General features: G+C 39.6%; 3 protein-coding genes across 5 annotated transcripts; all 3 read left to right on the top strand.

Annotated features, from left to right (window-relative positions):
- Nucleotides 1-29403: 29403 nt before the first annotated feature.
- Nucleotides 29404-42239, top strand: PLSCR5 (phospholipid scramblase family member 5). 2 transcript variants are annotated; one of them, XM_031555066.2, is made up of 9 exons: nt 29404-29636; nt 30204-30429; nt 32348-32499; nt 35782-35824; nt 36618-36838; nt 37843-38004; nt 38874-39035; nt 39511-39589; nt 39676-42239. In XM_031555066.2, exons 2-8 carry the CDS (start codon nt 30417-30419, stop codon nt 39547-39549), a joined length of 792 nt encoding a protein of 263 aa, XP_031410926.2. In that variant the 5' UTR covers nt 29404-29636; nt 30204-30416; the 3' UTR covers nt 39550-39589; nt 39676-42239. The 2 variants fall into 2 exon arrangements, with proteins under 2 accessions (XP_031410926.2, XP_085088916.1); XM_085232790.1 differs by lacking the exons at nt 39511-39589; nt 39676-42239 and having other exon boundaries at nt 38874-39378.
- A 9757-nt stretch (nt 42240-51996) lies between these two features.
- Nucleotides 51997-64852, top strand: LOC100544033 (phospholipid scramblase 1). 2 transcript variants are annotated; one of them, XM_085232787.1, is made up of 9 exons: nt 51997-52269; nt 56496-56527; nt 57313-57414; nt 58969-59129; nt 60153-60195; nt 61227-61447; nt 61899-62060; nt 63104-63265; nt 64431-64852. In XM_085232787.1, the coding sequence occupies exons 2-9, from the start codon at nt 56521-56523 to the stop codon at nt 64488-64490; spliced, it is 918 nt and encodes a 305-aa protein (XP_085088913.1). In that variant the 5' UTR covers nt 51997-52269; nt 56496-56520; the 3' UTR covers nt 64491-64852. The 2 variants fall into 2 exon arrangements, with proteins under 2 accessions (XP_085088913.1, XP_085088915.1); XM_085232789.1 differs by lacking the exon at nt 51997-52269 and adding an exon at nt 52292-52408.
- A 17811-nt stretch (nt 64853-82663) lies between these two features.
- Nucleotides 82664-130692, top strand: PLOD2 (procollagen-lysine,2-oxoglutarate 5-dioxygenase 2). The gene is made up of 20 exons (XM_085232786.1): nt 82664-83131; nt 97883-97974; nt 99313-99449; nt 104459-104622; nt 105974-106086; nt 107757-107820; nt 108546-108643; nt 110052-110153; nt 113703-113828; nt 115526-115647; nt 120258-120362; nt 121736-121861; nt 122973-123114; nt 124301-124363; nt 125702-125815; nt 126200-126265; nt 127207-127311; nt 128187-128333; nt 128552-128677; nt 129515-130692. Exons 1-20 carry the CDS (start codon nt 83029-83031, stop codon nt 129668-129670), a joined length of 2271 nt encoding a protein of 756 aa, XP_085088912.1. The 5' UTR covers nt 82664-83028; the 3' UTR covers nt 129671-130692.
- Nucleotides 130693-144179: the final 13487 nt, after the last annotated feature.

Genomic DNA, 144179 nt, shown 5'->3' with positions numbered 1-144179 from the left:
CTTGCTTAGCTGAATGTAAAAGATACCTTTGCACAATTTGGAGTTGTACAATGGGTGTAGAGCACCCTCTACTTTCTTTTGATCAAATAACATTCCTGGGCTTGAAGAGAAGGGTGTAGGAGGAACGTAGATGCTGTTTTTCTGCAGATTTTTGTACTGAAATCAGAAGAAAGAATTTGTCTATAGGGTTCATTAACTGTTGGCCTCTGCTGGCAGTAACCCATGTTATATAGGCCACCATTGTGACATCCTCAAAAGAACTCCCTGAAGGAGGCAAAGTCTAGAAGGAGAATATCTACTCTGAAGTTTCCCACCTTCCCTGAACTATATCTGCTGAGCCACCCCAGGAGGGGAGAATGTGGCTTTGAAAAATAACACCTTTGTTATTCCAAGTGTTAGAGATGAAGCAGAGTTTTCAGATGGCCCCAAGGTTTTTGCACCCTTCACCAAACACAGATGGAAACTGGACTCTTTGAACTGCTTTGAAAATCTGTTACCATGCATTGCTGTGGGGCCTGGGAAGCAGCCATTGCTAACTTCTGTCTGCCTGCAATTTTTATGGCCATGTGATGACAAGGGATTAAATAGCTTCATTTTAGCAGCAGACAGCTTTTAAATGTAAAAATGAAAAACAAAATAAAACAAAAAGCCCAATAATTCTTTGCTCAAGGCAAAACCTTAATAGACATTGAGGTACCATTTCAATGGATGAGGTGAATTCTGAAGTAAAAATAAAAGCAGTTTACAATTTAGAATTGTATCTTAGGCAATAGTTGCAAAGCCTTTATAACATTAAGATCTTAGTACATTGGAATCCAGAAAATAAAGATTATCCCTTGTTCCCTAGTTTAGGAATGTATTGGAATTACAGTATATGATACCATGACTGTTTCTTGTGGTGTTTTATATTTAGTGCCTGTAATTTACATGGAATTATAGAGGTGCTGAAAAATTGTCAATTCACGTAATGAACGCTTCTTTGACTCATCTGAATTAATTGTGCTGTTGATGGCAAATAGCACAGTTTTCTATAAGGAAATATGTCCTTTAAAATTTCTATTGCATCTTATTCATTATTCAGACTATCAGAAATGTATTGCTTATTACAACTGCTCTTGGTTTATTGAAAGTGGTCTATTGAAAACAGTTTTTTTCTGCCATTGTTCAATATATTGAATTTAAATAGCAGTAGATTGTCTTGTAATTTCATCTTTTTTATTCCAGAAGTGTTTAGTTTGTATGTTAGAAAATAAAAAAAATCTGTTTTTCATAGATATAAAGCAATTATTTTGTTTTTCTAGTTTGCCCAATCTCAGATGTATCTGTCAGGAGAAACACCATGCTGCAAACTTCATCCACTTTTCATGAGTACTTTGGGTAAATTCAATAGCATGCAATACAGCTTCTGGTGTCTTTGTCAGTCAGTACAACCTGTGCTGTATTCTTATCTTTTTATCCATTATAGATGCATAACTCATGCACAGCAGCTTTGCTGGTGGAACAGCTCTGGAAGAGACAAAAGTGTGATGTTTTCTTCCAGTTCTGCCTTTGCATTGGTACTGCAGTGGGCTCGGGAGCTTCCAGGCTGAAGCTTCTCTGAAGTTTCTTGTCTCCAGATACTCCCCTGGATATTGATCTCTTCATTAAGACATGAGGATTGGCTTTTTCTCAGCCGATCCTCTTCAGAAGTTGGTTTAACGATCTGATGTTCTGTCTGGAAGGTGAATCTATCCAGGAAGATTGTTACAGTAAGGTTGTAGAGTTCACCACGGATTTGCTCTGTATTCCATCCATCTTAAATATATATGTGTGTGCGTGTATATATATATATCTATATAGGAAAAAAGTGTGTTCTGCATATACTGCAACCCCATGAAACATCACTCCTGAAGTGAAATTTTATTCCAACTCAAGGATTTTTAATTATGAGCTGCATTGTCATGGCTGCATTTTACATGGAATGGAGCTTACAACAGATATGTTGTGTTTTAGAATTTCCTCATTAGAATTATTTTCTGCTTTATTTTTTATAATACTATATAAAAGAAATCAGGCACAGTCTTACACCTTATCCTTTTCCTGTCAACATATGTGCAAAAGCAGAATACATGTATAGAGTAAGGATAGCTTCAGTTATTCCTGAAGAAGGTATATCTTGATAGATATGGAGAAAAGCTTATCACAAAAGTGTGTTATTTTTCACTTGCTAATGAAGATAGAGACGGTTAAAGTTGTAAGTGGGATAGCTAGTAAAATGAAGTGTGAAGACCCAGGGTCAGTGTGAGCAATGATAAGCTTGTAACAAATCTGTAGTTCTTGGTGGCCATTAATCTTGCTGAAATTCCTTTATCCGTTAATTGTAATGTTTCTTCTAGTTCAGTGAGTTTTGACCTTTAGCACAAATCATTTTATTTCTGAGGAAAGCTCAAGACTATTTTAATATTTAATCATGATTTTAAGCTAAGACTGAAAACATAGGGGGACATTTTCTTTTTTGGAAGCCCTACAAAAGTTAATAGAAAGGAATAAATTTTCAGTACATTTTGAAGTAGGAATATAAAACCCAGCAAAATTCTGATGAGTAATTTAAACACTAAATTCTTTAAAATATGTAGATCTTCAAAGAAAATTTTCTAGCTTGTTTTTTTATTATCTCCATAAAGAGTAACACCACTTGTCACTAAAATCTATAATATGGCGTATCAAAATATTTGGAATGAGAACAGATACACAGACAGTGACAACACTGTCTTATGGAAAATATTCTTAAGAGCTTGTTTTACACATGTAAAGTGGGTTTTGGCCAGACATTGCACCTTAGTGCTGATATCTTCTCAAGGAAAGCCTAATAAAAAGCTAATAAAAAACATTTCAGTCATTATACATGGCCAAAGCCTTTTGTAAGGATGAAAGACCAGTTCATAAGCTTTTCCTTTCTCTGAACTGCATGCATGTTAGTCCTGCCTGTCTTTGCAGTATAACTACATTGATCACATCTAAATACTGGATCAATTGATCTTTTCTTTCAGCAAATTATGCTCCTATCCTTCAAGAAGGAAAAGAGATCTGGCACTTGGTGTGTTGGATCTGTAACATTGCAGTTACTAAGTCTGCAGTGTGCTCTGGGGCAGGGGCAGGCCTACGCTTCTCCTTGTTCAACTCAGCTTGCCAGCCTATGGTTTTTCTCTCATAGCAGAATTATCTAAGATGCTTTGAAAGAGACTTTGGACTTATAAAAGGTCATATTAAAACAACCTGGCTGGTATTAGGTGCAAGCTGCTGAGCCGGATGGCTTGACTACAAAGGGACAATTGGAGGAGGCTTAGTTTAATAAGCTAAAAGTATCTTATTAATGCACATAACTGCAATCCCTTCTCTCTTGTGAATATCTCATTCAGAGTAAATTGATTTTGGTTACTGTAGCTTTGTTCTCCTCTTGGGCCCTGACACAAATAGGATCATACAAAGTACAACATGCCTTCGATTCTGTGTGCTGACCCTCGGTTCGCTCCTGAACTTTGAGTGTCTTCCTGTACGAGGGATGCGCTGCCTGTTCAAAGCAGATTGCTGTGCAAAAACCGTTGCCTTCCACCTTCGCTCTGGGGCGGGGACTGATTCTTCTCTTTGTGCAGTCAAGAAAGTTGTCCTGCTGCTTGGTTGTAGCAAGAAATTCAAGAGTAGCTTCATGGGACATCCTTATTGCTTGGCTGGAGTGGTGCTTACATACCAGCCTTGTGCTGTGTCAGCTGCTGAGGAATATAAGGCACGGTTAATCATTTATCATAATCAATCTGCACAGCATAGCAGATGTATGGGGAAACTATACATAAATAGCATATATAAAAAATATATATTTCACATCTTAAAATGAAGGAAATACATGCTCACAAGCTTTTTTGAAGAGGAATGCTGGGTGAATAGAAGCTCAATCTGCTGAATGTCCTTTCGTGGCCTTCATTTTTTCCATATTTTTGCATAGTGCAATTGTAGTTCAGTATCTCATTTTTCACGTTTTTGATATTGAATACTTACTTATTCCTTTGATGCACTCTTCTCTTGGAGCACGTTGGAGTGCTACATCCACAGCTGGTTGGAGCTGCTGAGCTCCCTGTTGTTCCACCATATTCAGCTTTATTTATTCACCTTGGAATCAGGGCCTGAAGTCATCTTTTTTTAAGTATGAACATAATATGTAAATGTTCTGGCATATATTAATGCTAAAGGTCACCTGGCTGATTTTGTTCTTTCTTTGAATTGCAGCAACCGTTTGAAGAATGTTAATTGATTGTAATTGTTTTAGTTAATCAATTTCAGGGTATCAGGAGCCTATTTTACATGCAGGAGTTGTTTGCTTTCAGGCAGTTCACAGAAGTAGTGAAAACTATCCTAGGTCAATTGTTTCTTTGCTGCAGGAGATTGTTTTGTATGTATGACTGTAGCTATGAGGGTAGTTTGCCTCCCGATATACAAGTTGAAGAAAAGTGTTCTTTGACAATAATTGCTAAAATGATTTAACACTTTAAGTTTACTCTGAGAATAAGAAGTCAAAGATATGGAGAGCAGTAATGTGACTCTTCTGGATTTAACTTCTCTAAAAATGTTTTATTCTGTTTTTTTTTTTTTTATTCAACTGAAGAACAACAAAAGTAGAAAAGAGGAATCCTCTCCACCTTGTTTCTTCTAATGTTTAAGCCTGCTTCACCGGTGCAAACATCAGTGGTTTACCAGATTTAAATCATCAGTCTTGTTCCTTAGTGCAAATCTGCTGATCTCAAAGTGCCTTCATTGGAAATCCAAAAGATTTCTGTACAAAAATGTACTTAGCCATGCAGAGCTGTTTATTTGCATAGGACTATACATGAAAGATTTTGCAATGTGTTTGTGAAGTACAGCCAGGTAATAAACTCTAGGGGTGAGTTTTTGATAAGCAGATTTAATCTATTCCATCTGTTAGTCTAACATTTCTTGGGATAGAGTGAAAATATTCTTTCCTACTTTTCCATTACATTTTCCCTGTCTGCAAGTCAAAATACGCTGGCTGAGAGAGAAGATGCTAACTAAAGCACACTGAAAGTAGCGTTGTATATGAAATTAAATAGAGCTTCACTGTAATTGGAGAGTGATATTGCCTTTAGAAGTCTTTGTTATGTGAACATTTCCATCTATCAAAGATACTTGTCCCATGAAAATAGGATGAACTTGGTTTCTGTATTTTTATTGAAGTCCACAATGTAACCAAACGGTCTTTATGCCTCAGGCTGGAACTATGTATTTTAGTTTATTTTTTTATTTGTGTGAAGCTGACACTCATTTAATAAAAAGCAAATAAGCTGTTTTCTCCTTTTCCAAGTCTGTATATTCTGGATTTCATTAATTGTTCTTTTTTTTCCATGACTTTTGTTATCTCTGTAGTGGCTTTCCAAACTGGCAGATGAATTAAACACCAAAATTCTGAAGGGAAACAGAAAAGCTTCTGGCAGAAGTATGGGTGGCTCAGTGAGGGGCATGCTATTAGTTGAAAATGAAGGAAGGTAGTTAATGTGAATCCCAGATTTCTGGTAGGAAGAGAAAAACAGAAGTATCAATGGAATGAAATTACCCGGATACAGAAATCTTCACTGGTAGGCAGAATAGCATAAATGTCATGAAAAGGGGACTACAAATTATAGGTAGTTAAGTGTAAACTTGACCACGTGATTGGAAACCCCACACATGAAAGTGGGGGAAGATACAGAAAGGATTTACATTCTCTTTAAGATAATGAGTAAAACGGAAAGGTATGCACTACTATGTAGTAAAGGACAGACTGCAATGGGTACGTTTTCCAGTGCTGCTGAATCCCTTGTTCTCCTTGGACTGCTGTGGCCACAAGGCCCAAGGGCTGGGAGGAAGCTGAGCCTGGAAGTGCGCATTTTGAAGGAAGGAATGGCTGTACCTGGGACTCATCTCGGTCTTTTTATAGGAAAAAAATATTATGTTTTATGGGGGGAAAAAAAAATTAAACTGCCTCTAGTCTGCTAACTTCCAGAAACGAACATGAGTTACAGCAAACCTCCTGTATGTTTCTTCTGAATTTGTCTGCCTCAAACAGTCTCAGGTGCCTGACTCATTTTATAAACCTTTCTGTTTTTAAGACAGGCAGGAAATTCAAGAACAATATAATTGTCAGTATGATAAATGAGAAGGCAAAATACTCTTGAGCAGTAGAGGACACCGGGTGTTATTATGGCCTATTGTTGCTATGAATAGAACCACCCCGACACCAATTAACATCTCATTGCTATGATTACTTGCCATAGTATCTATTCCACTAATCAAACTTGCACCTTTTTAGTCCATATTTTGATTTCAAAAAGTTATACTAAGAACAGATTACATTTATCTCAAATGCAAATAAATGTGAAGCTTAAGAAGCTAATTAAGTTTATAACCACTGAGAATAACATTAAAAAGAAAATTAAATTGCTTAGTTTGGAGGAAAACCTTTTAGGAAACATTTGTTGAATAAACATAAAAGAAATTCTCTTAATGTACTCTTATGCAAATAGTGTTCTGTTTATATTTTTCCATATGCCAATCATATATAACTCATATAATTTTTCCTTCAGTAAGCATTCTTCTTTATAGGAATATTTGCTATCAAACACACAATGTGTAGTAAGTATGAGAGCTACATGACAGCAATCTGCTCCAGATTTCCAAACTTTCTGAGAACAGTTTCAGCTTTATGAAAATAACAACATTAGAAATATTTAGCAAATAATTGCTGTAGGCAAGGGGACAGAAATGATGTTGAAAGCATGTGAGATATTCCTTCTCTCATTTTTCTGTCTTTTTTTTAGTGGTCATAAAAGGTACTAGATTGAAAGCCCTGGAGGAAGGAAATGCTTTTTATGCATAGCACAAGTAGCATACCACAAAATTTCTTGGGCTGGGCTCCATCTTCTGAAGTGCTGTGATGTTGATAGCCTAATAGCTTGCTGAGGTGTGTCTACCAACTCTCTGAAGTCAGTAGGAAAATGAGAGAAGTTGAGCAGACCGGTGTTTTAGTAGGTTGTGCTGCTCCTCTGCCCCAGGACCTATGCCTGCCTTCTGCTGGGAGCAGTCCTGGCAGGCACAGCTTTGGCAGCAGCTTGCTGCCCAGGGGACTTGGCTGAGCACCCAGTGCTGCTCTCATCCCAAATGGATTAGCTGCTCTCAGGAAAGAAACTTCTGCTTACAAATCATTCCTCCACCTGCTTTGAGGACAAACAACTTTTGAAGGAGAAATAGTAATTCATACTCCAGAAAACAAAAACCGGGATTGTCTTGATTTCTCCTTGAAGAGCTCTTCTGTCAAGGGTATTGTCCCTCCTTCTATTGCTCCTATTCCTTTTCTCACTGCAGATAAAATTAAAATATTTGCAATATGCACCCCTTCTTTGCAGAGAGGAGCAAAGCAAGTGTTCTGTGTCGTCTTTGTGAGAGTAAATCCCAGGAGGCCAGGATATACCTTCCATCTTGTCCCTATGTACTGGTTTAAGATTTTTTGGCAGCAGAGTTGGTCTCAAGGAGAGATGGCAGTACATCTGGCTTATCCTATGGGGTCTGGGTGACCAGATGAGCTAGGAGGTAGTTCTACCCTCTGCTGGTAACATCTTCATTCTTGTGACTGGGCTCTATGCATACTGGGAGGAGAATGTTGTGATGACAGTGGTGATTGTCATGTCATTACAGAGGACTTGAAATCATTGTTTTGTTAATTCCTAACACAGGAATTTAGCCTGCTGGTGTACATATAGCATTCCTTTCCAGTGAAAGGTTTCAATTACAACTAGAAAATTTTATATTTTGAAATGAGCCCCAATGATCCACCACTATCATTTTTAAAGCTTTGGATGTGGAAGACCAATGTTGAACTTGGAGCTTGGATGTAGGTATATTTTTTTTTATAAAGCAGCTGACAAGTTTGCTGGATTAGTGTTTATAAAACTTATTGACATCCCATGATACCTTTCCATAGCTGAGCAGAGTTTAGATTGACTCTGGAGTATTAGTACTTGATGAAGGTAATCTGTTTCCTTGGCTGAAGCTAACAAACAAAGCAGTTAAATCCCCATTACAAATGGCTAAACAGGGACCCATTAAACTTCTTATAGGCCTGTCTCATTTCTATAGCCCCTGAAACATTTATAAAGGGCACTGTTAAAAATTTACAGAACCTCGAGATAGTTTCTTAAGCAAAGCTATTCTTTGTGTATTACCTGAAATATGCAGTCTTTCCTTAAAGAGTAAAATAGAAGTCGTTAAAAAAAACTTTTTCCCTCTATCCTTTAATCTGCAGTAACTGTTTTGGCTTTTAATGCTCTATTTTAAAACTTTCATAGAAAAATAAGTCTTGCAGGTAGAAAAGGCCAATTCATGCTGAAGCTATCATAGGAAGCAGTGGTTATTGAGATTGGTTATTGATCATCAAACTGTCTTTGCTAATGTTTATTTCAATTATTACTTCTTCAATCACCCTTCATATGGAAGTCACTCTGGAAATTGTTGGCACCAAATTTGTGATGAAGATGGTAATAGTGGATGTTACATGATAGTATCATGTTAATGAGAATTCTCATATTAAGAAGTATAAGAGACATTATTTTAATGATTCTACTGGCATCAAACCATGGAAGCCACAAAGTTGTTATATATTTTTTTAATTAATCAATCCCCACAGGCCTAAAATAATTGTGTGAAAACTGTTTGTTTGTTTGTTTTTTTAAATTGTTCTGGTGAAAGACAACCCCAAATTGAAATTATATTTTCACTGTTTTAGTCAATGTTTTGCAATGACAGTACCAGGTATTTTGTAAACCTCAAAAGGCAAAAAATGCTTTGCACAGCTCTGAAGTGGTGAGGTTGATTCAGGCCTCCCAATGCATGTCAATAAAGAGGTGATAATTAGAGAGAGAAAAAGCTAAGCCTTCATTAGGCCCCAGATTATTTGAGTTGCATGGGCAAGCTGTCAAATTGAGCTCACCAGGGATGACAGTATCTTGTGAGACAGCCTATACCTTAGCGTGTGGGGATAGTGGCATTTGTTTGTATAATGGGGGCATGGTACTGGGAAGGGGGAAGGGATGGCCAAGGATAGAAACCCACTATTGTCTGGTTTGGGTCATAATACTTTTATTCTGGTCATCCTTTCTGAGAGCTTAAACTTCTGTTCAACTATTTTAAAAAATAAATAAGCAAAAGATTCTGTCTTTCTAAATATGGGAGGTGATGCAGGGGGGTAGGGAATAATGAAACCACACTGTGTATATATTTTCTAGTTCCTGTGAATTTTGATAATTTCCAGATGGTGACTTGGAAGCATATTCATCAAACGCGAAGAATGGTTTTACAGACCACAATATGTATTCTAAGAAACCTCTAAAATGTTCAGAAACTTTGAATCTTTAGAAGCTGTTTTTCTCCCTACCCAACCACTGTTGTTGCAAGGAACAATAATAAAGAAGTGAATATGATAGCGTACTTTTTATTTACATGGATCCTGAAAATATATGCTGAGCCATCTGCAACATCTGCTCCTGTAAGGTCAAAGACCCAGCTGTACAAGCTTTAGGAGCAAGTACTGTAGAATTGATATTTTGTACAGGATGTAGTTGGTGTTTAAAGTGATTTAAAGCAAGCTTTTCACAGAATTCAGGGATGCAGATAATGCATGCTAGTCTGTTCCTTCTTGTGACATCTTGGTTGAAAAATAACAGACCTCTTTACCAGGTCCCTTAAGGAAGATGCTAAAAAGTCTGCATGTGATGCAAGCTGAGAGATTGACGTGGCTTGTTCCCTTTACAGTATATAATGAGGGATCTGCTGGTCCAAATAGTCGCCTAAATGTTCATCATCACTGAAAGAGCAATCTTCTAGTTGGACAGTTTATACATGCCCATCTCCAGAATACAAACCAGTTCAAAATGCAGCCCCATGCTGAATTCTTTTCTCTTCATTTTGTGCTGATCTCTGTCAATTACTCATTAGCCAAGCATAAGACACTAATGAATTATACAAGCCCTTACAGTGCTTATATTTGTTCCAGGTACTTGTTTCATCCCTGTGTCCTCTCAAGTAGATAAGTCAGACAAAGTCATCAGACAGAGGACAAAAAATATAGGAAATTAGTATCAGCATCAACTAAAAAGGTCCATTTTGACTATCCTTGGCCTAGGAGAGTTAAATGTCCTAGAATATTCGGAGAGGATCATCCTTGTGCTAAGCAGCTTGTGTTATTTTGACTCTTCTGAATATTTTTGGGTATAAGGCACAAGGAAATAATCACAGAATTTCACACCAGTTTGATCTTCTTTTATATTGTCTTGAGTAGCTAACATTGTAGAGGAACCTCTTCTCAAGTTGAGTTTACTTTCAGAAGCTTAGTGACCCCAAATACTTTTTTCTAGAACGGTGAAGTACTTTTAACTACAAGAATATTTCCGCAAGAGCATCATAGCCTTGTAGATAGTCTATAATAATAAAAAAGCACATCTTGAGAATATGACAGTTGTATGTAAAATTAAAAGGGTTTATCTCCTGTTCTGCCACAGATTTTATGGCCTCTCAAGTTTTTCTCAAACATCAGCTTTCAATTCCAGAATTTAGAGGAAGGCCAGAAAAGCTCACCCATTTCTATATATCTTCTAAAGTGGGCACTCATAGATATCACCAAGTATGTCAGTGGCAATGTCTGGCAGTCATTGCTTGAAGGCAATGATGAAAACAGCAATGAAAATACAAACAAAATTTAGAAATAGTACTGATGGAGAGGCAGGGAAAAGAGCCCTCACGTACCACAGCTTTATTGTTCTGTCTGTTTAGCACTTATGCCAAGTGCCAATATACTAGACATACCAGAATGTTTCAATCATCAAATTATTATTGTTATTACCAAATAAAGAATTTTAAAACCATGGCTTGCACTACTTCTTGAAATGTCATCATAATTGCATATCTGATGAAGTGCTATTGGTTTTGTACTTGCAGGGCCATACTTAGACAAACACTTCTGAGAGCTGAGACTGCCCGTTGGAGCACTATTTTGGTACCAGTAGTAGTTTGAAATAAGCCACTAGAGTCCTCTGTGCATTCTTCTGCAAATCAAATTACCTACTAGCTGACTGAGAGAGCAATAACAGAAGACAATTTGTCTGAAGAAAAAGACATAGAGAATGATGGGTGAAAGGTACTTGGATTTTAGAGATCAATCAGAACTTTCAATCCGTTTTTTAAATTTCATGTCAGAAATGAAATTTCAAAAATTACAGTTACAACGATGCTTTTCAGAAAACCTTTGTACCTCTAGAATGGAGTTTCACAAGAACTGACAGTGCTGTCCCAGAAGGTAATTTCCCACATGGTTTGCCTTCCTTTTCAGGAGGTGGAGACAGCGCTTCAGAGTCCTCTCTTCCACCTTAGGTTAGGAGCTAGACTGAGAGTTCTTAATGTCTCTTGTATTGCAGTCTTTGAGCAGACAAAAACAGGTGTAATCACTTTGTTTCTCCTAGGATTCCAAAATTCTAGGCCTATCCAGAATAAGAATAGCTCTGAGTGGTCACAGCTGTGGATGTGCCCAGGAATGGTCAGGTTTCCTTCTTTGCCTGTTTGGCAGAGATGTTGATGTTCAAGCCCTCAAGTCAAGAAAATAATTTCCTATGGGTTCTCATTTCATTTGTTGCTCTATTTCAATAGGAAATAACACATTCACAAGTGAGTTTCTATGAAACAGTTCTCCTTAATGCAATTCTCTATTTGGGGAAAGGGGAGAGGAGAGTATGTAGTGGACACCTGGCTTGGCTTGTTACTGGAAGATTCTCAAAAATAGCATAGTGGGAACACTCAAAGTATGGCGTAAGTTACTGTAAATTTTGTGGTTGTGCCTGCAATCTACTGGAAAATATCCCAAGACTCCCAGCCTGTGAATTTTTACTGCTGTACTCTGATTAGTACTGTTAGTTACTATGAGGGTTTTGCCTGGGTTATGAGTTGATCTCAGGCTTCAGAGAATACACCGTAAGCCTAGTCTGGGTGCTGAGAGAGTTGGACTAGATAAGTCCCTCTGCCGTGGCCGCACGGAACTCAGGGGCAGGTGCCAGGTGCATTGGTGGTTTACAAACTGATGCCAAGGACCCATGTTGCTGAGTGAAGGCTAACACATGCTCACCCAGCCTTGAGCATCTCTCTGCACCTTAGGGTATATTTTTCTGCCTTTTTTTTTTTTTCTTTTTTTTTTTTTCTTTTTCTTTTTTTCCTGTTGTTCAGGGCATGCTTGCTTACCGTTACCCCAGTGCATAAGTGAATGATTTGTGTGGATGTAGTTAACTATTTTTCTTTTGCCATTCTTCTCAATTTTCTAGATATTTCAGAATCCTTTACAAGTTGAACAAGAATTTCCATTTCCCAATTCATGACTGCAGGTGCTGTGAAGAAGCAGGGGTTTTTCTGGTTGTAAGATAACTACTTGTATGAGAAATGTGTATCTTTGGCAGGCTGCTAAAGATTGCTGCTTAAGTCTATTACAAGGAAGCACAATTTTCTGTAACTTAATTTCCTAAGCCTAATGAACCTAGTAAATTTCTTTTGATGTCTTCCCAAGTTAATATGTTAAATCTAATTTATTTGGCAAAAAATTGGACAAATTTCCTTGTAATTGAATTAACATAGAAAAAAATGTATTGTTATGGTAATCTGTGACTAATAATTCCTGGGTTTGGTTCAATTCATTTACTATCTTGCAATTGCTATTTTTGTGAGCTGTAATTTAAATAGAAGGAGTTCCAAATATGATCCAAATACGTATTTTTAAAAGTTTGATAAATGATCCTGAATTACTTATTGCAATTTAATGTTGCAGAAGGTTTTCTGTCCTACATCATCATTTACATACTTAGTGAATATTATGTTCACTCATTGATTTTCTTGACGTGTTACTGGTATTTTGTGGACAGTGCTAATGATCTGATGATACATTTTCATCAGCACTAACACATTCTTAGTGCAGAGAGAATTCCATCTGTTTGGCATTTTTAAAAAATGAAAGCATTGAACAGTTCCATCAAAAGCTGAAGCAAAACCACAACTGGGAGAATGTCCTGGGCAAGGTTCAGTGGCAAGACAAAATATGAGCTTGTCTATACATCCTTACTTTGATGTTTTGTGAAGTGAGTATGTGTGAGATAAGAGTTCTTTTCTCCTGGAAGGTGATTCATAGTCTTCATGCCAACAATGATGCTCCTCCTTTCCTGCCACTCATTTTTTATGTGTGGAGAAGTATGATATGATGTAAGCAGTAGAGCCAAACATCTGATAAATGTGTTCCATGGGCCAAAAATGAGTGCAAATCCATGTATAACCTTTAGAGATTTGTGCAGCTGTTTCCACCCTCAGATGTAGCTCACGCTGGAGGAATCTTGATACCTGATGGTACAAAATGACTAGGTATATCAAATGAATAGGGCTGGTTTATTTTGTTTGTACGTTTGTGCCAATTTCAAAATTGCTCAGGACAGAGTTTGGCTTTAAAATCACAGGCCAAAGATCTTCCTAACATTCTTGTATGTTAAATTGAATCTTAGTGATATCCAGTAATATTTGTAAATGGCCCAGGAGGTTTTTCTGCTGTAAATGTTTACTCTGATGCTTATATCTTTTTCAGCACATCTGCAATTGCATGAAAAATAGTCAACAAGCTGCAATAGTAAGGTCAACAGTTTTAGTATTAAAATCAGTTTACAGTATGTTTGCTTGAAGAGCACATAAATTCAAAGAGGCAATAAGTATAAACAGAATAGCTGATTTCTTGGATGCACTCCAATATAATTATAGCTATTCACCCTTGTGACTATTTGTGTGTGTAGCTTAAAGCTATTTGCCTGCCCTGAGGTACAGTAGCAGTATTTTTATACATCTTCGTATCTGATTGAAATGCAAAATTCAGTAAACCTGGAAAGGATGCTAACAAGCTTAAAGAAATGCATGAGTAAAATGAACCGGCAGATTGACGGTGCATTTTGGTGTTTGTTAGCAGCATCACCCAGTTCTTGGTGCAGGTACCTCTCATTTGCTTCGGTTTTGTAACTGAGATATCCCTAAAGGATTTGTCACCAAAATAGTGTATTTCTAATAGGCAATTATGAAAAAAAAATCATCATCAATCACATTTATTGCAAACATCTCATAAAACAGTAAAACATTTATGTGGCTATGGAAGGCAACTATGTTGCCATGTAATATACTAAGATTTGCATATAAAGAACAGCAGGCAGCAAACAAGTATCTTTTCCTTTCTTATTCCATTTATATGAGCGCCTTTGATGCAATGCATCTATTTAATTCACATCAAAACATTATAGCTGCAACACCTGAGTGATATTAACTGCCATTAGGTCTGGGAAGCACGCAACATGGAGGTGGCTGGTAGAGCTGCTCTCTGCAGGTAAGGTCCATCAGGCACATTGCACCTTGTCACAGCCTGTTTATCACCGAGCAGGCAGGGTTTTGTCTCAAGCTGATGTGCACCTGTCAGGGATTTTTCTCATTTTTGCTCTCTCCCTCCCACAGTGTCACCAAGGATCATTCCTGTCAGGATTTTGTTTTCAGGCTAATTCCAAGGCTGTTGGGACTCTGCGTTGTTTCCATGTGAATAAGAATAAAATGTAGTTGCTTGGAAAGACACAGGTCTTGATTTGGGGTTGGGGGAAGCTTATGGCAACTGGCTGTCAATACCAGGATCCACTAATCTCCCCTGTAATCATGCGTGCCGTGTGCTCACAAACACTCAGAAATCATTTTCTTGAAACTTTTTTTAATAGCACAGAGTGCGTCTACTGCAGTGCTGTATGATACAAAATGACTACTAAAATGTGAGGTTATTTGTGTGTCAGAGCTGGTAACAGCTGTCTTTATCTGTTATGTTTTTTGTTTCTTGTTTTTTTGTTTTTTTTTTTGTTTTTTGTTTCCTGCAAGTCTCAAGGTAAAATGAAGCAGGCAGAAAAGAGAAATGAATGACATCACATTGTATAAATCTGTGGGATTTTTTGACATTTGACTTTCAACTATCATTTTAAAAAATTCTGCCTTCTATTTACTTGTCAGAGCTGGATTTAATTCTTATATGCTGCAAGGAATTCGCCATGTTAAGATATTGATATAACAAATTGCTGAATGTTTTAGAGATTGATTCTTGCTGACCAAAATGGGCTTTCAGATTGGAAGTCTTTTTTTCTAGAAGACACCTGCTGAGATAGAAGTCTGAATGCTGCACAAAAGAAATACATGGTTTGTTTAGTCTGCTTCTATCCAGCAATTTAAGGATGCTATCAGAAATTGCATTTTTTTAATGAAAATTACCTAAGGATTTGGCAAAGACCCTTGGTTAAAATGGACGGAGTAGCCAGTGCCAGGTGAGTATTAGCATACTGATTGGTTGTTACTGCTGTCAGTCTTGCTGCAAAACTATGACAGGCCACACAGCAGGGAGCAAATGATCATTAATACTTCATCCTCTGGGACACAATAAACTGCAATTCACTTGCATACAAATAAAATACATAATGTTTGTCAGGCAAGGTGACAGAAAAAAGTGCTTTCTCAAAATGATTTATACTACAGTGGGATGTGATCATTTAAGACATATTTTTATATTGCACAGAGTATGATCTTGGTAGCAGAATATTTGAATTTGTTCCATTCAACAAATATCCTTTATTTCTATTTCCCAGTGTTTATTTCATTAGAAGACCACATGATTTTGAACAGTGTTCTCAGCTGTACAGTGGAAAGTTAACAATACCTCTTGCAGACAGCAATGTTTCTGTATTTAACTCAGTTCCCAAAATAATCCGGACTCTATACCTGTGTTTGTGTATGCGAAGTGAATGCAAAGTCTGATGCCAGAGTTGCCAAATAGAATAGATATTTCCAAACTAAAAGAAGCTGTTCTAAACTTGAATAAGCTGCTTCCACAACATTTTCAGTAAAAAAAAAAAAAAAAAAAAAAAAAAAAAAAAAAAAAAGTGCTATGTTGTATTATATTCTTGGTAAGGACTAGAATTTGAGGTATTTGTTTGGCCTGTGCTTCCAGTAATGCTGCTTTTGTTCTGGGAAGTGCACTGAGAGAAGATAATTACTGATTTATGAGGAGATTTTGCATGTTCTGCCTATAGCATTTTCTGTTTTGCTGTTTGTTGACACATCCAGCAATGAATTATTAGGTGGTTACTGCACTGAAAGTTTTGTGTAAGCAAAAGCATAGGATTGCTTAACCAGGCAGTGTGGAGCCTGGTAATCTCACAGTATTGGCAAGGAATTCCTTCAAATTTGCTAGAAAAAAAACAAGTTTTCTCACATTCTTTTAATGTTTCGATCCATTTTCCTGCTTTAGTACTTCCTGTAACTCACATAAGGCAAGCATTTGATGGAATGTTTCAGAGTTAGCTTCTGCTCGGGGTTTACTGCTCCTGCTCTTAATGGCAGAAGTTTCACTAATGAATGTTCTCTTTTGATCGAGATAGAAGAAAGAAATATTGGAAGTTTCACATGAATGCTTTGCAGATCTGTTTGTGTTCTCTTGGATTTCTGCTCCTTCTATGTTCCTGTTACTGTTTCAGCGTCGCCTATGTTAAGATGCAATATGACAAAGTGCTGATGAACGATGATGAATGTTAGAACCTGAGAATCAAGCACATGTGCCACTGAAAGGGATAGTGAGGAATCTCCAAATATTGTGTAGAGAGAAAAAGTTAGATGTCATTGAATCCACAGGGTAGTATTGTTATGTGTGTGGTTGGGCAGGCAAGGAAAAGAGAAATAGAAAAATACTTCTTATATCACTTGTGTAACTTTAGATCCTGTTTTTGGATTAAATGAAGCAGCAAAACTAAATAGCACTCTGGAAAAAATAGGTGGAGGAAACTGTAATGCAGTGTGTTCTGTTCTTTGTTTTTGCCTGCTAAGTACATGCATTGAGCGCCGGTGGGTTGTTGCATTTCTGTTATTTAGAAACAGAAAAATGCTCAATAGTCTCAAAGAGGAAAATAAACCTTCTGTTTTGGTAGGATGTTATCTTTTATAGAGACTTTTTAATACGTTCTGATATTTAAAATCAAAGTCTATATTAAGGGGTAAGCTCCACAGTGCAAACTGCAAGACTGAGAGCAGACTGTCTGAATTTTGTATGATATGTCATTAAATATCATGGTTCACACTGCTTGGAGTTTATGAAGTTCAAATGAAATCAGTATTTTTTTGGCACAGTAATTTCCCTTCACCTTCCTTGGGTCCCATTTCTTCTGGTTTGTGCATGCAGAAGCATGAAAGTTAGGACTGATGAGCTCGACTGGCACTGCAAAATCCCAAGAAAAATACTACTGTTAATGAGAATTGTGCAGATAGCCACCTGCGTACTGCGATGACAATTCACTCCCTATGACTCTGTCAAACATTGCAGAAAATAAATAAACCTCATAACTCAATAATAAATAGCTCAAGACACTTTAAAGAAAACTTTAAAATGCAATAGCCTAAAATCCTCATCCTGGCTGAATCCTCCTCTCTCACAGAGTTCAGGGCAGATAAACTGATTTACAGTGGCTAGGGAATTAGCTGGTTGTGAGTCAGATTGCAAAGTATGCAAAGGTTTTGGGAAATTCAGTTGGAACATGGATGGAAATGAATATGGGGGTTTCAAATGTTAAAACAAAGCACCCTTAAACTACTGCTTGAAAATCCTAAACTACCACTGCATATGTTCCAGTAATTTGTTCAGCCATGCATTATGCTGTATTCACTGAACGAAGGAAACTTCTCATGAGAATGTTTGAAATGTCACTGAAGTTCAGTGTGGATCAGAATGCAGGTGGCTCTACAAAGGCTTTGCGGAGAGGATGTGTTTATACAGTTGCTGCTGACGGATGGTATTGATTGGTTAGGCAACTAATAAAACAAACCACTTCACTTTCATCTTTGTGGTTTCTATTCTTTCAGTACATAGAAAAGTGGTTTTAATTATTCACATCATCCATTTTAATATATATTTTTTTATTCTCATCCACCCACTGTCTTACAATCAAGTCATGTTCTTATCTTCTGATTATTGAATGAAACTTTCAAAAGGATGGGGAGACAGATAATCCGTTTTTAAGAATAGGAACTTTTGCAGCCTTGTTGATAAGGTGAGCAGAAATCTGCTCACCATGAGATCGTTTGGGCAAGCTTTAGGATGGCAGCTCTTGACAGCAACTTGGATTTTGATATCACTGTAGGTTCTCAAGTATTTGGTGTATTTGTGACCTGTATTTTCAGTCTCATGGTTCAACATCTAACACCATTTCTTCCATAACATAGCATGTTTTTCAGCTTTCATACAACTTGGGAGCTGTGTACAGGAAGGTGAGGTCACTCAGTGTTCTTGGGTTTTGCAGTGTCTGGTTATCTTCAGAATAGAAGGATGTGATCCATACTGGAAAGAGTATTGGATACTTTAAGTTTTAATTGTCCATTCTTTCACGAGGTGATGGCTACTGAGGAGGAGACATACTGTGCACATGTGCAAACCAGCAGAAAATGTCCTTTATTTGTTCTCATTTTTTTAGTAAAAGTGTGAATATAGTCCTTCAATGTTTATAGACGATAAAATTATCGCTATTATTCTTGAATAAAACAATTTATGGGCTGATTTACATCTGTCAGCTTTAGTTAATGGTGATGTCTACCATCATCAGAGCCTGCAGGTTTTAATCATCTTCACAGACAGTCTTAGAAGGAGCAGAGCATGGACACGATGGTTAGGGCTACTTGCTGGTTCTGTGGTACAGTGGATCTGAGTCAGACTGTCTGATGGAAGAGCACTTAAAATCTTCTGAGGTTTTCACACTTTGCACGTATACATTTCTCTGGTAAAAATGAATAAATAAATGCATTTATTGGAGTACGGAGCCAAAGCACAGTTGATTTTTTTATAAATGTTTTGTATAAATATAGGCTTTTCAGAGTTTCAAAATCCTTGCTACTCTCTGGATTTGTAAAAGACAAATGAGTGAACTAAATAAATATGATAAGCCTTGTTGACAGCTCCAGAAAAAGGAAAAGCAGAAGATAAAGAGCATTTTGGTCTCTGAAATGGCCCAGCAGAGCTGTGAAGAGATTTCTGGCAATGAGCATCTGAGATACATAACATAAAAATACGAAATTATGCTCCAGTTCAGAAAGAACATATGGTGTATGTTAGAGCTGCCTTTTAAGCACCTTGGACTTTGCCTTATTTCCCTGCTAATTATTGTTTCTGGTACACTTTTTGCCCATAAATCTAAGTGCTAGGATAAGGCTTTCTGTCCACTGTTCTCTTGCACAAGTAAAAAGAGAAAGCATAGATGGGAGAGTTCCTTACTCAACTGTTGGAAAGGATTGTTTGGGAAAAGCACTGCAGTGGTGACCCTTTCTTTTTTCTTTTTGAGATGCTCATTTTCCTTCAAGCTAATTTTAACTTTAAAACATCTGTGATTATTTTCTTTTTAAATCAAATTGGGCTGTATGGGGAAGGAAGGTGGGGAAAATGAAGCCCCAGGGCTGAGAGGTGGGGTCTCTCCCACTGCAACATCCACTGGTGGGCACAGGGCTGGGGGGGGGTCACTGTTGGATGGATGGCAGCACAAGCTGCCTCAGCCTCCCCGTGACAAACATGGAAGCAAAAGGGCAAGCAAAACCTTGTTTTGTGCTTCCTCCATATTTAGCAGCTTAATCTTGAGTTTACTGGTAGCAGTTCACGCTAAGTGCATATTCCTCTTTATGCTTTTGTTTCCTCTGTAGCATCAGCCTGTCTCTCAGAAGTAATAATTTGAGTGTGGAAGAAAGAGCTGAGTTGATTGCAGAGGATGCATACTCCCTATCCTCAGTAAAATAAACTAGGAACCCATGGAAATGAGGCATACAGTTTAAAATGAATGGGCTGATCGTGATAATGTGTTCGAATGTGTCTCCCAAAGTTCATTAACTTAATGTAATATACAGCGGCAAGTATGACACCTATGATTACTCCAATTCAAATGATAGTTCTGTACTTTTCCGTGATGCAAGGCAATGCTGTGAGAACAATGAAACACCTCATGAATGGCACCCAGCTGCACAAGTGGCAAAGTGAATCTTCCAGCTTTCCCACACAGCACTGGGAATGATAGGGGTATGGGCTGTGGTTGGGTGCTGTTTGAGCACAGCAACACCAAGGCAATACACCTGTGATAACATTGTTCAACAAGTTTTTAAAGCACATAGGGAAACATGAAAATATAAACTCTTAAATGGAAGTAAAAGAATAAAGCAAATAGAATTAAATATACCACTAAGAGAAGGCTGTAAGCAAGAGAGGAGTGCTCACCATCCTGCTCTAAGGAAGTGCAGGATTAAAGCCGTGCTCTGTTTTGAGCTCACTTGCTTATTAATAAAGAGTGGATGGGAACAGAAGAGATGAAGAGACTGTATTGTGAGACACCGCAGAGCACTGAGTATGTGATGTTCCTTCTGAAGCCACAATAACCATTTGATTTCTGACCCTGAGGTGAATTTTGTATACTCATATGCATGAAGGAGGTGAAGGGATGTGCACTGAGATATGCCCTTCCTTCCAAACGGTGTTTTTAGAAGTGACATAATTGAGATATAAATAAAATAACAAAGAAGCCTTTTTCATATATATATGATTATTTCAAACTACCAACAGTTGTCTTCACATTTGCTGGTATTTTAGAGTCCTGAATTTTAAATGGCACAGCTCTCCTTTACCAGTTCCTGGAAAATGCATTCAATAGAGAATGCATCTTAAGGGAAATCAGATCTATAAGGAACAGTTCTCAGAAGTTTGCTGGAGTTCCCTGATCATCTCCTGTTTGTCCTGTGGCATCTCTGATAAAGAATACAGAGCCCTAAAACTGGCACTTGGCAACAGGCGAGTCTGTATCCTTCCCCCAAAATTAGAGAGGGGACCTAGTGTTTGGTAGTTGCTTAAAGTGTCTGCCATTATGTGGGATGCCAAGAGGCCCCTGCTGTTTTCCATTCAGATGAATAGGAAACCTATGGATAAATTACCACCTGCAGCTTGTGATAGCGGACATTGTAAGCAGCTGTCACTGTAGCTCTGTAATTATGCAAGTATTCTTCCAATATTACACTATTAGATGGCCCCATCTCTGTTTCTCTTGGTAATGTTTTTGTAGGTGTCAAGAGCACTGAACTCTCTCCTTTTTCATTCACTTAAGCCTCGGTGCAGTACAATCAGCACTTTGCTGATGTCCTTAGCTGGCAGACCAGAGGTTGTCTTCTGCTGCATTTTCAGTACTGCATCACATTTTTGCATTGTGAGACAGATGAAAATCATTGAAATAACTGTCAAAGAAGTTGCACCTTACCTTTCTGAGAGATATTGGGCAGCATTGGCTGATAGAAGCATGCAGCTGGCTTTATCCTTGCTCAGCAGAAACTTCTTGGAAGCATTTTTGGCTAAAGCGGGTTGTGGGAGATGGACTAAAGAGTATTGGTGCCTTGTTTATGTGTTTGAGTGGTTTTGAGCCGAAAGGACAGGGCAACTGGCTGGTACAGCACAAAGGTTCTTTTTCCAAAGTAACAAAATAGAGTTCAGTTCTCAACTGGGGGAACCATCTTATTAGCAAATGGTTAGTTTGTTCCTTGAAGCTGGGTAGGAAAGCATGTTTTACTACAGAATGCTTCTGTCTTTCTCATTATACTCTCCTGTTCCTTTCCTTAGAATGCCAGTCTATAATTAATGATGAGCTTATGAATAATAAATACATGCATTTTCCTCAAGATTGTTGTTAAAAATGGCAGCTATTTCTATTTTTCCCCACCTCTACTGCCATGTTTCAATCTTGTACTTTTGATTTTGTCCATTTCTTCTGTATTTTGTTTCTGCAAGTCTTTATTTGAACAAGAAGGTGTGGAGATTTCTTGAGGCTGCACAGAGTGTAGATTTCCATCCTCAAAGGGTGGTCTTGTTTCTGCAAGGGTCTAAATATTTATTGTTAAATCAGTCTAAGAAATCTGCTGAATTTTTGTCCCTTGTGTCCTTTAACCTAAGGGACCTAAGTAGATGTGGATTTGTTCTCTGGTGGCAGACAGCCTTTTTTTTTTTTATTAGACTGAAGTCTAAGGTGATTTTAGATTCAGCACCAAAGTTGGTAATTAGTACTGTTGTTTTTTTTTTTTTTTTTTAACCTAACTTTGGACTATTTCATCTGAAATCCTTCCTTTTTGCTGCCTTAAAGAAAATTCCAATTAACAAAAATTGTGAGCCAATTCTGAAACTGTCTTTAATCCTGCTATTTACAAGAACCTCAAAAACTTGTCTATGCAGAAGGCATGCAAAGATGATTAAACTGGGCTCCTGAAGCAGCTGTGCCGATTAACACATTAACCCTCCCCACACACTGACATGGCACCCAGCTGTGTGCTGTACAGCCAGCTCTAGTGCAGGCTCAGAAAGGTTGTACTGAAAGCACTGACGGTACAGGGCTGTGCTCAGTGCTGGTTACACAGCCATAGGAGAAGAAAACAGGGATAGTGATGTTCCAGATCACTGCTTGTGTAGGAACAAATGTGTGTCCCTGCCTAAAGCCATCCAGAGTGTATCCTGCTGTGAGTCCCCGGGGGTTTGTGCTGGCGGTGGTGGGTGTTCACACCTGGTGGTCACAGAGAACCAGAGGGATGGTTGCAAGGAGATGACAAAGGAAAAGCAATGTGCCTGGAGGTTGGATGGGCTTTGGGCAGCCTGATCTGGTGTGGCAATCCTGCCCTCAGCAGGGGAATGGAACTGGATGGTCTTTAAGGTCCCCTCCAACCCAAGCCATTCTATAACTCTGTGATTCTATGTTGCAGGCTGCAGGTTCTCCTGCTTGTGTTGTTCAAAAGCACAGGTAGATCAGGGCTATCCCACTCCTTCCCACCACTGAAGGTGCTGCTCTTCTCAAGGCAACAGTGAGGGAATACTCTCGTATTTTTTTTTTTATCTCTTTCCATAAGTTAGTATCTGGCTTGCTTTATACATTCAATCAACATTGTGTTTTGGGGGACACACATTACAGATCTATTTTTGTTAAACAGATCTTAATTAAGTTGCAGATAAGAAGAAAGAGTGGATATCCCATGTTTTGGATCCTGCAAAAGATATCTTAAAAAGCAGAATATGTAGAGTATAATTTCTGTATGTATTTATTGAGTTTGTGCAAATAAATATAGGGTATCTAGAATGATGAATCTGATGATAACAGAGCATCATCCCAAACTGATATATTAGAAGAAACCACGGTAACATAATGCCCCCTATGGTTTACAAAGCAGTATTTACAAAAGAGTAAGAGGAATGCTTCCCTACTTTCCTTCAGCTGAATCAGTTCCTCAGCTACAGAGGAAAAACAGCTGGCTAGGTTTTCCTAATAAAGAGGTCAAATGTTTCTAATTTAGGAGCTCTGATTCTCCTCCTCCTTTTTGGAGACTGAAGGCAGTCAGGATCAAAAACGTCTGTAAGTGGTGGCACAGCCAGGAACATCTGGGCAATACATTTAGGTACCAGCCAGGGGTCTGATGGAGGAAAGCTGAATGCCTGCCCCAGTGGGAGGATGCTCTGTAGTTGAGTAAATGGCCACTTGATGGCAACATTTTACCACACATAAGCCAAGCCAGCAGAATTTGACAGTAGAAACTCTAAACCTGACACACACACACACACAAAAAACAAACACAAAAACAAACACCACCACCAAAATGTGTTTCCTCAAGGCTCAGTTAAAAAAGCTCCAGATATTCATACAGCACTGCTTTCTAACAGTTTCTGCAAGTAAGACCTTTTTACCCACCATATCTTGTACATGTCAGAGCTACGTGTCCTTGTAATTCCCTTCTTAGAAGACCTCATTTAGCAAGTTAGTGTTTCCTTCAGCAAGACAGCCCTTTCAAGCAGAAGTAGGTGTACCATTAATCACTTTGCAGCTTCAGTAGTAGGTTACGCAGAATGTAACATCCAAGACCAGACAAGATGTTTTGCTCTTGAATTAGCTATTTTCTATTCAGTTTTTATCCTTCTTCCCTACATCCAGTCTAACTGCAAGTCTTCCACTTGCCCTACCAGTTCCTATAGAATTCCGTGATCTCAACAGGAGCAAAAGCAATACTGTACCTGGGAGAGGGAGCAGATCCATCAGACTTTCTGTGGTCTGCATGGCAAGATTTTCTAACCTGTGTGACAGCAGTTTGAGTGGGAACTGTGACCATGACAAGCAGAACTAGCCAGCTTATCCAAGCCTGGAGTTGATGGAATGGCTCTGGCCCACCTCTGAGCTGTGGGGAGAAAAGAAAGTCTCTGATTCTTGCATGATGGTGAACCAGCAGCAATCAGGGCACACTCATGGGTGTTGTGATAAGGCATGAACAAACATACTGTTTGCTGTCATCAGGGGTCTGAACAGCATATTGTGAGTTGGTTATTCAAGTCAGGTAGTGATGTGACTGCAAAGATGTGTCTCCTAGATTCATCATTTTAGGTTTGTCTTTATTATTTTGTGTTTTCAGAATTGATGACGCCTTTCTTCTGTTGCAGTAACTGGAAAAGTTGTGGTTTCAGGTAATTGTCTTTGCAACCTGGGTGGGAGAGGAAAATGCAGGGACAAAGTGGAGTGACTCGCTGCATTTGGCATTTTGTCAAAATGCAAAACCTGATTTTGGTTTTCTGCTTTTAAGCTGGAGCCCAGGCAGCAAACTTAAGTTGGCTGATTTAGCAGAAAGCGTATTTAGAGCTCAAGAAGTTCACTTCACTGACAAATTTCAGCATGAATCCCCTGGCTTCCGCTTCAGTGCCAGTGCATGCTGGAGTGGGGAGTGCCTCCTCTTCCTCCCTTCTCCTGCAACACCTGCTTATCTATTGGACAAGGACTGACACCCGCTGAATTCACTGCTAAATTTGCCACAGCTAAGGTTTAACAAAAGGTTATTTGTTTTTTTGGCTACTCATCCATTGGTGTATGTACAGTTAATATTTAAATTCCACAAAAATACATGTTCATCAGGCTTGTGAAAAATGAGGCAGTTTTCATCCCCGTGATGGCAGGGATCTCAAATGAGTTGTGCTGTCAATGGGAGCACAAGAGGTTATCCAGTTTTCCATAATCTATAAAGCTTCTTCAGAATCATGTCATTAGCTTTCCTGTGGTAGCACGCAACAGAGCTAATAATGCAATTATGGTTCATGTAGTTAAACTATGCTATTGATATTTTTTTTTTCCCAGGAGGCCTTCATTTCTAGCAATTCTAATCATCTTCATTGTACAGCTGTATGGATTCCATGTTTCACTACGAGGGAAATAAAATTGCAAATAAATACTATCTTTCCTAATGTCTCTGTAAATGCCAGATTTAGTAACAATTAACCAAATGTTAGAGTCTATAAAATGTATAATTCTTTGTCTAAAAAAATTTAGAAGAGACTACATTCATATCCTAGTCACCAGAATAAACTGTTTTGCTGGAGTGAGAGCAGAATTTCATCCAATACTTGATTATTCTCATTTTTTTGCTGTTATGATTCATTACATTTTTCTAGTTTTTCGTATCCTAACTTTCCCGGCTATTGTATTTAAAATGTAAATATTAGAATAAGTTAGTATGATTACTGTGTGAAAATAGCACTTCTGTTCTTCAGTAAAGTGGGAAAATATTCAGCCTGTCAGTTTGAAACCTATCTAAACAAAATGCTACTCAGATGTACCAACGGGACAAGTTGTGCATGGCCTCTCTTGCTCTAGTTTGGTAACACATCATAGAATCACTAAAATCACCCAGTCCAATCATCAGCCTAATGCCACCATGCTTGCTAACCCCTCAGTGCCATAGTGCTAGGTGAAAAAAACAGGCTGTATGGGACAAACACATCTGAAATGGTGAGCATCCATTTCACCTGTGCAGAGTTTTTATTATTTTGCTAACCTAAACCTTTGGCAGTTAGCTAATATTTTCTTCTCCCTTCTTCTTTCATGTAACAGAAATCTGAAAAGAGCTTCACATTTATCTAAAGTGCCAGATCACTTCTGGCAACTGGAGAACAAATGGGAAAATTTGCTCTGATTTTCCACCAGTGAATGAACTATGATACAAAAAGACAGAAACAAAAACAATTTAGGGAGAAAAAGATTCAGCTCTCCATATCTAATGCTGATTTGTGCAGAAGAGTGGATTAGCATGTATAAAAGTGTGATTTGAGCATAAGTGTGGCAGCCTTGATGACCACCAAATGGCCCAGGTAACCCGAGGTGCAAAACACCATCTGAGAAGCTTGTGTCCCTAGAATTTGGTAAGTGCTGTTTTGTGAGTTTGTTGGAAAGAAAGCAGTAAAGAAGGATTTTTAAAAATCCATGGTTTATCAGTTTTAATAGTAGGAAATAATATGAGAAATAAAAATAACTGTTATCCCACAAGAACTATTTTCTTTGGTAAGCAGGCCGCTGTCATCCCTTCAATAGTCAGAGCGTAAGAAAAACAATGAATGCAAAACCCAAAGGTTTTCAAATTTAAAATATGAGCAATAGTTTTGCTGTAGCATTGGATAAAAATTTTAAATGTTGCTACTAAATCTAGAAAAAAAATTGAATGAGATCCTTAATTCCTTTTATTCTTTTTACATTATGAAAAGCATTATTAGAAATAAGTTCATCCGAAACCTATTATTCTTTCAGTATTCTAATTAATAGAGCAGGATTGTGAATTTATTAATTAAAATAAGATACCTCGGGGAAACTGAAATTAATTTTGATGTCCTAATAGAGTTACTGTTATGTCATTCAATTCTGTGGATATCTTATCCCCTTCTCTTCTTTCCCTCCTAAAAGTGAAAAAAAACCCACATTTGATTTAATTTGAATTTGGAATTAGAATGTTGAGTAGTGACTTTCTTAAGATGCAGTGGAGATAATCTTACAATGTATCATTTTAATTTTACTGATAATTTTACAATGAGGGCGCCAGGGCTGCACACCTAATGAACACTGAGCGTTCATTTACCAAACTAAAGGAGTTTGGTACAAGGTACCTTCAGGTCTTCCACGCCTCTCCTTTTGTCTTATTTTTGCTTAAATCACATTGTTCTGCTTAAATAAACCATCACATTTTCTTAACCATGTTTAATAGGATTCAAACTGAAATATATTTGGGTCTGCTGTTGAGCTCAGTCTTTTCTATATATTGGGTCAATATATGGGTATGGAAGCTACTTGACAAATTTCTAGTTAGTTACTGTATTTGCTGGCATCTAGGTTTGTTAACATCTATGCTTGGACTCTGACCCATATCAACGTGCTGGGGGTAGCATTAAAATTTCTAATACACATTTTTCAGTGCAGAATGTAATACTATGTAAAAATCTGCAGGTTGGAGCTTACTGCACAGTCACATTTGATTCTTGCACTCACAGAGTTTCTTCTTGTGCTAAAGGGTAATCTAAGGAAGAGACGGATAATTTCCTATAAAAATGGAAAATGACAATGCAAAGCATTAAAGCTGGTGACAATAGGTATTTTAGGGAAAGGAAACTTAAAATTGAAATTGGCTTTACTTATTCCTTTTCCTAGCAGTCTGGAAGCTCTGGAATTGCTGGTGGTGCAGAATGAACTGATGAGAGCAGGTAAACACCTTGCAGTCTGCTGTTGGATGGCACAGCATGTCCTGACCTCCAGAAACAAACAGCTTTCTCTTATACTCTAAACTTTGCTGCTGTCTCCTGTTTTTCTCCAGGCACTTTGGCCTGGTGGACACAGCCTGTGAATGTGTTGCAGGTGTCCAGCACCTTCGCCCAGCAGAAGGGAGCATACTCTGTTCCTATTATTCACTCTCCCGGCAGTAGAACAAATGTAGGCAGAGATCCCAGTGTCTTCAGTGGGGGGCGATAAGGCTGAGCTCAGTGTCTTGGCAGAAATTGGGCGCTGCCATTCGGCTTGTGGAATTCCTTAAAAGTCAGCTAGAATTAGTTGTATGCGATTAGTTGTCTGTATGCCCCTCCCTTGCTTGTAGTTTTTCCCTATGTGTTTTTAAATAGCACAAAAGGATGGCTGCATTTGTGGATAAATATGATTAAGTCTACTGTTCCTGCAGTCCTCAGTGAGGCTGCCTTTAATCACAGCTGGAGTGGATTTTGACCAACATGTGGGTGTTTAATAAAAAAAATAAATAAACTGAGATTAAATAACATAATTTTAATTGTAAAGACTTATCTCAATGCAGGGCTCGTTTTCAGATCCTGCAGAAATCGATTGATACAATCTACTGAAATGATTGTTTCAGTCTAAAACAATAAGGTAAGAAGGGGGCATTGTGAAAGATATGGAAATTTGTGAAAGAAATGGAAAAAAAAAGCTACACAGAAAATGTACTTCAAGCCAAGTTTTATGTCTTCCTATTACCCACTTACTGCAATTTTGTGAATAATGCCAGGAAATGAGTTCTCTGGGACAGAAACACTCCAGGGAAATGTTTATTTCATGAGCAGCAGAACACTGAAGCTTGGCTCCTGCTCACATCTGGACCTGCCCTTGCTACCATGGTGCTCCTGGAAAGAGCCCACACATGTGCCTCAGCTCTGCTCTCCTTTCCACTGCCCTCCTGTCCACTGCCCAGGTCAGGGATCCCGTTGCAGATACAGTGTGGGGTGGGGATGGGCCAGAGTGCTGTTTGCAGCTCTCAGGAAATGCTCTGTGAATATTTGAAACCTTTTCCTTCAGTATATATCTCTTAGTACGTGGGGTTTTTTTTTGTACTGGGCACATTCCTCTAGCTGCCCTCCTCTTGCTTTATGCATTGACAATAGTACTGGGATGTTTTTGGAGTGGTTTTGTGAGAGGCAAAGCAATCTCTTTTCCTTGTTAAGGTTGGGTGACTGTCGTACCCAAGCTGCCTTTTGAAATTTTTCATCCACCACTTTCAAAGTTAGGTTTATGATATTTACCTGGGGCTTTCCCTCTCCCTTTTTTCTTCAGGGAGTTTGTTGGAGCTTTGTGCCTGCTCTCCAGGTTAGATCTTCTGCTCTGAAGAAGCACTTCTTTGACAAGGAGAAAGAAGCAAAAACTTTTAGTCATCCCTAATCTTTATTTCCCGTGATGGGAAACTTCTTCCCAATCTGAAAGGATTTGTTCAGTGCAGAGCTGTTCAGCAACAAAATTTCCCATGTCTGTGAATAGGGCTGTACTGCTTGGTGACTTCTCAGTGCCCAGTGCAAGCTCCCGGGCAGTTTTACACAGCCAAATTTTCACATTTTCCACTGTGGGCTTTGCATTTACTAATATATTCAATACAAATTGTGTTCCTTCTTGCATGTATTCTTTCAGAGATCCTCATCAGTATCTCCCTGAGCTGCACCCTCCAGAGATAAATCTGCTCGGTGTGCTCCTGTGGACTGCTCCAAAGTGGCAGGACCCGCAGCAGCAGAGCAGAAACGCTCCCCAACACCTCGCCCTGCTCCTCCGCGCGCTCTGCTTAAGCTCTGCCATTTTGCAGCCATGCATCATATCTGTCTGCGGCTCACATGTGCATGATCTCCATGGCGACTTGGGCACTCGAGGTAGAAATATGAGCTGGTAAGTCAAGGTTATTCTTCCTCCTCCCTCTTTGCTCTCGGTGCAGTGCGGGTAATTGCGCGTTACGTGTTGGCATGGACGGTGCTTGCCCGCAGCAGGACACAGGCAGCCCATTTCACTTCCCGTGTCTGTCTAAGCACTTCTCAGTGATCAGCAGTGGAGCCCAAGGGGTGTGGAGGGGCTGCGTGGCGCTGTTCCTGGGGATGAAGTACTGGGGAGGGGAGACTGAGCCCCACAGAGAAGTGCAGGGAGAAAGCCCATACAGCTCATTCGGTTCCGAGCGTGAGATGTGTTGAGCAGGTGCCAGCAGTGGGGAGATGCAGGTAACACCTCCTCTGTCCTTGCAGCATACCTGCAGAAATGAAAACATAAATATTGAATTATAAAGGCAGAATTTGTACAGTCGCAGAATACATACATACATTATAAAGTGGAGTTTGAGGTTTAATGCGTTCTGTTTCCCAGTGGGCACATTGAAGTTTTACCTCTTTGTATGCACAAAACACTTCTTCCTCTTTCCATTGGTGCAAACGACTTGAAATGAATAATGTTTTTCTTGTTTGCTAGCATCATCTCCCCCTGTTGTCCATCGACATAAAATGCAGTGTTCTGGAACATGAGAAAGGCAATACGTTTCCTCCAGTTCTTTGTAAGCTGATATGAAGTAGACAGACACCTTCTGAAGTTTTGTGCATGCTGTGCTCTTTTTTTCTTTGCTGCAACAAGAAAAGCCTTTTCTTTTAACCTGGCTTCCTTTGAAGAAGTAACTCAGGAAGCTTCATGGCCTCTCAAGGTAAGTGCATCTATAGTCTGTATTTTTAGATCATGTTTACAGAAAACTACAGTCTCGTACATTTCCAGCAATCAGCAGTCTGATGAAATGAGAGTTTCAGGCTAAAACCACAGCAGCCAAAGCACGGTTGTTTGGGCTCCTTTTAATTTTTCAGTATTCAAGAGGCTCCTAAGGAGACTAAAATCTATACTGGAGTGTTATTTGAATAAAGTGCATTACAAAATGTTTGCATCTGCATTCAGTCAGGAAATGGTGCTTGTATCTTTGTGCTTAAACCTGTCAGTATGGGCTGCATGGGAAGGGCATGTTCTGATCCAAGATTCACACAGATTTCCCACTTCTTTCCTATTCCACTTTGAAAATATGAAATCAGCAAATGCTTTTCACTTTCAAAACTGGCCAGAGTTTTGCAGGAAAAATAAATATCTGAAGAATAAATGAATGCAACCAGATTACTTCTTTCTGGGTTCATTTCTGTCACATATTGTCTTTGAGCTGCAGCGCTTGGCTGTTCAGGGCTGTAGATAAACACGGGAGTATGCTGCTCTCACAAGCCATCAGCATTCATTTTCTTCCATGCAGTCAAATCCTAAAGCTAAGCAGAAGGACACAAATCTGTTTTTTCTTAGCATGAATGCAACCCCACAGGGATTGCCCTGGTGTGACGTATGGAGGCAGATACTGGCCCAGGGAGCTCCAGCAACGTAACGCTTATCCCTTTATTCCCCCACCAAATACTTCAGACATTTCAGTATTTACAGCACTAGAAGTTATGCAGCAGGAAACAGATTGTAGAGCATTGTTGTACTCTTGGAATATACATTTTTCCCCTAAGGGAAAAGTATATGTTTTGCTTATATTTACCCATGTAAAAGAGATCTGGTTCTGTATATTTTAACGCACAGTAATTAACAAGAGCAACCAAATAGTCATGTTCTGTAATACAGTTTTCATAATGAAGGAACTTGGTAATATGCTTCTGTTAGGAACCAGTACCTCTGCAGATTGCTCACTGCATCATGTCAGAACTTTTAAGTTCTCTCGCACTGTAAATGAAGTAGGAAGCAGCCATGAAAATAGACAAAGCCTCAAAGTAGCTTAGGTTGTCATCAATATTTAATGCACTTACTGTTTGATTTTTGTATAGCTTAAAATTTGACAGGTAGAACTGCAATTTGTTGTCTTTTTTCCTTTTTATTATCTGAGAATAACACTAACACTCGGCCACTTCATGGCATTTCATGTAACAACAAGAGTTACGGCAGTAACAGAACCCTGTGAGGTAAAATGATGCAGAAGAGCATATAAAATATTTATCTGCCAGTTATACATTTTTAAAAGCCAGCTACAAATTCAAAGGGGTTTCTTCTTCCTCCTGTGGTCTCTGGCTTTGAAGGAAAGCAGTGGCTGCAAAGGCAAATTAAGATCAAAATATGATTAAACGATGAATCAGCCACAGTGGGTTCAAATAAAGCTAAAGGACCTCAATTAAACCCACAACTGCAAAAGGCAGCTTCAGACCTAAACCCAAAATTCCTTCTGGAACTCAGACCATGCTATGCCCGAGTACTGTCACATAGGAGATAGAAATGGTCGGTTTGGTGGCTGTTTGCTGCCGAGGCGTAGGGGCTCAGTTAATGCGAGGACTTGCCATAGATGTGCCGAGAGCTGCAGCTGGCACATGCTGCACGAGCAGAGCCAGTGTTATTGCAGCGGTGGGAAGGTGCTGGCACTGAGACCAGCTGCAGCAGACGGCCAAGGTGCTCGCTCCTCATCTGAGCTCAGATGCTGGTATAGGCACAGGCAGAATGTGATGCTGGTGTCCCAGTTCTACTAACTGCTGTTTGGCACTGCAAATTTCTTTTTCTTTTTTTCTTTCTTTTTTTTTTTTTTCTTTCTTTCTTTTTTTTCCCTGCAGAATCTGAAGGACAAACAAACCCAGTCTTTAAGGACTACCTCCCTGGTTCTTCTGACCTGCCGGAGCAGGACAAGCCTGCTGAGCCTGCAGACCCGTGGAAGCAAGACTCACACACGCATAATTTACCACCTGGACTGGAATACCTGAACCAGGTCCAGAATCTTTCCCAGTGCTGGAACTGTTCTGTTTCATCACAGACTCCTTTGGTATTTGGGAGGTGGGAGTGTTTGGGGTTTTTTCTTGGGGATGGGAAATTAGATGTGGAGAGGCTTTTCTGTTGTTTGAAATTTACCATAAGATAAGGAATGTACAAATTATAAGCTCTTCCTTCATTGCTGCTATTCATTTCTGCAGAAATCCATTTGCTGTGCATGCAGCTCTCCTTGCTCCCAGACATGATTTTCTTCTCTCTAGGACTTTTTCTAGGTCATACTATGACTCCTCTCATTGTCCCTCCAGTTTCTTTCCAGCTCCTTAAGGGAAACCAGTGCCAAATCCTGGCTGACTTCAGAACTCGTCTGGTTGACTAAAACCAGCAGTGTGTGAGGGAATCACACCCTTCTCCCTGAGGAACATGGAGGTCTTTGGAGCAAATTCCTTATGCCCACAAGGACAGTGCTCTCCAGCTGAGAGGGAGAAGCAAATTCTCAAGATGACCAAGAGAAAGCCTGAGCAGCTGCAAACTTGCATCTCTGTTTTGGGCTGTTAGGCAGAAAAGGGGCAGTGTCCAAGCAGTGTATTGCAGAGAAGTGGGAGCTGAGGAGTAGTTATGAGGCTGTGATTCTGATGCATGACTTGAGGGCTGTATTTAAAAGATGCTTTTCAGTAGTTTTGTATAGAGGCAGAAATTGAAAGCATTTTCTATTTGGAATCTAAGACAGTTAACAAAACTGGGAGACCTTTCAGAAACTATCTTTCATGTGGAGTTATGATGTTCATTTCATGGAGCCTGTGCACAAAATGATATGTGTTGTCAATTACAGGAGCATTTGTTCACAGAGTGTGGAGCTACATTTTTTAGTTGAAAAGTGATTGTGATAGTCAATACTTGGCAGGTTACATATTCAGCTTTCTGCATGAACACGAATTATACCTTAGCTTTATCGGTACGATGTGGGCAAGCAAATTCTATTACTCCATTTTATGGAAGGATTACATCTGACATAAAGTCTTCATTCTCAGCTCAATAACTATGTGTCTGTGCTGCAGCCCTTACTAATTATTCTCAGTTTGCTCCTGAGATAACTCCTCGGTCCTTGTGTGTTTGGGACCCTGTGAGGTTGCATTTGTGAGGGGAGGGCATCAGCCTGGCCCTCAGTGTCCCCTTTTCTGGCCAGAGGAAGTCCTGGGAACCCACGGTCTGCATCAGAACTTGCAGGTAGAACCACTCGTATAAATAATGGAAGGTATTTCTAGCTGAACTGGGGATTTTTGATGGAGCATACCGTGTTTGCTTCTGGTTTTGTGTGCGTTATGGATGTGGGTTCCCAACTGGAGCAGGCACAGAGAAGTGCCATCTAAAGGGCACAGGGAATAGAGAAACTGCTTTAAAACAAGACTGCAAATTTTTCATTTTTCGATAAAAATAAAATGCTATCAGAGAAGGAACTCTGACAGCTATCATCCCTACAAGAGAAAATGACCTGTGGGGGGGAAAAAAAAAAAAGGCATTTAATTTAAAGAATGATTTCAACAGAAGGAGGATTATATAGAAAGTGGTTGTGAATAAATAGAAGATAACAAAATAGAAATGAGGTTCTGGGATTATCTCCAGCAGAAGCAGGGAAGATAGCTGGATAGATTTATTTGAGAAAGTTGAATATATTTTTTAATAAGGCCATAACATGCTTGCCTCTGAAAGCAGGATCCAGCCCCAGTGAATCTCATAGAGATCCCCACAGTCTTATGCTAAACAGAAACTCAAGGGCACAGCGTGTAGCACTGGATGAGAGGAACAGAAAACATCTGTCACTATGCAAATGCACGCAGAAGTCAGTCGGGCTGAGGAGCGATGTGTTTGGTTCTCTGGGTGCTTCAGAGCCTGGTGATAAACTGCCTCTGTCCTGCACTCTAAATAATTTTCTACAAAACGGGTTGCCCCCAAAAATGTGATTAACTTCCAGATCATAGCTGTAGTTCTGGGAACTGTGTGGAGTCCATCACAAAAGTGAGGAACCTCTGCCAAGAGAAGGAATAGATGGAAGAGACCTGAGATTTTGTTGTGCAAAAACTCAGGCTTTATCAGTTTTGTAAGAAACTTCTGAGTTTAGACTTGGTCAGATTGATGAGTTGTAAATCTAACAGCCACAAAACTAAATGCTAAGAGTTAGCTTTGCGTAAGGAATCTTAGCACATTAGAACTCAAGAGGACTGAGACCCATGTAAAGCAAAGGGCTTTCCGTGCTTTCAAATGCAAGCGCAGAATTTCCTTAATCCACGAGTGCCTCAATGAAAGATGCATCAGAATGGCTGCCTTGCAGCAACAAGGCAAAACAAGCAAGTCTAACAAATGGTGCTGCCTGTTGGCTAAACATTGCCTATGCTTTGTTCACAACAAACTGGTAGCAGTGCAAAATCACTCAAAGTTTTTAGCAGTTCAGGCTCATTATTTTTCTTTCCTCCGTGAAAGCCCGTGTGGGGGAAAGAAATCCATATTAAAATCAATACTAAAATATTAAAATAGCCCTGCCATCTTTAACCTGTTTATTCATTTTTCATCAGCAGAGCTCTGCACTAACTTCCCATGAGCTCCAAGGCTTCTCATATCTCATGAAATCCAAATGACAAAACAGCAAAGCTTCTTGGGAGAAGATTTTTAAGTCCAAATATTTTTTATTATTTCAATTACTGGCATGCACATTTTAGAGATTAATGAAAGGGATCTGGAAGTTTATCTATTATCAGCTTTTCTTTGCTGTCTGAACTAGCTGCAGGAGATGACTGGAACTGATAAATTGCTGCAACAGTTTGAATGTGTACAAGGCAATATTTATCAGTTGTGAAATATACATATGCTGGAGAGCTGTGACGTGCAGGTCTCAGATGTCTGTCATGAGCTTTCTGTCTTCAGCTGTGAGTAATGGCAAAATTCAGTATCAGGCGTCTGATGCCCATCTGGAATTTAAGGACAAGAAACCACAAAGCCTAAATTGTCACATAAAACACGCATTAAAAAGTCACATAACACTGGGAGGTAAGCTGAAATTAAGGTTTTGCAGTACTAATGATTATTTTCTAAAGCAGAGCATGTTGGAGGGACAGTAAGCACAGAAAAGTGGCAGTTTGTAACCAAATGACAGGTGAGGATGGTTTCAAGCAGAGGGTTTCTTTGGGGAACTCTGGAAGGAAAGGAATGCAGAGACAGGTGATCGCCAGCAGCCCAAGACCTTCCAACACCCACTAGCTTATATTTTTGTTCTTTCTTTTTGAAACAGCTTGACCGGATCATTATTCATCAGCAGGTGGAGCTCCTTGAAGGTATGCTGCAACTCTTGTGCTCCAACTACTGCTGTCTCTAAAGGGCTTCCAAGCCCAGCTTCATGCTGCCCTTCCATCAGACTTCCAGCATGGTGTTAGTGTGATGAGATGAAGAGAGGAAAGTTACAGTGCCCTAGCCCTAAAATCCTTCCCTCAAAGTTACTAGAGATTTAATTTTTCCATGGATTGGAAAGACAGTTATTGTCTTAAACAATGATGAATATGCTATGAGTGAATAAAGTAAGGAAGGTCAGAAAGCATTAAATACAGCATAATTGATTTACATGGTTCTCAGAATTTCAAAGTTTCGTGTTCAACAATTAAAACACCTTAAAATGTATTCCTCAGTTGTATTTCTCCTATTTGAGAAGTTTTGGCCTGATTCTTGGGCACCTCTCTGAGTGAAAGTTGTGTCACTGAAGTGGAATAACCTTGTATCAATATTTTTCAGAGTGTACAAAGTAAGGAAAACCAAAACCAAAACTCAGTGTACGAATTCTGTTTTGTGATATATACTGCAGTTTACAGCAGATTAAAGTCTTTGAACTAAATGTTCTTTCAAAATAAAACTCGACATTATTATTATACATTTCATTATTATCATACATTTTCTTTGTCACCATTTAAAAACAATTTTTAAACAGTCTCTGTTCATAGTTTTTTAGAGTATATACCACAGAGAAGTCTGGAGCTGTAAATATGTATGCAGAGCAGAATTCGGTGAGTCTTGGCAGAGGCTCTTTCTAATCTAACCTTATGCTAAGGTAACATCCAATTTGTTTGGCTTTTTTAGCCATACTTGGCACAGAGACCTGCAGCAAATATGAGATAAAAAACCATTTGGGACAAAGAGTTTACTTTGCAGTGGAAGAAAATGGTTGCTTCAATCGTAACTTGTGTTCACCTATAAGGTCTTTCACCATAAGGATTGCTGATAACTCTGGCCGAGAGGTGATTACAGTGAACAGACCCTTGAGATGCAACAGCTGCTGGTTCCCTTGCTTCCTGCAAGAGGTGAGTGTTGCCTAATTGCCTTTTGTTCAAGCATCTCACTGCATGTGCTCTGCATTAATTAAGCCTTGCATGACCTCAGTGAGGACGGCAGGAAGGAATTCCCAGCCGTGACCCAGCTTGGGCTGTGTGGAGGCAGTTTCTTTTCTTGCTTCTGCACTAGCTGATGCAACACTTCGAGGGAGAGAACCTGAAGGCCTTCATTTAGAAGCAATTATTGATAAATAAGACCGTTTCAGAAGTAATTTAGAAGTAACGTGCCCAGCATGCCTCTCATGGGCATCCCAAATAGAGTCCTGCATCTGATAACACAGATCTCCCTCTGTTTAGGGACGGCCCTGAACCACTGCTCACCCGCTCAGACTGACATCACTTAGTGCTGTGGATGTGCATCGCTCACTGCAAGCACAGAGTGGGAAGGAGGGACTTTCCCTAGGGCTGGCAGTGCAGGCTGTGGCTGGGAAGCAGCTCTCAGAGGAAGCTGGTGTATTGTGTCAGGCTCCACCTCTCCAAGGCCATAGAAAATTGCAAAAATCAGCTGCTTTGAGTGAAAAACAGATCCTATCGAGAAAAAGATCTTTTCTCCTTATTTTTGACTTTCATTCATAGCTATTATTTTAGGAAAAATATTTTATAGGGAGACTTTTTACCTACATTCTCAGTTCTGCATCCAGATTTTCAGAAGAAAGAATCCTGGGTAGCACAATTACTGCAGAAAATAGCCTATGGGATATTCACACATTACAGGTTTTTTGTTTTTCACCACAGTGTATAACTTTTATCAAATCTTACATTTGATGTAAGATGATAGCTTCTAGTGCAGCTTTTGAGTTCTCTGTTGTTCACTGTATTTAAAAGCGCTGTTAGATGTCCAGTTCATGGTTTGGTAAAATTATACATAACTGCATTAAATAAATAGTTTGTAATTACATAAATGATAATGTATTATGGAAAAATATGCTAATATAAAATTAGTTTATAAAATTTTATTCTGTTTTGTTTGCTAGTTAGAAGTTCAGTCCCCACCAGGTACAGTAGCTGGTTACGTTGTACAGAACTGGGACCCATTTCTGCCTAAGTTTACAATACAGAATGAAAGTAAAGAAGATGTACTAAAAATAATTGGCCCTTATGCAACTTGTGGCTGTTTTGAAGATGTTGACTTTGAGGTATGTTACTTATGAGTGCTAAGAATTTTACGGTTTTGCTGCTTTGAATGAAATTCTTAATCAAAAATCTTGTCATTCTACTCTTAAAAACATTACGTACATTGCAATAACTTGGGAACAGAATCAGAACCATGTGCACTGGAGTTCCAAACTTCTACATGCAGATTTCTGCAGATGTTCTGGATGGGACTGACAATTCTGCATCCATTTATCTTCATTTGTCAGGGAAAAAAAAAAAAAAAGTAATTTGGAGGAGCCTTTGAGATATAGGATATGAAAGAGAATGAGAGACTGTTGAAAAAACTGTGAACAGTTTTCTGACGTAAACAAAGCTCTTCCTCTTAGTTACATAATCATAAGAGAACTTCTATGTTTCTAGCCACATCAGAAGACTTCAGTAGGTAATGTTCCTAATTTTGTTATTGTGTGAGGAATGGGAAGATGGCTGTGTAATCAAGAACATATCCATCAGCTGTAGGAGACAGCAGACCACAGCAGTGCTGCTGCTGTGACTTGGAGCATATCTGAAACTGAAAAAAAAAAAATCCTTGTGAAAGAAGAGCAAAAGTGGTGTAAACTTTCATAATTGCTTTCCCCCATTTTTCTATCAGCTCTGAAGATTCTGATGTCTCCAAATTTGCAAGGAGACTCTTTCTTGTGTGCCATTCCTAGAGGCAAATCTGACACTCGTAGAGCATTTCAATGACAAGAAGAAAACAGCCTGACAACTATAGAGTACTCTGCATGTCAGGGCAGAGTCGTTAGTTCTGTGGAGATATAATCAGTGCGTATTTGATTTATTTACATCTAGGCTTATTCCTTTTATTTTATTTTATTTTATTTTATTTTTTATTTTTTAATTGGTGCAGGTAAAAGCCCTCAATGAAATGTCAACGATTGGCAAAATTTCCAAGTACTGGTCTGGATTTGTAAACAATGTCTTTACCAACACTGCCAACTTTGGGATCCAGGTTCCAGTAGATCTTGACGTGAAAATCAAGGCAGTGATGATCGGTGCATGCTTTCTCATCGTAAGTATGAAAAATCAAGAGGTAGTCCCAAGTGCTGGACAGACTGCAACCAAAGAGGTCCTTGCTGTTGGCTGTGACCCTACAAAGGCATACAGGAAGTAAAAAGTCAAACCATTGCCTAAAAGAGAGCTTGTGCTGCTTTTGACGCTAACATGTTAATATTCGTACGCAATGGTTTCAGCTGCCTGGAATTCGTACATCACAAAATATACATAAAAGGACAAAACTATTTAAATTATTCACTGCTCTAAAATACCAGCAACCTATATATTTTGGATTTATTAGGTTAAAAACATAACTCACGTTACTAAAAATTTTTGGATTGTCTTCTGACATTCTTATCGCTCAGTGGCAGAATAATAAATGATTGACTAATCTAATTAATTTATGTAACAAAAGCCTACATGCACGACTTCTGATATTAATTGTTGCATTTTTGCACTTTTGTTACCATTCACTATTTGTTTACTTGTAGGACTTAATGTTCTTTGAAAACTCTCTGGATGGCTTATAACAAGATGACAGAAACAATAAAATATGCAGAATGTGTTTCAGTAAGTAAAAATGAACATAAATTGATCTTCTTGCTTTGAAGACTTATATGTTAGATACTTTCTAATTCTTTTTCATTTTCTTCCAGAAATCTCTTGAGCTTTGGACATGATTTTGAACTGCACAAATCCTTGTTCCTTATAGGAAAAGAAAGGGAGCTAATGATGCTGTTTATTAAAATATATCTCTTGTAAATAATAATTTCCCACTTATATTTTACATGCGTTGTAGCTAAACATATACTTTTCCCACAGAGCACTGTTCCTTTGGAACAGTGCTATTCTCTTCTTTCTCTTTTGATCTTCCTGCATGGGAAATCATGAAAGATTAGACGAAGGCTTGCAGCGTCACTGATGAAAGTCTCTGTTTAAAGAACTCTTTGATGCTCTGTGAGTGCTGGTACCAGTTACTAACCACATGAGGGTGTGTTGTGAGGGATTTGGTTTAGCTTTTTCATAATTTTAGAAGTCATTTTCTGATTTGTTATTTAATTAATAGTAACAAACTGAGTTTGAAAGCAACAAATATAAAGACATCACCCAATGGGAAGTTCAAGATGGTATCTATTTCAGTGAGTTGAAAGGAGGGAAGTGATGTTTGCTTGCAATTTATTTTATGGCAAAGATTTATTTAATGAGCTGTGGCCAGAAATTAGGCTTCCAATAGTAGATGGGGGAACTTAAACTCCATTCAGAAAATGTGGACTTTTGCTGCCTGTGTTGAAGGCAGGCAGTGTGGTTTGAGAGAGTCCCCTATGTGCACACGAATCACTTAACTTTTGACCTATCTAATGTGAAGCATTTGTGCTCATATCCACTCAAGAATTTCATTAAAAGGTTTTTTTTTTTTTTTTTTTTTGCTCTTCGTAATATCTGATGGTTGATAATTCCTCAATTGGCCTTGCCTGAGGCCATCAGCAAACACCTCTTTGGAACACAATTATCTTTTCTCTTTGGCAAGTACAGGTATTCTCTATGGTAAGACTGTGCAATAGGAATTTTCTCTGTTAGGTAAGTTTTACATAACTGCTCGCTCCTGCAGTCACGGTATTTCATAATACTGTTCCTAAGCATTCATGCCAACACAGGTTTTTAGGGACAACCTGGGGATTAGGCCCAGCCAGCACAGATTCATGAAAGGCAGATCCTGGTTGACCAACTTGATCTCCTTTGATCAGGTGACCCACCTACTGGATAAGGGAAGGACTTTTGATGTAGTCTACCCAGACTTCAGCAAAGCCTTTGACACTGTTTCCCACAGCATTCTCCTGCAAGAGCTGGCAGCCCATAGCCTGCACAGGTGTACTTTTCTCTGGGTAAAAAACTGGCTAGATGGCCAGGCACAGAAAGTGGTGGTGAATGGTGTTGAATTCAGATGCTCCTCAGGAGTCAGTTTTGGGGCCAGCCCTGTTTGAAGCCTTTACTGATTATCTGGATGAGGGGATTGAACGCATCCTCAGTAAGTTTGCAGATGCCACTAAGTTGGGGGGAAGTGTTCATTTGCCTGAGGGTAGGAAGACCCTACAGAGAGATCTGGGTAGGCTGGTTTGATGGACTGAGGCCAGCATTCATTATATACATGCAAGACATAAACAAAAACATTTTGTTGCGAAGTATTTCCTGTATGAACTTACTTACGCTTCTCTCAAAAACTTCAATGAGTTCTTCAAGAAGCAGAGAAGTACCGTAAAATACTGGTGACAAGAACAGTTTCCAAGGGGAACACCTTACAAATCACCTGGAATGCTAGATTTTGTAACACAAACTGGTAATTCAATTCTTGTAAATAACCAAACACATCAACGGAAGGGAGAGGAGATGATGAATAATTCATAACAATGAAAAAGAGCTAAATTTATCAGGTGATTAATTCTCAACAAATATTTAGACTAATTTTAATTTAATGTTCGTGGGTATGAATTCAAACACAGTAAATCCAGGAAGCTGCAACTAACGTTCCCATAGTGAAATTAACTCAGGAACGTTCATAGATTTAAGCAGTATGTTTTAGATTATATACCACACTTAGGTATTTATACACATTTACATATGTCTTGAAAATAACTGCGGTTAACAAGCTCTGACAATCATCATTATTTGTTAACCGTTTCACTACCAGCTCTCGCTATAATTCCTAGCGGCGGCTCAGGCTACAGGCGGCAGAACAGGAGAACTCCTGGGAGCGCTGCTGTTTCCTTTCTCTGTGTACCATCAACGGGCTCCGTGGGCAAGAAGCTCCCTCCTGTGGAAATGTATGGTTTTGCAGAAGGACACAGGTGACACCAATTTGCTTTTCTCACTGGTGTAATTCTATCGAACTCAGTCCTTTCACTCCTAAATTCCCCTAATGCAAATTGAGAAGAACCAGATTCCTATTTTATTTTATCCCTTTAAATCACTTTGCTACCTTAGACACAAGCAGCTGTTCTTGCAGCCACAGTTTTGCTTTCCACACCAAACCATGCTCTTGCACTGATGCTGTGCGTAGCCAAATGCAGTGCCTGCTGAGACCAGCAGCTCCCCTGTTCTTTGCCACTTTTCACCCCCAATCTCCAGCCTTCTGATATCCCTTAACAAGCCAAAGACATCTTTGAAACAAATGTGTCCAACTCACATTGAATCTAATAGACATATCTTTACCTGCAGGGCTGAATTTGGCCATCAGTGTCCTTGTAGGTTAGCAATGTGTTGCTTGCATATGTTTACTTATATATTGCAACCAGATGATGGTATTGTAGTTCTTGCACTTAGTGACTTGGTTGCTGTTTTTGTGTGTTAGTCTGCTTTATTCTTGGAAAAAACAAACAAACAAACACTTGCATATGTGTATGTATGAATGCCCTGTTTAAACCCAGTGGCAGCCTCTGAACAAAGCAAAGCAAGGGCACTGGGACAGCTCTTGCTATCAAGGAGAACTTCTTTGGCAGCCTGCTTGGCCTTAGTCCTACCCCTCAGTATCCTGGCAGAAATATAATGCCAAGGCCAGCACTTTTTCAACTAGAAACTCCCTACTTATGTGAGGATGAGAATTCAGGCTCACCAAAGATGGAGTTAGGTGTGATATTACCAAAGAAAATTAACATTATTTAAAAAATAATAAATAAATAAAATCTGCAGCTGTACAAACTTTCTCACTAACAGCAATGTATTTCACGTTTTGGGTGCTCTTTACAAAACTCACATTTCTCAGTTCCCCAGTGGCTCCAAAGCATTCAGTATTTCCCACAAAGACAGGTACAGTCTAGAGTAGATGCATGTCCTAAGCATCTATACAGAAATACTTTTGTTCTAGTGAAAACCTTAATTCAGCCAAGTAACTAGTTTCCCACTGGATGGCTAGCTGCTGCGTTGTGTGATGTGTAGCTTTTGTGCTCAGTAGATGGCAGCAACAGTTCATTAATAGAATGGCTTTCACAGATCACAAGGTGTACTCAGGACGCTGATTAAAGATCAAAACACTTATAACCTCTTATTTCGCCCTTAACTGGAGAATTTTTTTTCTTTGTTCCCTGATATAAAACCTTTGGCACAAGATGCTGGCTTGTCCTTATTGCCTGCTTTTTATAGCTGGATTACAGGTGACAAATATCTCATGAGATAACATGGGCAGGAGCCAGTCTATGTCAAAGAGAACATTTCCTTTGGTCAGCCGCAAACCTATCTTCTGCACCTGAGTATATCTTCCTCGGGTGGAGGGAAAAGCTCTGACTGCAGAGCACTCCCCACCTTCTGCAGAAACAAAGTGCTGTGTTCTAAAAGCAGCTGCTTTGTGGTGTGCTCCCTGAAAGAATGGGGAGTTTCTATGGGTAAAATACCTTTGTCCCTGTCTCATATCGTCATGCTGCCTTGCAGTGCGCCGTCCTGGGGCAGAGGGTGGAAACCCCCAGTACTGCCACAACCCCAGGTGACAACAGTACCTGGGAAGAGAGTGGCAACACAGCATCTCTGTAAGCTCTGAGATCTTCTGGTTATCTAATATACTGGGGATATGAAAGTATATCTCTTTGAAGACTTCGTGCAATTAAACAAACAAACAAAAAAATCTTTTTAATTTCCTTGTTCTGTAATTAGACAAATGTTGAAATGATCCCAACTCAATGTTTTCTAATTGAGGTAAGTGCTTCCTGTATTGAGAGAATAAAAAAATTCTTCCTATTTGACTCTCTTCTTAGTTGTATTGCTTTCTTTTCAATTAAGATGATATATTCTAAGTTAGAATCATGCATGTTACTTTAATTCAAAAAGCAGCTACAGGTTTTTACGTGTACTTTTCTTTCCTGAAAAGCGGCACCCTTGGTGGGGGCAGAGGGAACTGAAGCTTTAGATCCTTAGGAAAAGTTACTCCATATTCTGTGAAAGGAGATTTGTTGTTTTTTTCTGGAATGCAAGATGTTTTGTTAAACTCAATCTCTTTTAGGAATAGCATCCTCAAAGCCAAATCACTCCCATTAGCAATTGCATGAGACTGACTTGTTTATTCCTTCACTCCTCTCTCGTGAAGCTAAGAAATCAGTTTGCTAAAGAGATGAATACTTATTTTTTGGACTGAGACAGTCCAAGCTAGATATAATTTCCTTCTTTCTTTTCCATATTTGTTAATGTTCTTTTATTAGCACAATGCTAACCTTTCACAAAATAAAGTTCAGATGGGCAGCTGATGCATGCCTCGTGATTGTACCCCAAGTACATCAATTCCTTTAACTCAAAGGATAGGAAATTTTTGGCATACTGAAAAGAGACCTGTAGGTGACTTCCTGATTGTGCATCTCCAGAATTGCCACTGAAAATTAAGTTAAATTCACAATTAGGTCTTGCATTCCACTCTCTTGCAAAAATGATAACAGAGACCTTTCATCTCCATTATCTTCTGTTTTCTTCTGGCAAAGGATTAGTATTTCTGCAGGAATCAGAGCCCTGTCCTCATGTACCCTGGTAGCCTCAAAGTCTACTTGAAAGCTTCATAATTGCATTGAACTTTCTGTGCCACAAGTCATGTCAACAGGACGTATTACCTCGGTGTGTTTCTCCACATTGAGATACTACCTTTTTTTTTTTTTTTTTTTTTTTTTTTTTTTTTTTTTTTTTTACTCTGTGACAACCACATCAGGTAAGTGCACTATTTGCAATGCAGTTGTTTTTGTATTAAAAGAAAAAGACACAAAAGACACAAGCTACCATTGGTAGTCATTGCCCCATACAGAAATACTTCCTGGCCAGAAATTGCTGCCTGCAAGCAGTGTGAGGGAGTTACTTGAACAATTCAGGACAAAAATGTAAGAGACCAGAAAAAAACTGGGAATGGGAAAGGACTGCAGGGAACAGTGCCTGTGTAAACAGGCAGGGTGTGTCTTCTGGCATGCTTTGTTCCTAAGCGGAGGTTCCCAGCAGAGAACCTGGGGCTGACGCTGACATGAAGCGTGCCGCTAAGCGTATCACCTGAAGAAAGGGTACATATCCAAATCACAAAAGCTTTTGTAAGCTAAAATTGTTTGCTTTAGCTGCAAGAAGCAGAACTGGTGGCACACGGCCACTTTGCCTTTATTTTCACGTGTTTTTCAACAGAAAAGTCATCTCTTCTAACAGTTGTGTGCATGTGATTCCTGTACTGAAACTGGCTGGAACGCTGTTAGCATAAGAAGATGCAGTTACATGGCTAGGAGAAAGAATCAGCCTACATCAGACTTGACCCCATAGTGACCCGCTTGCACAAAGAGACCCTCAGCTTTCTCTGAAGCCTTTAGGTCAATTGTTCTGTCTGCCCTTGTCAGAACTGGGTTTGGCACGTTTTAGGAACAGTGTGTTTAGTTTGAGCTGTCACCACCCTGATTAGCATTGTCCCAATGTTATGAAAGGTGGAATGACTGGGAAGCCAGAGAAGCACTTGACCAAGATGAATAATTGTGAAACAATAGTGTAATTTCCAGGAAAGACTGAGACCATCACAGAACAGAGCGGGCAGGGAGTGAAGAACTCGGCGAGAATGAAATATTTATGGCAAAAGTAAAAGAATGCTTTCAACTACTAGTCTAATTACATCCTTAAAAATATAAGCTCAGTGGAAAAAATATGGCAGAGATTCATTACAGAACAAACATCTGCTTGGTGAAGTCATTTTTCTAGTGCACTGCTGATCTGTTCAAGCCATAATACTCTGCTCTTTTGTACTTAAGAAATATCGCTGAGAGAAGATGATGAAGAAAGAAAAAATGTTTTAAGACAATCATTGACAGCTCGCAGCTAGATTATACTCAACAACTGAATCAGGAACTGGATGGCAAATACAATTTATGATACCATGTGTTGACCAAGTCCATCAGAAATGTGAGTAATCTGACATCCTTAGTTTAAGAACGAATGGGACTAAATTTAAATCTCCTGAAAACTGTGCTCAGGATTTCTAAAGAACAGTCCCAGAGTGAGAGAGATAAACAAGTGGAGAGTTGTTAGAGTTAGGGTAGTACGGTTAGGACTCGATGATCTTCAAGGTCTTTTCCAACCTGAGCGATTCTATGATTCTGTGATAAACTATCTCTTCGTGTGTTATTACTCCACATCCAAAGTGATTTATGAGATAAGAGAGTTCACTGTATCTGATGTTGACATTTAAGTAAGACTTAATAGTAAATATAGAGTTTATGTCTTATGTAAATATCTGTTTTCCTTTTTCCAATATTTCCCCCTTTCCGGCCTCCTGTATCTCCTAGCTCTTGTCCTGGGTTTCCTTGAAACTCATTCTTAATTGACCTGTCGATCTGTATCATAAACCTTTGCAGATCTAGTGTCCCTTTTATCTTCACAACATCCTAGTTAATCTACTTCATTAATGAAATCCTCAGTGATGTCAGAACATTCTTATCAGACAAGTAACTTATGAAAAAATGCACATTCTGTTCTCCGTCTGGCTATATATTCAGGTATTGCAAAATTCACACTCAGGCCGATAAAAAGAAGTGAGTGCATAGTGTACATTATTGCACAGCCCTAATAGCCCCATTTGTGGCTCTTACATGTTTCAGCATGTCCCTTACTGACCTATGTGACTATGTTAACTATCACATCATATAATAAAATCACTGAACAGTTTGGGTTAGAAGGGATCTTAAAGCCCATCTAGTACCAACCCCTACCATGGGCTGGCTGCTCCCTGGCCAGCTCAGCTGCCCAGCCCCCACCCAATCTGGTCTTGAGCACCTCAAGGGAGGGTGGAGCATCTACTGCTTCTCTGGGTAGCAGTGCCAGGGCCTCACCACCCTCTGAGTAAAGAATTTCTTCCTAATATCTAAATTTCTAATCCAAATGTCCCCTGATTTAGTTTAACAACAGTAAAGTCAAAGTGAAGTTTTTTTTCAGAAGCTCAAATTCAAAAACAGTGCTAGGATGTATAAGATTAGGTAACTGTAAATGAAAACAGGTGTGGGCTGAATGCTTTCAGATACTCTTTGTTGTGCTGGAACAAAGTGAGGCTGGGCAGTGGAGGAGACCCATATGCAGACCCCTTCATGCCTAACACCAACCTATTCACTACAGCCATGCACCTATATGGTGTGGATGGCTTCTGTCTGCAGTGCTTTTTTTCCACGTGGCTTTCAAAAATGGAGGTAAATGTAATTCAAGGCCCCAGGCAGCCTAACAGAAATGACCAGCTGCGATTCCCTGTTTGTGCACTGGCAGTGATGCCGGGTCTGGAAGTATCTGAATGGCAGGAGGACAGTGTGCAGGGGCACAGGCATCTTGTCAGTGCTGGGAACTCTGAGGCTGCCTACAACAGAGCCTAAATGGAAGACCTTGATGGTGAAAAAAGCTTAAACACAAATGCGAGCAACTCTAAACTGCCTGGAAAGCCAGAGTGTGCACTTTGACACACACACTGTGTGCCTGCAGGATAGGGAAAAGGAGCTGGCTGGAGTAGACTTTCCTGATTTATTGCTTAAGCCTGAATTACTTACGCTTTTTAGGTAAAAAATCATGCCTATGGGAATGTTGCTCATAAATACCTATTTGCAGGATAAGGAACACTTCAGCAGAAAACAGGATTTACTCAAGCTGCATTTAACATTTGTAGTATCCCAGTTAATCCTAAATGTTGCAAGCTGTAGTGGACTATTTCTTTTTGCCTACTTGTTCTTTTCCACTCTATATCCTGATTTCCTACACTAAAGCAGCTTATGCCCATTCATTTGCAATGCTGGCATTCAAAATTTTGTCTGGCTGGCAGTAGCAAAACTTCATTTAGCCTTTTCCTCAGTGAAAGAAATGGGTTTGGCACAAAAACATTTAGTAGCAAAATCCAGTACACTGTGTTGATTCTTTCATTGTTCTATTGTTGTTTTTCCCCTTGTGTTCAAACATTTTGAGAAAAGATGCACAGCAACACCTGCTTGTTCACTCTGGGAATTGCTTTCACTGTTTAAATGACCATCCCTGTCTGCCTGAGTAGACACCTAGCAGGTCAACATGGAAGAACCAAGCGATTCAGAATTCTTATCCATACCACCCTGTTACTAGAATGCTGATTTAACGAAACATGCAATGGTATTAAAACTATTTTCTCCATTTCCCTTCTCAAAGGAGAACCTGAAAGTCATTAGTCAGACTGCAGGCTTGATGCTGACTTGACGTTGTTAAATGAAATCAAATAAGCTAACAGTCCTATTACCACAGCTACAAATCTTTAATACTGACAATGTGTTAGCTGCATCTTCTAGTTTTGTGAATACGTCTTTTATTATCTAAGCCAAGGCCTAGTTACTGAACCAAAAACAGCACAACTGGGACATGGGAGACATCGGCTCATTTCTCTGTCTGTCAGCTGTTGCTGCGAAGGAATCTGTTTGCCCCAGCTCCATACCAGAGAAATAATAATAGTAATGTATCTATTTTTCATATGTTTAGATTTAAGCTGCTTCTTGCTACATGTTCATCATCTCTGACACACTAGTGGTGATCTGATGTTACTCTCGCCATGTTTCATCAACAGGGTTGATGTCTCATCATCGCAGTTGGATACTACAGGATCCACCAAGGTGCCAGAGTATAGGGGGACTGGAGGTTGAAGTAGCTGTAAGTGATATTCTAAGCACTCCAAATGCACGCAACATACCTCAAAAATGGGATCAGGAATCTACAAATAATGTTTAATTCCAGTTAGACATGATTAACCTAAAGAAGGAGCGTGGTGCCTTTCTCACTTCCTTAAAAGCAATTCCAACTTCTCTCTCAAATGTTTAAGGCACTGATTAAATCTGCTCAATGGGGCAAATAAAGAGGCACTATGTGATCTAACAGACAAGCACTGACTGCCTGTTGTGTGACTCCCATGATCCCAGTTGGAGAAGAAAACAAGCTGGGTATTGTTCTGTATGGCAGGCCAGCCATTTACTTTGTGTCGTGTAAACCATGGTATATTTCTTCTGCCCTTGCAGGTGAGTAGGTTTCTTCCAGAAAAATGTCTGAGAGAAAAAGGAAGGATATGCTGCTGTTCTCCTTGACAGGACAAAGACATCCTTATGTAGGAAACAACATTCATCCCTATGTCAAATAGACATGTTTGTTGGAATAGAGTATTTAAATCTCTGCACGTAAATCTGAGCTGAGCTAACAACTTCATTCTTGTTGAAAAGTATTATCATATACTACCATGTATTTCTGATTTTCCAACCATATGAAAATATACATATACCTATTTCTGACAAAAATTGGTGTCCTATATTAATCCTCTTAGTGGAATCAGTTCAAATATGTGGAATAATGACAACTCCAGATTAGATTTGTGTGTACCTGATATAACGACCAAAATAAAATCCCCAAATCTCTGACATGCCCAGTTAGATGAAATTCAAAATATGGCCAGGATAATATATATGTATATATATATTTATTTATAAAAGTTGAATATTGAGATGAAGACTTGATTTTGGGAGATAGAAAAGGGCAGCTGTAGAATATATAAGGTTACAAAGTGACCTTCATTTACTCATTTCTCTTTTGTCTGGTAAGGATTCTGATTTAATTTGCAGTCTTGGGATTCATGCATGCACAAATTACTGCGATTAGATGTGTCTGTTTTAGATTAAGTGCAGCTTGCTTTGCAGAGATATAGATGGAAACCAGCAGCCCTAGCGTGGACTACAGAAACTACAGATCATCCTGAGTGCAATCACACGGCATGTGCAAGACAATCAGGGAATCAGGCCCAGCCAACATGGGTTCATGAAAAGCACGTTGTGATTGACCAGCCTCATCTTCTCCTATGACAAGGCAACCCAACTGGTTCAGCAAGACCAAGTGCCATCCTGCACTTTGGTTACAATAAACCCAAGCAAAAGTATAGGCTTGGGGCAGAATGTCTGGAAGGCTGTGTGGAGAAAAAGGATCTGGGGTTCTTAGTTGATGTTCGACTGAACATGAGCCAGCTAGGTGCTCAGGTGGCCAAGAAGGCCAATGGCATCCACGGTTGCATCAGAAATAGAGCAGCCAGCAGGAGCAGGGAAGTGATCTTCCCTCTATCAGCTCTGGTGAGGCTGCATCTCGAGTACCAAGTTCAGCTTTGGGCCCTCACTATAAGTATGTCATTGAGGCCCTGAAGCATGTCCAGAGAGTGGCAGTGAAGCTGTGAAAGGTCTGGAGCACAAGTCTTATGGGGAGCCGCTGAGGAAACTGGGATTGTTCAGTCTGGAGAAGAGGAGGCACGGGGGAGACCTCTTCACCCTCTATGACTCCCTGAAAGAAGGCTGTGAAAATGCATTTTTTGTTTCTAGTGATTTATCAAACAGAATTACTTTCTATTACTAATTGTCTGAAATACTCTTAAGCCTTCTGAAGTAGGAATGTATAATGAAAGAAAAGGATTGTAGCAGCCTAGAGATGGAAATATCTATGTATGCTGCATGAAGGCGCTTGTTTGTTGCTGATGAAAATGCACAGCTGATGGTGGTGTCTGTGCTGAAAAAGTGTTTTGTAGCTGAGAACTTGCTCTATCAAATAGAGTTATTGTGCTTTTTGTTTCTCTTATAGTTTTCACAAAAATAAATACTTTGAGTGACCTCTGTACAACAACCCTTATAAAATATGGCCTTTCAGTAAAATACATCCCTGGCTTATCTACGTGACATTGATGTTAACTGCATCTTTGGATAATCTTTAACCTTAAAACATGTGGAGCACATTTTATAATGAAGTAGCTTCTATAAAGGTAGCTGAGCTGTAAGGAAGTATTTAACACTTTCCTGTCTAGATCATCTACTAACAAATTTTGATGAAATATAACTGTCTTCTTCTTTCTTCTTCCTTTTTTTTTTCTTTCTTTTTTTTAAATTTAAATATAGGCATGGCAAGCCTTTGGGCCCCAAACTACAGCTGCTCTTATCTGACAGACCACTAGCAGCTCTCCTGGTACTCTTTGGAGCTTCCCCATTCACCATCACCAATGAGCTGCTTATAGATTACGGATGGTAAGTGGTTCCCCAGGGTCTACATGGAAAGCACAAGAATTCAGGACAGCTTTAAAAATTACAGGAAAGTTACCAGTAGTTTCAATCTGCTCAGACTTAAGAACAGCATTTCTCCAAGCAGCATGGATCCTCTGTGCTGTCTGTATTTCTCCAGCTGGTACCACTGTATCGGTAAGCATTAATGTTACTTATTAGACATCAGAACGAACCAAAGGCAAGCCAATCACTTCCTTAAATCAACAGTGTTTTCATAGAATGGTTTAGATTGGAAAAGACTTTAAAGATCACTCAGCTCCAACCCCCTGCTGGGAGCTGGTTGCCACCCACCAGCTCAGGCTGCCCAGGGCCCATCTCCAGGGCTGGGGCATATATCACCTTGATATCCCACAGATATGGGCACGTGGCTATTAGGTCTCCCCACAGCCATTTCTTCTCCAAGCAGAAGCAACTCCATGTTCTCTGCCTCTTCTCACAAAGTACTGCAGTCTTGTCTGTCCTGGGACCCTCTCCTAAACGCAGTCCAAAGTTAGGATCCAAGGTTCTTGTGGCACAGAGCCGTCAGGGGCAAAGCCAGGCACAGCATTCCAGCTTGAACCTTAGAATTACAAAGTATAGGAGTGCAGTAACTGCCCTCCAACCACTGGCTGTGCTCCTGTTAGAACAACTCAAGATGCTCAGAGCCTTTTTTTCAGTTTTTGGGAAACCATGCAGAAACAGTGCATCCACGGTAAGCACTAATCAAAAGCAGTTTCATTTTGTTTTCTTCCTGAGTAATGTTTCCCATAAACCAGCTGGTTTGGCCAAATAGCTTTTGAAACAAGTAGCTGAACAGCCAAACCTCCTTAAAGAGCACCTGCGTTACTTCAGTTCCAGAAGTTACACGGAGGGAGCCATTACCACTTTAAATTTCGAGCCGTGCAAGGCCTTCTAGAAATACTCAGGGCTTTTTTAGTGTTTGCCCTCGCGCTCCGCCACCAGCGCCGAGCTCGGGTCAGCGGCGGCCAAGGGAGCCGCGGGCGGGGCCGTGACGCACGCCGGGCTCCGCACCCCCGTGGCCGTGCCCCTTCCCGGCCGCGCCGCTCTCTGCTCTGCTCGGGGGCGGCGGCGCTTCCCGGCCGCACCCGCCCCGCTGAGCCAAGAGCCGCGCTGAGCGCTGCGGCAGTGCGGAGCGGTCTCCAGGTGCTGGTGGGGCGTGTGCTCGCTGCGTAGGATTTCCTCCGGGTGCTTCTGAAGGTATCTGTATTTTTGTCACGGGGATGCTTATTGATCAGAAGGGCTACGTTTTCTACTGGCGGATTGTGCGGTGAAATAGAAAATCTCTCTCTTCGAGGATAGCCGGTTGTTAGAAGTGGCACAGTAACTCCTTCCGAAGGTGGGCTTATGGAGAGGTCTCGTTTCTGGCAGTGCTGAGGGTGCGTGGTGGTCCCGGCGGCACTGGGAGCTCGGTGGTACCTGGGTGGGGCTGAGCCGGGATGCTCTGCACGATGTCCCCGGGGCTGTGTGCTGCAGGGCTCTAGGGGTCAGAGCAGCATCTGTGTAAGGGAAGAGGTACGTGTCGCTGCACCAGAAAATAATTTTGTGTCAGCTTGCAGGTCATTAAATTCCTTCTTGAAAAGCTATTTTGTTAATTTTGACAAAAACAAAACCAACCAAACAAACAAAAACAAAAACAAAAAACAACCACAAAACCCCACCTGTTTAATTAGAGAAACAGGATGATTTTTAAGTCTAGCAGTCAAGGTTAAAATCCAGCATTTGAACAGTCTGAAATAATGCAGTGATAGAAAGAGGTGCCATAAAGCTAGCTGGGGTGAACTAATGCTTGCCTTACGGCTATTTGGCTCCTAAAGTCTGTTTATTAAACCACGTGCTTTCTCAGAAAGGACCTGTTTGGGTCTGTAAGTGGCACTGTGCATAGTGTTTGTGTCTGGGGACACATGTTAATGTGCTCTTGGCAGCACTGTGCACAGCTGGGTCGGAGATGGAGCTGGTGGTCACAAATGGAAGCAGTGCCGCTTTTCAGATAGAAAGCAGAAGCCCTGCAGTTAAGTAAATTAAGGGGTCTTGAAAGCAGTTGCATCATTGCTGCAGACGTGCATCAGGGTGTTGGAAATATCCAAATAATTTTGTCAGGACGGTATCTCTGATAAAAGCAGATTTTATTCGCGATTGCAATGGCGGGCGTCCCACAAGCAGGAGCGCACCTATGGATACAACATGACAGCCTTTATACCCTGTTTTCTCTCCTTTGCCTCCCCCCTCTCCACTGCTTCCCCACTGGCTGGGTACTCCAGGTTCACAATCTTATCGGAGGATTTACATTTGTTATTTACTTGTTAATTTGTTTGTTATCTGGTGTCAGTCAGTCGCCATCCAAGATGTCTCAATGCTCTTCTTGTTGTATTGATACGGTGATGTGCTTCCAAGTCTTCGTTAAACAAGGATCACCGGGGCAAGGGATGATGCCAGGCCTTCCAATGTCTCTTCAGGCGCTTCCTCGGGCATGCCATGACTTGTTCTCTGGTTTGATCTCGTGCAGGATATTCTTGCAGTGTGTATGACAAAATATATACACCTATATACACCTATATACAGAGCGTGCGTCCCTGGGAAGGGTTATCTAGACGATAAGTGACGTAAACTATCAGAGATCTTCCCCAAGTTAAGCAGAAAGACTCCCAAAAAGAACTATGACAGCGGAGATCATGAAATAAAAATATATATATTATCCAATTCTAATGCAGAAACAACATTTGATTCCCACAAGGGTAAGATCTAGAAACTGAGGCTGTGTAGTGCAGTTCTGAAAAGGAGTAAGGGGTGGAAAGGCAGCATGGGCTTTGTGCGGCCCATTAAAAGGGGGTGGTCTTAGGGCAGTGTTCCCATACCGTTCTCTAAACTGGAACTGCTTTGTTCTGACTTCCTTCAGAACAGATAATTCCACAATTTCCTTTCCAAAAGTTTTTTGCTGACCTTAGGTGCCTGAGCTGAAACTTCCCCTGGAGGGAAAAATGCAGTGCCTTGTATCTCAGTGCCACTTCTATGGTACTTGTTAATGATTTGAGAAAATGAAGAACAGGTTGGGTGTGCTGTGGAAGCTCCTGAATGCAGCATGTGAGAGCAGAGGGAGAAGCCTGGGAGCTCCTGCTGTGCAGGCAGGTGGGCGGCACAGTGCTTCAGGGCATGGGCAGTGAGTGAGGCTGCTGGGCCTGGTCCCTTTCTCTCCTGAGGGCGCAGAGCCTGTTCCCTTCCAACTTTGCTTGGTGGCAGGGCTGGCTCTGCCTGGAAATGTCAGGTTGCCCAGTGATCCAGAAACCATTTCATGAGTGTCATTACTGGAGCCTGACAGCAAAATCACTTCTGCTTTCTCTGGGTAAACTGAACCCTGAGACGTCTCTCCTGTAGCAGGGGAGGATATTTATATCCCCTGTGAGACCAGAGCTATGAACTCCCATTGGAATCTCAGCCAGGAAAGGGCAGTGCTTGACCAGAACGGAAGAGGTCTTCCGGGCACGTGGTCCTGTTCCCAGCCCTGGCACCAAACAGCTCCAGTGTGGGGCAGGCCTGGAGCCCCAGCCACGTCCCTTCCTCTCCACAGGGATGTGCCATCAGCGGGGCTTTGTGGCACCCAGCATGGCATCTGAAGGACCCTTACAATCCTGGCATAACTTGGGTTGGGAAGGTTTAAAGCAACTGGTCTGCTCATTGGTACATTTTCATCACCAGGTGGGAATTTCCCCATGCATATGAGAATGGCTGAACAATCTATTGTGTAATACAATTGAGAAAAATGAGATTCTGTTCCTTATTCCTATGGTACTTCAGAAGTTTACATTATTTCACAATCGATGAAATCACACAGATGAAAAGCAAGGTGTGACTGGCAGTGCTGTGACACGGTAGCTGAATCACTGGTGGCAGGAGTCTGGATAAAAAGCAATAGAAAAATAATGTTAGTGAAAGAAGTAATGTCAACATTAGTGTTGTGTCTGATGAAATGGGAGGTGAATTTTGTAAAGTCTTTGCTAGCTGTAGAGCACATCTCAGTATTTCTGAAACATCAGCCACACAGAGGAGTGTGTGAGTGGCTATATGGAGAGAAAATATTCCGGGCTAATATAAAGGCTTTTTTTTTTTTTTTTTGAATAAATCATATGATTCTGTCTCTGCTTGACCTTTTCTAAAGGATTCAGTTGTAATTCTTAATACTTTTCAGAAGTTCAGCTATCCAGAACATCTCACAGTACGAGCTGATATATTGAAACTTGCAAAAGATTCCATTTATGTAAATATTTAAATCATCTTGAATTTGTGTATTCCACAAGCTGGAAGTTTTATCAGCATATTTTAATATGGTCATATATTAAACGTGACACACCAGATTATCATCATCAAGAACAAGGTTTAAGTTATGTAGTTTTAATGCATTATTTCAGATTTTTATTTCTAAAGAACATGCATTTTTTTTAGATTATTATTTTTTTTTTTAATCTATGCACATACTGAACTAGAATGCAGTTAAAACACATAAAACGGCATGGTATTTCTGTTAGCAGAGTATGCTAGTAAAGAAGAAAAAAGATATAGAGAAGATCACTTTTAAAACTAATTTATTAAACAAAGAGGATGTTGTGTGTAAGCTGGGGAATGAGCTGGATGCCACATTGCCCCACAGCCATTCAGCATCGTCTTATAATACTAGCTTTTGCTGTGTGAATGAGAAACAGGAAATAACTGCTTTCAGATTAAATTCCCATTTTTGTATGAGTGTCTTTGCTAAACTTAACTAGCTGGATGAACTGTAACAGACAAAATATATCTCTAGGTTTTGCTACATTCTTTTGCTTATTCAACTCCTTTTGGAAGCCCTAGAACAATAGAAAAAGGCAAACAGCTGGTCCTTTTGCTACTGGCAGTCTGCTGTGGATGCTCACTCACCTATGTTAGCACACCTCTTATCATATATGCAGTTTTTGTCTTCATGTATAATATCTAGCAGGGCCACTTGAAAAGTGAAATAGCATGGAGATTGATTAGTGGCAGCTGCTTCAGGATTTACCCAAGCTGGTTTTGTTGGAAGCCTGGATAACTAAACTAATTGCTCTGAAATTACTGTTATACTCGTTCATATGAATTGCACGATGACTTTGGATAGTTGCACAATGTCATCCTGTGTTGCAGTTGAATAACTGATGCTTTCCAACGAATTGAGCATGGTTTCAGAATACACAAAGCAGGAGTGCAGCAGGCAAAGGCAATGCAGGATTATTTCATGGTGGAAGCCTGGCCCAGGAGGAAGCTGAGATATTCAGTTATTTTAGCTTCTACTTGTAATTCAGCAGTCCCATGTAATTTAGACATTCAGATGTCTTTCATTGCAAATTTAAAAGAGAATGGTGAGTGGCCTTTGTGTGAAATTGTATGTTCAAAAACCAATAAATAAATATGTTGTTTTGCAGAACGGTTACAAGCAGATCCATAGCAATGCAAGGTGAGTAAAACAGTGTTGTTTTGTGTTATAGTAAAGATAACATTCTTTCTTAAGTATTCAAGCAATGTTAGTTTAGATATAAATTTGCCTAATAATTCTAGGAAAGATGTCTGAGTGTTTTGAATTCGAACATTAATATTTAATAATTTACACAATGTTTTCAAATCTTGAATCATCTTGAAACACTTCTGTTTCAAGGCTACTTCTGCTTACATGCTGACATCGGTAAATGTTCCTAAATTCATAACTCTGAAGTCAGTCATAATGTGCACAAATTAGCACGTTACTAGCAAGAAGAACTTGGGAGAAAAGTTTTATGTAGTGGAGAATGGGTTGTTGACCACTCTCTTCTGTACGGAAGTGCAGCCTGTCAGTTCCCGGGTAATTATTTGCATTGAAGCTTCCTCAGTCAGTGTGAATGGACAAAGGACCCTGCTTGGCAGGGCTTGGCTAGGTGACTTCTGGGTGTACCTTCCAAGCTAAGCAGTTCAAACCATAGTTCTGTGATTCTGTGATATTCTTTGTGATATACATGACAGTGCAGTAACTGTCTTTTTTTAAGCATGCTAAGAATCAGAACTCCTTTAAATTATGTCATGCTTTAATACACGTATTTTTGATAGATAAAATACAAGCTCATTATGTGGTTTTTGCTGTTCAAGAAACAGCAGCTTAATTTCTGTACACCTACTCTGAAAAAGAAGGCAGTGTTGTGGGTCTTTCCCCCTACGTGTGAGAGGAAATAAGTGAGAGCAGTACTCAAAGCTTATGTTGCATTCTTACAGCAAATAACCCGGCACCAGCACCTGGATTCTCCAATACTGGCTATGCACCAGGAAACCAGCCCCCGTATGGCCACCCGCAGTATGCAGCTGGGAACTTCTACGGTAGGTTGCCTGGCTACAGATCTGCTGTTTGGTTAGGAGATGTGCATGGGAAGGAGGAGGTTTCATCAAGGCAGCCATCTCTGATCTACAATTCTGTAATGTTCCTGTTAATATCTGTTCTGGTGGAAAGTCATTCTCTTTCCTTCTCGGTGCTGCATTTTTTGTGTGCTGAGCAGTGCCAGCAGTGGAGGAAGTCTGCAATGCTAGCTGTTCCTCAGTGGTCGCTGGGGGTGAGTTTGTTAGGGAAGCGTTACTGATGCAACACAATTAACGTGTGGCAGCTTCTTGCTCATGATCAGATTTTTTTTTTAATGTTTCGGTTCTTCAGTTTATTTTTCTCTAATAATCCAAAACTGAAGGATTGTTTTCCTCTCATCGTTTGCGTAGTTCCTGTTTCCATTTCTTTTCCTGCTGCTGTACTTTGCATGTGGTTGTACCTTCCATTTATTTCCTCTTTTTAATCTCGTTTTCTGCTCCTCATTCAGAACAGAGCACTCACAAATAGCTTATCACTCTGGCCGCAGACTGCTTTCTGAAGAGCCAGGTCACACTGAACAGTATCTAACAGGCTCCAGGCATAAATTATTTATAAAGTGCAAAGTGTTTGGCTTAAGTTTCTGTGCTGTGTGTACATTAAATCTTGTGCGTCTTTCAGCGAGGAAATCCGAGTTCTGTGAGTACGCAGCCTTCAAGGAATGAGCAGGTGCTCCCCGTGCTCCAAAGGCCAGGGAGGGGCTGTTTTATCTGAATACTGCATGTGATAACACGCACTGATAGCCGTCAGCTCTGCAGGAGGGTGGGTCCTTATCTGTGGTGGATGGTGCTGCTAATGCGGGGCTGTACGCCTGCATGCACTGCGTGGTTTATGGCCGCAGCATCATTTTTCATGTGAAGCAGTCTGTTTTATAACAGAATGAGGCACTGGTGCTAAGGGTAACCACGAGGTCTATGAGGCAGCATCTCTGGAACCACTTGTCTTCGGACTTTCTACGAAAGTATTCATGCTCGTTCTTCTTTGCAAGCTTCTGCGGGCTTCTGAGCAAAATACAGAACTGTGCATCAGACCGGAGCTGTCACCAGCCTGACGTGACGGTATTAAACGGGGGCATCCCGCCCTTCCCGTTCCGCAGCTGCTGCTACCGACGTCAGAGCTCTCCCGGCACGGGATTGCTGGAGACTGCTGGCGCCACCTGGCGGCGCGGCGCCGCACGCCGGAGGGCTCCCTACTGCGGGAGTAGCTGCGGCCCGCTGCCGCTCGGGAGGGAGTCCTCCGAGCAGTTCTAACTTCTTAATCTCCATGTGAATAGTATTTCTACTATGCTCAAGAGAGACGCGTTTGTTTATTTCATTTAGTTTTGTCTGGTGTGATTATAGCATCCCGATCCGGCATAACTTCCTTCATGAGAATTGCAATATCCCTAACTGAAATACATTGTAGAGATGAGAATCTGCGTAGTTCAAAATGGCTTATATGTTCTTTTCTTTTGAAGGTCCACGATACAATTATTTTTTCAAGACCTCAATTCCCTAACTGCGTCTCTCCTGTCTCTTCAGGCACTCCTGCAGCAGGGCCATATGCTTACCAGGCACAGCCCATGGGAAACCCATCCGGAGCTGCTGTTCCACCCATCCAGAACCAGCCTTCCGGGACCATCTGGATGCCCATCCCTCCTCCTATTCCCAACTGCCCTCCTGGACTGGAATATCTCACGCAGGTACCTGCACCCTTCATCCTTCCCCAGGAAACAGGTAGTCACCTGAGAAGCAGCCTACACCTGGGAGAAAGCTAGAAAACACATCTGTCTTTATTGCAGCTGCATGAGTTGCTGCTCTTAGGCTGCTGCGTGAGCCCTCTTGTAACGTGAGTGATGCACGTGTGAGTGTGGAAATACCTGTTATGGCCAGAGCATTTTGAGGGATACCCACTCCTGCTGAGTGCGATGCTAAAGGACAGTGGGCACAGATCAATTGCATGTCTTTCCCATTTCTGAAGCTACTGTTTGTGAGATGTAATGCAATTTGTCAAGATGCATTGCATTTATGTGTATACGTATATAGGCACCTGTAGCACAATATATGAGTTTGCTTTCCTACATGATGCTTTCTCAGTGCCTCTCGTCAAACATACTTAGAAAATGTTTGCAGCAAAATGAAAATTGCTCCCATGTTGCAGTATATATCATAGGAAACACCCTTTGACTGTAAAAGTGTAGTTTATCTCATCACTGGGAGCAAATACAAAGGCCATATGCTGATGTTTACGGTTGTGCGTATTTCTCAGAAAATAAACCAATACCAAACTTGGTGTTTCCTTAATTTCACTCAGAGCTGAGCAGTAGCTGAGCTTCTGCTTTAAAATTTTTGAATTTCCTCCTAGTGGTTCCTGTTTTCTCTGTGCAGACTCCTGATGCAGGCATCTAACATGGGGATTTCAGACTCTGTAGTATTACTGAGTCACATCAAGTTGTGAAAGTAGCATGTTAGACCTGCATCCCTGTAGCCAGATCAGTCTGGATACAGCTTCCATCATCTGCTCTGGTGCTTGTAACACCGTTCTGGTAAAATGAGAGAGAGACATGAGTCATGTCTGCAGCTTAACTGATAGATATCAGTCTCTGAACAATGTATTGATCATTAACACTGTACTCTGAAATGAAACAACAGTGCTTCTTAAAACTAGGTATCTCCTAGTTACAACTTGCTAACTATTTATTGTTTCATTTTTCAACCATGAACAGATTGACCAGATATTAATTCATCAGCAAATTGAACTTCTTGAGAGTAAGTGAAATGTTTTTATAGCAGAGAAATGTTTAAGTTTAATAGTACCAAGAACTGTAGAATTTAGGCCTTCTTTGACACGGATTCTTTAAAATCCTTTAATGGATTGCCACCTCAGTTTTTCCTGCTTGTTATCATCTCAATTCCCACAGAACTTATGGAGGAGAGAAGGGAACAGAAAAACAGGAGGCTAGAAGAGGATTTTTATCTGGTTCTGTATATTATAAGATAGACAGCAGTACTGTTTATCTCAGTAGTCTTTGTAGCTTATCATAGATGAAGTCACGAATCTCCCATGTGATTCATGTGATTTCAGCTTTCCTCTTTTCCCTTTAATGTCTCATGTCTGTTCGTACTGCATCTTAATTCCTTAGGCTAGCTTGCTGCTCTGATCTCATTTCCAAATCTTGCTCTTTTAGTGAATTGGATTTCTTTCCTTCTGCTTCCCTCATTCCATTCACTTTAAGAATATGAGAGTCATGTTTTCAATGTCTTTCAAAACAGGATAAATAAATACTGTTGCATCTGCTTTCCATAATATTTCAGGGGTATTTTTGTTGAAGAAACTAATCAAAATTACAGCCCTGGTTCTTGACATCTTATATTTGTTTAGCTGTGAATCTTGACTGTGAGGCCTTTTTGTGGCTTTCTGAATCTGAACATAATTGTGCCCTCTGGAGCCCTTTTCTGCTTCACCATACCTTCTGCTCCTCCCTAAGAAACTTCCTGCTGTGTGGCTAGGAATGGTGGTGCTTGCTCTTGCAGCTGGCACCCATGACTGGAGGGAGGGGAACTGATGGATGTCTCCGTGCTTTTTCCATATCACCATGTTCACAGTGGCTTGTCCTTTTTGAACTTCTGTTGGGCTGCTCTGCTTGAGGTCCCTTCCCCACCGCTCCCTCTGTCAGAGCTGCCTCTGATGGATGCCAAATGGGGCCTTTCCAAGCAGTAGATTAGGGTTAGCTTGGTACTTTTACTACTTGTTCATGCAGATGCACCTCAGGAACTAACAGTTCTGTTACTTTTTTCAGTTTTTATTGGATTGGAATCAAACAACAAATATGAAATCAAGAATTCACTGGGACAAAGGGTGTACTTTGCAGCAGAGGACACTGACTGCTGCACAAGGAACTGCTGTGGGCCAGCACGACCTTTCACCATCAAGATTATGGACAATCTGGGTCATGAGGTGATAAGGCTGGAGAGACCCCTCAGGTGTTCGTCATGTTTTTTCCCCTGCTGCTTACAGGAGGTGAGTCACTTCTCACCATGAGGGATAAGATCTTCTTTAATATTAATGAATATCAGGTGATGATTATGGACAGAATCTCAAATCTGAGCCTTCTCAGAGCTCTTACTGAACAGATGTATAGTAGCTGCACCCTATGAGTCCTTGACTTTCAGGATGCTCAGTATCTTTCCTTCTTCACTAGACGTTGATCTTTGCAATGTAGACACATGTTCTGTAGCTCAGGAGTATGTTATTGATTTCAATGAAGGTAGAAGTTGCATATTGGTTTTGGAATGTGTGTGCAGCTTTCTGAAATTGTTTGCAGAAAGCCTAGTGCAGCTTCATTGGAAAGCTGGGTTGTTATGAAAAAATAGGTTGTGTTCTGTTTGCATATTAGTGTGGATTTTTGTCTAATGAACACCTTAAAGCACAAAAAACTGCTTCACGTGGGGATTTTCTTTTTCCTGTGAAGATAGAAATTCAAGCACCTCCAGGAACACCAGTAGGTTATGTTGTCCAGAACTGGCATCCCTGCTTGCCCAAGTTTACTATTCAGGATGAGAAAAAAATGGATGTACTGAAAATTAATGGCCCTTGTGTCATCTGCAGCTGTTGTGAGGATGTTAATTTTGAGGTATGTAACGCCAAGAATTGTTTGTATATGTCTTCCTTCAAACAGTATTTTGATAGTAGTCTGTTGCTTCTCTTATAGCAAGACAATTATATTGTGGTATATAGAAAATAATTAGAACATAATCTTTTAATGCTAATATAGTCAGTTCAGTTCTGTAGGTAGGTAGATCGTTCTGGAAAAGCCTGGCTAAATTCCAGAAATCACATATGAAAGACACTCATCGGAGAACTGATTCCTTGTGATTGCATGCAAATCTCTTAATGGAAATTTGGAAGCAAAATCTTTTTTTAATCCATGGTGTTACTCCCTACCAGGAAAAAAAAAAAAGTTATTATCAGTTGTATTAGCTGTTTTTTAAGGTGATTTTCCACAGCCACTCATCCAATCATTTAATAGAAATTCACTAACCAAGTCAGTCATAATTTATACCTAAAATATACACTTGAATGACTGAAGAATTACAGTTTTTATTTAAAAACAATACTGATTAATGCATTAGCATTTTCATACAAATTAACTAGTAAACTAACTAAACTTTGTTTAAAATGATGTTGTAAATTGCTGAAGCAAGTTTAGTCTGATTTTTATTTTGGGAGATTACAATTTCATAGAGCTATGAACACTGGGTGTAACTTTAGGAAACAATGTTAAGAAAGGGCTAACCTCTCTTTTGGAACAAGAGAATGTTTACTTTTCCCTTGAGCTGTTCCTGGTGCATGGCAGGATATACTAATTCACTCTGTTGGCTAAAAGACAACACTCCCAGCAGAGTGTGTGTGTACATGCACGCGTGCATGTTTGCATGCAGTAGCTGACTTCCAATACCATTAAAACATTGAATTCCAGTCAGATTTAGAATTAAGTTGATGCCTGTGTTACTTCACTCTGACTTTCTGGTGGTCTGGTTTGTCTTTCAGTACCAATAGTTGCATTCAGTGACTGCATTAATTTAATAACACAATTTAAAGCTTTCAAATGCATCTGTAATGAAAAGAATTTGGGGGTTCTTGAATAACTTCTTTTTAAATTTTCTGTTAAAACAGGTGAAGTCTTTGGATGAGGTTTCTAATGTTGGAAGGATTTCTAAGCAGTGGTCTGGGTTTTTGAAAGAAGCATTTACAGATGCTGATAACTTTGGAGTCTCATTTCCAATGGACCTTGATGTAAAAATGAAAGCTGTCATGCTCGGCGCTTGCTTCCTTATCGTAAGTCTGTAGCTTACTGATATTTGAATATGAACTGACTTCATCTCAGTGTTTAAATTGTGCCGATAAAGGTTTTGATTCTGGGCTTCTCGAAGTGCTTGAGAGCTTTTGGTGAATTTATTGTGCGTAAAACTAACTCTGGAGGGAATATTTTGGATAATAAGCTTATTCTAGCCTACATGAAGTGCTGGCTATATTAAGAAGAACTTTACACAATCAGATTAACAAACCCTGCAAAAGACAACTCTAAAGACTCATAAGCAGAGGCAAGCATGTTTATGTGGGTGGTGAGATCAGAAATGTACAAAACAGCATTAGCCAGGAGGCTCAACCAGTGCCAGAATAGCTGACTGAAGTGGTGGACTGGACAGATAGGTGCTGCATCCAGCTCCTCCTGACCCTTCTTCTTGGAAATACATGAAGCACCAAGATGAGCAGGATTAAATGCTCCAGAGGTGTTGTTTCTATGGGCAGAGACTTCTGTGGGGGCAAAGTACATCTGACTTCATATCATTTTTGTCAGCACTCTGACTTTGCCATGCTTGTGTTTCCACTTAACCTGTGCAATTCAGCATCAGGTGCTGCTTCAAAAGTGCACTCTTTCTGTGTTGGTCAGGCTCCAGAAAGGGAGGAAATGGGTTTATGCAGCATCTGAGTTTGGAAAGTTCTCGCCAGCTTTAATTGCCCTGCATATGGACCAAATTTTCCTTAGATGTGTGTGTTTAGGTGCAAAGATGTAGGTGAAGAGTAGGGGAATATGAAGAAGCAAGGACTTCAGGCACAGAATACGGGTCTCCCATATGTAAAGTAAAGATAGTGACCTTTATGGCTGGCTCCAGTTTGAGGTAAAATTGAAGGGACTTGAGTCAGGCTGAAGGAAGTTAGGATGGAAATCCTAAGTAAAGGAAGCATGCTTTCTGCTATTGATAAAGTTAAACATCCCAGTTTTCCAGTTTTCCACCACTTTTTTCTCTTTTTGTGAATGCCTTGTTTTCTCTACAAGAGACTCAGGGATTAGATTGGAGAAAGGTACTTCAGCTGCTTCTCATCACATAAGGTTTCTGGGGGGAATTGCTTTGAATACCTTGCAAAAGAACCACCAACCGAGATCTAGATCTTAAAAGAATTTTTTGTTTCCTTTTTTTCCTTTTTATTTCCTTCCTAGGATTTCATGTTTTTTGAGAGTATTGGTGACAGCCAACAGCGAGCAGGAGTGTGGCAGTGAAATCTAGAACTTTGTATTTAGAAGGAAGAAAATAAACCACCCACTTCCCAGTGGATTACGGAGCTCCAGTGAGAATGTGACAAGTGGAAGAAGTGGACCTCTTACACTTGTAATTATATTTCTATAAACTAAAGGCTTTATTGTCTAGCTTGTGGTTCTGTAATCTAATTACACTGTTGTATTCAAATAAGCACCTTTTGTCTGTACAGATCAATACTGTAATGTATAGAAATATATAGCAGCCTTTTTTCCAATAAATTTGGAATTGTTGTATTAAAAACTTAATTCTTAAAAAAAGAGATCTATTTCTTTGTTCAATAATAATATAAGCAGTCAGCCTAATAAAGAGATTCTTATCCTTTCCTATGTATCCTTCTTTGGTAGTTTTGGCTTGATGTTGATATTCTGTTGTTTCCAACTTACCAAGTAAATACATTCAAAGACAAGTAATCTAAACAAACAGAACTATCAAAATTCACTGTAAAAAATTGTATTAATCCAGTGATGAGTCTGCTGTCATATGATTCGTTTAGTGTAACAGTTTCCTAATTTTGGTTCTTTTGAAACTTAAGGTTTTTATTTTCACCAACAGAAGTTAGAGGAGACTGTTAAAAAGAAGCAGCCACAGGCATTTGTTTCTAGTACTTGCTGAAAAGCATCGTGTCATCACTTTTTTTAACCAAGGGATCCATTTAAGAGTGAATGCAAATATAAGCAAGGTATTAGGAACCTTAGGCTAACGGAACATAACTGGGAGCCTATATTCATTCCTCCAGGTAACTCAAAATCTTGTGTGTATTGCTGTGCTTAGATGTTCAAAGTAAGGCCTGAAAGCACCCTCAGTCCAACCTGCATGCAAAATTAGACAAAAACAATCACATCTGTCTCTCAGATCAAACTATATAGGGAAAATATTTATTATAAGAAAGAAACCCTGGCTAAGCCTCACAGATTTGCCAGAACTGGTCTAATAACAGAAAAGAACTTCTACAATCTTGATTCATTAAAGCACACAGGGGCTGCTGGAGTAGGGGAATTTCCATCAGATGGCTAACTGGGTAGTTATGGTGCTGGTTCCACAGCTCTTTTGCCATGCACAATGCTTCACAATAGTTTTCTGTGAGGCTGAAAATATTACTTGAGAATTCATAGCTAAAGCTGCCAAGGGATAACTCTTTTGTTCACCAAACAGTATGTTGCCACTGTCATAATCTATTACTGTTTTCTAATCATATTTAATTCTGGAATGCTTATTCATTTATTTTTTTTTCAAGAACTTCAAGAGACAGGTGTGTTTGCTTGTGCATTTTTGAAATTGGTTGTGCTAAATGCAGAATAGATTATTCTTTAAGCAGTTTGTCTATATTCTGAAGGACCCACAGTAGCATCCATATTTGATTAAAAAAAAAAAAACAGGCTCTAGAAATTCCCACTTTCATCTATCAGACCGTAAGCAAAACAATGATTTATCCCCTATCTATATACAGGCTTTGGAAAACATGAGGAGTTTTTCAGCACGCTGCATGTTGCTCAATTCCATCTAGGTTAGAGAAAACTGTTACATAAAACCTTTACAAAGTGAGACTTGCAGATGGACTTCTTGTGTTCTGCTAATGACCTTTCCATCTGCATCATCCCTATGTTTTTCATGTCCAGCTGTTTAGAAGTCGCAGTCACTTAATGAAACCGTAGGGTCTATATGTCCAAGAAAAAACATAATTTATATGATATTTCTCAGTAAAATAATGTGTAGATAGTTTGGGTTTCTCAGAAAATGAAATTATAAGAAAGAGGGAAGAAAAATTATCTACCCCTTCCAAAGTCTTAAAACAAAATTGGGGTTTTGCTACCTGATCGAAGAGAATTTTGCAAACTGGAGGAGAAGAGGGCCACTGTTTTAAAGTATAGTATGTTACAGCTTGTCTTCTAAAGATGTTTGAACTCAGATGAGTTTTATAAAGGTGCTTTTGTAGACCCAAAGCCAGTCCATACGTGCCTTACATACCTCGCCTTGGTTTTACTAGCAAGAATAACTTTCCTCAATGCTGAAAAATGGAGAACGAGAGCAGAGACTGAAAAATAAAAGTTTTTTAGGAAGGAGAAAAGCAGTTGGTTTTCCTGTCTCTTCTGGAGTAATTTAGCTCATTTACTTTATTTTGGGTATAACTTATTGGGAATGCTGGGGTTGATAAAGAAAATCTTTGTTCGAGGAAATGTATTATAAAATGTCAAGGCATAAATATTTGACTACTAATGGGCATTGCGTGAATAAGAATGCTAATGCTGTGTGACAGAAACACATAGGAACTGATGAATGTGAATGGTGATTGGAAGATGCTGAGGAAGAAGTTGTGGAACTGGCAAGACTCACAGGAAGGGGAACTCTTGCAGCCAGGGCGAGGAAACAGAGACCTGCTGCACAGAGAGAAAACTACACTATGAGATGAAGAAGGCAATTCAGTCAAAAAGCAGTCATGTAATGAGGCCTGATGTTGGAATTAGTGAGACAGGAGGTAACAAAGGTTAAAAAAATAAACAACAAACAAAACAAAATCTGCTGCCCTTCTGGGGTGCAGCAACGAACCTAGCTAGCAGAGAGATGTGTTATCTTATATCAGGGCTATGTAAGCTCTCTACACGCTTTCATGACATATGCCTATATATGCTGTGCCTATGTACTGGGTTGGATCACTCTAGGATTTGGATGTGCTGTTCCACGTTATGCCTTTTTTGCAGTCCCCATCCTAAACAGCAACAGTATAGAACCTAGCCCTAGACTTCAAAAAGTTGCTTCTGAACCTTCATGCCACTTGTACATCTTCTGCTGACTGGATGGTCAACTAAATGTTGTTGCATTGTAGAGAAGTTACAAACAAGTAGGCTGAGCACCTAAAGCTTCTGTTGGGCCATTTGGTATAAGGCTCCTTTTGGAAAGGTATGTTACGTCATTCCTGACACTCTCCTTTTTCTCATCCTCTCTTTATTTTGTTGTTTGCTGACAGCAATATTGCAGTAACACAAAGCAAAGCTGCCTCCCAGGGGCCTCCTACCTCCCCAGCGCACACAGACGCTGGAGAATCTTTGGCCCAGTGGATTGGTCATCTCTATGCATTTGGTTCTGAATAGAAGGCCAGGAAAAGAAGGGAAACCCCAAACCACCTTTATAAAAAACATAAAATGTAAGGCATCTTGATACTTATTTATTTTTCTCAGGACTTTTCCCAACCTTGTTTCTGTGATCATTTCGAAGAATCCTGAGTGTCATCTGCAAGTTAAAAAAGACACCTTACAGATTTTGTTCCAGATAAACGTTACCCTGTGTTCTATAAAGACACTCGACACACCGCTTGGGGTAGGTTTGTTTCCATCGTTTTCCTGCTAGCACTGATACAAGCAGGCCCGCGTGCAGTAGGTGGCAGTGCTGGCGTGGAAATGGCAGCTGCAAGTCTAAGGCCGGCACTGTGAGCTTCCCTCTGGTTTTCTCTGGAAGAATTGCAGATTACACTATCTCTGAAGTATGTATTCCCTGCATGTGTGTGCAGAGCGAGATATTTCCCACCAAAGCTTAAACATCTTCAGCTGCAAATGGAATGATGTGCCACTAGGCAAATAAAAAATGCACGTGCAAGTATGCGAGAACACTGCCAAAAACTGTGCAGTGCCCTTAAAGTTGTACTAGGCTTATAGCACGTGCAAGAATTTGGGTCTGGGCTGTGATTTCTGACATAATTCACAGCTTTGCAAAAAGTTATGGATGTATCACAGCAGTGTGCATCAAAGGAGTCAGGCTGGTTTTGTTGCTGGTGTAATGGCGTTGACTTACCTTTGAGGTGAGTTTGGGCCTTAGACACAAGACATGGCCATGACACAGGCTGAGCAGCCCCAGGGCCATGAACACTTGGAAAAGTGGATAAGAGAGAGGCAAGCCAGGCCAATGACTGTTTTCTTTTTAGTTTATTTGTTGCTATTTGAGCTTGCTGCTAGTTTAACCTTTAGCTGACCTAGTTATTGAACCAGAGCGGCTGGAAGCAGATGAGGAAGTCAATATTTCTCCACTGATTACTGTTTATTGAGAAGCAATCAGGCCCTGCTGAGGTGAGCAGCACGCAGGAGCAGCCCATGCTGGATGGGAGGTACGTGGTCACAAGCAGCTGTAACATGGGGCTGTGCTGGCTTATAGCATTGTGCTATGTGTGCTCCAGATGCCAGTCTGATGATGTTTTGTAGCTGATACCCTAGTTGCATCTTCCTCCTCTAACGTACAGTCCCTTTTGTGTAACTGTTAAGTTTCATCTGAATGCTGGAACTCTGTGGCACAGCTGGCATTAACACATCCTCCCAAAGTAACTGGACTTGCATGAATGTGGCTTTGATAGGATTAGAGGGGATGGTTTGATGGTTTCAAGTTGCTCCAGGAGAGGTTCAGCTTGATTATTAGGAAAAACTTTTCCAAAATCATGGCCAGGCACTGTAACAGGCTCCCCAGGGAAGACATGTAGTCACCACCCCAGGAGGTGTCCAAGAGAAGGGTAGATGTGGTGCTGAGGGACATGGGTTAGTGGGCAGTATTGGTTGTGGACAGATGGTTGAACTAAATGTTCTTAGAGGTCTTTTCCAACCTTAATGATTCTATGATTCTATGCTTTCTGCTTCACTGCAGCCCATCGCATATCTGAGCTGTTGTGTGCACTAATGAGGAGCTCAGCTCCACACCCTTTGCGTTTTGTTAGTGACCTTTCCCAGCTGCTTGGTCAGCTCGAGTGCTGTCTCCAGGTTCTGCTGTGGCTTTCCAGTCACGTGGTATGAGACAGTGCAATGCCTCATCCAGGAAGCTTGGGCAAAATGAATCCTAATTACACAGGTGCTGTATACGTGTGCCAGAAACCTAGACCTTAGTAGCTAAATCCTGTTGTCTTCCATTACTGCAGGCAGTCCTACTTTTTAACTGATGCACAACAGTGACTTCAGTATTTTTTTTTTTTCTTTTTAAAATCCCATTGACTATGGCTATACAATGGAGAAAAAAAAGGCTTTATTGTTTCAGCAAATTTCTCATTTTTCAGGAAGCAGAATGTGAGGCTCCTGGAAAATGTAGGCCATTCAATGGACTGAGGCTAAGCTTGCCGGCATTTTGTGTCTGTATTCTGCTTGTTGCCAGGCTGGGTAGAAAAGAAATACAAGCAAAGTTGTTCAACACAGACAAGGGCTCACTGTGCCCCGTCCTCTCCTTCCACTGAACAAACTTTGGAAAGGCCATGAGAGGTGGTGAGCTAACATTAAAATGCACCAAGCAATAAAGCCAGCTATTGAAATGAACAAGAACTTACCTGTGTGTTGCAGCACATATTTTTCTGTGGGGGAAAAAAAAGAGAAAGTAAAAAAGAAAAGAGCAAATAGTTAATATTTCCATGGTAGAGAACAGAGCAAGAGACAGGAAGGTAAAATCTCTGTTGAATAAATCAGCTCACTTTATGTTCACTGTCTGTGCTCAATTTATGGCATTAAGTTGCAGAAGCAGTTTATGCAGAAGTGCATGTTAAATTTATGAAAAATAAATTATGAAATTCATCGGTGGTTATGTATGATTTGAGGGAGCTACTACCAAGCAGTACTGAAGTAAAACATGAACTAATCAGCACCTCTTAAGCTGCAAATATGAAATCTTTACAGCAAATAGTTTTTTCCCTGGGGTTAGCAATTCAGTAATTATGTAGTGAAATTCAGCAAGTGTGTTCACTGTCAGATAAACTGAAAATGAATTTGCAAGCAGAAATAAGCACTAAAACTTGAGTTTTTATCTTTTTTAAAGAGGTAATGAGGTGTAAACATTAATGACATATGTTTGACCTCAAAATCCTACTGAGCTCAGCAAAGTCAAAGGCAATTAACTGCCCAGGCCAGAGTACACCTAGCCTCAGCTCAGACCCAGACACACCAATATTTCTGTTAGGCACAGTTGCGGATTTTAAGTTAATATAAATTTGAGATTAGTATCTGACCACTTAAAAATTCAATATACCTGCTGTCAGTGGATAGGAAACAGGAGAATGATGCTAAAAGTAAAATAACAGAGCTTGGAATTACATGTTAATCAAGCTGCAGCCTGGGACACTTAAGAGAGAAAGATGAGCGCTCTCCTTGGAGACGCGCTTTGCTGCTACTTGATTACAGGTATGTAGAGAATTGTCACAATTCCTGGACCTTCATCCTTTCCTTGAGGCAATTACATTCCTCTCCACCTGAGCTACCCACCTGCCATTCATACCAATTAAAGTGCTCTCTCTTCATCCAGGAGGAAGAACATGGCATATTCGTCCTGGTCAGGCCATGAGAACTGATGCTGTGTGTCCCTTTTGCTGCTGAGGTGAGGCTGTACTGATAAGGTATTTGCAGATGCCTTCCCACAAAATGCCATTAATAGCTGGTGACTGCTGACAGGCTGTCAACATGGCATCAACAGTTTATTCTGCTGAGGGCCAAAATGTGTTAACATAACTCATGTTCTTGGCTATGATATGAAGGTATGTAAGAGGAATATTGTGAGTGACATTCAGGTGATCAAATACCTCTTCTTGCATCAGAATACAAGAACTATGATTCCCCCCCAAACAAACAAACAAAAAAATAATAATAAAAGCAAGCAAATAGAATTATGAAAGTGCTACATTCCTTTTAACCCCACATCTTAGGTTTCTACTATTTCCACGTGTCAGGGAATTCTCCAAATAATGACACTTGAATTAATGATTTCAGCAGATGTAGTTAGACAGTGGCCTCTTTCTTGGAGATCCATGTGCCTGTAGTCCAGTAACTAAGCTGAGTTCCATTAGTCCTTTGCTAATAACTGAGCATTTGGCAGTGCAAAAGGGAACTTTGGTTTGAAGTTTATGTATGTGATTCCTGGATGAGATTTAATGTGAAATTAAAAATTTATTCCATACATTTATAATCTACTGAAGACATTTAAAGGAATCAACCATGTGGAAGCAAAGTATTTGCATCCTCTGTTAATACTAGAAAGGCACAGGATTCCCTATAGCATAGCTGCCAGGGGAAGACTTGGGACACCTGAAGAGGACAATGGTACTGTGCAGCACGGCTGTAGTGCCTTAAACAGTGATGAATGCTGTCTCCCAGTGACCTGTCATGGACAGCCATCTCAGGCACAATATATGTGGAGGAGCAAACCCTTGCTGATAACTGTTTTCTGAATCTTTGCTGACTGCCAAATATTTTTCAATGGGCTAGGAGGAGACCATATCACAGAGAGTTGCTCTTCCTTGCTGTCAACCACGCATCATCTAAATTAGGTGTTTTTATATGTTTACTTGCTGAAATATCAAAGCCTTTCTCTACCCAGTCATGCCTTGTTTATGGAGCCCCAGACTGATGGGAATCACAGTCTGAAGTCTGTGTGGAGTTTGAAGTGGATAGACAAACTCAGAATCAACCTTCTTGCATGATGACAGACTGATAGATCACGACTGTTCTCTTCTGCAATGCAAAGAGGCAAAAAGGAAAGGAATGACCTAATTTAGTCATAGAGATGTATGGTGTGACAGGAGAGTTTTCCTAAAAATGCAAATTAAATGTAAATCCATCTTTCCTGTAAGTGCTTGGGCAACAGCTGTCTTCCGTGACTCACTTCAGAGAAATTCCTTGGGAAAAAGGTAAGCTTTCTCTGGGACAAAAAGAAAGAGTAAATGATATAAATCGTGATTGTAAAGCAAATCCTGGCCTAGTAGTCTCTGTTTGCACTGGATCAAAAGCAATCAGAGCCAATAAAAATTCAATAACTTTAGTAAATTCACTGTCAAAGGGTATATGCTCTCACAAGCAGAGCTCTGCCTTGGAGGTCAGCCTGGGAGTGATGATTCCTTTTAAAGGAGAAAGATTGCTGGCTGAAAATCATGAACATTTACCAGTAGTTTTTTCCTCACTCCGATCAGACTAAAATGTGGAGTAATCTACAGTGGAGTCGTAGCCAAAATATCTTCCCCAATTGCCTGCAGGAAGGAACAGCCAGAGTGGAAAAAGTGTGTGGATAGCCTACGTGCAGTTGTGTTCAAATGTACAGGGCTTGTTTATGGAAGCTTATATTCAGCTGCACCATCAAATGTCTCAATTATAGCCCTAGAGCATAGGGGGAACAAAACATTAGAATTATGTTGGAGAGCTATCTAACTCACCACATGCCTCCCCTCCCCCATTACCCAACCCCTTTGTTGAAAAAAAAAAAAAAAAAAGTCTTTACTTTCTTTTCCAACATCATAAACATTGCAACATTTTCCATCTAAATCCTAGAGAGTGGAGAAACATTTGTAATAACTCAACAGAGCAAATGCATTTTGACATGCAGCAAGCCGGGCTGCTAATGAACAGCAGAAGGAAGATATGAAGAGCATGATTAAATGGCCTGCTCTTATTGAAACAATGGAAATCTTCATCCTCTGACCCTAATCTGGAAAAGCATGTATAAGGTACCAGGAAGCGAAAGAGGCTGCAACTGAGATTTTGCCCAAAGCAGTAAATGATTTTTCTTGGGTTTCTGTGATTTAGAGGGGATTTTCTTCTGCCTTTATCTTGCCTTTGTTTTCCTTTGGAAATTGCATCATAATGTTCTCTCTGACTTTAGTGGCCGCTTCAAGCATGGTACAATTTTAAGATTATATTTTGGTTTGTGAGCAAGTGATTTCTACTCTTTCACTTGGAAAGTCGGAGTAGTTCTCTAGGGAGGTGAACCTTCAAACCAGGTAATGTGTACAGCCTGTGGCAATACTAATACTTCACACTGTCTTTATATAGTGATTTGAGAAGCCCCCATGTCTCAGTAAATATTTAGCAATAGATTTATCATCATTCAAATGGTCAGTCCCCTGCTAGCTAGGGTGCTGCTCAATGTGCTTTTGCATACTGCCACTGCAAGGCTGTGCAGGGCATCTGATGCTCCTCCTGTGACAAGCACTATCGAACTGACCACAGTGATGGCAATAATAAAATTAATAATCTACAGGGATGCCTTAATGTTCCTGTCTGAAGGATGGGATTCACTTATCACTTTTATTATCTTGAAAAGCTTCCCAAGGGGCTAATAGTACCAATGTGCTATTTAGGAGGGTGGGATTAAAACACTTTGCCTTCAGTTGACAAACTAGAAACATTGATAATAGTTCCTAGTTTCTTGCATGCGCTACAATTTCAAAATTGACTTTCATGGACGCTATTTTGAGAAGCAGAAACCATGGCTTTTATGTTATCTGGCAGTCTGAAATCCTTCAGATGGCACTGACCTTGGAGGCCAGATCCAACAACTCCATCGAGCTGTGTTCCACTTAGGTACACACACTCCATCTGGCAAAAACAAAAGTCCAGCCAGAGGGATATGATTAAGTGATATATAGCCTTGGGACCTGTTTCTTGAATCTCATGAACTAACGATTTCAAAAAGATCTTGAAAAGAGATGAAGGCCACATGACTGGAAATGTTGTATTCGTTTTTCAATGCGTTTACCAAAGACCTGGAAATGAATGCTGCTGTTTCTGAGCACCAGTTCGGGTTGAAGCAAGCTGGCAGACTTAGAGATTTTGAGTCATCTCTGTACAGAGCTGGCAGAGCAAAAGAGAATGCAGGACAAAAGGGGACTGAGCTGAAGACAGTCACGTGTCTGTCTTGAAGAGAACGGAATATGTACTGACCCTCAGAGATTTTGAAAGAAGTTTTTATCTTGAAACAAGGTTAATGCAGTGCTAGTACAGCTCTGGATACAGAGGAATTTTGAAGAAAATAGATATTTAGTAGCAAAGATGAAGAGGCAACATCTTGAAACTGAGAATATATGTAACAGAAATGATATGAAAATGTTTTCTGCAAGGAGGTATGTCTTTATAATTTGTATCAAATCTATCTGGATGGAAACCACTTAGTAGTTAATACAAATTTTTACCATCTTTCCAAGCAGTGCAGCCAGAACAGTATTACCCTCCAGCCCTTTTTTTTTCCTTCCTTGGTTCAGGTGTACAAATCCCACTCTGGGAGCTCAAATAGAAGAATTAAGGTCAATACTCCCCACTATCTGTGGGGAGCATTGCAGCTGAGCCATCCGAGTTTTGCTGGCCTTATTCCAGCAGGGTTCTGCATTCTAGGAGGGGATGTAAGCACAACATCAGAGTCATGTTAATAAGACTTTCCTGCAAGTAAGGGTTTTGTGGAGGTGATAATTTGCTAGGTAGCTGCCTGCCAGAGTCGCATACAGAGGCTATAAGGTTTTCCTTACTTCCTTCTGGCTATCAGACTACACTTTAACAAAGCTTATACATCTCAAAGGCAACACTATGCATACAATTATACAAGAGTGCTTGTATCTATCCTTTTTCTGTGCTATGATAGCATGATTGCTTTTACCTGGCAATTTACTAGGAATGTGCTGGAGACGTGTGCTCAGTGCCTACCAACTTTGCTTCCTCATTTAAGTACCTTGGAGCAGAATCTGTCTGCACAGCTTACCCAAGGACAGTATTAGGTTGAAGTTCTGTGAGTTCTGTGCTTCACTGTGAAAGTGATTTTGGCTGCAGCCTTCTGAACTGTACATATCTTCTGGATGGTCAGAGGAAGAAGGAACAGCTGAAAAACAGTGACCCAGGCTTGTCAACATGTAATTCTCAGATTGCGTCCAGTTTTAGCCACATTCTTAATCCTGCTTGTGATTTTATGAACAGCCATTCACAAAACTGGATTGCTGCTGGGCTACTTGTGACTCCTGCTGGTGATCATGGTGCTCTTCCATTCTAGAGGAAGTTGCTGCTTAGTTTTCTTTAAATAGGAAGGAATTTCATTCCATCACATTCCCTAATGTAGAATCAATCTGTAGGTTGCTTTGTACATTGCAGGCATGGGACTATCTGGAAGGGAAGCAGCCAGGTCACCTCTGAAAATACCATCCTACAGCCCAGAGTAAAGGAGCAGAATGTACTGCCAATGTCAGGTTTAGCCAACCTGACAAATCATCAGAATTATCATTTTTCTGAGCATCCAAATGAAAGTGGCACAAACTGCAGGCTGAAAAATTATTTCAAAGATTGAAAGTGGCTATTTTTCTGGCACCCACCGAATGACACACTAAAATATAATTAAAATTAAAATTATAAAATATAAAAAATGAAAAGAGCCCTCTTGAGGCCCCATTGGAACTTCTCCATTTATTCTAGTCATTCCCTGAACAGGAGATAGGTGAACACTGAACTATGTATTGTTTGCCTTGAATGCAGAGCAGATTGCATCAACCAGAACCATGCTTCTGCTCACAGTATGCCTTCCAAACAAGCTGCCAGTCCCAAAAAAGGTATCTGTGCTTTTGCACGTTCACAGTACACCACCTGGAACCTAAAACTTTTGCATTATTTCAGCTGCTCCTGTCCATTTTATTGTTAAAGACTTGAATCTGTGCCTATCTCAGGCTTGCTCTGAAGTGGAGCTCAGTGCTTATGTGTACTAGTATTGGTGCAACCCCTACTCTGCAGAAACGTTTTTCTTCTACTTATCTGAACGCACCTTCTCTTCAAATTCCCTTTTACCAAATAAAACTATAAAACTATGTGCATATGTAATAAAAGATGGAGAAGAAGATGACAGAAAAAAAAAAAAAAATCCACAAAGATAGAATTTAGCTCCTAAATGTTTCTAAGCAGAAAAGCATATTCTCATACTGCTGCAGTCATGAAATCTTCTTGCTTGCTTTCCTGTGTCAGGGTCTCCAACTTTCCTAGTAGCAGTATTTAACCATTCATGTAAAGATATATATATGTATATTTTTTCCCCACAGTGTGTTTTTATTGGCTGCCACCTCTCTTGCCCCATAAAAAGTTTTCTTGTCTAAAGGCAAAAGAGCGAGGTCTGCTGCAAAGACATATGGTATTTTGACCAACCAGAGAGGCACTAAAATAAGTAAGACCTGTGGCTCTCAGCTCTTCCTCACCTTTCCTGTGGTCAGCCTGTCACACAATGCCTGCTGAAGGCTGGAAAGCTGAAGGCTTTCTGCAAAGGCATTCTAGCAGAGTGAAATCATTGCCAGCCCATCTCCTGTCTTTCTCAAATCCAGCTCTGCAGAAATTCTGCCAGGAGTTGTTCTGGGGCCATCTGGGATTCCTCATTTAGGTCACACAGGAAGTAGGAAATAAGGCTAAATTGATGCCAATTTTGTTTAAATTAACTTTAATTACTTATTAATACTACTCAGAAAGACCTACCTGTCAAAACTAGGTTTTGTCAGACAGCAGTTTCTATTTACCTTAAATAAGACAGCTGGAGAGAATGAGATCACTGTGGACAGGCAGAACAGCCATAAAACTCGCAGAGGGCAGGGTCAGGAAAAGAAAATCAGACCAAAACCCATTTCGGTAACAGAGAAGATGAAATCTGATGTCTACCCTTAGGGGAATACTTGTGGGAGAAGCTTCCCTGCTCCAGCGGTTTTCCCAAATTGCCACTCTAGGAGACTGGACCAGGCTTCTGAAATCTCAAAAGAAAAGAGAGCTTTAGGGTAACTCTTGGAAAACACATACTGACCTGCCCTCCCCTATTGCCTGAACACATGGGATGCTCTTCAGTCTGTTTAATACCACAGACTTATTTCAGAGGAACATTTTTTACATTACGATGGTTTGTTGACAGAGACATAAATGCTCACATAGACTCCCAGTTTCAGACAATTTCATAAGTGCATTTTTCCACTAGTTCCTATTCATCCCACAGTAAATGTTTAAAACTTCTTTGCTTTAGCCTGTTCTCTTGAATGTCAGCTCCTTTTCAATTATATTTTTTTCTGCATCCCTAAACTTTAACAAATGCAAGCCTTTAAATTACTCATTATGATTAACTGTCCATTTCAACACCACTCATTTGAAGTCCTGCAAAACATTTTACAGTTTATGGGGTGATGGAACTGAAGTTTTTACAAGATCAACCCTGGTCAGCAGGGTTTACAAGATGCACTCTGCAGGGCTTAATTTACAGCTTTTGGTGCCTACATAAATCATGTACAAATTAGTGCAATGAAAGCAAAAAATGGGGATCAGACCTGGCCTTAGGCCAGATGCCTAAGACCTCCCTCAGTGTAGAAGGTCTGGCTTAAGGCCCGGTCAACAGGATACTTTTCTCTTATGGTCACACTGACTTCAGTAGTGCAGGATGGGGCCTTGAGGCTGGAGCAAGCATGTCATAAATACCGGAGGATGGACCGCAGACAAAAATCGTAGCACGGGTTTTCATGGGCACTCATGTCTTGCTGCTCAGTCTCAGTGCAGGAATGTAACTCTCCTCCTTGTAATTTCAAAGCCACTCATTCGATCTTTTGAGTAATTATGGGTCGACAGCTGATTATACCCTGGAAATGTTTGCTAGCACTATTAATCTTTTGCTCATTTGGGCTGTTCATGGCTATAATTATGAATGAGCGAAAGCAACAAAGTGATTTCTGATTGGATGGCTTGGGAGAGACATGATGAATATAGCCCGAGTAATTCACGCCGTGCTCAGCAGTGCAAGGTGCTGGACATCCCCTGAAATGAGTGGCTCTGAGCAGTGTGGGGCCTCTCGGCCACCGACTGGATCGCGCCCATAATAACAAGACTGGGGTGGCAGCTCTGTTCTTATTGGAGCTGAGGATAAATTAAAGGGAGGCAACCAAAGAGAAACTATTTTCAGACAGCTAGAGTAGAATTTCAGTAACGTTTAGCCTGATTCTTTGAAAATAAAATGGCTATGGAAGATTTCTTATTAGGGTTGAGGAGGCCCTCCTTAAGAAATCACATGCACATACTGGGTCAGGCAATGTGATGCATGTTTAAATGCTATATTATTGCCAGATGGGCCTTTAAGCTCATTTTGACGTATTTGTTAAAGAAACCAACAACACCCATGTATTTCTGTTCATTTCATTCTAGCTTAGCTCTAGTATTTCATAGGCTTGTGGTTGAGTGAAAACAGATGTAATCATTTCAGTGAGATATACCTGCAGAACGTGATTTGCTATAACTGAAAAGAGATTTTTCAAATATTACTTTGGAATATTATTTTTTAGTATTATTCTATAATGAATCCCTGCTATTTTCAGAAAATACCCCTAATTCATGTAAAATACTGATCAGTTGAATTTATCGTTCAAAAAGGTTAATCATTTATTTGGGAAAATAGGTATGAATTACTAACCTAAACTCAAGGGGAAACAGTCAGGTTATCAAGTATTTATGACATGAAACTAATAACCTTACTTGCATGATGTTTCTTTTTCATTCTTGGAGTATTGCTGCCAGTGAAGGAATTGCTGACAATTCCTTCTGTCCCATGGTTTTTCACAGACTAATCTTGTAATTTTTTTCTTTTTTTTTCCCTTTTATTACTGCCTAATGATCAACAGTAATGTTGTAATATTAGGCAAGGTAGCTCAATGCTGCCTCATTTCAGCATCTGCTAAGAAGATATGCTAGTGGGGCTCTTGAACGAAGGAGGTTTGGACTCTTAGACATGCAGAGTTAGATGAGTTCAAGGACAGGCAAAACCCAGCAGGAGCACATTCTGTGGTTTTATGTTTTTCTTAGAATATAATAAAAAGTAGCTGGAAGATACAAAAAAGGTCTCTTAGATGAAGATGTAAGTAATCTCTGGTTTGTCTGGCTTGTTTTACATGTTAGGTTTTACAGCTTGTCTGCAAAAGTCGTTGTGGAAGATGAACCATGGCTGAGTGCAGGAGGGCTGAAGAAGTGCTTTGGAGAGAAAGGCCTTGCAGTCACTTCTTCAGGTAAAGGTGATGTTTCTGCCTGAAATGCTGGAGATGGGGAAAGCTCATCTTCCATTTCGTCTCTTCTTTGTCTCAGTTTGCAGCACGTGACAACTTCATTCATTTCACGGGATGGATGTAATGAACAAAGGGTGAATATTAAAAGAGAGCTGCTGTTCCTTTGTAAATACTGCTAAGGCTTTGCCATCGTCATCACTGATTTCCTATGCCTTTCACTTTTCCCCAGGTGACTGCTGATTAAACACATCTGAAGCAACAAAGCTCTGACTGCTGCTGATTTACATGGGTAGAGTAAGGTCCTTCCTCCCTTGCTGCAATTTCATCTTTATAAAGCATAACTACAACTTTTATAGTTCAGAAAGCAGCTTCCTGTGATGGAACCTGCTTCCATCTGGCTGCAATGATGGGCTTGCAATGCAATGAACTACGTCTGTTTCCATTCCACGTTGCAATACTTATCCATATGTTGAAACATAACATTGTTGGTGGTTTAGGCAAGATGGAAGTTGCCAGCTGTATGATGATTTCATGCAGTTAGAAACAGATGGGAGAAGGAGATGGGGATAGAAAGGAGTATCTGGACACCAGAGGAAAAAGGCACTGAAGGAATGGGTATTGCAAACAACTCAGGGAGCTGTTGTCTCCTGCAGAGATCTCCGAGAATTCTGCTGAAATATCTGCCAGCTGAATCCTAGATGTTATTGCTGATCATTTGAAAATGCACCACAATGAAAAAAAAAAAAGAAAGAAAAAAAAAGAAAAAAAAAGCACTTTGGCAACTGGCTGTAAGTTTACAGAAAATCACTTTTCATGATAAGTTCCTGAAGGGAGCACTGCTTGCTCCCTTTTCTGGTTTTGCTTACTGTTTCTGGAATTTTAGGACAAGAAAATTCTTTGGGATCCCATGCTCAGAGGCACACAGCTAACAGGAATGAGTTCTCTCCCCTCCTCCATGTCTGCTCCACAGATTCTATTCATTTCCCATGGAAAAATTGCCTTGTTTCAGAGAAAAAGGAAGGTTTTATTCTTTATGAAGTTTTGATAAGGTCAGAAGTCAAAGGTGCAAATGGTGACAACGTAAGACTATGTCTTGGCTTGTACAGATTGTTTCTGGAGTTAACCTCTGTAGCACAACATGCATACTTGCATGGTACAGAACACACTGCTACATTATTCTTCAAAAGTCTTTGAGGACAAGTTCCTACTTAGATTTGGGAATGCTGTAACAGCACTAACATCCAGCTGCTAGCTCAGGCCTTGAAGTTGGTATTTCTGGACAAAAGCAGCTCATCTGACCCTGTGTCTGCAGAGGCAGGGCCAGAGAGAGCTCCTGGCCATTCTGCAGCCAGCTGTGCTCAGCGCTGGCATTTCACAAACATTTTCCTTTCCGTCAGGCAGAGCAAAGTCTCTGGGGATAGGAGATGGCTTCACCACATCTATTGCCTTGCATGCACTGCTTTCAGCTCTATGTTCTCCTGGGGAAAAAGCTTGAATTTTCTAAGAAAATTCTAGAATAAAATTAGTTTAGAAGAGACCAAGGAAAATAACAAGAAAATGTAGAAGTCTTTAGTCAAATTCTGGCCATGAACTTGCTATGTACATGTATTTTTTTCTATTGCAGTTCCCTCCATCCATTTTTGTCATACATTAGAAATGTATTCTTGCCAGCTTTCTCCTTTCCTTTAATTATTGCATATTACATTCTTCTTTCATTAATAGTTTTCATTCTTTCCTACTACTGCCTACGTGAACATTTGGTAACAAAATGCTTCCTGGGATTTCTCTGATACCTCCTCCTCTTTTGTAAACCATTGGTGTTCACGTCAGGATGTACTTCCAGGACCTGTGTACTGCTGTCTACTGAAGCTGTGCTGCTGCCACGGTTGGGCTGCAGGGAGCAGTTCCCTGGAGCACTGTGTGGATGTGACGCTCAGCTGATGGTTTTACCCTCGATCCTGAGAGCTGAGCTTTTCTGCTTCCTGTCCGTGGGAGCCATGACCTCAGCTCCATGCTATTCTGAAATGATGCTCAACAGTCTTTCTTTTTCCACTCTGGCTTTATTGAAGAAATCTGTCCTTTCTTTCATGGTTGATGATATTCTACGTATCCACTGTGATTTAATTCCTTCCTGATGATTTCTTATTTGTCAGCCTAGTAATTACATGTATTTACATCTCTAAATACAAGTGTTACTGTTGCCAGACCTGAGATGAGTTTTGACCTGTTAGGACCTCTTTCTATAAGTGTCTTACCTGTATTCTACCTCAAGACTATAGCTGTAACTATTTTCTTTCCATCTTCTCCCAGTTTCTTATCTAACATTTGAACTTGATTCTTGAAATGAACGAAGAACTGCTCGCAGAGTGCTCAGGTCATGGCATTACTCGCAGCCAGCACAGCACCTGTGCTGTGCAGCAGTGCTGCTCCTTGGAGGGTGAGCAGCCACGCAGGGATGTGAACTGAGCAGTGCTCATTGTCTGTACTCAGATGATGTTTGTTCTCTGTTGAGTCTCTGTGAGCCTGATGGAGGGAAAGGAGAAAGTTGGCCATGAGTAATTGTCTAAGAAGGAAAGGGGCTTTTATTTTTAATCCTGTAATTATCAACTACAGCTTCACTGGCAGGTTCCTTCATTTTCAGCATTTCCCTGTTTCCTCTGCCTGGGCTTTCTCTGTCCTCAGAGCTGCTGGGACCCAGGGGTGAACTTCTCCTGTGCTCTCTCCCTGCCACGTACTGCCTGATGCAGTTCTCCCAATTAGCCATGCAAGCATCCTGGCACGTAACGCTGGGCCTGATTTCTGCTCGAGATTCCAAACCAAAGGATGCCACAGTCAAGTTTTCCCTTCTTTCACCCTTATTTTTCACTCTGTGGATCCAAAAATCACATCTGGTAGGCCCATAGAAGCATTTAAGATAAAAAATGAGGTGTCTACTTGACTGTTATATCCACCATATCCACCATAACGTGGATCTTAAATACGAGTCCTTCTTTCAGCATGAATTTTCAGTTTGGATGATGCCCTTGGTCCTCCAGTAATGTTTCCAAGGTGTAAACCCTTACTGATCTCAATAGGCCACCATCTGCTTTTAGGATTATACATGACTTATTAGCACGTAAGTAATTATTATTTTGAATACATTTTGTGTTGCAACAGGAAGAAAAGCATGGGAATAATGCATCTCAGGGCACGTCCTTCATTCCCACCATGGTACCGGGCGAAAATGATGGTACCCATGAAAATGAATTTTGTCGGTTTTGTTCGGCGTTTGGATGTAGAAATGCGGGCGCTCCTGCGTTGGGGTGTTTGCAGCGATGCCGTTTGCAAGCGGAGCGGGCGCGCAGTGCCGTTACCGCTGCCCCGGCTGGTTTTTGCCGCAGTAACGCCTTCGGACGCGCTCCATCCCCGCACAACGCCGGGCCGGGGCGCGCCCTTCCCGCGTAGCGCTGCGCTCCCGCGGCGCCCGAGGGCGGAGCTTGGCGGCCCCGCCCCTCCCGCGGCGGTGTGCGCCCGGGCGCGGAGGCCACGAGCGGCTCCTCTTGCGCCGCCGGGCGCCCTCGCCGCCCGGTTCCTCCCACCGCCGTATAAAGCCTGGGGCGGGCGGCAGCGCCCTTCGCTCTGCCCGCCGCGGAGGAGGAGCGGCATCCCGGGCGCGGCACCGGCTGCTCCCGACGGCGTTTTTCTCCTTTCTCCCACCTCCGCCCTCGGGGCTGGCGGCGCGGGGAGCGGCGGCGGTGAGGAGGGGGAAGATGGCGTGGAGCGGCGCCCGGCTCCCGCGGCTCCTCCTGCCGCTGCTGCTGGCCTTGGCGCTGCCGGCGGCGGCGGAGCGGCGCCCCGGGCCCGGCCCCGCAGGTGAGGTGCGGGGCGGCGGGAGGTGCGGAGCGCGGCGGGGATGCGCTGCCGGCGTGCGCCGCCGGCTCCATTGTGCTTCCCGGCTCGGGTGCGTCCGCCGGGAGGGAACCCCGCCGGTCCGCGGTGCGCGCGTGGGAGCTGCCGCTTCTCCCCGGTTATTTCTGTGTTTCTTCTATTCGTCCGCCTCTCCGCGTTTTTCCTTGCCGCTCGCGGCCCCGGGGAAGGGGTGCGGCCCCCGGTGCTCCCCAGGTTGTCGCCCGGAGGAGCTGAAAGCGTTTTAAATCGCCGGAGTGAGTCATGCGGCGGTAGACGCAGGATTCAGCTTCGGAAAAAAGTAAAAATAGATTTCCCAGTGGGAAGGGAGCGCCTCTGACTTTCTCCCTTCCCCTCCCCCCCTTTCTCTTCCCTGCTCCCGTGACAAAGTGCTGATGGGCAGGGGGGTTTTCCACTGCGGGGAAAAGCACGGTGTCATTCGCTCCTTGCCTGAACTTCGTCAGCTCGGGGTGAAGTTTCCCACTTCGTGAGAAAAGTGAGCTGGAGGCTGCCGTGCCTTTTGCTGGCCCTCGGAGGCCGCCAGATTTCTGTTCCTTGTTTTCTGTAGTCACGTCTGTGAGAAGGTGGAATGCAATTGTATCTTCAGCATGTAGAATAAAAGGATGCACGCAGGAAATTCCCTCAGAGAGGTGTCCAAACATGTGCGTCAAGCTATACGCCAAAACCGATTTCTTATCCAGTACTGCTTTAGCATCTGTATTTCTGTTCTGGAAATAGAAAGGTATTCCATCCTGCTGAACTATTACCGCATGAAATCAAGTAGTTTTATTTCCTGGCTTGTTTACTCAAGTGTGTAATAAAGTTATTTTTATTACCTATCTTGATTTTCGCTTTGGTGCACTGAAGGCAGCTCGTTTTTCTGAGAGACAAGTTTATTCCAGGAACTTTTGAGTTTGAAAGTTGCTTCCTTAGCTGATAACCAGTGTAAGACAAGATGGCATTGATGAACACCAGGCTGCTTGCTGTGCTGGTCTCTCCCAGCTTTCTCCTTTTGCTGCTTTCAGTCACTCCGCAGAGTTCCCTGTGGGCTGTGTGTGGCTGTTGCTCACGCTCTGGGCAATGTGAGCATTGCTGTGTCCTCCTGGGGTGTTTTGGGTGAAACACAGAGCTCCTGTGTCTGTGGCAGAGGGACTGTGAGGATGCTCCTGTGGCAGTTGGTTACTGCAATCAACTGCATTTTTTCCCCCTCTAAAATATCTATGCAAATAATGTATTTTTTAAATTTAGGTGTGAAATCTTGTGCTGATATCAAATAAAGACTGGCCTAGTAATGACTCTTGGTTTTAAACCCTGTTGCTGCTCAAAGGCTTGAGAAGTAGAGAGTGCATAGTTCAGTGGTATGCGCCCCTGGTGTGCGTTATAGCAAACCAGAAATAGACTGGTGTATCTAGATAAATTATAAAAGTGATGCTATACAAATTGCAACACTGGAGAGCCCTGTTCTATTTTATGTAAGTGATCAAATAGGAAAATCCTATTCTTAATTTAAACAACAGCAGTCTGTATTGGCCAGTAGCAAACTGCTGAGTGCAGGCTTCTCCTTGGGTAGCTTCTTGACCCTAGTGCTGCCTGCCGTGTTACTTGATTTTGTACCAGTTTTAACGCTTAGATGTTGTTCTCCAGTCTGTGCTGTGTTGCTTGGGGAGGGATGGAGCATAGTGTGCCCTCCCTTGTAGAAATCCATACATGTACGTGAGCTCAGACTTCTGCGGAATAAAGATGCGAAAGTTTTGGGGTTAGAACAACAGCATTAATGTATTCCTGCTGTGCTGCAGTTACTGAGTACCTGTTGCTTATCATGTAACACAGTGCAGGAAAAGATATTTGTCGTTATTTTGGGTGTGCCCATGAGAATGCTTTTTCAATCAGCTCCCTGCACAGGAAACTACCCTGACTTCTCAGAGTCCGTTCCTCAGTGGCTGTGGACTTGGCCGCTTGGCTGTGTGGCCACGTAGCCACCATGGGTTGTAACAGCATTGAGCAGACCTGCTGCGTTGCTGTTGTCCTAGTACACCCAAAACATGAAGAGTGGGCGGGTGTCAGGGCTTGTCACAGGGAGTGGAGGTAGCTTCCAGAGCCGACGTGGCCAGGATGTGTCCTGGAGCTGCAGCAGTACCCGTGGCCAAGCTGCCGGCTGTGCTCCGCCTCAGTGAGCCTTCCCTGCTGGCCGCAAGCACTGCAAGCAGTGATGGGTATTGGATGTGGCTGCATGAGGGCCTGCTTGGAGGTACAGTAGGTGCTGTTGTGAATGCTATTGACTTTTTTAGGCTCAGCCAAAATGGATGCTGTGATGACAGTGACTATAAGCCTTTCACTGAAGCAGTGCAGTAAAGGAGCAAGGGATTTTGATCATGTAACCAACCTGGTATACTTTCTGAAAGAATTGGAAAACAGGCTGAGCCTTCCCCTTGGAAATGGTGCAATGAAGAACTCAGACTGCTCTTTTGAAGTTTAGAGGCTGTACAATGCAGAGGGGGGAAAAAAAAGGAGCTTTTTGACCAGGTTTTTTCTTTCCTCAAATAGTGAAGGTACTACTATATCACAGTAGTGGATGTGACATTGCTTTTGTCTGTGATAGGCAGTGCGTTTGGCTGAGATCATAGGAAATTTGACCAGAAAATGCATTTCTAATTAAAACAGCTGTTACAAATTCTTATCTATTTGGTACTCTCAATCGCTGGCTGAGTCAGGATGGTTTTGCATGGAACGTATTCCTATCAAGGAACTAACATTATTTCTGAAGAGTTTCTTTGCGCTGATTTCATATTCTGGAGAATCGTGGTTTATGTCCAGATTCCTGGCTTTTTTTTTTTTCCCCCCATCATTATTGCTTACTTAAGGAGAATCGACTCCCTCTTCACAGGGGAACATCTTGTTTTGTCTGTTGATTTACCATTATTACATTGCATGATCAAAAGGAGCATCGTTCCATTTGTGTAAAGCCACTAATCTGTTTAGAATTTAAATTAGTTGACACTCTGCTCCAGTGAATTCCCTTGGCACAGATGATAGGTAGGATCACAATAAGGGCATTTTTGTTTTCATTTATAACATCTGTTTTTATAGTTCTTGAGGGACCAGTTGCAAGGAGTGCAACTTTGAAAGCGAAGAATCTTTGTTCCTTCTTAATTTCTACACTGAGTGTCGTTCCCTTCAGCAGAAAGCACAACTTGACAGGAATGTGTCTGTATGTGTAGGAATGTCGCAGCGCTATAGGATAAGTGACAGTCTTTGAGGAATACGTGCTTGCAAGCACAGTCTGACATTGCTGTGGTGTTCAGACTTCTGGTTCTGTAACAGAACTACTTCTGGAGTATTTCATTATGATTAATTAACTTTTCAAAGTAAGGTTTATATTGTGCATGAATAGACTAAGTATGTAAAATCTCTGGTTCATCCTCAAATTATTTCAAGCAGCTGGAATTCCTATTAAAATTTGCAGTAGCTGGGGAAGAATAAGCAGTCCATTAAAGAAACAAGATATATATATATATCTTATATATATAAAATATATATATTTTATGATCATGAGAGTAACTCTTTTTTATATTCTCAGTGTCTGAGTATGTGGATGTATTTTAATTAGTATTTTGATGAAATGTTTGCAAATGTGATTGCAGACACTTAGGTATCTGCTGATCATTAGCTATTACTGGCAAATTATGCAGTTAGCATATTCAATCATTTCAGTCTGTTTCTATTCAAATATGGTTTAAAGATGCTGTGTATTACTTTGTAATTTCTTTGAAATGCATAAATGTGTTTGTAATGGAGAACAAATTACATATCTGTTTCCTTAATAATTCAAAGTTAAATAGTAGAATCTTGTTTTAATTTAAAACATCTGAATTTATAGGACAGCTCTGAAGAAAGCCCCTATCTTGTAGTGGTTGTCCCACCAGCTCTTACAGGCTGCCCTTTGAAAAATATTCTAGGGTTCTTCCTGGTACAAGTCGCAATTCTATTCATCCACTGTTATTTTCTATATCCAAGCGTCTTTTTACAAGAAAATCAAATGTCTTTTTGATGGTAGTACTAATTCTTAAAATATAACTGCAAGTTACCCGATTCTTGTATTTAAAAATCCATGCTAACTAGAGAATTAAAGGGTAAAAAAAACCCAAACCGACAAACTTTATTTGGACTATCTTAATAAGCAGCTTATTAATTATGTTTTATATCACTGTGAAACAGCTGTGCACACATCATTAGCATGAGATTACAACCAGTTCCATTAGTCTAATAACTGAAGTTGCTAGTCCAGCTGTTCTTTGTTAAAAGCACTTGGAAATATACATCATAACTTACATGTCTTTAGGTTTTGTGTCAGAAGCAGGATGGGTCTTTAGTGCTGCTCCATGGGCTGAAGGACAGGCTTGCTTGGAGCAGGCACTGCCCTTCTTGCCTAGTGTGGAGTTGCAGTCTGCCCTTAATGCAAAAAAGGGCTCTTGGACAAGTGTGGTTTTTCTCCTCCGAGGTTTTTTGGCCTGTATTTCTGTCCAGTTACTGGAACAGTCAAAGCTGGGCTGTGGAGATCTGGGGCTATGTGTTGCACAACCAGTGCCTGGAAGCAGGGTGGTATGCAGAGTTGTGGGGTGGTGGCCCCTGCTGACAACGTGGGGACAGTTATGTCTCCTTCAGACAGCTCCAGTTATCTTACCCTTTGTTAAACAAAGATTTCTTGAAGGAGATATCTTTATTACAAATCTTAATTGCCAAGTTTCACTGATGGCTTGATTAGCTGTCTGAGAGCAGGATTTAATGATGCCTGGTGCAGTATGTCACTGCCTGTTTAAACAGCTGGATATGCTGAATAACAGCTTAAACAGCAGCATGCTCTTCTCTAGACACTCATTTATGAGGGACAGCAAGGGCAAGGCTACTAAAAGACAGAAGCTGAGTAAACTTTCTTGCTTGGACAGCTGAGGTTAGCTGTCCTGGTCCCAGCCTACAGCCCTGTGGCAGTGTGTGGCTGAGCCATTTAATGGTTGCGAGCACCCACGGCCGGGCTACCGCCATGGCCCCATCCCCACTGCTTAGGAGACCTCTGAAGCTGAGCTGCCATCTGTGTGCTAATAAACGACTGTAACCGGACCCTCTCCCACTCACCGGGATCTGGGCAGCTCTCCCTGGAGAGTTTGCTTCATGCATTACAGTGATGTTATGTATAAAAGCTCATGTTTGGGGACTAAGGAGTACCTCTTATCTATGCTTTACTATGGAGTAACCAATTCAATAAACAGAATCTCACCCAAGTCCATTGCAGATAGTGGGGAAAAAAAAAAGCTTGAGTGCTGCTGCTAGTGCCTGGTTTTGCTCAGGAAATCTTGCATTGGAAGGAGCACGAGCCTGAGCGCAGCCAGCGCTGTGGTGATTGATGAGTGCACACACAGGCCCTAATGAGCCTGTGTTGACTGTCTGTGGTACTGTGAAATTAAAAATAAATATTTAAAAAAAAAAAAAAGGCCTGAACCAACCAACTTGCAAACAGTTTCTAAAAATGGTTATGAATTAATATTGTGAGTAACTGCTGGCCTTTATCTAGAAGTGTGTACATTTGTAAAAGAGGTGGTCTATGAGTGGTATTTCATTATTATTAGAACTGGCTATATTCAACAATTGATCGTTTCCATGTAGATGTTTCTCACACTGTTAGAGGTGAGATCAGAACTGATTGGTATAAGACAAGCAGCAAGCTGCAGCACAGCAAGTTTCTTGATGGAGTCAGGATGTATGAGGAGTAAAATGGCTGTTCACATCCTTTGGGACTGCAAAAGAAAAGGAGAGAATTTACTTATATGAAGAATCTTTAGTATTTGTGTACCATCCTTCAGACTCTGAAATGCACTGTTCAGCAATCTTTGCCTCTTTATAAATGGTTTCAAATTATGGATGATATTTAACAATGATTGGACTCCTGAATGTTAAATCTTTCCTGAAGTTGTAGAGAAAATCAATCTGCATTCATTTAGTAGGGGGGAAAGGAGTGGTAAAATTTAATACCCTGTTCAGGGGCTTTGTGTTAGCAAATACTAATCTAGTATATTTTCTATATTACAAGAAAATTCAGAGTAAGTTCTGCTTATTGTAATGCATTTCTGCAGGTTCTTTATTTATTTGAAAACAAGAGAAGAAGATTTAGACAGGCAATGATTATTGTTGCTGAGGAAGTTGCAACAGTACCAGCTGCTCGAAAGTAAACCGAGAAATTACGCCTTCTATATTTCTTTCCTGGGAGAACTGCTGAAAACTTCCTGCCCTTTCTAGTTCTGTTCTGTGGCCAGAAATGGTGTTGGAGTCCTGTTACTGATATCTGTTGCTCTGTGATTTTTAGGAACGTTTACAAATAACCCTATGACGCAAGTTCTATAATGACTGTGCTTGTACCATTATAAAGGCAGAATTATATCTGCTTTAATTTAGTCAATCTGGTTTAAAGTGTAGTTAAAGTCTGACAGTTAGCAAAGTAGAATCTGGCACTGTTTTGCAACTGATATAAATATTTGTTCTGCAGTTTGTGTTTTGTAGTAAGATATGCAAGTGCAGAAATGCAGTGATTAACAAGAGGTTTTTAAAACAGGAAAGCAGAACTAACTTTCAGAGAAGTCTGTGCAGAAAGATCTGCTTCTTCTAAATCTGGCACTCAAGTTTAATTTGAAGCGTTGACTCTTAGAAATCCCTTTCACATATAGGCATACGTGAATAGCATGCAGCCCATGTTTGGCAATCCATGACTCTACTTGCTATCTGTTAATTCTAATCTCATCTTTTGTTATAATTTTTTTTTTCAATTTCCTGTCGTTCTTGAGGTTTTTCAGACATGTTACCTCTCATCCACAGCAACCCAGTCATGATAGTAAATATTGGAGGATACAGAGTTACAAGGTACTTGTGGTTGTAGCTAATGGGACTTTGATATGAGCCTGCACCTTTGAGTAGCTGTAAGCTGTGAGATGAGTGGTGGCATGCAGGAAAGTGTTCTGTGCGGAACAGAAGTCAACTCTATAATATATAGATCAGATTTAAAAACTAACAAAACAAAAACCAAAAGCAACAACAGAACTTCCAAATATGAAATAGTGTTCTCTCTGCACCAATCATCTCTTTCTCTCCTGGAGTGTGATTCAATAACTCTTTCTCAAGAGGAAAGACTGTGTTTGCTAACTCAGTACATTTGTTCAGAATCCTAAGGGAAAATAAACAGTTGTCATATGGCTCTATCTTTTGCCTCCTTATGCCAGCAGCTTTTTTTGTCCAGAAACTGTTCTGTTGACCTACTGCTTTCTTTGACCATAAGTACATCCTATAAACTGACACTGGGTAGATGTGAAAAACACAAACTTTAAACATATGCATTGTATACTTAAGATCTTGTTTGTTTACTGCTGGATTACATTAACCAAGTATATGTATGTAGGTATAACTTATAATCATCGTTATATTGCATATAATGGGTTTCTGCTGTTTCCATTTGTCATCTTTTTAAAGTGTGTGGGTTTTTAAATGTTTGTTTAAGACTCCAAGTCTAGGCTATGACTCTGGAGGAAAAAATAAATAAGAATATTCTTTTCAAGAAGTTGAATACTGTCTTACTGTGCGATAAGTGGAAGCTCATTTTGTTCTAGAAACCTGAATTGTGGAAGTACTCTTGTATTCAGATTTTGTAGATGACTTAACAGTTCTTTGAGCTTTCAGCGTACTGTGTGAGCAATGTATAAACATCAAAAGGGCATGGCTGTTGGCACCACCAGTGACCTCCTATCTACAGAGCTTCAACATGTCTCAGAAGAATATGGAATAATTAGTTTTAGTGAAGTCATCAAAACTGCATGGGAAGAGAATTGTTATTATGACTATATTGAAGAAGCAGCGATGGTGTACAGTCTTGCATAGGCCAAGGATCCATTTCAGTTTTTACTTTTCTATTGTGGGCTTAAAGAAAATGTAGCACAAGCTTTAAAAGCTCTTTCAGAGCTCAGGAATTAGTTGATAACTCGCTATTGTATGTTGTTTAGCTTTTTTGGGTGCAAAGCCAGAAAATAATCTATAAATGATATTTTTAAAAAGACTATATTAGCCAGTTGTTTGGATTCCCATGTTTTTATCTTGTTTAGAATACACTGTAGAGTATTTTAGTTTTTCCAGTGTATCTTCCAAAAATATAACTCATCTGTCAAAGGCATCACAAGAGGTTAGTTGTACAGTTGTAGTCTGCTACTAAATACCATTTAATTCTTCCAAAATTTAACACTTTATCATGATGTATGGGAAAAATTTAGGTCTAGAATTCCAGTTGTGGATCATACCTTCATTGCATGCTTGTTGACCTGCACTATGATTCTTTTTTTTTTTTCAAACTCAGGCTTGTGGTATCATGCTTATCAGGCCAATGATATTAAAGTGACATATTTCCCGAGCAGGGCTGGTAACATGCTGGGACATACCCATTAGGACATGTTCCCATTAGGAGCTGGGAACATCAAGCTCCTGTGCTGTGCATGGCTGGGGACGGCAATTTGCAATTCCATTTTCAGTTGACATAAATACGTTACCTGTGAATTTCCAAGTGGCAACTCTATACATTCCATCAGATATTCAACTCAAGAATTTGATCATGTCTCTTTACCAGAATTCTATACCATAGAATAATATCATCTCTTTTTTGCAGCAGGCACACTTCCAAACAAATGTTTTCAAGGATGAAGTGCAGAAAGAGTAAAACTTCATCACAAAATCTTTGACGAACGTCTTGAGAACTGCAACCTCTGCCATCAAATAGAACTGATGCATTGGTTTCCCCAAAACAAGGTCAAATATTCTAGTGGTTTTATGTTTTTGTTGCTCTTTTAAAAATGTTTTAATTAAAACAAAACAAAACAAAACAAACTTATTTTGTTTTTTTACATGCCTTACGTATATTATATATTTTGTATGCAGCCCAAGACAATTCCTTTTCACTCTATGTAGCCCAGACAAGCCAAAAGGTTGGACACCCATGGAGTAGGTTGTCTGCCTTGGGAAAAACAGGAGATAGGAAAATGTAATCTAAAACCAACCAAACTTTCCCCCCCCCCCCCCCCCCCCCCCCCCCCCAGCAGTTAATCTGTGGAAAGAATACATAATCAAAGTTTAGTCAGAAGTCTGAAGTTGCTAGCTAAAGCTGTTTAGTGTCACTCTTGATAGCTAATTCTCAGTTGAGCGTAATTTTAGACATTCCTTGTTACTATGCATTTGAACTGTGACAGAGGAGGAATCCAAACTGAAAATGCTTTTTCAGCTGTGGTGCATTTTAGTGCATCTCTCCAGTGATGGAGAAGCATGCTCCAACATAGAGTAAGGCAAGCTAAATCCAGTCTGATTTTTATGGAAAACTGACTTCTGTTTATCTCCCACATCTATGGAGGTGTGGAAGACATAACAGACACAACCACAATAGCTTCATTATTGTGCTTGAATGCATTCGCATGCCTTCTGCCTTCCGAATAAATGGTCAGACTATGCCTTAAATTAAGGTCACACAGATAATTGCCAAGGCTACCTGGAATAGGGTTGTAATAATACAGCTTTTCTTTGACTTTGCATGTATGTATACATATAGTTTATTTACTTTTAAATCCTATTAGGTTTTCAGTTCCCAAGCCTTTTCCGTAGCCTATAGCAATTTGTTCATTTGTTTGCTGGAAGCCTTTGGTGGATTATTTTGCAATAAGGCTGTGTTTTATAGGCACCAGGACACGGATCAAAAACCAGTCCTTGTTTACTATTATAAGCCACTAGTTTTACAGATAGGCAAAGGTTTTGATGGCATAATGCAGTACTATGCACATATGTCCTTTGATCTTACTGCACGCTCCTATTCCAGAGAAGTCCTCGGCAGTTGAATCCAAGAGCAGAATGTCAGCTCCCATATGGCTGCAAGCAATATCCTCATTTTTGGCTGCTTTAAAGCTACTGTACTAGTGCCCGCAACCCCTGGTAGAAATTATGTAGTAATCTCTGTCAGTGTTCATTCATGATAAATAAGAACCATGTGGGTGTACAAGGAGCAACTGCAGCGCTTTGCATGTTCCTCTGCCAAGGTATGAGCAGAGAGGTCACTGCAACTGAGTGCAGTCCTGCCGCGGCAGTGATGGCTAAGACCTCCGCACAAATCGGTGGAAACAAAGGCACTGGTTTACAGCTCTTATTTCTGGAAATACGTATTTATGAGGCAGATTCCCAATGGTGGCAGCCCAAAAGATTGAGTGAGGGAGTGAAGTGTTTCGATAAACAGTCATTGAGTTTGCTAATATGTTGCATGAGCTCTTTATGCAGCGTTGTCTTTCACTACTTGAGTACTCAACCGTTTCCTAATTTGCACATAAAAATGAGTTCTGCCTGACACTGGATATACTTCCCGTGGCCAAACATGTGCTCTCAGGCTTGTTTTCAAAACATAACAGCTGCTTTGTGAACATAACTATCTGAAAGCTGTCTGGAATAATTGCACTGTAATAACATCGGCACCCTCGTATCTGGCATGAAGCTCTTCCGAGGTTTTTTTTCCCATGCCTTCCTGTTGAACCTCTGCGTAGGGTTTACGTTTCCTTTTCACACAGACCGATTTCACTTGTGGCAGAGAGTGCCAGGCAGCAATCCTCTGTGTCTGCCATGGTGGCTGTGGGCTGCATGCTGCCGTGCAGCCCGGGCCTGAGAATGGGCAGGGTGCTGGCTGCCTGCTGCGTTCGTGGTTTCATCTGTGTTTGTATTTGGGGGATGCTGTTACTTCTGGAAAACACTACTGAATGTGCCTTCATCCCTGCTGTGAGAGGGATAGTCAGTCTGAAGGAACTGGGTAGATCAAGTGTGGATGTTAGACCACACCGCAGAGCTCCTTGTGGGTAGGCTGCTGTGTGGAGGACAGGGTTTGCTCCCAAACAACAGTAAAGCGGGAACTGTGCTGCTTCAGCCAGAAGTCATCATGGTGTTTGAGTGAAGGATTTTTTTTTGTCTCTCTCACTGAAAAACAAACACCTGGCCACAGCCATAACTCAGGGTCTGAGAAATTGGGGGCAGCTTTGTGCTGCAGCACACAGTGGGAGCCCGCACAGCCATGCTGCTGACACAGGTCAGGTGCTCCTTCTGCCACCAGAACTGCTCGCTGTGGTAGGGGCCATGATGGCATCTAAAGCAGATGTAGCCAAGCACGTGATGAAAGTGGAATGGAGGCTTGGATGTAATCAATCCCCCAGAACCTGTGTTTTACTTGCACACTTGCCTTATTGGGAGTTCTTGAAAGTTGCTTTGGATACGTGTTATTGGATGTAAACCGTTAGAACACTGATCCCATTCATTGTACGTAAATGGGAATGAGGAATAGACTCAAAAATGAATGATGTTAAAGGGTTAAAAAGGAGTAATGGTCAGAAGCATCCTTTTTGCTCACTTCCGCAGGAAGAAACACGCATCTTTTCTGCCAGCAAAGCTGGTGCAAGTTATCACTTTTAAATCAAGTCAGAGGAGCCTGCAGGAATTTTGTTAACATTTTGCAATATCTTGCTAGTGAGACGAAAAAGGAGCTACTTTCCTCATTTGTTTAGTAATCCTCTATATAATGTGCCAAGGTAACTGTCATTTAATGTACTTTTCTTCAGGCACTCTATTAACAGGATAAAATCATACTCTGTTTGCTCTTTTATTTAAAACAGATGCTCACACGTGCACACACAACCAATCAAGCAAGAAAGCAGAATAAACAGAACTCCAAAGACTAAATATTCTGTGAAGAGTCTATTTAGAATCTGAGATTCTAAATTCTGTAGTTACAGCATTCTTCTCCATTTAAAACTGTTTAAATACCAGATGCACACAAAATCCAGTGACACAGAAATAACACCTTTTAAAACTCTTCATCTGTAACTTTAAAAAACTGACCATTGGCAAGTATACAGAAAGCATTTACAAAGTAAATAGTACCTTTATAAAAATAGCTTCCTGTCCGTTCTGTGACTATTTGCAAAACTGACTCACGCAGCTTATTTAGATTTACTGGGTATGAGCACAATACAGGTTCCTTTTGTTTTTGTGTGAATTTTGCACTGAATCTTGAAATGCATGAACAAGGTATAGGTGGAATTACTATGAGTTTCATTAAAAAGGAGTAACAGTATCCCCTAAAGAATAGTAGATTGTTTTGCTAAAATGTATTTGTACATTTCTTTAAGACAGTCTTTGTTACACTTAGTGACTGTGAGGGAGAAAATAAAATCAATCCGATGTGGCCCACATTTTATCACTTAAACCATGTTGTCAAGTACTGATTTTGAAATCCTTGCTTTGAGCATTCCTCAGGAAGCAGTAGGTGTGAAAAATGTCTATCCCAAACCAAACTTTGCAGTTACAGTCAGTGCTTGACTGTTCTCCTAGGAAACTGTCAGCAATGGATTCACTTGGCTTGGTGGTGCAGTCTAGTATGATCAGACTTTCCTTAATCTGTTCCATAGAAAAAAATCCTACCCTCTGTCTCCAGCTGTTTTAGCCATAATCTAAGATGTCATGTTCTTCATCCATTCTGTGGTGACTTCTGTAGAATTACTTTAAATTGCACAACCTTTAGAAGAACATATCATACCATTATCGCTGAACTTACGTCCATCTGTGAGTCAGTGTGCCTGTGAGTGCACTGCATTGGAATTCTCTGGGATGGCCCTCCTGCTCTTTTTAGGTGTGCACATGGGATTTTCTTCTGACTCTTGACCACAAAAGGCTGCTAGCACTCAGGCTGGAAAAATGTGGTGTCTATACCCTTTAAAACTGTCTTTCCATAATGTTTGGGTGTCCATACCAAATTGATTGAAGAGTTTCAAATACTGCCAGTTTCTTTGACGCACGTTGCACTGCAGGAGCATCAGTGTGGTATGGCAGAGTCAATAATTAATTTGGGCAGCACCAAGCAACAGCTGTAGAAGGCCTGTTCAAAACAAACAAGGTAGTGTTTTCCTTTGAGTAGGTGCTGGTATGGGGGGCTGTCATTGTGTAAGGTTTACATCAATTTGGTGGATGACTGGCTAAGAGTGAGGTTAAGAAACAATCTAGTGTTTGAAGACGTAGAGAAATCATGTCTAGGTCACGGAAAACTGAGGTTGGTAAGAAAGCACTGTATATGATTTCCTTATCCTTGCTATTCTTCATGGTACTCTGATGGCTGCAGCTGAGAATGACTATCACATCACTGTCTGACCTGGCTGGAGTGCTTGTGGGAGTGAGCTGGTGACTCATACCATATCTGTCTTATTTCACAGGGGGAGGAAAAGAAGAAATCAGTGGCTCCTGAGACCAATCTCCATAGATTTCCTGCTGCAGTTGTATTAGACAGATTTCATTAGAATTTCATTAGAATGTTTATTTTTTTGTGTTTTTGTTTTGTTTTATTTTGTTTTGTTGTTGTTGCTCTTCAAGTTATGTCTGTGTTAATACAACTATTATTGCTGGCTTGACTGCTCATTGGTACCCTCTAAAGTATACTGATAGCTGTCTGTCAAGCATCGCCATCTCTAGCAAGTGCATTTCTTATATGAAGGAAAAGGGAAGCAGGCTGCTTCCTTGTGTGTCAATTTTGTGGGCATCAAACAAAAATAAAATAGTAGGCTGTGACAGACTTGAGTACACTCAGGATGAACTCTTCTGTGCCTATAGACTTCAAAGTTTGCACTAGTGGAAAAGACCAAAGGGTTAATAGGAATGTTTTTCACAGCAGCCATTTCTAGCAAATGTTACTGTGCTGGGCAGGATAAACCCAGAGGATGTTTTATAGAAAAGTGAGGCAACAACAGGCGCTGTGTCTGGTATAGCCATTAGAGGTGATTCATTTTACTTTCTGTACCAATTGATCTCCTGGGCTCTGTTTAGAGGGCAGCCGTTGCTTGAACTGAGACCAAATGGAGGAACTACAATGTGCTCTGGGATCCAGGCAGATCTGATTAAGTACTCAATGTTGGATAGGTATCTTATATTTTCGATAGCTTTGAATTGTGTACCGTGATTATGGAGCATATTGCAGAGTACAGAATGTTTTCAATAGTATAATCAGGAGAATATCAAGCTGTTTAGAGGGAATTTTTGGCCCTACTTGAACTGTGTCAAAAGCCCTGGGATATAAAAAGGAAACTGGTTGCATGGTCATTTGCTTGCATTCAGTAAGAAGACAAAATTAGTACTAGTATAATTTGCAGACACCAGATTCTGAATAAAACAAAAACCCATGCTCTTTTGTCACTGTCCAAGGACTTAAAAGCAGTCAGTGCAGCCTGCTGGACTCTGTGGTGTTCACTGTTCGCTGCTGGGTGAAGCTCTCTGCTACCACTCATTCATGAGACAAGAAGTGACAGGATTAGCTCAGATGGAGTAGTAATAAATTATTTTTGTTTCAAAGATTCCTTCCTGCCCAGAGGTCATACTAGCTTTGTTTTCATCTCTTGAGTTAGCTGTTTACAGAGCAGATACTTCTCTGCTTCCTCTTCCTGAGGATAATTTTAAATACAGCATCTTTGTCTGTAGAATTTCTTGTCTGGTGATGTCTCATGCGTATAACATGACAGTGTATTTGCCTCATCTCTTGGAATCAGCTGTAGGCAAATTGTGAAGTCACTTGATATAGTGTGCTTTTGTTGTAACTGTGGCCTGAAAACTTAATATATGTTCCTTCTTTTTCTCTCACAGATAACCTCCTAGTTTTTACTGTAGCAACTAAAGAAACCGATGGCTTTCATCGCTTCATGCAAACTGCAAAGCACTTCAACTACACAGTGAAGGTACCGTACGTTCTCGTGCCAAGTAGTCATACGACACAGCCTTTAAGGTAGAAACAGTGCAGTAATAACTGAATGTGTTGAAACCTTCCCATGGGAGTGAAAGAAGATTAGTAGATACTGTGGTCAGGTCCCTCAGTCATTCTGTCATGATTTATCATCTAGTCTGGCCTTGCAGTGCAACTTTTTTGTTTTGAGCAGCTGCACAACTGCTGCTGGAAGCTGTACTGACGGCACAGGAGGTGGTGAGTGTTCCCATCCTGCTTAACCAAGGTGGGAGTCCTGCTGTGGAGAAAGAGGGAGGGTCACAACTGCAGGCTTCCTTCTGTTTCCCAAGACCCTGTAACTCAATGAGAGCACAAAACATTTCTATTGATTTTCCTAGCCTCTTGTGTCTTGTTCCCCGTCTCCATACGTCACGTACCGAAGTTGGCCTCTACATGACCTTGGGAAAAAGCAAAAGCCCTAGCTATCTTGTAACTTTCCACACAATTTTTGTCTACAAAAGAAAAAAATCCAGGAATTCAGATTGTATTACGACATTCTTCTGCTTGCTTACTCACCACAGTGTCTGACTTGTAATTAGGAAATGATTTGGTCTCTGAAGTTTGACTTTTGTTGTTGAACTTGAAAACCTGAGAAAACCTTTCCTAAAATTAATGTTGTTCTAAAGCACTTGAGGAGCCTGGGCTCTGCATACACCTATTAGCTTTGCAAATTTGTCTAAAACAGCGTGCAATTCAGTTCTTTCAGGTTTTAGGAGTTCCAAAAATCTTATCTTTCAAAGGCTCAAAACCCACAAAAGTGCTAAGGTAAAATTGTCACTCGGCCACAGAGAAATGTTGTTTAACTGATTTTAGCAGCCAGTTGTAAACTGGGGAATCTATCCTTCATTTGTATGAAAGTGTACTGGGGGTATGTCAGGAATACTGGAGCTTGGAATTTGTATTAGTAATATCCTGATCCCTCAATACTTCCTGTTCCTAAAATGATGAAATTGTCTTCTAAATATCTCATTCAGAATGTTCTTCTAATACAAGTTTTGAAACGTTATTCATTTTTTCCTTTTTCTGATGGAAATGTGTTTAAATAAACAGTGGTAGCAGGCAATTGCTTGATTCTTATTTGGTTAAGAAATTTGTCTCATGTTTTTGCAGTGATGTCATCATGCTGAATGCTGCTTCAGACATGGAAAACTTATGATGCTGGAAATGCTGGCTTGCTGTGCTTTAATGCATTGCTTCTGCTTTAACATCTGTTTTCAATAAGGGTCTGCTTTCAAAAGCCTCTTGTTTTTTGGTACCAGCAAAAAAAAAAAAAAAGACTTTTTACTTATTCCAGGTACTTGGAAAAGGTGAAGAGTGGAAAGGTGGTGAGTTGGCAAACTCCATTGGTGGAGGGCAGAAAGTCCGACTGCTGAAAGAAGGCATACAGGGCTATGCTGATCAAGAGGACTTGATTGTAATGTTTGTTGAATGGTGAGCAAACCTGGCTTGTTGTCATTACATTTTAGCTTAGTTGCGCTCACAGAAGTAGCTGATGTGACATGTTGAAAGTTGCATGACCCTCTCTTTGTTTGAGAATGTTTGCTCCCATTTTTTTCATTCATAAAAATAGTAGATTCTGCTTGGAGCAATCACTGCTTTTTTAAAAGGATTTACAGATGTAAGAGTTGCTCATAGTTCTGCTGCCTCGAGGGGGTGAAAAAATGTTGGAGCTGACAAGCTTTCAGGCAATCAGGCAATCGTGCATCCATCCCTCATTCTACTGCGGTAGTGTGGGATGTGGCTGAGGGCTGGGAGCTGGGGGACTGGCAAAAGCAGCTCCAGAAATAATATGGCCAGAAGAGACCAGAGTGTGATCTCCTTCCATGAAGTAACAGTGACATGGAGGAAGCTGGAAAACAGGCACTTGAGGAAAGCATACAGTGAGACAACTCCTTTAATGTGCTGGAGAGCTGAAGCGAGACACTGTGCCATACAGCCCCCCCCAGTGCCTGCTGTGTCTGCAGATGGAAGCACGGAGACAGGGCTGCTGTGGGTGCCAGATTACTGGTCACAGCATGGCTATGCCTGAGCATCCTTGTTGGAGGCCAGATAGCCTTCTTTCTGTTGCAGAAAGCAGGGGACACAACAAGGGGTTTAGAATGTTTACTTTTTTTTTTCTTTTTCTCTTCCTGTGTGTGACAAGAGAATGCTGAGAGCAGCTAAGGGCCCAGCTCATGGCAGCCACCAAGGCCTCTCACACCCATGCTAGGGTCACTGAAGGAATCCTACAAAGAGGATGTGGGGCTGTGAGGGCAGGTCTGGAGCTTGTACGTGGTTCACACTCTGTTACCAGCTCATCTTGGAATGTCTGCTACTGAATTTTCCTTCAGCAGTTTGAGCAAGCTTTATATGGGAAATGGATTTTTACACTTCTGTAACTTTAAAAGTTACATACAGTTTGGAGCTACACGTTCTTGTTTGTTTGTTTGTTTTCTTACTAACTTGATTAGCAGTTTTCTGTTCAATAAGTAGAAAAAGTAACTTTGTAAAAATCAATATGTACATGCTCGTGGTGCTCTAGAGATCATGCGAAACCTGAAAGGTATTTGAGAATAATGTGGGGAATTGTTTTGATCTGTACTAGAGGCTCAGATAAATCATCTGTTTACTTAGCGCTTACTGCTTATATATCTTACTGTTTTCTAGCTTATTATCTCAATGCCTCAGTATTTTTCCCTATATGGTGAAGTACTTAAATTGATTTGGGTATAGCTCAAATTTCTCCAACATAATTTATTATCTCCAGGATGGGGTGTCTAAGAGGGGGCGATGGATGAGAGTACAGCAGACCATGTGTGTTCAAGTACAGATGTCATCATCTTTCTTGTCTTGAAAACTTGCCATTTCAAGCCTCCCAGGTTCCTGAAGGCTATAATCCCAAATACATGTTGATTTAAAGCTTTTGGGACAGACTCCAAGTAGGAAAAAAAAATATTTTTCTTTCTGATTCTAGCATTATGTTTTAATTATAATGAGCCTTTAGATTTCCAGGAATCCTTGTTATTGATTTAAACACCGAGAAATGTAGCATATCTGTAGGAAATTCCTTTCTTTTTCAGGTATTTTCTTTATATTCTCTGTGAAGCATTTGGGATATTAATCTTGGTGGGGGGTGGAAGGAATCTCCTGGTTTATTTACTGTAACTAGGCAAATAATTTACAACGAACTGTTTGTGCAGCTTCTTGCTATTTTTTGAGCAGTGTTTTTTATGTGACTCGCAATTCTGGAAATAGTTTCAACTTTTTTAGTGGTCAGCTTGTGTCTAGGTGCAGATGGAATACAATTTAAATTAGGTTTGTTTTTGTGAGAGCTAGCTGCTGGTTTATTTTGGACTGTTTCAGACTGAACTGGCTAACGGCCAGCACAGACTGGGCTGAAATGGTTGGTGCTGTGACTGTTCACCCAGAACTCCCACAGCAATCTGCTTGTGTTGTAGAAGATTGTTGAAGTCTCGATCATTTTTTAAAACATTTGCCAGGAAATGAGGGATAACCGTTTTGAGATACGCAGAAAATGCAATTAAGGTGTGATTCTGGTAGAAATAGATTGTAAACAACTAAGTGTGTGGTCTAGCAGTTCACTTAAATAATATGAAATATGGGACCTGCATTGCTGGTTGCAAATCCCCCTTGTTTATACATGGAACTCTTTAACTTGCAGCTCAAATAGTAACAGGTCTTTATTGTTTATAAAGCTGTAGATGCAAAGTTGCACGTTCAGTTCTGGAAGATCTGCACCCTGTGATCACTTCCCAGCTGTGACAAGGCGCTGGGTGCACAGAGGGTGTGACTTGGGGCCAAAAAAGGAGGAGAGCTGGGTGGATTCCAACTCTGAACATCAACCATCTGGGAACTTCAGGAAATGGGACTGGAGTTGTGGAACCTTTATTTACCCCGTCCACCTCCTAGTTAATCGAAAGGATTTACAAAGAATAAATAAGAGTATCTGAGCTTTTCCAGCTTGTCAAAATGACCTGCCTCTTTCTGGATATATCTCTACTTATTCTTCTCTGTCCAATTCTAAAGTCCTATTCAAATCTAGAACACAACTCATGTGCATAATTGTCACAGATAGTCCTGGAATCCATTTTGCAATGGTCTCAGTGGGGTAGACCTCAATTGGATCTTCCTTATGATAGGAATTTGGTGCTGTGTCTGACATAGTAGGGAAGCGAAGCAAATAGATAGGTTTCAGTTTGGCTCTAGAAGTTCTCCATTTGTCAGAGACAAATGGAACTGTGTAAAGCCACAGATGAGAACTAGCAGTGAGGAGCAGGAGGCTGTTTGGGGAGCGGTGTAGGGTAATCCTGCAGGTTACTTCTTGATGAAACAGAACCACAGAAATTAGTGGAAAATGTACATACTCATAGACTCATGCCCCTGCATAATATCCCTTTGTATGTAAAGTTTACAATAATTGCTAATACAGTTTAGCTGTTCTGAGCTGAGCTCTGTGCTGTGTTCTGTATTATGAACTGTGCTGCACTAAGTAGCATATCCCTTTCCCGAGCAGAGCCTGTGGCTAGCCCAGCGTGTTGCTCAGCTTTGGCTTTTTTTCCAGAATGACACTCATTGGGAAGCAACGTTCCAGGGGTGTTTGGTTCCTTCCTGCAGCTGCAAATCATTGCAGCAGCAGCACTAGCCTGATCAAAGAGGAGAAGCACAGCCTGCCATAAGCTATTAAGTTAAAGCCTCAGACAAATCTCTGTTTTTGTCTGTCTTCAACTTGTCTCCTTTTTCTTGCTTGTTCTTCAGGCCCGTTCTGGCTTTGAATCAGACTGCACTAGCTGAATGGGAAAGGGAGGAAAGTACTGTTCTGTATATTTTGGGCAGAAGCAGGCAGTTTTTGCAAAACTGGGGAAGCTCCAAAATGTACAATACATTTTTCTTTTTTTTTTTTGTCTTCATACATTCTTCTGCCAAAGTTACAGAAAAACAAAACAGTGAAGGTTTGCAGAACCCCACTTACTTTATATAGACTACATAACACTTCCTCTCCAGGGCTCATGCTTTGCTCTGCGGTGGAGATCCGTTGCATTTGTAAGCCAGCTGTTGTTCGGTTTTCTTAGTCCAATTGCATGAAATCCCCTTTGAAGAAAGGACATTTTAAATAATTCAGAACTGTAACAAAGAAGCACCAGAAGGCAGTAAGGGTTGGTTTCTTGGCACTCTTGCTGAGTAACACATTGCAATGCAAAAAATTCTGTTTACTGCTCGTAGGGTACTGCTGTCCTATCTCCTAGCCTGGCTTAAATACTTAGCAAGAACAAAATCTTGATAAAAATGAGACCTTTGGAGCTGGTAGCTGTACCTTTCCTCTACTCTATTTCAGGACTGCAGATTTTAGGTACCTAAGGCAGATGCATGAAATAAGAATATCCCCAGAAACATAACAGCTGAGACACTACCATTAAATTCAGATATTTTGTTTCTTCAGCCAGAGATTAGTCTGTTATAGTGTGGTCCCAATATTTCCTCACTTCATGCCATGTGAAATGAACCTAGAAGTGTTTTGTGCATTAATGCTTTTATATGTTGGCCTCAAGCATGAACAAAGGAGCCTTATGCTCTAAATTATTTAATCATTTACATTCATTTTGTGGTTTTTCAGAGGATTTGATTTAGAATTTGTTCTACAGCAAGGAACCGCTGGGTTCATGCTACTCCATCACTGTATGGCCTTTGCCAAAACTTCACATTTTCTGCTTTTGGCTAATGCTGACCTCCTCTTATGGATAACTCCTCGGTTTAAATATCAGCCTTTCCAACTTTTGGTCTTTGTGATTGAGAATCAGGAGTTAAATCTGATGAATACATAAAAAATAGGCGACTTTTATAAGTAAATATTTTGAAGTTTAGGGTCTTCTGAAGTCTTCAGCACATCAAAAAAGTTAAAGCAAAATTTAAATATTGTGAAGATGTAGCACAGTTTAACGATAGTCCGTGTTGAGAAATAATGTATTTTGAGAAATAAATGTACATGCCTGAGGAGATGTCAGACAGAAGTCTGTGCCAATGTGTTTTGGAACAAGATCATCCCAAGTTTCCTAGTAAATCATCTACAAATGTATATGTTTTTCCTTTTAAATATAAAACACCTTCTTTTAAAGATGCATACTTATATATTACTCAAAATACATGAAACTTGAAAATCAGTTTCAGGTAGAAAAATTCTGAAGGAAGAAGAAATGTAGAAGGCTCAGAAAAATAAATGGAAATGGAAGGGGATACTGTTGGTTAAATAGTATTGGTTGAGGACTTATTTTCCCAGAAGATTTTAGGATTTTTACATATGATACTGCAGGATTTAGTAAGTCACTTTTCAGAAAAAAATGGCTGTCTGTATGATTTAAAAAAATTGAATAATCAAACCATTTGTTGCTTTGAACACAGAATCATTAAAATCAAACCAACAGTGGACATCTTTTCTTCGTTTTCAGCTATGATGTAATCTTTGCGGGAGGACCTGAAGAATTGTTAAAGAAATTTCAGGAAACAAATCATAAAGTAGTGTTTGCAGCAGATGGACTAATTTGGCCAGATAAAAGGCTAGCTGACAAGTATCCTGCGGTCCGGAGTGGAAAACGATTCCTGAACTCAGGAGGTAAATGTGATTTGTGAATATGTTAAATCTTGAACTTGAGCGTAACGCTTTCATTTTCTTTTATGTATTTATATGTGTAGGTATTCCTGAAGAACAGTGGAGAACTCACTGAAGATTGCATTTGCTGTTTACCACTCTCTGTCCCTTGAATGTCTGCTCTTTTGTTCTCAGGAATAGATTTCCTTCGAAGTCCCATGGTACTTTTGGCAATGCCGCTGTGTAAAGTATGTAAATCAAGTGAAGCCTGGGGCATAAATGCCTTGCAATGAAGTGCTATGCAGGGACCACCCAGTTGCTGGTCTAGGGGTAGAAGCACAAGGTAGTACATGCTGTTTACAGGGACAGATTATGAGCTGGGCCACAGAATTTCCTGCCTTGTTGGCACCCTGGTTTCTAAGGTATCTCTGCACCTTGTGCACAAATGCTGGTGATGACTGCCTGTCCCCTCAGCATGGCTTGGATCATTTGATTCAAGAGAAGTGTGGGTTACTCCCATTAATCTCAATGCAGTGTTAATTCTGAAGTCTCCTTTAAATGCCAACTTTGTTAATCGTTTTGCAGGTGATTAATACATGTGTGCATTGACTCTGACATTGTTTATCTGCTACAGAGCTCAGTACTTCCCTCTACCTGGGTAAACAGTCTAGGCACTCTGCAGACTTGAGTGTCCCCACATTTTTCTCTCTTTGCCTAGGCTATCAGGCTATCATCCCTATTTTTCTTTTCTTTTTTTTTTTTTTTTTAAATCTGTCTGGGTTTTTTTGTTTTGTTTTGATTTGGCTTGAATATAATTCATTTCAGGTTCAAATTGAATTCCACTTGTAGTTCTGGCAGGATTAGTTTCAGGCTTCTCTGCCAGTAGGAAGTGATTCCTTCAGATATTCAAAAGCTGTCTGGACACAACCCTGGGTAATGTGCTCACAGGGACCCTGCTTGATCAGGGAGGTTGGACTAGATGATCTTCAGAGCTCCCTTCCAATCTCAACCATCTGTGATTCAGTGACTGGTGAAAATGAAGCTTTTTTTCTACAGTGGGCTTCTTTCTTGGGAACAGTAGTAGCCTAGTCTCATGCTTTGGAGTTTTCTAGACCATCTGAAGCATATCTGTTTCCATCTTGGACATGTCTCTTTGCTATTTTTTACCTTAAAATAATGTTACAATAAAAATAACCTGTAATTGCAAACTCTTTAGAACAGAACTAATGCATATCACAGAAAACTAGATTTTTAAGCCAAACTGTATGAATTTCATACATTGGCACCAAACACTTTGAATGAAGTCCTTGACTGAGGGACAGCATTGGCAGAGAAGTGCTTTTTATGGAAATAACTTGTGCGTTTAATATTGCAGGATTTATTGGTTATGCTCCGTATATAAATCGTATTGTGCAGCAATGGGATCTGCAGGATAATGACGATGACCAGCTGTTTTACACCAAAATCTATGTTGACCCATTGGCGAGGGTAGGTAGTGGCTGGCTTTCTCATTTCTTTCTGCTTGAAATGACATGCTGCTCCTCATAAAACATCAGGAGATAAAAATAAAAAGAATGCTGTCTCCTTCTTTCCTGAGTGCCATGTTGACAGTGGTGTTTGTTCTCCAGAGGTTCCTACTGTCAGAGTGATGAACAGTCTTCAGAAGGGTCATGACTTGAAATACAGTTTCAGGCTGCCTGCAGATCTAGGCAGGCTGTGCTTCATTGTTAGAAATAATAGCTCTGAGGTATATGGTTAGGCACATTCATCTCAATGAGGGTCCCATGTAGTCTGCAGTTTGACAGCCAGAGAATGTGGCATTTTTCCAGGATTTCACTGAACTGCTTGCTGATCCAGAGTTTTTAGATTTTGGGTTGTTGCCATTTCAGGTCCTGCTTGCAACTGCATTCAACTCCTCAGCTTTTTATGCAGATATGTTCAATAAGTCTGCATCATAAATTGTGGGGGGAGACCTCTCCTAGCCCTAGCTTAACAAAGCTCTGTGCTGATTAGGAGCATTAAAACAGTAGATCAGAGGCATGGGCTGGGTATTGGAAAAAGTGGGTTAAAAAGGCTAAACAACATTTTGATGCAAGAAGACTTCTAGAAGCTGATATTTCAGAATTTTGAGATTGACTTTGGTCACTTGGGTGCGTTAGGCAGGTCTAAAGTCTTTGAAATATATGTATTTTCTTTTAAGCTCTGTCGAGTTATGCCTGTGATGTAGGGCATGTTTAGATACAAGTACAGAAATGTTTGAATTGTCTTTATGCAAGTTAAGTCAGATGCAAGATATGCAATTGAAAGGACAGTGTGTAGAGACGCTCAAGCTGACTCTGCACCAAACTCACAAGTAATGTAATTAGCTGTCTGAACAGATTGTCTTCTAGACAAAAAGTGTGTACCTCTGCACAGTGCACCACTACACAGTGGTTCAAAACATCCCCATAGTACTGCCTATAAGGTACTGGCTACATCCAGGACTGTGGAGATTCTATACCCTTCTTAAGTACTGATCCTCTGTGCAGTAATACACAGAACTGTAGAATATGCAAGGAAATCTTGGATGTTTCGAAACAAAGTACTCATATCTAAATAACAGCTTTTAAATCTATTTTAAAGGATATGTCTTTTGCTCAATGTATTGAAAACTTTTGAACATTCACTAAATGTGAATGTAGGTGAGTTTAATTATTTAGTACTAGGAATATGTTTTTGAGCAAAGGTATTTTCTATTCTGACATGATACTCAGATTTGTCACTGTTATTTTGAAACAGTGAAATGCAGTGATTTTTGATTTAAGAACTGCTAGTGTGTTTTGTTGGTGTTCCAAGAACTGTCAATATTTCTAAAATAAGATATAGATTTTCTTACTTAGCCTACCCTGCTAAATTGCAGTTTCTTTGAAGAGTCATGGTCTTTATTCTACAAATTTAGATGAGGCTTTTGCATATGTAAAATTAATTGCTACACAACTGCACAAGTCAGGAATCTAGGAAAAACGTAACAGTTTAAAACTAAGAATTCCATTTGAGAACTGAGTATGTCAGGTAGTTTGGCCTGTTTAATTTGCTGTAACTTTAGCAGATCTTGTAGGACTTCAGTAAAAGCTTTGGCTTTTTAGAATACCTCAATATCTTTGCTACTTTTATTTCAGGAAAGCCTGAACATTACTTTGGACCACAAGTGTGCTATTTTCCAGACTTTAAATGGAGCTGTTGGTAAGCATATGTTTTGTATGTTGTGTTTCATTAACCATGTTATTAACACTTTAATTGCATAACCAACAATACAGTTCCTTAAACATACGCTCTTCTGTTGTGATGAAATATTTGGGTGGCTAAACCAGATTTCCAGTTCAGCCCCTGGTTGAAGTTTGATTTTAAAATAACAAAAATAATTATAAATAAATGAAGCTATCAATATTTCCAAAATTAGGAACCAAATTTCTATCAGCCTTTCACAAACTTAATTATCATCTTCACTCCTGTAATTAAAATTGCATTTTAGATGTTATGTGTAATAATTTGTGAAATAATGAGTAATTTCCTCTCTTTAATTGTCTTGAATTAAAATTGGAAGCTATGTTTGTACAAGCTTCCTTCCTTACCTTTAACCTGCAATTATGTAACAGCTTTGAATTCAGATCATATCTAAAATAACTGATTTATTTATAAATTCCTTTGTTCAAGAGTAAGTTTTTAAGCAGATTTTATTCAAATTTTGAAGGCTGCTGTTGGCAAACTCTGAAGTTTAATGTAACATGTAATTCTTGGTATAAAGCATTCAGAATTGAGGGTCTGTTAAAAAACCAAAAAAAGCTTCCATATAAATATCTTTGACAATGACAGCAACAATAGGATGTACAGTACCAGCAAGAACTTAGAGAACTCTGAAATTTTATCTTTTTATAAACCTGTTTGGTATGATCCTTGTTAATTTGCAGATGAAGTTCATCTGAATTTTGAAGAAGGGAAAGTAAGAGCAAGGAATTCTGCATATGAAACATTACCGATCACTGTTCTCGGAAATGGTCCAACTAAAGTGAGTGGCATTTTCTTCGTGGTTTTGTGCAAAGACAGCAATTTTAGCTCAGGCAAAAACAATGGAATTGTCTGAAAAAGTTACGACCACTACTAACTTCTAATTAATATTAATAAAAATTGCATGGGTAAACAAACCATTCTAGCAGCTCTCTACATCATTATTTTGTTGTCACAGTAACTTGATAGCACTGCTGAAACAACTCACTCCACTCCCAAATTCACGATAGCAAGAGATATTAGGAGTGAATAACCTGATGTTAATTTGTTCATTACCAGAAAACAATTTTTAAAGCTAGTGAAGAATCATAGAACCTTAGAATCCTTAGAGTAGAAAGGGACCTCTGAAGGCCATCTGGTCCAACTCCCCTGCAATGAGCAGGGACATCGCAGCTTGATCAGGTTACTCAGGGTTTGATCCAGCCTTGCTTTGAAAGTCTCCAGGGATGGGAAATCAATCACATCTCTAGGCAAACTGTTCTAGTGCCTCACCACCCTCACTATAAAAGACTTTTTCCTTATGTCCTACCCAAATTTACCCTCCCTGATCTTGGAGCCATTTCCCCTTGTTCTTTTGCCGCAGACTGTGCTAAAGAGTCTTACAGAATCACAGAATGGCCCAGGTTGGAAGGGACCTCAAGGATCACGAATCTCCAGCCCCCCTGTCACAGGCAGGGCCACCAACCTTCCTATTTAACACTAGATCAGGCTGCCCTGGGCCTCTTCCAGCCTGGCCTTGAACACCTCCAGGGATGGGGCATCCACAACCTCTCTGGGCAACATGTTCCAGCACCTCACCACTCTCATAGTAAAGAACTTCCAGGAGGACAGGGCAACCCAGGCAGTCCATCCACAGAAGTACACATTTTGTTCAGCGCCAATTCTGAAAGTGTTAAGAAGGTAGATGCTGCTTTAGAAACTAGCCAATAGAATGTGTTTCGAGTCGTGGCATAGTTTGCCATTATACATCATGAAAATATGCATTTTACAATTTCTATGTGCTTTTCAATGCGGTCTCTGCATTTTGTTTAAAGTGTTGATTTGAAGATTTAGGAGAATTAACTAGAATCATCTTTTGGCATGAAAACTTGCACAGCAGCTTTTGAGAGCTGGATCTGTAGTTTGTTTCTTGTAAGTCTTGCATGCATTTAGTTGGTAGTTTGTCTGCTTACAGTTTTTTTTTTTGTTTTTTTTTTTTTTTTGAATGTAGAAATTAGGAGGATATCACCTCTGGCTTGTAAATAATAAGAAAAGATAGGTATTTTTATGTTACTTTCTTTTTTAGATAAAAATACAGTCATTTGCCTTTAGGTTTAAGACATTAAATTATTAAGCCTGAATTCTGTAAAGAGTAAAAATCACCAGCTGTCTACACATCTCATTTACCTGAATTGTTCATTTGTTACCAGATTTACTTGAATTACTTGGGAAATTATATTCCCAATGCTTGGACACGGGAAACTGGATGCAGTATTTGTGATTTAGACATGCTGGATCTGTCAACAGTAACGGTAAGAAAACTTGTGAAACAAGAGCAAAACCCTTTTGAAAGCATTTGATAAGTATGTAGTGATTTCTGATTCAAAAAGGCTTTGGTATGCACTCTTATGTTTAGTAGGCACCTGAGGATATTTTGTCTCGCATATGAAACTATAAGGAAGGAAGTTTAATTTACTGAAAATGCCAATACTTGTGGAAATAATTTCATGCATGCATTTTAATATAGGTTTCCCCAGTATTGCTGAATCTAACCCCTTCCCCAAAAGCCCTCAGATCCTCTGTTCACTGTATTTCATTTCTTGTCTGTAGTGAAGATATGAATGAGAACAGAGCTTAGAGGGTCATGAGGGTTTAGGATAGCACCAAAGAAGTGGTGGTTTGTTTGGCACTGAAAGTAGTGTGACAATTTCTGGACAGTAAGGAGCTTGTAGAATGGAATATAAATTCAAAAAGTTATTGCAGGAACTGTAGTCACTTTCACATCCTGTTAATTTACATATATATTTACACATACATCTTTAATTTGAAGGTAGAACATTCTTCTGATGTTCTGCTGAAAATTTTTGCACTCTCAGCTATATGTTAAAGTTTACCTGAGGAAAAAAGTTAAGTTTTATCTGAAGGTGTTGCCTAAGGAGTAGTTTAAACTTAAAGCCATTAATGGAGAGTAACTTGCAATGATTTATTGGATAGCTTTTTGTATAGTTTAAGTACATCTATTTGGAATGGATCTTCCTTACTGTAGCTCATTCTTTGGACATCATACCTCACTCACTCTGCCAGCAGAAATAGTGAGACTTTTCCTTGGCCTCTGTGGAAGTGTTTACCTCTGGCATTTCTTAGTACAAGCAGTATTTCATTTTCTGAATGCGCTTTCTGTTCTGGCCTGGCTGGTTGCTACTTAACAAGAAATCTTTAGAATAAAAAGCAATCATATAATCACAGACTGTTTGGGGTTGGAAGGCACCTTAAAGATCATCCAGTTTTAACCTCCCTGCTGTGGGCAGGTTTGCCACCCAGTAGATCAGGCTGCCGAGAACCCCATGTAACTGGCACTGGGGTTGCAATTGCCCTTCTCATACTGCTTTATTTGATTTTATGTATTGGTGCGCTCATGTCTCCTGAAGACTTTTTCATTGTTGCTCTTTTCACAAGAAAGTCAGGATCAGTTTTGTTGATGCCAAATTGTTATGAGCCCTGAGTTCCTTCAGATGAATTCTGACATAGGTTCTTGACTTGATGAACTTAGCTGCTGCTGTTCAAACATCTTGGGCTGAGTTTGACCTGCAGACCTTGACTTGACATCAGAGGAAGATGCAATGGCCAGACACCTGTTTTTCAACCCATCATATAAGTTTAGTAACAATATTTTCTGAAGACTTCCCACTGTGAAGGCCAGGGTGGTATGTGCAAGGTGGAGGGGATAGAAGCATCACCTTGGGCCCTGCTGGTTGAGCAGTAGCATCCAAGGTGCTCCCTGGGGACAATTTGAGTTGTAATACAGTTTTAATCGCCTAAATTAAACTGAACAACAAATTTAATGTTCCTTTGGCTAATGCTTAAATCCTGAGATTTTTTACTAGTGTAGAAAATTTCGCATGTGAGCAGCAAAGATGACTTCACTGCTCCTTGCGTTGCATTGGCAACTCTTTTGCAGTATGGCTTCAGAGTGCTGCCCCGTGTTTCTTCAAAAATTGTCACATACTTTCTTACTGTTAGTGAAAAAATAAGCTTTAAAAGGTGGAATGTATGTCCTTTAGTAAAAGAGTGAAAATCTGTCAGAGAAAATGCAATATCACTTAGAGCAGCCTGGGTGCTCCTGAAGTGTTTTTCCCAGGGCACAGTTGGGAAGAACCAAAGCTCAGACTTGATAAACTCACATACTGGGGATTAAACTTGTTCATTCAGACATAAATTTAGATAATGCAGTCACACCTCCTTATAAGTATGGGGAATGATGCTCCAGATCAATTAACTCTAATTTAAGGAGGTATAATGGCAGTGCAGTTTGCAGGAATGTCAAACTCTAGTCCTTTAAACACTTTTGCTTTTGTTACACTCTTGACTTTTAGTGTAGACATTGGAGCCAATCAGTTCATGCTCCTGTATTTTGGAGGATTATTAGTAATTCGTGCTTGCCCCTATAATATTTGCAGATCCAAATGTAACCTGCTTCTCTTTCCTCAGGAAATCATAATGAAATGGCTTTGAATTAGAAAAATATGCAGAATGAATTGTGATAGCAGCACTATTATTAGCATGTTTGTTCAGTAAACCCAGTGGCACAGGCTGCTTTCCTCATCACTTGTGATCAGTGTTATCAGTATCAGTCCAACTCCAGTCACAACGGGGTAGTTTCCAGCAAATGCTGCGGCTGCTGCTTTCAGGACGTGTGGGTGCTCATACCTTCATCAGCTGTTCTGAAGTTGTTGGGCTGTCTGCGTACATGTCTGCTGGGTTTGCAGATGAAGTCATAAATAAGAGGCATTCTGGGTAAACACTTGGTGTTGTAATGTTTCCTAGCACACTTGCCAATTTGTTTCTGGAGTTCCAATGCAGACAGTGATACTGTGAAAACTCAACATGTGCTGATTGTTTATCCAGATGCTTTTCAAGCAAATATAGGCTTGCTCAAGGAAAACTAACTTGCAGTCTTCTATACGCATATAAGGCTTCTCTCTGAGCCCCTGGTAGGCTTAGATATTTGTATGGACTGTCCATTTTGGAAGGGGAAAGAAGCTTTGTTGAATCACTGCATTTGTTCAGGTTTAAAGACCTTTGAATGTTGAATTTCTTTGTCTCAAATAATGCAATAATGTATTCTAGGAACACACAAGTTCTGCCTAGTTTGTTTTAGCAGCCGTGATCTCTGCGTCAAACCCATGGAAAACAGGAATTTTAAAAGATGTGAATTGATATGAAGTGGTGGCTTCATTTGGTGTAAGGGGAAACGCTCTGGTTAGAGTTTATTACAGCTCTCAATAAAATCAATAAGCAGGGAAGTAATGCAGAACTCATTTATGATAGCTATGGGGCATAGTGCATATAAAAGGATGTGCAAGGCTTTTGCAGTCTTTGTCTTAATGACTGAAATATTTTGAATATTCTTTATCATTTAATTACTTTTTTAAAAATAGTTCCCTATGCTTTCCTGTAAATCTCTCATGTATATACAAGTTATTCAAAAACAAAACAAAACCACAACAATTTTGCTATGCATTTCTTAGGTATATTTAGTTATGTGCTTTTTGCTGTTAAAATATATTTAATAGAGAAAAAATTACACATCTTTTTACATTAGTTTTGGGCTTCAATTTCTTAGTTTCTGTTATTGGAATTCAAAAAGTTTTCCAGTGATACTGAATCCATTATCTTTGCTTTGTCAGATAATTAACAAAAACATGGGTAACAGCACATCAGACCTAGTTGGCTTAGACCATTTCAAAACTGTGCAGTCAAGTTTATTACAGCATGACATTAGTTGCTTTTTAATAAAAGTAGCATTAGAAACAAGGCAAGTAAAGTTACCGGTTGTGTCAAAATATCATTATTTTTTTTAGGAATATCCCAGCGTAAAAATTGGTGTTTTCATTGAACAACCCACTCCTTTCCTACCTAAATTTTTAGACAGACTGTTGACTCTGGATTACCCAAAGGAGGCTCTCAGTGTTTTCATTCATAACAATGTAAGTATAATTTTACTATTCTGCAAAGCTTCATTTTATAGAAGTCATGGTATGAATAAAAATGCAAGTGAAAAGTATACAGATTTTCTGTATGCTTATTTCTTAAGTGCATAGGAAGAGATAACGTTTCATAATTTATTATACAGAAGTGGAAAAAACACAGTAGTGAAATGAAGTTCAGTCAGTACTTGCTGAAATCTATTGAAACAAACTACTTAGAAATTGAATTTTAAGCTGTATGCTTCTGAGAGAAGTACTAATTGATGTAATAACAATAGTTCTCACTGGATTTGCTTTTCACTTTGTTGTTGATATCCCATTTACGTTTCTTATGATGCTGTTGCTGGGTGCCAGGGAAAAGACCATTGTGGCCAGATAGGTCTTGAATGGCAGTATAGATTAGTTGGTTTTTGAAATATATTTAATGGTTTCTGCTAATTTGATCTGGTGATACTAATACTTCACTAGTGACATGCATCAGTATTACTATTTACATGAGTGAGGTGACAGATATGTGCAAGTCTCATGGACAAACAGGGTTGCAAGATGAATGTCAGGAAAAAATTAGAATTTTGTTTTTTTAATTAGGCAGACAACACTGTTAACATAGCACAACAGTCCTGAGTAACAGAGCAGAGCAGACGCAGAGCTGAGTTTTAAAGTTATCAATGCCTTTTGGAAAGGAGTTCTTAAAGACATAAATATGATCTGCAGATAGGAATTGTAGACTGTGCTAGGTTTCATTGCTTCAGCCAGAAGTTGAAAGATGTTCAAAATGAATGTAAGACTGAATAGCTTTTTAATTATAGGTGGGAAAGAACCATCACCTTTAGTTACTATGAAGTTACCTGTTATAGCAAAGCCTAACAATGAGGACAGTGGTCTGGAAGCATTGTATACTACTGAGATCCCTTAAATTAGGGGTAGGGTAATGAGAAATTAAAGAGACAACCACTGGGACTATTTTTCTGAGAGGATGAATGTACAGCATTTTTAGTTGATTGAAAAAATAAGATTTGGTTTTATCACTTTAGAGCAAGATAATAGACGAATACAACTGAACTCTAATCTCAACCTCTTCTGCCACCATCATTGCTTCTAGAAATGATACCACCAAGTTGTTTTGTCTACTTTGTTAGCCAAGGCTGATGACATTCTAAATTTCCTTATTGTAAGCAACTCTTGAGTGTGGTTTCATTCCTGACCATCTTGGTAGCACTGAATGATTCCTTCCAACTGGCTGCTCTCTTCTTAGGGAGAATAGAGTAGGAGTTGTGGTCTGGAGCTGGGGCATTGCACAGCTGTCCTCTAGCTGGACACCACAGGTGGCAACTCCCTTGTCTCTAAAGCCCTTCTGGAGTGACATAAAAATCTCTCTGTGCCAGTGAGGTTGAGGATGGAGTTTGATGTTTGTAAAACAAGTATCATGATAAAATGCTGCACAAACAGTTTGTGAATTGCATAACTGGTCTGGATGTACAGGTTTGATTTTTACTGCTGACGTGTTGGGTTTTCTTGCTAAAACTTTGGACTGAAGCACTCGATTTTTTTGATGATAGCTATACTGGATTATCTTCAAATACTGCTTACCATCTGTTTGCTTAGGATAGAATACAATTTGTTCTTGGACACTGTGTTTATGATTCACAGCAATTTGTACTTTTCATTCACTATAAACAATGTTAACATGATTACAGGAGGTTTACCATGAAAAGCACATCAAGAAATTCTGGGAAAAAGCCAAGAACATTATCAGAAATATAAAAATTGTTGGACCTGAAGAAAATCTGAGTCAAGCAGAAGCCCGGAACATGGGAATGTAATTTCTGATTTTTAAATCCTTTATAATGGTGCATCCACTAACACTTTTTTTTTTTTTTTTCCTTTAATGTATATTATTTTGCATATTAAATACTAATAGTCTCACATCTTAAAGTTCAGAAGTGAAAGCTTTTGTCTAGAACAAGCCCTGGCTATAAAATATTTACTGTTGAGTACTTTATGGCTTCTGTTTAATAAAAAAGCTATTGGTTATTTGTAGGAAAACATCTCCTTGTTGGACTTCTCTATTTCAGTAGTCAACAGTCTTGACTTCTGATGAAGGCATAGACAGGAACAGACTGAAGAAATAAGAGATGCCAGTTTATTTTTACATTATACTCAGCACAAACATGAATATATATTAAAATATCTGACATTTTTTGTTGTATTTAGAGCTTAAGAGTATAGCATGGCATCAATTGAGAGAAGGGACTTGTCTTTTTGGTGTTCTTGGAATTTTGTTTGTACAAGGTTTTGTTGCTCGGAAGCCACTGGGAAACTGAAATTTGGCTGGGCTCCAGGCTGGCCTCTCCCATAGCCTTTCTAGGAAATATTACCCAGCAGAAGCAACCACTCACATAACAAAAAAACATTATTTTTAGTAAACTCTGAGCAGTTAGCTACACCATTCACAAATTATTTGAAGTAGAAATAAGTGTAATGTGTATGAGATGAGATCATCCCAAAATTATTAATTTAGAAAGCTAAGTATGATCTTATATGTGAATAATGTAGATGTCACCAACAGTTGCTCCTTTCCTTTTGGCTGGGATAAGACAAAATCAGGTCATCTGCAACTTCCTTTCACTTGTGCTCTGCTTGGCCAGCCTTCTGATCATCATCAGCTTCTCTGGAATGATTACTTTTTTCCTCAGAAAATCTAGCTCAAAATTTAGATGTTCATGACAATGGCAGTTCCAGTAAAGCAAATTATTAGCCCTCAATTCAGATAGCTTCCAATGCACCTTCTCTTGTTGCTCACTAATATTGCAACAGAAGTTGCTTTGTAACAGAGATTCTTCAAATCTTTTTTAATGGCTTGGTTTGCAGACATTGATATATTTATTTCGCCTGTGTCTCTCCACACATTAATTGATAATTTTGTTTTATTTTCTTCCGACATGTATTCTCTATTTCTCCAAATTAACTGATTTTAGTTTATTTCTAGTAGGTTTAGAGTGAATTTGGTATTCTTACTGGCACATTTCATGCTAAAAGGTATTTATCTGATGCAGCTATTTTTTTATCTTTTTAATACAGCTAACACTTAATGCAATTCAGTGCCTGGAGTTGAAAATTAACAAAAGAGAAGTTGGGCATTGAAGGTGCAGTTTGTTTTCAGAAGAATACTTTTGAGTATATAATGTAGCTACTCGGTTTTCTTCTTACATCATTTTTCCCCATTTTGTCTTAGTAAAAACTGGTGATAAGTCATGATGAGGTTCTTAGTGAATGAGACTTTCACATTTAATATACATGTGAGTACAATAACCTTTTTTCCCCCCACCCATATCCATGCAGCAAACTTCTGCCTGCTTTTCTTGTTCATTTAATAAGTAATAGCAAGGGATTTACTTTCCTATTTATTTCCTTTTAATAGTTGTCTATTAATATGGAAAAGCCCTCTCCTGAGCTTTGGATAGTTGTATATATCTTGGAAAAGGCTCCAAACTGCATAGCCATCAAAGAGTTGTTACGATTCATCAACATAGACAAACGAGTGCATAGCTTAAACAGGCAGAAACAGAAGGAAGGGGATTAGGGAAAGAAGAAAAATAAAGGAGAATATAAAGAAAAAAAACTTATTTGCAAATTGAGTATTTTGTCTTTGCGTGTATATTCCTTCAAATGCTACCTTAGTGTTTAATGCTGGCTGGATTTTGAGATGTACTTTTTCTCTCCTGTATGTTTCTTGAAAATTAGAAGACATTACATCAGTGTCTCAGAGCTTCCATTTGGTATTGATAAATGATGGCTGGGATAGCCTGTGAGTTGGGCAAATACCTTGGATGTGGTTTAAAGGAAGAGTGAGGATTAAGTCTCTCTCTCAAATGTCAAGTATTGGAGACTTGTGTTTTCCTGCTTCTGCTGAGCTGCTTCTTTTGAACACTTCGGCAGTTTTGGGTTTCAGTCTCAGCATTTTGAACTTTCAGTGTTGCAAAAGAAATACAACTTTCCCACCCATATCTGATTACAATAGCTTCCAGTTGTAGTAATTGTGGTGATGTTACCTAAGCCTGAAATGCAAAACTAAAGGTTAGTGCTTTATCTATTCCATGGCTACGCTTATTTGTTTGTAGTGATAGTGATAGGAGTTCTGCTGGGAGGAGCAATGGCTCTGGCTGGGATAGTGGTGGCAACGTCTGTCCATGTCATCCAGGCACCTTTTCTGTCAGAGTTCTTTCTGAGGCCTGAATGCTCTCCCATTGACTCACAGTCCACGTCTAGAGCTGTACTACCAAACTGAGAGGCATATGAAAATGATAAATTGCTAATTCAAATTATATCTAAACAAGTTACAAATGACTTAATGCTAAAGAAATTGGGTAGACAATGTGTTCCCCCTATGAAGAGGTAAGGAGATCTCAGGGGAAGGTATAATGTGCAGAACAGTGATTTTGATCCTTCTTAGATGAAGTCAGAGTTCTGGATGGGCTGGTGTTTGTCAGTAAAATTAATCATTTTTCTGACTGCAAAATACTGTAAGCTAATCTGCTGAGCTTCAGATTTCCAACAAAATACCTTCGTGTTCTGTTAAATTTACTAAATCTACACAATTGCAGCCCTGATAAAAATAATATATATTTTTGTATTTATACCTATAATATATTTAGTATTCTTGTTTATAAAAGTTGAAGTTGGAGCTTTCACTCTGATTTGTACTGTAGCTACATTTCCAGACTATTTACGGTAGTAATGCTTTTAATGACTTCTCAGTTTATTTTTGAATTACCAACTCCAAGTACTTAGACTGAAACTTTTAATTTAGGGTTTTGTTTGTTTGTTTGTTTGTTTATTTTTTAAATTAAGATGTGAGTAAAGAGCAGAAGTTTTGTCAACAGTAAGCACATTGAAAGAGATTTTGTAAAAAATCTCTGGTTATTTAAAAAAGGGCAGAAGCTGAAGGAAGGACCATACACTTTGAAATAATGTGAACAATGGAACAATTTTCAGTTGCATTTGCTTACAAAAAAATACAAATCTCTTCTGTTTGTTTGTTCTCATTGCTGATAATTAAAAACATCAATTCTATTCATATATTTGTAGCACAGATGATACTGCAGCTTTTGGAAAGGTTTGTCAGTGTTGTGGCTGAAACTCCGGACCAGCGCAGAGCTGTCACTCTCAGATTTAGGTTCCTCATTAGTGGAATGGGGATAGGGATGCTGGATATTTCTGGAATGAATTTAACAACTGATGTCAAGTGCAATATGAATGGCTACTACTAATAATTGTAATTATGCTAATATAAAAAACAGGTGAATCGCATTCAGTAGTTGTAAAGCTTTGAATAGAATTTGAAAATGCCATAAAGACTTAATTGCTGGGCTGTGTTATGGCAGGAATAAAACCTGCCAGTTTCAATTGGGGCAATTATGTGAGAAAGTGCTGATTAAGGAACAGTGGTCATATAAGCATGTATTCATAAGACAGGAAACTTTCAGCAAATATGTTAGTTAAGGCAAATCCAGACACTGAGCAAAGATTTATGCAACGTATCTGTGTCCAAACACTGGCTTTTGTAGCAATGAGAATGCCACTTCTGTCACTTCAATATTTTAAAAATTTGCTTCAAGTCATTATTACATCTTGAGTGACTGAGTTTGAAGAGAAGAGATTGCTGAAATTTCTGGAGTAAAAAAGCCCTACCTTCTACCATAATTTCCAGAAAGTCATAAATCCAAAGTCCTTTAAGCATAAGAGCATTTGATTATCAAGAAGTCTTTTGTTTAATAAACCATAGAGGAGATGTACTAAGTGCTGACCTGCTAGGTTAGGCAGTGGGAGGGAATGAAGGAGACGCAAACAGGGAACCATGCCAGCAGTCACTGACTTGTATGTAGTCTGTCACATCCACCATTTGTCACTTCTCCTGAAGTGACAGAGTTCTTTTTTGTTGCAGAAAACCAATCAGAAATGATCAAGTCAAATAGAACTTGAACTAAAACTATGTTTGTAGACATTTTACAGCATGAAAGTAAAGCAATGTGAACACTCAAAGCTGCGATGGAATTAATGCAAGTTCAGTGAATTATATTGGGGAGAACAGACAAAATCAATAATCTCATTTGCATGACAGAAAAGCTGCTGCTTTAGTATGACTTGAGGAGTTGTTCCACTTTCTCAAAAGTCCATTTGATCTTCTACCATTCTGTTGATGTAGGGAGGCTGAATTCATTCTACTCTGCTGTTGCCTAACAAGTGTACCCTGCCATATGCATAGATTTGTGCTCCATCTATCTTACATTATGGTGTCTTTCTTTGACTGTTGTAGTACATGTATTAAAGGGCTGTTTATGAAATGCACAGCTATGGTATTTGTGCATTTGGCATTTGTGAACCTCTTCTGGAAACATGTGAGGTAACCATTCTTTTTTGTCTTTTTAGGGACCTTTGTCGCCAGGATGAAGCATGCGAATACTACTTCAGCATAGATGCAGATGTTGTACTGACAAACCCAAAGACTTTAAAGATACTGATAGAACAGAACAGGTGTAGTATATTTCCTGAATTTACAGAAATTCTTTGAACTTGAAATGATTCTCTGGGGCCCTTGCAGAGAAGATAAAATCCTGTCTGTTCTTGCAGATTTAGATCCTCTTTGTTTACCTGTGATATTTGATTGCCATGGCCCAACAATTCATTAAGTGTTTTGTTTCTGTCAGGCAGCAATTGCTGATAAGAATTTTAGATGCTTCAAAGTTGCTAAGGCAAAAATGGTATTGTATAAACAGGTTTTATGAAATGAGTTAGGGTCTCAGTAACTAGTGATTTCAAAGTTATACACATAATTACAACAACAACAAAACAAACAAAAAAAAAACCAACCTCAAAACACAAACCTGTAGTTTACTGCTACCGGTAATGTTACTTTTTTTTTAGAAACATAAGTGTGATACAGTAGTAGACATGTTTTCTTGAGATTAAACATCTGTAATGACCTGTTTCTACTCACTGTGGTATGATATCTGAAGTCGTGCTAAGTTGTGACTTTGCAGCAGCTTTTGGCAGGGTGCAGCCAATGTAAATGCTATTTGCTATACAGCGTGCAGAGCGTGGCCAGCTGATATTCCACCTGGGGCATCCTGATCCTGTCTCACTAAGCACCATTGCTGTGGGCATCACAGCTTTCCTCTGGTCTATGGCCACGTGTCTGGTAATCCAATCTGGGCACTTCAGTCTTGCCATTCAGTTGTTCCCCTTGTTACATTAGCAGTGTTTGCCTCTTGGCAGCAAATCTAGTATCTCAGTGTCTCACAGAAAGGTGAAAGGGAGAAAGGATGGATTATTGGTGAAGGTGTGGCTGCCAGTCCTTTGTGTTGTGTTCCTTGTAATATTTACTGCTGTAGGAAGAGATGGTAAAAGCCAGACGTACTAGGTGGAAGAAACAAAAACCTTGCAAAATATACCTACTAGTAGATACCCCCTGAAACAAAGAGCTTTTTTATTCTTTGTGTTCTTTTGGACTTCCCTGTTTTGACACTAAATTTTGGGTAGCTAATTTTCAGGCTGAAGTAACTTTTGTACCTGAAGTTTCACCACTTTTATTTTAATATTCTTTTCCTTGTCTCTGGCATTGTGATTCTTTTTATGCTACCATGCTGTGGGGAGTATTTCTTGGCTGACAGAAATACAAGCTGCTTCTGCTTTATAGGAATCATTGCTTCTGTTACGGTGATGTTATTTCTGGGCTGTAGGGGCTCGAATAGTATTTCTTTTTTTGCAGCTGAAATTCAGAATAGCTGCTCCAGGGTTTGATAGTCACTGGTGTTTGGACTACACTCAACAAGTCAGAAAAGTTGGTATTTTTTTACATATGTTCATATTACAATTCATATCTTTTTACTGAATATGCTATTTCACAGAAAGATAATTGCTCCGCTTGTAACTCGTCATGGGAAGCTTTGGTCCAATTTCTGGGGTGCTTTGAGCCCAGATGGCTACTATGCTCGTTCAGAAGATTACATTGATATTGTCCAAGGGAACAGAGTGTAAGTAACTTTAAGCTGATTTTTAAAGTCAAGGGATTAATGTATGGTTATTAAGAACATTTTCTTACATTTTCATACTATCTTGTGTTATTTCTGAGAAGTCTAAAGTTAGTTGCAGTCCAGTATTCCGCTGAAGCAATGTATTTAACATGACAAGCTATTACTAATGGACATAGTGATGACTAGTACCTATCCGAGTGTCTGGATACTCTACTCTGCAAGTACACAATGCAGAAAATGGCAAAGCAGAGAAATAGGAAAAAAAGAAAAACTGTACCATAGGAACTTTAGTCAAAATAAATGATTCTTGCATTCATCAAATACTTTTTGAGGCCATTATTTAATCAGTGCAAAACTGAATGACTGTAATTTCTTTGTTCTTGTGTTGTTTCTTATATCCTATCTCAGGTATATTCCATATATTCTCTTGACAAACATTTTCATTGCATAGCTTTTAGATTTGTCCTTCCGTAAGCTTTTCTTTTCCATGAATGATGTTTTCATTGCCTTGAAAGAACAAAAAGATCTGAAACAGACTGACTGCTTGAAAAGGACTGGATTGTTCTCAACAGCACTGAAGGATGTGTTCATGGCACAGGAGGCTTGGCTCTGGGGGGAGGGGATCTGTAAAGCATGCATTATAGCAGCACTGCTTTGTTGTTGATATTGGCCCAACTCACATAAATATATGGCCTGCTGTGGTCAGCGGGTGTTTGTGTGAGGAGGTCAGAACAGCTATACTTAAGCTCATTAAAAATTATGTTTTAGAATTATTTTATCCATCTGGCAGCATAGAATAATATTATAATATAGAAGACTTTGCCTTAAATCTGGAAACACAAGGTACGTTTGTAGTTAAAACTCACTTTAGGGAATTTGACCTTTTTATTTTTTATGACAATACTTTGTAAAAATTGAATTGCTGCCTATGCCTGTGTTTGAGATTTGATTTCTTACTGTCCAGCTGTAGTTTTTCAGATGTCTTGGGAACATTTCAAATTTGTTGCCTTGAAACTTGCTTTGTCTTGTCAGCAAATACAGAGATGCTGAGTTAGTGGAATGTAGAACAAAATACTTTTTGCGGCTTTAAATTATTTCTTTTCTGTTACAGAGGAGTATGGAATATACCTTATATGGCTAATATATACTTGATTAAGGGCCAAACTCTCAGATCAGAGATGAAAGAGAAGAACTACTTCATGCGTGATAAGCTGGATCCTGATATGGCTCTCTGCAGGAATGCCAGGGAAATGGTAAGGTGTATCTATAACGATTTGCTTTTCAAATGCACAGAGACTACTTTGTGTCTTGCTACACGTGGTTGCTTTGCTTGATTGGTATTAGATTTTATATTACTTCTAATTCAAAGTACTGGCCAATTTTTGTGACATGAAACATTTTTAGATGTATTTGTTCAAATTGTTGAGTGTAAGTTTTTTCCAATGTTGGTACACTGGTTACATAGTGGTTTTTTTAAACTGAAATGTCCTGTTGAGGTTAAAATACCTTCCTAGTTGGAGCAACCTCAACGGGATGAAAGAAGACTCAGCTTCTCTGCTCTGTATGATTTGAAATTTATCACTGCATGTAGAATGTCTTTATGTACACTTTCACAGAATAAAAAACTTCTAGCAGATTAAATTGGAGCATTCTGCAATGTAAAATTTTAAAATAATAATGGACAATGTTGGTATAAAAAGCCTGAGTGATTCATGAAATGGTAGGAATCTTCTTGGAGTACAGGAGTTACTCCTTAATTCTTCCAGGTTAGATTAAATCTGTACCAGAAATTTGTTACTTTGAGCTGTAAGTAATGAGAGAAAGTTTATTTGTACTGTAAAAATATGAATATGTAAACCCACATTTCTACTGATATTTACACTAGTTTCAGCACAGAAACAAATAAGAGCTAAACCAGACCTATTTCCAGACACTATAGCATTGAAAAATAATTTTGCTGAATTGAACAAGAAAAGTTGGCAAGTATTAATTTTTTTTATTCCCTCATAACAAGGCATGATTTCTTTTGTTTGTACTGATTCCTCAGAATGTTCCCATCCAATTCTCTTGTATTCAAACCTTCTCAGCATCAGTTATTGCAAACCTGTGCTTCCCATCTGCTCGTTCAACTAATCTGACTGTGGCTCATCAGAAAACGGCTTTCTCCTTTTTTTTTTTTTTTCCCCTCTCAGTCTGTGCTGTAAGATGGTTCGGTACGTGCTTGTTTTTGTATTGCAGCAGATAAGAAGGGGCTGGTGGAAATAGCTTTGACATGTACATTGTGAGCTTTGCTTGGAGATGCATGTTGTCTGTAAAGGCGTATCAGCTTTTGTCAGAGGCTGCTATTTCCCTGTTGTAACTGTGGAAATCTAGTAGTTCTTGGACAAACAGAGAAACTATGTATCAGAAAACTGATGTGATGATTCTCCTTCATTTTAGACATTACAAAGGGAAAAAGACTCCCCTTCTTCGGAAACATTCCATATGCTCAGACCCCCAAAGGTGTTGCTTTATTTTTTGTTTTAAATCGTTAGTTCTTATTACATACAGTGTTGTTTTACCACAGGAAGATCCTTCTCCTCTGTCCTTATTCCTCACAAAATATCACTCCATCTTTCTCTTCGGTCTTGTTGGGTTCAAATTAGCACCAGGAACAGTTTCTTTACGACCAACTCCAAGTGACGTAGGCTGCTTATTTCCCCAGGGAGGTTTCTCATTGCTAAGGTCAAGATGTGCTAAAGCTGTGTTCCAGTGGATAAAATTGATTCAATAGTCCTAGTAAAGCTCAAATGGCAAGCAGGTCAGCCAGGGCCCCTCGGTAAACATAGAGCTTTTGTGAAATCGGTGTCATTTAGACTGTTTTTTCTGAGCCAGACCCTCCTTATTCTCCCTGCTGCAGCTACTTTATGATTTCATAGGTGCCCAAAACAAGGCACGTCGTTAACAATCATTATCATTCTAACAACTTGACTCTCTTTCAGAAAAAAGAATAGATTAAAAATAAGAAAATATCCAAGGGGGGATGCCTTCTTGCCACAAATCTTGATCGCAAATGCTTCTGAAATAAAATTTGAATCTGAAAAGCGGCGAATAAAATAAATATTCAAGTTCCTTAAAAAAAAAAAAAAAAAGTAAAAAAATAACACCAACAAATCACAAAACCACCCTATTTTCTGCCGTCAGTTCTAACCAAATGAGTTTTGTTAATATCTTAATAGTTTGATAATGAAACTGTCTTACCACACTTTATATCCTGCATATAATTTTCCAGTATTTGCTAAGGGGAACATACTTCAAAGTGCTCACTTATTTTGCACCCTGATCTGAGAATTCTTGTATTCTGTATTTGCCAACACCTTTTTATTTCAGGCACCAGAAGAATCATGTAGTGAATACTCTGAAATATGTTTCTTGTTCTGCTTTCCATTACTTTTTCTGTTAGCTTGTTTTTTCAGTATCTAAGCAGAAACTATACTTTTCTTCATCTGTTTGAGAATAGATGCTGCCACTGTGTCTGCTTAGGTTTTCTGGAAAACAAGCAATCACTTCACTTCTGTTTTCTCTTTTCTTTGTTTTTGCATTATGAAGAATATATGCTTTGGTTTAACTTGCTTAATGAATATATTCAATCAATGCTTATAAACAAGAAATCATGAACTCTAGTTTGTGACTACTGTGAACCATTTGAAGATTTAAGACACTTAATGAACAACACTTGTATAATTTTTTTGTATGGATGTGACATATTTTATTAAAGAATTTCAGGCATAGAGACTTATAAAACATTGATTTTGCTAGGATGGACAGTTTTGCTAATGATGTTTTCTCTGTTTGATATAGGGTGTTTTCATGTACATTACGAACAGACACGAATTTGGAAGACTTATCTCCACAGCCAATTATAACACCTCCCACTACAACAATGACCTCTGGCAGATATTTGAGAATCCTGTGGTATGTTCCTTACTATTGATTAGAAAGTTATTTATTAAAAAACAAACAAAAAACAACCTTATATCATTAACTATTTTGGAGTTAAAGATTTTACATGGAAAATATTTAAATAAATAGCGCACAGCATACATCTAGTGCAATAAATGGTGTTCTCTACCACCCATTTAATATCAATTAATCAATTACCGATTACAACTGTAATGACAAATGGTCCTGATGTAACAGTTTTCACAATTTAGGTATGATGAGATCCAGTTCTTCTATGATAGTAAGAAATGGTTTAATTGTTTCTTGTGCTTTCAGTAGGGCACGTGAACAGAATAAAAAATGATTTTCTTCTTTCATTTGAATGAATTCTGAATATTTTAAAATCATTCTTTTCAGGACTGGAAGGAAACTTACATAAATCCCAACTATTCAAAGATCTTCACTGATAATATAGTAGAACAGGTGGGTGTAAATACTCTTTGAAAGAGGCAAGTAGTAATAGTTGTATTTGTGAGACTGACGTAATAAATTAGCATACAGCAATTGTTTCCATGCTAATGCTATTTTAGTTTGTGGCTGAACAGTTTGAGGTTTTGGACCTCTAGTGAATTTGTCACTGAGAAAACTGAGATGAGAGAAGTCCAAAAAATAATTGCTATATTGCTCAGGATAATGGAATTGTTCAAGTAATTGCTTTTTTCGAAGTGAAATTGTAATTAATTCATTAGAACAAGCTAGTACAACCAGCAGAAAACTTAATTTTTGTTAAGAGATTGCTATTGCAAAGCCAATGTAAGGCAAGCTCTTAAATATGCTTTTCTTGCAGGATTGTTTTTCTGCTTTGAATTCTGTAAGGTCTGTAGCTATGAAGGCTTTTGCTGGCTACTTAAGTCTTTTTCTGGCTGGCTGGCTGCTTTCACGCAGCTTATCTGTGAATAGCACTTCCAAGATAATTCTTGCACCAGCCTTAGACACTTATTTCTATGTCAATTATCACAATCATTTAATGAACTTTGTTTAATTAAGAAGCCAGGATAAATTGCTTTTGTATTTAAAAGCATACTAATTTTGAAAGTATTTTTCTTAATGAGTTATCACACAATGCACAGAATATTCGGGTACATTGACAGAGTTGATAATGCTGGGTTATGACTTACAAGGTAGCTCTTAGTTTTTGCTTCATTCTGTCAGAGTACAGTTGTGGACAAAGTCAAAATTTAATTATTTAAATGTGTCCAAATTAATACACAGAAGAGAACTGCTGATTTTTTAATTTTTTTTTTAAGTGACAGAAAAGTGAAAATGTCCTTGAAATGAGATGCTTAGCAATTGAAAACAAACTTAACTGTTCTAACAACTTCACTGTAAGAGATTAACGTAGATTTCATTTCATCTTTCCATAGCCGTGTCCAGATGTTTTTTGGTTTCCCATATTTTCTGACACTGCTTGTGATGAATTGGTAGAAGAAATGGAACACTTTGGACAGTGGTCTGGTGGAAAACACCAAGTAAGTGTCAGCCTTTATAAACATGTCCTTACTAAGAGAGTACATTTATAACAAGCCACAGCATGCTGCAATAAACAAAGTGTCCAAGAAATGCTAATAACCTAAGACATCTGCTGTGTAGAGTAAAATACTGAATTTTGTCTGCCATGCAGTTTGATGTTTAGTAGATTTAGAAACATCCTCAGTTAACCTTGAACTAGAAAATTCAGACACTAACAGCAACAGCTGCTGTAGTAGTTATCCAAGTTATCCAGCGGTGGCTGGTCTTTGATAATTCTTCTGACTTTCTCTAAGGTCTTGATTTATCAGACTGGTCCCTTGAAGCACGTATCCACAGACATTGTGAAGTACTGTGTTAGTACTTGCACCGAGCTTGAAGTATTAACTACTGCTTAAACCAAAGTTTTGAGAACAGGAACATTTGTCGTTTTCACAAATACTTGGAAGGAGATGAATTACAGTCAGGGTTTTACTGCAGGTTGGAGCCCCCAGAGAAATTTTTTTTTTAGCATACTTTTAAGATAAAAGTATTTTAACATGTTTATTATCATGACGAGTTGATGCCTGTACTCTCATCTAACTTCTATTGCATCTACGTCTCAATAATTAAAAATGGTACTCTAGTGAAACCCTTATTTACAGGCAGTACGTCCCAGTATTGACTCACCTTCTAAGAACTGCCCAGTTCTTGCCCACTGATATCTCAGCAATTTATATCATGGCAGTTGGCTTGAGATTATTGTGCATCAAGCTCAGATACGCCCACTAAAGCATTACTCTGCAGTTTTGTGATTCTGCAGATTCTACATATTTGTAGAAGTGCCAGAAGCATTCCATGCTCATATTTCAAAGCTATTTATGGTGTTTTTTGTTAGGACAGCCGTATTTCTGGCGGTTATGAAAATGTCCCAACTGATGATATCCATATGAAGCAAATTGGACTGGATAACGAATGGCTGCACTTCATAAGAGAGTTCATTGCACCAGTAACATTAAAAGTGTTTGCTGGTTATTATACCAAGGTACGTGTTTAAAAGTTGCAGATAATCTCTGAATGGAATAAATAATTCTAAGTATTTTATTGAACTGTATGCTTTGTTTGGTGAGTTAACAAGTGATGTAGCAGTATTACAGATGAGTGTTGTTCTTAACTGGGTTTTAAATAAGCAAAGAAAACCCACAGCCCTTTGTGTGACAATGAAGTTCACATGTTGAAGTCTGATTGTATATTTTGTTTCAGGGATATGCTTTATTGAATTTTGTTGTAAAATATAGCCCTGACAGACAACGATCGCTCAGACCTCATCACGACTCCTCTACATTCACAATCAACATTGCACTCAACAAAGTAGGAGAGGATTTTCAAGTAAGTTGGCAAGTTATTTATTGAGCTAAAAAACGTCATCCTTTAAGTATCTAATATCGTTTCCAAACAAGAACCCAAACAGACATGCTTAAAGACAGTGTTGAAGGGGAAAATATGTGCAACACAAATTGAGATATACTATTGAGTAGTGTTTTGGAGTACTAAACTTTCTCAGTTGCAGGATCCATACCTGCTGATGCAGTCAGGTTGAATTAGTGAAAAAGGCTTCAGAAGGTGCTGGGAAGAAGTTTAAGAAAAACTTCAGAGATGTTCTTTTTTAACATTTTTGAAACGCTTCATCTTTTTGCAGTAGAAAGCAATTGTTTCAAATATTTAAAATATTACCAGGTTGAATAAGCTTCTCTTTACAGCGTCCTTTTTTTAAATATGTTTCCCAGACTTCTTCCTTTAGAAAACACCACTTCAGTTTGAAACTGACAGTTGGAATAATTTATTTAAAATTTATTTAAGTACTGTCCTGGGTGAAGGTGGACGTTGATTTGCTCCATTCTTGTATTGCGTACAATACTGTTATTGATGAACTGTTCCTCAGAGATGCTGATTGAAAGAGTTGATATCCAGAGAGTGTTAAAGAAAATCAAAAGGAAACCTTTTTTTGTTGCTATATCCTGCTTGTTACTTACTGTTCTGAAGGTGATGTCATTTTAATAACATTGCTGCGGTGTTTTCTTTTTCCTTTGCTTTTTGAATAAAATGGACAAATCCTAAAAAGTCTATTATTAATAATTGTGGATAAATATAAAGAATCTAGTCAATGAAAAACACAGGTAAATGAGCGTAGTGATGTGGTTCTTTTTGTTTTTATTTTTGCTACAGGGAGGTGGATGTAAATTTCTTAGGTACAACTGCTCCATTGAATCACCAAGGAAAGGATGGAGTTTTATGCACCCAGGAAGACTTACTCATTTACATGAAGGACTTCCTATCTTGAATGGCACAAGATACATTGCAGTATCATTTATTGACCCTTAATTTTATTGTTTTGCCCTCTTCAACATCAGTGTTCGGTTCCTTACATAAACATTTATTTATAGTTTTCTTCTGGAAGATGGTGATACACGAAGTTACTGTTCTCAGACAGCAATGTTATTTTGGGCTAAAAGAATGAAAAAACAAACTGTTTTTAAATTGTTGAAGATTTCTCAATATGTGCTCTGAGCCTTGAGTTACAAAGTAAACGTGTCCTGCTTATTTTTCCATTCTGCTGTCTTGAAGAATAGGTAAGGAAGGAAAATGGAAAAATATTTTATAATTAATTCTTCCTTTGTTGGGAAAAAAACATTCTAGATACAAAATTACCTGAAAAAATTATTGTGGTTTCCATTCTGTAAGTGACACACCTGAAGTTGTGTGGTATGTGTATTTGGTACCAATCGATTAAAAAACACAGCATAAAAACAGTATGGAGTGGATGTCATATACAGTCATTGGGAGTTAAGCAATAATTCCATCAGCTGGCATATACTGAAGGGAAAACAGCTTGGTAACATGTCTTCTTAATTCATTTTCATCGTTAGAGGAGAAAAAAAATTGCAAAGAAGGAGTAACAAATAATTTAGCTAAGAAAAAAATGTTTTCATCATTTGTTTTAAGAACTCATCTTCTTGGAAATTTATTTTTCTTCACTAAGTGACCTTCCTTTCAAATGAGTTATTTTTCTAAATGTGTAATTGCACCCAATTGATGCTGGAAATTTGATGTTTATTTTCACAGAGCTGACAAATTCTAATAGCGGGATATTTTGTAAAGACAATTTTCTATTATTTAAAATTACTTGAATTTTCTATCAGGAAAATGAAATTGCGGAAGCCTCTTTTAAATCGAAGGATCTTAACTTGCCATTTGTTTTAAAGAAATCCGTTTAAAATAATCCTACTGTATCTACTGTTTGTAATTTAAAGAAACTTGAAGCAAACTATCTCAAAGTCTACCTTGCCAAAATGCACAACGTGTTGGAAAAACTTGTGAAAAATAAAAGGTAATTTTAAATTAAATGTAACAGCTTGTTACTTGACTGTATTAAGTAGTTCTTGCATGTTGCCATTGTTCTTAGTGTAATTATATTTATTGCTAAATATTTTCAAAGGAAATGTAGATATGTTTGGATTGCTAGGAGTTTCTTGAAGTGTTGTCAGGCTTCAGCCCATTTGCTGTGTTATTATTAAGTTGCTTCTGTTAGCTAATACAAACGCACCAAAGACAAACAGGTATATCATATCACAACCGGAGTTGTGTTGAACTTTCAGAAGCACCCCAGCAGGGTGGATGTTTCTCATCTTTTTTCTTTCTTGAAGTAGAGAAGTTGTTGATAATCTGAACAGATCACTTTTACGTGCTAATATTTTATGACGCTTCATATCAGGTTTCCTAAACAAAAGTTCTGTTTGGAGTTGATAGAGGAGTGAGATTATTCTACTACCCCAAAATAGCCTGTCTGCTTATTTCCCTGTTTCATTGCTCTTAGGGGAGTAGGTCGTAATGTGACTTGAAGTTACACTGAAGCAATTATGACAAAATGTAGTGATTTCTACAGTACACTCAAGTGAGCTTGTTAAGAATGGTTTCTCACAGGAAATTCTTTGCTTTCTTTTCATTTCTCTTACACTGTCAACCCTTCTCAGATTCAGGCTCGCATTTGGAGATCGATAAATGTATTCCCAACTCTGTTTCTATGCAAGAAACAGCTCTGTCTTATTGAGTGTCTGTGAACATTTAGGTAGCCTGTGCTTAGGCTAATGTTGCAGAGCAGAAAGTCTTTAAGACTTCAGAATGAAAGCAGCTTTTGTTAATTACATCTTTCTAAGCATTTGCCTGCAGTCTGTGAGGCTGACTCAGAACAGGGAATATTTTTACCACTGGAACAGTTAAAGGTAGTTTAGTGTTGTGAGGAGCTGTCTTGAAAAATGAGCAACAAAAGAACAACCAATCCTTTAATGAAAAATATGGGAAGTTTTTAAAGAGTGAGAACTTTTTTTGCATGAGTTCTTAGATGCATTATTTTTACTCTTCAGTTGTATTAGATATTGCATATTTTTTCTTATCTTTTTTTTCCTCTCAATGTATTAGGACTTGCTTATTGCTACATCTACTTGCATCTACTTATCAACTGTCAGATGAAGCACTGTTTAATACATGCTGGTTGGAAGGGAAAATGTTTACTGTGCTCACACTTCTGATTTTTTTTTCTTTTAAAAGAAGTTTTTGCCAAGGTTATCAACTCTCAGGTGGATGGCAGTGCATATGGAGCTGCCTGAATTTACTTCTTGGTAGTAATAAACACCAGAAAAAGATCTTAACTGTTCATCCAAATTAGTTCTGAAAGCTTTGCTGCATTGTCTGAATGTCACTATGCTATCTCAAGCAATCAGAACTAGGAAATAATTGTTAATTTTCATTAATTTTAAAAGCACTTTAAAAAATTTGAGTTTCCTCGCAGTTTGTTTTGGGACATTTGTATGTGCATCGAAAGGAAAGCAGGAGCTCTCCCAGCAGTAGAGAGAGACCTTGGGAGTGCAGGGACATGAAGGTGCTCTGCAACAAAGGAGACATTTGTGAAGTATCTGGCTTGTTTTGCTTTCACCTAATTTATTTTATTTATTTTTTTGCTGCTAAGTACTTGAATTTGAGATTGTGATGGGGGTAAGAAGCAGAAGATCATCGTGTAGATGCGATGATTTCTCAGCTTTTAGCTGATAATAATATAGCTTGTCTTTTATTTTATGTTCATGAACTATACTGACTCTTTGATACTCCTAAATAGCGCTTGGGATGTTCACACTTTTAATATTCTTTAATATCACTGTTTAACAAGGAATTTCAATGTTTACTTGTAGCTTAATGTTTTATTTTATTTTTCCTGAGTATTACTACTCCACTCTTACAGTAATCTGATAGGAATGAGACTGATAAGCCCCAGAGGAAAACAGATTTCCAGTAAGGCAATAATAATGAAATCAATCGGATTGTACCTCATTTATTTAAAGGCTTTTCCCCAACCTACTATATGCATTAATTGAGTGTCAATTCAAAGCAGAGCTTTCACACTGTATGCAGAGATGAGTTTTGTTTTTAATTTTCTGTTTGAATGAATTTGTTCAGATTTTTCTATTTGGCTGCTGCAATGAACTTTTAAAGGAACACCTGCATTTCAGTTACCTTTTGTTTCTGCTGTGGTCTTCCATGGGTTCACTTCTGAACGGAGTAAGTACTGTGAAACTTTATTTTCTTTTACTCACTTGCGTGGCAGGGTAGAGTGCTCTGCTGTTTTTCTGAGTGCAAGGGAGCAGAATTCTCTGTCTCACGAACCCCTTGTGATTGAAGTATCAGGTAAGACACTTATTTTTTATTATTATTTTTAATGGGATTGTTTGATTTTATGGTGGAGTATAGATTAGTGGGCAAAGCCTTTGTAAAGTGCATTTTGAGAACCGATATTGAGTTTTCAGAGCTACCGGTTGCACTGCTGGAGCTGTTTGACTGCAGAGCTGCAGGGATGAATAACTCCACTTCGGACACTCAGCCCCAGTTGTTCTCTTCCTTCAGCTGCTGCCAAAAACTTAGCAAAACAAGGAACTAATGAAGCTTACCATCCTCCCCAACAGTACCGGAGAACCTTCCAGTAACATTATTGATTTTTCAAAATTCAGTTCTCACATCCAAAAATAACATTAAACACAACTAGAAAAGAATGATTCTACCATTTTCACTGAAACGTATTATTTGATAGCTGTGTACTTTTTTCCTGTAATGATATACCTGTTCGACATTGCCTTTTGAGATCTGCTTCAGTACATCCCACTTATGGATTGAAGGATATCTTTCAGTGCTTTTCTGGAAGTGGGGAATGAAGGAGGATGAGTCAGTGTTCGGTAACCTCAAAATTCATCTCAGCAACCTGCAGCTCTTGGCAAAACCATCCAGCACGTTCCTTGACTGTGGAGGAGGTCTGAGAAAGCAGTTGATTTTCTGACTTGGTGCTAAGGCAGCTACACATACAGAAACGATCATCATTTTCTTTATCCCTAAGTAATTTATTGCTTTTGGAAAGTAAGTTTTTTGGAGTGAGCTTTACTTCAGAAAAGAAACTTTGGCTGTGCTTATAGCAGTGCCTCTTGGGAGCTATTTTGCTCAAGACAGAAATATGAGATAAACTATCTGATAAAAGTGCATTCATCTTAAGTTATTTATTAGAGTAAGGCAGGAATTGAAAGGTGGTGTTTCACTGTGTGCTTACAGCTCATACTGCCATCAGCACAACTTCAGAAGTAGCGAGCTGGGATCCAGCTGGTGTTGGGGGGGTAGATGGATTGCCTCACAGGCAGTGCTTCTCCATGATGCTGTGCTCACCGGACCTGCATGATTTCTTGTGTCTGTGTCCTGAGTGTGCCCGGTGTGCGGGCTTGCTCTGCTTACTGGTCTGTGTCTGCTGAACGTCCCTAGTGCCAGGGTTGGCAAGGCAGCTGTGTAGTCGCATAGCGAGAGGGTTACTCAGGGACTGGACTTCTGGCTTGAAACCAAAATTCTTCCATTTCCAAAAATTTTGCTTAGTTGTGAAAGGAGTTGCTTAGCTACTAATGGCTTTATACCCTTTTGATTCCTCCCTTTTTGGAGTAGAGAGCAGAGAGAGGAGGAAGGTAGCAGAGTATATTTTGTATAAGCTGCTTCCTTACTATAAAGTCATTAGTACAGACAAGGCATGAAAATATTGCATTTTCACAGATTTGGTTGCAATGTCAATTAATGTGAGCAATACTTTAAATCCATGAGATGTTTTACAGTTCTTAATACCTTAAGACAGCAGGGCTTACTCTCCAAAGTGGGCTTGAAGGCTTCAGGCTTTAAGGTTTCTCAGGCTTGGGTCGCTAATCTCTCACAAAGTGCACTCACAACACAGGTGGTGTATCAAAATGAGGTATTTAAAAAAGCAAACAAAAATATACCAACAAAACTCTTTACTTTTAGAGTAGTAATTTTAGTGTTCTTCATTTTTAAATTAAAGCATATTGTTCCCTGTACATTAAGAAAATTGTCAACTTCACGTAGTATAGCAGCAGAACCTGAGGCATTACTGATCAGGACTTCATTCAAGCAACTTGTTGGCTGATAACACTTGCTATTGCTCTGACAGAGAAAGGTGTATGCAGCAGCTCCTGTTTGTGCTGCATACTGAGTCTGTCTCCATCTTCCCACGGTAGTAAGATGGAGAGATGGAGCTGGTGAGGGTACCTGTGAAGGAACCTGACGCATATAAAGTGCTTATAGAAAATATATTGGGCTTTGTAAGGATAAACTTTTCTGGTATTTTAGCTCCTGACTTACAACAAGTTTCTGTATATATGGGAGGGTGAGAATTTGTGGAAAGGTAAATGCATTTAATTTTTTCTTTTTCCCAGACATGTCTAACTTGAGCACAGTGCTAACTGGAAGGCATTTCTGTAAAATGTCCCTTGCTGAGTTTAAAGTCCCAAAAGCATGAAAGTATTGCAACATTTCAAAGGAAGGATCACCAGCATGAAGTAGGCATGATGTGTGAGAAGATGAGGCAGAAAGTATTAAGTATAAGCTGCTGAACGCTAAATTCTATGTTTGGAAGCAGTGGGTGTTGAGTGGGTGTCTTGCTCCGATTTATAGGAGGGAGATGAGGTTCTTTTAATATTATATACCCGGCGTGAGATTAAGAAACAACGATTCATATGTTAGTCCAACCAGTTTATTATAATCCTAATCAGGGAGACGGGGAAGGGAAGGAGGGCGACAGAAAAGATAGGAAAGAAGCAAGAATTGCGTAAAGTGGGGATAGTCACCACCAGGATCCAGCAGTGGTCCCTTTGCATGACGTTTCGATGGTCCGAGGTAGAAGCAACGGGGGGGGGGGGGGGAGAGAGAAGCAGCGTGGGCGGCCTTGGGCAGCAAGCAGGTGGCAGAAGGAAGTCGAGGAGCCGCTCCAGGAGGAAGCAGCAGGACTCAGGTAGCAGGCCCAGGAGAGTCTGCCAGCACGCAGGAATTCCCTGGTGAGGGATCTGATGGCAGACACCTACCTTCGTGGTTTTCGGTTCCTCCTTTTCCTCCTGCCTACGTGACATCCCTGGGCGCTTGAGCAAGAGTCATGTGAGTATCCCTCGAGATGGCCATCATCCTGAGATAAGTCTACACAAAAGACCGCTTCACAGCTATTTACCTGCAGCTTATCTTTCTCTCCTTGCCCCTGGCCTTGTCCATCAAAGTTCTCCAGACAAAGGATTTCACAGTCTTTGCCCAGAACTTAACTGGATTTGTTCATCCACGTCCTTCAGACAAAGGATTTCACAACCTTTGCCCAGGACTTGCCTGGACTCGGACAAGTCCATCTGTGCCCCCAGCAAGCTTTGAGACACTGATGTAAACAGAATAATACCTTACAGTGGGTAAGTGCACTATGCTGAATACTGGCGCAGCCAAATTTAGACACTTGTCTTCTCTGAATCACTTCTGCAAGCTGCGATTCATCAGAGATCACGAGCAACGTCAAACAGTTGATCGTTCTTTGAAACACGTACCACGTAAATTAGGGCAGACAGTCACGGCCCTAATACCTAAAACATTTTGCCTTAATTTCCAGACTTGCATAATCTCAGACTTCTTTGCTGTGCTGTCATGAATTACAGATCTTAATAGTATTAATTATTTGCAAGAAGAGAAAGTTCTCAGTTCTTGCACTTCAGCCATAGGCTTTAATTTCTGTGAGAGTGCTTTGGCCACACAAGTTATGAATGCTTTGTTCTCTGACTCTTGATCACCACTCAATTGTACACATTGCTTTCCACCTGAACTGTGCAAAGTTGTCTCATGCATTTGTTAGATGCCAGCATTCCAGCTCAATCAAAAAAAAAACCAACAACAACACAGGTTTGGCATGTACAGAGATTAGGAGCAAGGGAGGCAGAGACAAGGGATCTTTGTTTTAAAGTGTCCTTGAAGTGTAAAACTTAACTGCTGCTTCTGTGGCAATGAAAGATGCCTTAGTAGCAGAACTGGTGAGCTATTGTATACCTGGAGCATAGCTGTGATGTGATTCTCTATGGAGCATAGAAGATATTTCTCAGTGACCTTGTATAAGCAGAAATCCATGGTAGCTCTTTTCCATAGCCTGGTCTTGTTCAGCAGAAGAGATTTTTTTTTTATTGCACTCCTCAGATTTGGAAAAATGGGAGGCATAGGAAAGTACACAGCCAAGGCTTGATTTTATCTAAATATCACTGAAATAGAAACTTTCCAGGAACTGGCCATTTTATGTTAGAAGAAATTCAAATGGTAGAAGTAGAAAAACGAGATATCTTTAGCTGAATGTGAAGGTATGGGATATACTGTGCATTTGTCATCGTTAAGCAGACATAACGTACCTGAAGGTGGATAAGAGACGTGGAAGGCTGAATGGAGATACCAGCGTATTTCCAAAATAGCCGTGCAGGTGTTCTTGAAATATTGCTTGAGCAAATATATGGTTTTATTCTAGCCAAGTTGGTCCTGTTCTTATTTACTTTTAGTCTGAAAGGAACAAAAACACATTATGAAGCTATAATGCCACTCAAATGCTGGAAAACAGAAGCTTATTTAAAAAAAAAAAAATCGAGATTATATTGCAGAGGAAAGGAAAATTTTGGAACTATTAAGACATCAGAACTGCTCTCTTCATGGAGTATTTTATGAGCAGAGCCCTGAGGAGACACTTGAGGAATGTCGTCAAAATACCGCAGTCTGAAGGTCTATTTTTTATTTTTTACAAACTTAACTTTATTTTAAAAATAATTCTCAAAATAAAATAGAGTAAATTAAAAAATGAGAAAGTACTCCTAGCTGCAAGCTTTCTTTGTAAACGCTCTTCTCTTCGAGGACAACAAAAATGTGCAAGATGAAAAACATCAGAATTCAAATACAGGTCTGGATTTCCAATCTTGGTACGGGTGCCTAATGGTGCTCATACCTAGCATTAAAACTCCACAGTCAGGAAATTTTTCTATCCTGATAGTTAAACAAAAGATGAATATTAGAAATACGGTTTTCAACAGATTTAATGGATGTTTTCTGAAAATATAAAATTGAAAGTTCCTATTCTCAGATACGGGCAGTGGAGCTAAAATGCATGACGGCTTTCAATACATAGTAGTGTTTGAAGGATTGATTAAAAATTAGTTTACTTTTTAAAGAAGACAGAGCCAGGAAAATGAAAAATTTACTGAGGTTTGTGTTGCTTTTTATACCTTAATTGTGTGTTAACTATATTGTATCATTGTCTGTTAATATTTTAGAAATACTTCATATTAGTGAAGTATTTTTCAAAGTTCATTTATTTTTCATGGGCTATTCCAGTTCCTCTTCAGATGAAGAAGAAAATAAAGGCTTTACCTTAGAATTTAAATAGTTTGATGTAATTAAAATGTTTGTTTTTCAAATTTGAAGGTGGAAATACTTCATAATTTATTTATGAAGTTTAGCTTCCAGTAAAGTGAGAGAATTTGAGTAAACTTGATAAGAAAAAAAATTTCTTAACTGAAGGAAAGTTCAAATAAGGCAAGAAATCTGGTTTTCACTGCATCATTGTAGAGTGTTTTACGACACTGTGAGTTTTGCGTTGTTTGTTTTTTTTTGTGTGTGTGTTTAATTAGAGGATAAAGCAAGGAAGCACATATAGATCTTGAGCAATATAAGCCACTGGAATATAGAAATGTCCTAGACCCCATTTAAGGGCTGACTGCTGCCTGAAAGTGTCTCATCCTGGAGATTGCTCCCTTTGGAGTTTTTCTGCAAACCTAGGACATGGGTGAACATTTTCGTTTATTTTTGGTTATCTCATTCTGCTATGATAATCTTTCTAATTATACAACATGTAAAATACCAGCCTAACCACACCACTCTACTAACTGATATTTGTTGACTGTACAGTCTTCAAGCTGAAAATTTTATGTACAATATGCTGTACGGTAGTGCTGCTTCTTTACTTTAAACTAAGCTAAGGAAGCTTTTCTGGACTGAATGTCTCCCACTGAATATTTGCCTATGAAAAATCTTTATAGTCAACTTCACTGTTGTTTTTTTTTTTTAATCTTTTTTAAAATATCCAGTAAGAGGTAAGAGCATTTATTCCTAATCATAGAAATGTTTTCTGTTCTCTAACGAAAGTGGCAGATTCAAAATAATTACTGAGGAAAACTGGAATGTTTTTTAGTTTTCTTTCTTTGAAGAGGAAGAAAAGAAAAAAACAAATAAACAAAAAACCCAAACTTTTTAATTCAGTGGAGCCAAGTGGTTGTGTACGAAGCAAAGATATAAATCTTCATGCGTAAGAATGGAGTCCCATAGTAGTTTAAAAAAAGAAGTTGAAAGCAGTAGGACTGAGTAAGCTACTGACTAACACTGCATATTGTAAATAGCATTAAGTATAGCATCCTTATTTGTATTCAGTTGCTAGACTGGAATGGTGCAATGGATTGCTACTGTCAGAATTAGATCCTCTTCTGTCTTTCATTCTGCTTAGAAGCTGATTTCTCAGTGATTGTCTCTTCTGCTATTTGCCACATTTGGTCAGTGGGAGCGCTGAGTGTAAGACAAGCAATAGGAAATCCTAGAGATTGTTTTGTTTTGCTTTTTCTTTCCTCCTGTAACGTGTTTACATTCCAGCTTCTTAATCAGTTATTATATTATTATTGTTGTTACTTTTAACTTTACTGTGCTGATTTCTCCGTGTGTTGCTTGGTGAAATGTTTCATGGTACGAGTACTAAGGCACGGCGTTTCTTCACACTTTGTGCCAACTTCTTTCCTGAATCCAGCACTTTCCTAAATGCTTGTGGTCCACTGGTCCTGCAGTCCTTTCTTACTGCTTTATTAAACATTTCATTTTTTTTCAAATTCCTGGAAATTGGTTGTAGATACAGAGCTTCTTTCTGTGTTCGCACCTGGCCTTAGCTCAGAATGTTGGTAGCCCTCCATATAAAGTGAACTTTGATAAAGAAAATATTCATCCTTTTCAGCCAGCTTTCTGACCTCCTAAGTATTGAATTATGAATGTTTTTCTCTGTAGTAAAATGCTGTGGGAAATGAGCAAACACTCCAAGCCAGCCAATAGCATGGCAATATAAATGATACTTAAATGGGAAGTGTGGTTTCTGCGTGGAATGCTCCTTCAGGATCCAGTTCCTTTCTTTGCCTCTGTATGGTAACTGTTGAGTCAGCCTGAACCACTGGTTAATCACCTGAAGCAAGGACTGGGTCAGCTATGGGAGCACAGGTGAAGGTGATTTACCTGTGTGACTGTAAGGAGTGGAACCTGGTTTGTCCCCTCCTAAACCCCATTTAAGGGTTGACTAACACTGGAGGAAGATCTCTTTCTGGAGATCCCTCCTTTGTGGAGATTTTCATCGTTAGCCTAAGTCATTGGATACAGGTGAGCATTCCTTCTCTATTTGTTCCTTTGCCATCTCACTATGATACTCTTTCCAACTGTACATTTGTTGACTGTACAGTCTCCATCCCTTCAGTTCAGACATACATATTCTCTAACGAAAAGCTGAAGAAAAAGTTTCCTTACCTTTCTAGACAGAAAATATCTTCAAAACAGCAGGAAGACTTACATAGATACAGGGTGAAGTCCTTAGCGCAGCCACAGGCTTGTACTTATCTCCCAGGAAGTACTTTGGAGAAGCATTTTAAGTGTCTGAACTGAGCTGATGCCCTCTGTGAGCTGGAGTGTGTTATACTTTGGCTAAAACCGGAACGCATAGAGCTCAGAGAAATCCCTCTGGAGCGTTTGGCTGTGCTTAAGTGCTCGTTTTTTTTTAGGGGTTGGTGCAGAAGGCTATCAAAAATCTCAAATTCACTAAGTTAGAGTCAAGAATAAAAGCAGCGAAGAAAAATGCTTTTAACTGTTGAATAACTTCTGAGGATTTTCATAATATTCTGGCTGCTGAGCTTCTTGTTATTTCTTATTCTTGCTTGGCTAGGTACAGAATAAATATGCTACAACAGCATCACTTAATTTGGTGGTTACTTAGGGCTGCTCGCAAGAATAGGGAATAGTGATACTTTCAGTGTCTGAAAACTAAAATTACTATTTATGAACAGTAAAATAAGATCTCTTTTAGGGATCAGGTCCCAAATGGCTGAATTTCAGCACATCTGACCTGACCTTTGTCAATTCTATTCCATTTTATATTTATTCTATAAATTCTGTTCTGCACTTGCTGTGTAGGTCATTAACATAATTAATAAAAGCATGAGCAGATAGGGACGGTGGAAAGAAAAACTACTTTGCCATATGTACATACTTTTCCCCGGTGAAAAGTTGGAGATAAAATAGTGTCTTTATACTCTGCCTGCCATCCTGTGGCCAAACAGAATTTTACAGTTGCTTATTAAAAACAGGAAAGGCTCATGATACTAGAGTAGGCATAACAACTGTGAAAACACTTAATAGTTAAGATATAATTTTGAATTTCAAGTCTAGTAATGTTCATTTGTAGACAGCGTGCATTTAAATGCATGTACCTTCAAAAAAGGAAAAATTATCGTATACCCATTGTTTAAGGTAGTATTTGAAACTATTCACTGAGAGGGAATGAAGTAGTGTGCTCATACAGCAGTACTTTTATAGCCTTTCATCAAAGCATTTCATAAGTAGAAGGGAGAACTGAAGATCAGAAAAAATGATTTGGTCATCGTGTTTGGCTCCAGGTCTGGGAAGAGACAGCAGCGTCTGTTTGCAGCCTTGGCTCTGAGCTGCAGCTCAGTGACTCAGTAGCCAGGCGAGCATCCGCAGCCTTGCCCTGCTCCAGCCTGGGGGGACAGAAGTGGGCTGCGGGGCGGGACGTGCCTCAAATACCAGACACAGCTCTCAGCCAGCTCAATGCACAAAGCAGGAAGCGAGAGAAACTCTCCCAATGTGCTGCTGTCTAGTGCAGGCTCTCTTCCCTGGTCCTATTCTGCTCCTTTCTAAAAATATCTCTTGGTACGAAACCAAAATCTCTGGCCTGCTGGAGCCAAGAGCGGAGCTGGCCAATGCAGTGGGAGCATCTCCTTCCTTCCCCATCCCGTCTGTGGGCAGCGCTGCGCTGCCCTGTGCAGCACTGGATCTTCTGCACCCTGGTATTTATGCACTCACTGGGCATGCAAGTGAAATGTCACCATTTCTGATACATCTGTTTGAATATTTATTTTATACAAGGGCTGTGTTAATACGTGATGGAGTAAATAGCTTGTTTATTATTTTCCTGATGTTGGTTGGATTTGTCTTTTCAGATGGTATGTGTGGTAGAAAGGTAGGAACACTTTCGTAGATCTCTAACTATTCAAGAGAAAATAATTCATCTCCGTAAAACTTCATCTTGTTATTTACTCTTTTAAAAATCAAAGCCCTGTTTGGTTTTCTTTGGATATTTGAGTCCTCTATCAATAAAATAGTATCAAATATTTTAAGTGATCGCTGATACATATGCTTGTTGCTACCTTCTCAAAGCTAGGTTTAAAATAAATAAATGTGTACTTAAAATATATATCTATATTTAAAAATCCATAGAACAATTTCTTAAAGTCTTTGACAAGAAAAGTTCAAGAAAGAGCAAGACTTTAAGATCAGCTCTAGGCAGTTGTTTTCATTTTTCAATTTCACATTCATTTTAGTCAAGAAAAATCAAAGGGAAACTTTGTTACCTCTTGGTGAGTGGGTTAACTGTTTATGTGGTCTGTATACTGCAGAGAGAGAGACAAAATGGCAAAATGCTACGTACCAAAAACTATAAACTTCTTGGACTATACTGTTTGATAAAGGTTCATAGTTAATAAATAACTTTATTTCCCTTCTGGTCTGGGCTAGATCATGAGCCACTGACTCCGATAGCGCCAAGATTACTTTCTATCTCATACATTTTCCCTTGGCTGAGTTCAGTTGTTTCAGTGTAATTTATTTGTCAGAGGAAGTCATTACTGGGATAAGAGGCGATTTCTTAGTAATTAAAGCCAGTCTGAATTTTTTGGATTGGAAGTTGAATTCACTAGTTCAGCAGATCAGAGTAAACAAGTGTAGAATGTTATTAGGGATTAACTCCCTCTTCATAATGACCTGGTTTTGGGCCACACAGAACCATTGCATACTGCAGAATATCCTTTTCAGTTGCGACGGGTGAGAGAGAATAGCATTTTAAAGGTAGTAGCTGGAAAATCTTGAACTAGCCTTAGGGATTTGTTTGCCAGTTTAATCTTCATTTTGCTTGCTGGTTCTGCTCCTTCTTAAAAAAAAAAAAAAAAAAAAAAAAAAAAAAGGGTCACAAAGAGTTAAGAACTTACTTTTTGTTAAGAATGCAAAATATAGTAACTCTCTGTTAAGTTAACCAGGGAGTGCTGTGGTTGCTTGTATTGACTCAGGTTAAAATGGAGAAAGAACAGATTTCTTTAAAAAGAAAGCAAGTTGCTCACGTATTAACATACGCTGAGCAGCTTTATGCCACATGGCAGTACTTTCATACAAATGCCATCCCCTCTGTCCCACTGGGGTCATGGGCACTGCCAGAATGGCAGGCTGGTAAGGCAGGTGTCCATTCTAATAGCCCCTCAGAGTGATCTGCAGCACAGGAGAGGTGGGAGCTCACAGCTGCTGCATCTTGCTAGAGGATCTGTTGGCATTTTGCTGTGCTAGGCCCAGGCAACAACGCTGGGCATCAACAGAAATGTCCTACTGCTGTCTGTGGGTCCTGCCAACATTTACAGCAGTAGGCACATGAGATGTTCTTCAGGTCAGAGTTAATGAAACCTGTAAATCAAGATCTCCATGTCTTCTAATAAAGCAGCTGCTTACTCTTCAGATCTCACTTCCTTTCAAAACTCTCTAAGGTTTCATTTCCAAATTGTATGGAAAGTATATACCCATCAAGGCAGTGCTATTAAGGACAAATAAATGCCTGCATGTAGTATATTTTATTTAAACTGTAGTTTGGATGAAGGTACTTCCAGCAATGGCTTTTTAACTGGAGGACTGAGGTAGAGATGAAATGAACAATTCAGAGAAGGAATAAAACCTGTGGAAATTGCTTGGAGCAGGGCTGTGAAAAGGGAGTAATTTGTCCCCTGCTCTGTTATGCAACCTGCCATTAGATTAAAGTGCCTTCAGCTGTGCAACCAGCTCCTCAAAAAGCTGTTCCTGTGGAGAGCAGGCACTGTATTTTTGTGAGGGGTGCTGGCTCCCGTGTGCTATGTCTGCAGCCTGCAGGACCTCAGCGGGAAGATGCAGACCAGGGCTTGTCTCAGAGGATATGGACTACAAGTTCCCCCAGAAGGGATAGGGAGGGAAGCATCACCCACCACCACCCTCTGGAGCCCCAGTCACCCAGAGCTGGGAGGTAAGCAATGAGAAGCAGGCAAACCAGACTTTTACAAACAAGCACTAGCAAAGTTATACGAAATATGCTTCAGCATATTTTTTCTTGCCTGCCAGTCTCCAGCATTCATTTTAATTTGTT

This window comes from Meleagris gallopavo, chromosome 11 (genome assembly GCF_905368555.1).
Source record: "Meleagris gallopavo chromosome 11, MGAL_WU_HG_1.1, whole genome shotgun sequence".
Taxonomy (NCBI): Eukaryota; Metazoa; Chordata; class Aves; order Galliformes; family Phasianidae; genus Meleagris; species Meleagris gallopavo.
Note: the sequence above shows the minus strand (reverse complement) of the source record. Positions and strands in the feature narration are given on the sequence as shown.

What these genes read in the sequence shown, in the direction of transcription:
- PLSCR5 (XM_085232790.1), top strand. An exon ending in GCAGGTGGAGCTCCTTGAAG is followed by an intron (nt 35,825 to 36,617) that starts GTATGCTGCAAC and finishes TGGCTTTTTTAG; the next exon opens with CCATACTTGGCACAGAGACC. An exon ending in TTGAAGATGTTGACTTTGAG is followed by an intron (nt 38,005 to 38,873) that starts GTATGTTACTTA and finishes TAATTGGTGCAG; the next exon opens with GTAAAAGCCCTCAATGAAAT.
- LOC100544033 (XM_085232787.1), top strand. An exon ending in GACTGGAATATCTCACGCAG is followed by an intron (nt 59,130 to 60,152) that starts GTACCTGCACCC and finishes AACCATGAACAG; the next exon opens with ATTGACCAGATATTAATTCA. An exon ending in TCGGCGCTTGCTTCCTTATC is followed by an intron (nt 63,266 to 64,430) that starts GTAAGTCTGTAG and finishes TTTCCTTCCTAG; the next exon opens with GATTTCATGTTTTTTGAGAG.
- PLOD2 (XM_085232786.1), top strand. Translation starts at nt 83,029, where the DNA reads ATGGCGTGGAGCGGCGCCCGGCTCCCGCGGCTCCTCCTGCCGCTGCTG. An exon ending in AGATATTTGAGAATCCTGTG is followed by an intron (nt 125,816 to 126,199) that starts GTATGTTCCTTA and finishes CATTCTTTTCAG; the next exon opens with GACTGGAAGGAAACTTACAT. An exon ending in AAGTAGGAGAGGATTTTCAA is followed by an intron (nt 128,678 to 129,514) that starts GTAAGTTGGCAA and finishes TTTTTGCTACAG; the next exon opens with GGAGGTGGATGTAAATTTCT.